Consider the following 143015-nt stretch of genomic DNA (forward strand, 5'->3'; position numbering starts at 1 on the left):
ATTAATCCTGGATTTTCAGGATTGGTTTTGTTGAAGTGACAAAAATCCAGCTTGCCCTGGCTGAGACCAAAGGGGGCTTTCTCAGGAAGAATGGAACGAGGTGCAGCAGGGCCCGCAGGAGGCTGGAACCAGCCATCAGAGGTCTCCATGGCTCTGCCTCTCATCTCTGCATTGGCTCCATCCACAGGCTGAAAACTCGGGGCCCAGTAGTTTTTGGAAATCACATCTTCAGCCACCAGAGAGGGAGTAACTTTCTCACTGCAGTTTCAGTGACGGATCAGATGTCCATCACTGTGGCCAAAGGCACAGGGGGCCCATATTGGCCCAGCTCTGGTCAGTGCCCAACCTTGTCCACCAATGAGTGGCCAAGAGTGGCGGTAAGGTCAAGTAAGACCATGGGAGCCCCTGCTATTGTTATGTGGAAAAGGATGAGATGCCAGGAAGACGGAGGGTAGCTGGGCAGACAGCAATCCCCATTTTACAGAAGAGGAAACTGAGGCTCCCAGAGCAGAAGGAACTTTCCTAAGGTCACACAGTGAATAAATGGCAGAGCTGGGACCTGAATCCAGGCCCATGGGGCTCTGGAGTCTGTGCTCTAACCACTTGGCGGCACTGCCCATTCTGCAGCCTGAGATCCAGAGAAGACAGAGGCGGGGCTGAGCCTGAGAGCCCCCAGTCCCAGGACACCAGGGAGGGCAGGCACTCTGCCCTTGGCTCCCTGAGCCCCTCTCGGAGGTCAGGCTGTGTGTGGAGGCTGAGGCGGGGACATCACGGACCCTCCATGCCTCACAGCCCAAGCCAATGCTGGCAAATTCCTCCCGGTAATGGGGATGTTTGCAGAGGGAATTAAAGAGGCAATAAACAGATAACAGAGTAATTAGACATAAACAGTGGGCGTGCCAGACTTCTCAACACCACCAAGCCACGACCTCCATGTACCCTCCCCTCCCCAGGGCAAGAAGAAGCCACTGGGTTGTTCTGTTGAGTTGAGCGGTTGAGAGCTGGAGAATCAAAGAAGAGACTGGAAGGGAAGGGGTTACCTTGGAAATCTCAGTGTCCAGACAGCGAGGCTGAAGCCCAGGGAGAGAGGAGGAACGTGCCCAAGGACACAGAGCAGCCTAGAGGAACAGGTGGGCCTGGAGCCCAGGTTTCCCGGGAGGCGGGTCAGGGCAGTTCCTAGCACAACTGGTTTAATGCAGGTCAAGGTCATCTGAGGGGAAGTGTTGCAGCTGACAGGCAACAGAGGCACAACAGATGACAGTGGGGCAGACAATCATTGGTTCATTTTTGCGCCATTTATTTAGTGCCTCCTGTGTTCCAGGCCCTGTGCCGGGCTCTGGGGACAGGACAGCCAACAAGACAGGCTGTGAGTTCAGTCCAGGGACACTGAGTCCAGAGCCCAACACCAGCCCTGCTTCGTGTTTATAATCTGCACTGGGAACCCAAATGACAGCAGGCGAGCCTCAGGGGACTGAGGGCAGGGCCAATCCTGCCCAAACTAACTGCCAGAATTGGCAAAGGGGAAACTCTCCAGAGCAAGGTCAGAGCACAGGACAGTCAGTCTGGCCACATGGCCACCCTGGGGAGCAGGGCCTTTGTCTCTTGGCAATGGAGGGTCTTACAGCAGGAGAAGTGCTGTGCTTTAGAATGTTCTCTCTGGGCCAATATGCCACGTGGAATACTGGGGTAGGGAGGACTTGGGCAGGGGGGATGGGGAGTTAAGAGACTGTTGTAATGTTCCCAGTGAGCCCTGATGGGGACCTAGGACAAGGAGGCACAGGGACAGGGGTGGGGTTCAGGGAGAAACGCACACAGGAACACCCTCTCGCTTCCCCATGACCTGGGAAAGGGACCAGGATACCAGAGGAGGCGTCTGACCCCATGTGGTTCAGGACTTGCCTCTTGGGCCTTCCAGACCAAGTAGGTAGATAAACAGCAGCTGTGGGAAGTGGGAACTCAGTGCCAGGGCCCAGAATCACACCCGCAGCTGCATTCCAGCCAGGAGGACGGGGCCCCGGGGGGCCCGAGCCACAGGTGGAGCGAAATGAACCACTGCGGGTTGTCCTGCGGCAGGGCAGCAGCCCGCGTGGGGGAGTAGGAGGGTTTGCAGGGAGACAGCAGGGCAGGGGAGGCCCTCGGCATCTCATGGACCTGGGTTTAAATCCCAGCCCTGCCACTCACTTGCTCTGCGGCCCTGGGCAAGTTATTAATCTCTCTGAGCCTCAGGTTTCCCATCTGCAGAGAGGTTAGAGCTGATGGTCTGTAAGCTCTGACCTTCATGATCCTTCAAGCAGCAGACACTGACCAGGAGGATGAAAGCGAGAGCCATAGCAAGTACCACGTTCTTCCCATGAACCAGGCCAGACAATGTGAGGGGCACTTTCCGTACATCACATCATTCCACTATCAAAACGGCCCCCTGAGGCTGGAGTGTCCTCAGTGCATGCAGTACCTCGGCCGCCTTTTCCCCCTGTCCCCGTAAACACCACCCATTCCTCAAAGTTCTGCTTAGAATAGGCAGTCGGTCATGGGTCAGGAGGCTGAGGTTCTAGGCCAGCCTCTGACTCTTCCTTATTATGTGACCAAGGCGAACTGTCTTGGTTTCCCTATCTGTGCAATAGGTGCTCATCTTGGAGATCTGTAAACAGCCTGTGTGACTTTGGAGAAGTTACTTGAAGTCTCTGGGCTGGGCTGATCTGCTCACTCAGCAGCCCTGCCCCTTGGAGCCAGGTGCCCTCTCTTACCCACTTTGACTAGCCTCCAGTGCCCCAGCTTGGACAGAGACTCCAGCTCTACTCCAGGGCTCCTCAAGGTAACAAGGAAACTCTTGTGGCCTCCCCCAGCCTGTCCTCCAGGACGGGAGACAGGGACACATCTGTACTCCAAAACTGATAAGTCCAGAAATAGTAGTCAGAGCAGTGGCAGGAGACCAGAACGCCACACATCAGGACCACATCAGCACTGTGGAGGTGAGGAGAAATGCATCTCCCCAAACTGTCCAAACTTCCACCCTGGATACGAGTCCTGGGGGCAGGGAAGTTGAGCCAGGATAACAGGTGGGCCAAAAAGCCAGGCCCTGAGCACCCATTGCACAGATAGTGAAATTGAGGCAGGTTGGCTCAGGTCACACAATGAGGAGATGACAGAGGCTGGCCTGGAACCTGGGCCTCCTGATTCATGGCCAATTGTTTACTCTAAGCAGAACCTTGAGGAATGGGTGGAGTTTTGTGGGGGGGTTTCTGATTTAAAATACACTTGAATCACTTGCCACTTAGTTGTCATATAGCAATGAAAAACTGAACTGTATTATTCTGATGTTCATGGTATAAATCTGTGAAATGCCAAAAATAATTTTAGAGAAAGAAAAAGTAGAATTTTTCAGACTATATGTATATGTACATGATAACCAAAAAGAAAATGATCAATTCTGTTATATTGGCCCATGTTTAAAATATGCATTAAAATGTACATCATCTCCCTATAAGTAGGTGTCTTAAGGTAAATTGTTGAGTGCACTGCTCAGCATCAGAATGGAGATCTGATGGCCTGGGGCATCCCTGCAGCTCAGGGATTCAGAGCCCAAGAGATGGAAGCAAGGGAGCTTAGGGGCAATCATTTAAATTGTTTAAAAAATAATACTCAAGTTTATTTTATTATTCTTGTCTCCATTATAAAAACAATACCCAGGACCCCTCAGACAGGGCTGGTGGGAGTATAAATGGGTACAGTATTTTGGAAGGCAATTGAACAACGCTGATCAAAATTTAAATGCTTATACCCTTTGGCCCAGGAAGCCCACATCCAGGAATTTACCCTATAGAAGTATACACAAAAATACCGGAAAATGTACATACAAGGGTGTTCCTAGCAGCACTGTTTGTACAGAAAGAAACTGGAAACCTTAAATATCCATCAGTGGGGAGACTGGCTAATAAATCGTGGGTCGTCCACACACTGCAATGAAATACAGTGGTTGTTTTTTTTCATGAAGTAAATGTGTAATGCTGTCAGAGAGACATTTCCAAGACAAGTTAGAAGGGAAAAAGAGAAGTTGAGAAACAGTGTGTAAAGTATGATCTCATTCTTATAAAGAGAAAAGTCTCCAGAGGCCTGAAAAACAAACAGCCAGCTCCTGAAGCTGGAGGAGAGAGAAAGTGAGGGTTTTCACTTTCTATAAGGGGCAGAAGGAAATGTGTGAAAGCTTCTATTAACTGTTTAGTCAGCAAAACAATAATAATAACAATATTCATTTTTCAATTAAATCAGTGTACACTGGTAATAAAAAAAAAATCAGTGTTTTGTTTTTTCTTTTGAATGTGTATTCTCAACACCCAAAGGTGTATTTTTAACATTTTGTTGTATTTCTTTCCGTATTTTTTAAATCAGTTTTTCAGGCATAGTTATTATTGATCTGTATGTATAATTTAACATCCTAGGGTCTTTTGAACATTTAATGTTATGCCATTAAGCATTTCCCATCCCATATGAGTGTAAACAATATTTCCATCACTTGAGAAGTATCCCAGAGGGGCCACAATTTAGTTAACTAAACTCCTCTTGTTGAGTTTAGATTGTTCCCTTTTTTTTTTTTTTTTTTTTGCTATTATAAGTAGCCCTGCAGTAAATATATTTATGCCTGAAGGCTTGTGGGGAGAGGCATATAAGAGTCCCTATGCGTCATTAAAAAACGCAAAATATATATGTAACCAGAGTATTGACTGGGCTGAATTTGATGGAGCCACAAACAAATGATGCAATTCTCCTCTAACTCCGCTTCAAATGTGCTCCGCCTAAGGACCACCTCACCCTTCAATGACATCTCAGGTGGATCCCACAGCTCTGCAAACCCTACAGACAGACCAGCGCCCCGTGGAGCTCATCCCGTCCGCTAGCCAGCAAGGAGAGGTCCAGTCCGATCCAACCACACACCTGATCCTGCTCCCGCCCAGGCCTGACCAGGGTTCAAGGACCCCTGCTGGGAAGATGGTGGGAAGGTGGGGCTCGAGTCTGCTCATTCCCTCTTCTTCCCTCCTGCCCTCCCTACTTCCAGCCCCTTTTCTGGTCATGCAGCCCAGAATGTGAATGCAACCTGTCAGCTTCCGGAGTCTGCGAGTTCAGTCACTGCACTTCATTGGGTGGAAGGGCAGAAGGAAGGGAGGAGCAGAAAACGAAGGAAGCCTTCCTCTCCAGTCTCTGCTGGAAAGAATGATGCAGGCCTCGTTCACACCTGTCAAGTTTTGACTTTACAGGACAGGCTCTGCCTACTTCTGCATGCTTGGATGCTAATTTCTCTGCCCACTGAGGTCTTTATCATGAACCTTTTATTTCTGCAGGAGCAATACCTTTGAAATAGTAACCAATGCTTTGTCTATTACTTTCAGTCACCTCTTGACCCTTTTCAGGCCTTGGTTGGTCACTGTGGCCTCTTTGTTGACTCTAAAAAAAGGACTTTTAGCAGGAAACTGAGTATAAATTGGACCTCTTCTGACTTTTGAGTAGCAAAGTCCTAGGCCCCCAGGGTGTCAAATGGATGTGAAAAGACACACAAGGATGGTGAGCTGGGCTCTCCATGGGGGCAAGAGAAGGATGCGCCTGGTTAGGGGAGTGGGGGGATGGGAGGGGACCCGTCAAGAGCTCAGATGCGGCCCCACTGCTGCCACCCTGGTCGGCTAAGCCTCATGGTCTCTACCCGAGGTTATTATTGTAGCCACCTCACTGGCCTCCCTGCTTCCACCCTTGCCCCCTACAATCTCCTGTAGACACAGCAGCCAGAGTGACCCTGAAAACACGAACCACATCATGTCAGCCCTCCTCAAACCCTCCACTGACTCATTCCTCACTCAGAGTCAAGGCTAAGTTCTTAGAGGGGCCTAGGAGACCACCCGCACTCTGCATATCTTTACCTCTCAGTTCCCATGCCAGCAGAGACTTTCCAGCTTCTCATTACACCTGAGCCTCATAGCCCTTCACCATGCCTTGAACCATTAGATGTGCACCTGCCCCAGGCTCTTTGCACTGGTTATTCCCTCTATCTGGAGCACTCTTTTCCTAGATTTCTACATAGCTCACTCCTTTACCTACTTACAGCCTTTGCTTAAATGTCCCCTTCCCAAAGAGGCCTTTCTCAGACATTCCTTTAAAATTACACTTCTATTCCCCCTCAGTCAAGCAATTTCAGCCCTCCTTACCCCACACTAATGTCTCATGCACTCACTTCCAATATAATATGCACTTTTACTTTTTATTATATTTGTGGTCTGTCTCCTCCTTAACTAGACTGTAAAGTGTGCAGGGGCAGGGATTTTTTGTTTTCTTTTGTTTTCCATGAGGTAGGTGCTCAATAAATACTTGTGGAATACAGAATGGATTCCTAAGCAGAGGGGTCCTCTCAGCCTGCCCCTGGAGTTGTGTCCCAGGAAGGAGAGCACACACACATCCCCGGACAGTACGTGAGAGCTGAGAGCAAAGGGGTCCTGAGCATCTTTCCATGGAAAAGCCCCAGGAAAGGAGAAAAGACCCCAGAGAAGAAAGGGATGATGGGAGTATCCAGTGGCTGGGGCTATTGATGGTTTCACAAGATTCTCAATTCCCAGCCAGGCACAAGAGAAGTCAGAAGAGAGCTAGCTCAGAGCAGTCCTGCAGACAGACAAGGTCCAGCTGCATGTCTCTGCAGCCTAAAGGAGGGCAGGGGATGCTTCCACAGATACCAAGATGGAGAACAGGCCCTAGAATTAGACACAACCCTGGGGGAAAGTGGAAGCCTCACTGAGATCAAATTTCCACCACCCTGAAGAATGGGGCTCCAGATATGTCAGACAAGTTGTGATAAAAAGGAAACTAGCTGTATCTCTTGTACCTCTGAATTTGTACCTGTTACATGCAGAGTTTTTCCATCCCCTCCAGGGCTCAACCTCAGCACAGGGGGAAGCCCTCTGAGTCCCTTCTCAAGGGCATGAACAATGCTTTTCACACTTTTTCTCCAAAGAACCTTAGAGGAAAAAGAGAGAGTGGCCCACACAGGGCACAGGGGTTGTAATCCAAAGCTGATGCACTGTGATAGTTAATTTTATGTCTACTTGACTAGGCCACAGTGCCCAGATATTTGATCAAATATTATTCTGGATGTTTCTGAGATAGTATTTTTGGATGAGATTAAAAGTTAAATCAATGGACTTTGAGTTAAAGCAGATTGCTCTCTATAATGTGGTAGGGTCTTGTCCAATCAGTTGAAGACCTGGATAGAATAGACTGACTTCCTTCGAGCAAGAAAGAATTCTGCCAGCAGAGTGCCTTTGGACTTGAACAGCAACTCTTCCCTGAGTCTCCAGCCTGCCATCCTACCCTGCAGACTTTGGATTTGCCAGGCCTCCATGATCTCATCAGCCAATTGCCTTTAAAAAAGGATTAAAACTCCCAGTGGTTCTATTTCCCTGAAGAACCCTGACTAATACAAGCACTGAGTGTTATTTTATTTCTAATACTATGAAATATTTGTGCTCCATTCCATAAGATATTCATATTAGTTTTAATATAGAAGTGTGTTCAGTGTCCTCAGTCAGCAGATAATCAACAAATGCTTATTGAGCACCTACTATGGACCGAGTCCTGATGCATTTGCCTTTTCCAGAAGATACTATATGGCTTCTAGCTCACATGCATCATTGCTGCACAACCCCGGAGTTCACTTTCTCCCCACTCCTTTACTTGGTAAATTCCCATTCATCTTTCAAAGCCCAGCTCAGCTGTTGCACTTGAACTGCTATTCCTGGCAGAGTGGTGGACCAGGTACCATAAAGAACGGTTCCCATGCAAATAACCTTGATTCTTTTTAAACTCGTTAAAGGCATAAATGCACTGACATAAAATTATGAAACGCCAAGAAGTGAAAAACAAAGAAATAGCAGGATTCCTAGGAGGTAAGAAGCACCCTAACTAGCTTTTCCCAAAAAAGTTTTACAAAATCTTGGAGACCTTGATAAGAGACGAAGCCTAGAGCCATACAAGGTGATGGGGCTAATAGGAAATTCCTGCATAAAGATGAGACCACCAAAGGGCCACACCCCTCGTGAATGGCTGAATAATGAATAAACACAATGAAAAGAGAAGAGCAGCAAGAATACATATCTGACTCAAACTCAGTGCCAGGAAAAGGGGGAAACACTGTACAAAGGGTTGTAACTACAAGCCCATTCTCCTGTGGATTTGGAGTCAGATTTGTGATATGTATCATTCAAACAACTTCAAATGACATATTTAGTGAAAAGTGGTTTTAGGTTAGTAGTGACCCCACGTTGATGGGCAACAGCAAATGCAAACTGAAAGAGTGCAACCTCTAAGGACCATAAATTCACAGAACACACAAGGAAACAAAGCACTATGAGTGAGAGCCCACAGAAACTCCAGACTACAGAATCAGACCCACAAAGACTCTAGATATCAGCATTATTGGCCATGAGCTAGAAGAGTTTTGTCTAATATGTGTAATGCAATAAAAGAGAAGCTTGAAAATATAAGCAAGCAGCAAGAGACTATAAAAAATTGACCAAGCAGATTTTAGAATGAACTAAGGAAAAGAGCAGTTTAGAAATAGTTGAAGAGAGTATTAGTGAGCTGAGCAATACTGTTGAAGAATGCAGTACAAAAAGACAACGAGATGGAAAATATAAAAAAAGAGGTTAAGAGGCAATGGGAATGAAGAACTATTTGAAGGTAATTATCCAGAATTATTGGAAGACAACAATTTTCATCTCCCAAACATTAAATGAGATGAATTAAAGGTTAGTCACTCCACACTGAAATACATATAATAAAACAACAGAAAAGAGAGAGAATTAATATTAAAAAACAGCCAGGGACAACATCTCTCCCATTCCATTCCCTCACTCCCCCCAGGGAGAGATGTTTAAGGGTACATACTTGTAACTAGGAGATAAGTCCTGGAAACCTAATACATAGTACAGTGATTATAGAAAATAAAAAATAAAATTGTAAAAAACAAAAACAGCCAGAGGGGAAAAAAAAGATGCCTACAAAACAAGGATAGCTAACTTCTCAGCAGCAGCAATGGTAAAAGCTAGAAAAAGACAGTGAAATACTATTTTCATTGTGCTGAGAAAAAGTAGCTGTCAACATAGAAGGCTAGCAAACCTACATTTAAGTAGGGAAAAATAAAGATATTTTCGTACAAACAGAAACATAGAGTCCACCACCAGCAGGAGATAAATTCTGAAACATGCCTTTTTCAGGCAAGAGGAAAATTATTCCACTCTAAAGGATGTGGTTTAGGCAGAAGGAAAATGAGTCTCAGTATAAGCACTGAGAGACAAAATGAAATGGTGACATGCTGATTATCACGTGGGAAACCTAAACTAACATTAAATGTATGAAACAATGATAATAATCTCTAATATCAATAACGATAATGTAATAACAATAATATCTCATTTCAGAGGTTAGAAATAAACAAGAGAGAGCAAAAACACCAGATAAGAACCCCGGGTAAGTTGGGAGAAGGTAATCAGAGCATTCCAGTGTTCCTGTGTTGTTTGGGATCAATGTAAAAATACCAATTAACTTTAAGCCTTGCTAATTGAAGTAGGCATCTTAAAGCAGCTAGAGTAACTGCTAGAAGAATAGATCAAGTAGACCAAAGGCTGGACTATGTGTCAGAACCAAATGCAAGCTCTACAAATTTCAAAGGATTAGTACAAAGCCTCAGAGCATGAAGCAATTAGGTTAGAAACTAATAGCAAAAGTGATAATGGGAAAAAGTGACCTAGTATTTAGAAATTAACCATATTTCTAAACAATTCAAAACTAAAAGAGAAATAATGGAAATGTTTCAATACACAGAAAAATAATAATAACACTATATTAAAACTTGTGGGTACAGTGAAAGTGATATTTAGAGGATAGGAGCCTTAAATACTTAAATGAGAAAAGAAAAGAGCTCAAAATGAATGAGATATGTATTCAAATTAAGAAGTTAGAAAAAGAACAGAATAAACCTAAAGAAATACAAGGAAGGAGTCGGAGGAGCCAAGATGGTGGAGTAGAAGGAGGTGCTCTCACTCCCTCTTGCGAGAACACCAGAATCACAACTAGCTGCTGGACAATCATCGACAGGAAGACACTGGAACTCACCAAAAAAGATACTCCACATCCAAAGACAAAGGAGAAGCCACAATGAGACGGTAGGAGGGGCGCAATCACAGTAAAATCAAATCCCATAACTGCTAGGTGGGTGACTCACAGACTGGAGAACACTCATACCACAGAAGTCCACCCACTGGAGTGAAGCTTCTGAGCCCCACATCAGGCTTCCCAACCTGGGGGTCCGGCAACGGGAAGAGGAATTCCTAGAGAATCAGACTTTGAAGCCTAGTGGGAATTGATTACAGGACTTCGACAGGACTGGGGGAAACAGAGACTCCACTCTTGGAGGGTGCACACAAAGTAGTGTGTGCATCGGGACCCAGGGGAAGGAGCAGTGACCCCAGGGGAGACTGAACCAGACCTACCTGCTAGTGTTGGAGGGTCTCCTGCAGAGGCGGGGGTTGGCTGTGGCTCACCATGGGGAAAAGGACACTGGCAGCAGAAGTTCTGGGAAGTACTCCTTGGCGTGAGCCCTCCCACAGTCTGTCATTAGCCCCACCAAAGAGCCCAGGTAGGCTCCAGTGTTGGGTTGACTCAAGCCAAACAACCAACAGGGAGGGAACCTAGCCCCACCCATCAACAGTCAAGTGGATTAAAGTTTTACTGAGCTCTGCCCACCAGAGCAACAGTCAGCTCTACCCACCACCAGTCCCTCCCATCAGGAAACTTACACAAGCCTCTTAGATAGCCTCATCCACCAGAGGGGAGACAGCAGAAGCAAGAAGAACTACAATCCTGTAGCCTGTGGAACAAAAACCACATTCACAGGAAGAGAGACAAGATGAAAAGGCAGAGGGCTATGTACCAGATGAAGGAACAAGATAAAACCCCAGAAAAACAACTAAATGAAGTGGAGATAGGCAACCTTCCAGAAAAAGAATTCAGAATAACGATAGTGAAGATAATCCAGGACCTCGGAATAAGAATGGAGGCAAAGATCGAGAAGGTGCAAGAAATGTTTAACAAAGACCTAGAAGAATTAAAGAACAAACAAACAGAGATGAACAATACAATAACTGAAATGAAAACTACACTAGAAGGAATCAATAGCAGAATAACTGAGGCAGAAGAACGGATAAGTGACCTGGAAGACAGAATGGTGGAATTCACTGCTGCGGAACAGGCTAAAGAAAAAAGAATGAAAAGAAATGAAGACAGCCTAAGAGATCTCTGGGACAACATTAAACACAACAACATTCGCATTATAGGGGTCCCAGAAGGAGAAGAGAGAGAGAAAGGACCCAAGAAAATATTTGAAGAGATTATAGTCGAAAACTTCCCTAACGTGGTTAAAGGAAATAGCCACCAAAGTCCAGGTAGCGCAGAGAGTCCCATACAGGATAAACCCAAGGGGAAACACGCCAAGACACATAGTAATCAAATTGGCAAAAATTAAAGACAAAGAAAAATTATTGAAAGCAGCAAGGGAAAAACGACAAATAACATACAAGGGAACTCCCATAAGGTTTACAGCTGATTTCTCAGCAGAAACTCTACAAGCCAGAAGGGAGTGGCATGATATACTTAAAGTGATGAAAGGGAAGAACCTACAACCAAGATTACTCTACCCGGCAAGGATCTCATTCAGATTCTATGGAGAAATCAAAAGCTTTACAGACAAGCAAAAGCTAAGAGAATTCAGCACCACCAAACCAGCTCTACAACAAATGCTAAAGGAACTTCTCTAAGTGGGAAACACAAGAGAAGAAAAGGGCCTACAAAAACAAACCCAAAACAATTAAGAAAATGGTCATAGGCACATACATATCGATAATTACCTTAAACGTGAATGGATTAAATACTCCAAACAAAAGACACAGGCTTGCTGAATGGATACAAATACAAGACCCATATATATGCTGTCTACAAGAGACCCACTTCAGACCTAGGGACACATACAGACTGAAAGTGAGGGGATGGAAAAAGATATTCCATGCAAATGGAAATCAAAAGAAAGCTGGAGTAGCAATACTCATATCAGATAAAATAGACTTTAAAATAAAGAATGTTACAAGAGACAAGGAAGGACACTACATAATGATCAAGGGATCAATCCAAGAAGATATAACAATTATAAATATATATATGCACCCAAAATAGGAGCACCTCAATACATAAGGCAACTGCTAACAGCTATAAAAGAGGAAATAGACAGTAACACAATAATTGTCGGGGACTTCAACACCTCACTTACACCAATGGACAGATCATCCAAAATGAAAATAAATAAGGAAACAGAAGCTTTAAATGACACAATAGACCATATAGATTTAATTGATATTTATAGGACATTCCATCCAAAAACAGCAGATTACACCTTCTTCTCAAGTGCGCACGGAACATTATCCAGGATAGATCACATCTTGGGTCACAAATCAAGCCTCAGTAAATTTAAGAAAATTGAAATCATATCAAGCATCTTTTCTGACCACAACGCTATGAGATTAGAAATGAATTACAGGGAAAAAACGTAAAAAACACAAACACATGGAAGCTAAACAATACGTTACTAAATAACCAAGAGATCACTGAAGAAATCAAAGAGGAAATCAAAAAATACCTACAGACAAATGACAATGAAAACATGACGATCCAAAACCTATGGGATGCAGCAAAAGCAGTTCTAAGAGGGAAGTTTATAGATATACAAGCCTACCTCAAGAAACAAGAAAAATCTCAAATAAACAATCTAACCTTACACTTAAAGGAACTAGAGAAAGAAGAACAAACAAAATCAAAAGTTACCAGCAGGAAAGAAATCATAAAGATCAGAGCAGAAATAAATGAAATAGAAACAAAGAAAACAATAGCAAAGATCAATAAAACTAAAAGCTGGTTCTTTGAGAAGATAAACAAAATTGATAAACATTTAGCCAGACTTATCAAGAAAAAGAGGGAGAGGACTCAAATCAATAAAATTAGAAATGAAAAACGAGAAGTTACAACAGACACCACAGAAATACAAAGCATCCTAAGAGATTACTACGAGCAACTCTATGCCAATAAAATGGGCAACCTGGAAGAAATGGACAAATTCTTAGAAATGTATAACCTTCCAAGACTGAACCAGGAAGAAATAGAAAATATAAACAGACCAATCACAAGTAATGAAATTGAAACTGTGATTTAAAATCTTCCAACAAACAAAAGTCCAGGACCAGATGGCTTCACAGGTGAATTCTATCAAACATTTAGAGAAGCACTAACACCCATTCTTCTCAAACTCTTCCAAAAAATTGTAGAGGAAGGAACACTCCCAAATTCAGTCTATGAGGCCACCATCACCCTGATACCAAAACCAGACAAAGATTCTACAAAAAAAGAAAATTACAGACCAATGTCACTGATGAATATAGATGCAAAAATCCTCAACAAAATACTAGCAAACAGAATCCAACAACACATGAAAAGGATAATACACCATGATCAAGTGGGATTTATCCCAGGGATGCAAGGATCCTTCAATATACACAAATCAATCAATGTGATACGCCACATTAACAAATTGAAGAATAAAAACCATATGATTGGGGTGTGATAGGGAGGGTGGGAGGGAGGGAGATGCAAGAGGGACGAGATATGGGGACATATGTATAACTGATTCACTTTGTTATAAAGCAGAAACTAACACACCATTGTAAAGCAATTATGCTCCAATAAAGATGTTTAAAAAAAAAAAAGAGGGCATGAAATAAGCAATCAGTTACCTCATAATTAAAGACACCCAAAATTACAGGGCGTTTAAAAAAAAAAACCATATGATCATCTCAATAGATGCAGAAAAAGCTTCTGACAAAATTCAACACCCATTTATGATAAAAACTCTCCAGAAAGTGGGCATAGAGGGAACCTCAACATAATAAAGGCCATATACGGCAAACCCACAGCAAACATCATTCTCAATGGTGAAAAACTGAAAGCATTTCCTCTAAGATCAGGAACAAGACAAGGATGTCCACTCTCACCACTATTATTCAACATAGTTTTGGAAGTCCTAGCCACAGCAGTCAGAAGAAAAAGAAATAAAAGGAATACAAATTGGAAAAGAAGAAGTAAAACTGTCACTGTTTGCAGATGACATGATACTATACATAGAGAATCCTAAAGATGCTACCAGAAAACTACTAGAGCTAATCAATGAATTTGGTAAAGTAGCAGGATACAAAATTAATGCACAGAAATCTCTTGCATTCCTATACACTAATGATGAAAAATCTGAAAGAGAAATTAAGGAAACACTCCCATTTACCACTGCAACAAAAAGGATAAAATATCTAGGAATAAACCTACCTAGGGAGACAAAAGACCTGTATGCAGAAAACTATAAGACACTGATGAAAGAAATTAACGATGATACCAACAGATGGAGAGATATACCATGTTCTTGGATTGGAAGAATCAATATTGTGAAAATGACCATGCTACCTAAAGCAATCTACAGATTCAATGCAATCCCTATCAAATTACCAGTGGCATTTTACGAAGCTAGAACAAAAAAATCTTAAAATTTGTATGGCGACACAAAAGGCCCTGAATAGCCAAAGCAGTCACAGAGCTGGAGGAATCAGACCCCCTGACATCAGACTATACTACAAAGCTACAGTAATCAAGACAATATGGTACTGGCACAAAAACAGAAACATAGATCAATGGAACAAGATAGAAAGCCCAGAGATAAACCCACACACCTATGGTCAACTAATCTATGACAAAGGAGGCGAGGATATACAATGGAGGAAAGACAGTCTCTTCAATAAGTGGTGCTGGGAAAATTGGACAGCTACATGTAAAAGAATGAAGTTAGAACACTCCCTAACACCATACACAAAAATAAACTCAAAATGGATTCGAGACCTAAATGTAAGACCAGACACTATAAAACTCTTAGAGGAAAACATAGAAAGAACACTCTTTGACATAAATCACAGCAAGATCTTTTTTGATCCACCTCCTAGAGTACTGGAAATAAAAACAAAAATAAACAAATGGGACCTAATGAAACTTCAAAGCTTTTGCACAGCAAAGGAAACCATAAACAAGATGAAAAGACAACCCTCAGAATGGGAGAAAATATTTGCAAACAAATCAATGGACAAAGGATTAATCTCCAAAATATATAAACAGCTCATGCAGCTCAGTATTAAAAAACCAAACACCCCAATCCAAAAATGGGCAGAAGACCTAAATAGACATTTCTCCAAAGAAGACATACAAATGGCCGTGAAGCACATGAAAAGCTGCTCAACATCACTAATTATTAGAGAAATGCAAATCAAAACTACAATGAGGTATCACCTCACACCAGTTAGAATGGGCATCATCAGAAAATCTACAAACAACAAATGCTGGAGAGGGTGTGGAGAAAAGGGAACCCTCTTGCACTGTTGGTGGGAATGTAAATTGATACAGCCACTATGGAGAACAATATGGAGGTTCCTTAAAAAACTAAAAATAGAATTACCATATGACCCAGCAATCCCACTCCTGGGCATATACCCAGAGAAAACCATAATTCAAAAAGACACATGCACCCGAATGTTCATTGCAGCACTATTTACAATAGCCAGGTCATGGAAGCAACCTAAATGCCCATCAACAGACGAATGGATAAAGAAGATGTGGTACATATATACAATGGAATATTACTCAGCCATAAAAAGGAACGAAATTGAGTCATTTGTTGAGACGTGGATGGATCTAGAGACTGTCATACAGAGTGAAGTAAGTCAGAAAGAGAAAAACAAATATCGTATATTAACACATATATGTGGAACCTAGAAAAATGGTACAGGTGAGCCAGTTTGCAGGGCAGAGGTTGAGACACAGATGTAGAGAACGGACATATGGACACCAAGGGGGGAAAACTGCGGTGGGGTGGGGATGGTGTTGTGCTGAATTGGGCGATTGGGATTGACATGTATACACTGATGTGTATAAAATTGATGCCTAATAAGAACCTGCAGTATAAAAAAACAAACAAACAAAACAACTAATACTAAACTTTCATTGGGTTATTTGTATGGAAATATGTTAATATAAATGTTTCAGATATTACATGAAATTTCTAAAAATCTTATATGTTCTGGTATAATGTTATAAGTCATAATCCTAGTTATTACCTTAAAATGTATATCTCAGAAATAACTAATTTTCTTGTCAACTGCATTATTATGAACTTTCATCAAATTTTTAACTGTGGTCATTTTTAAGTCTTTTGTCATTTACAGACAGTTCTGTGTGGACTCTGATGCTTTTGCAAATATGTTCCTATAAAAGGGTTTCATCTTTAAGAAATTCATGGAAAAGACTCTGACAAGTACAGGTTTGTGGTAACTGACTGTACTGCTGAACTGAATGAATAAGCATTTTCAGAACTCTAATGAAAAACTGATGAACTCATAAAAGTGCTAACAAAAGATCAAGATGAAAAAAAAAATTAATTACATGGGACTGAGTGAACTGATGAGGATGAGTATAATTTTTGTGACTTTGTCTGAATTTAAAAAAAAAAAAAAATCCAACAAGGACTCAGAGGCAAAGAATATACAAATCAATTTTCACTGCAAAGTAAAGGAGCTGTTACAGTGGAGGATTACTGGACTGAATGTCAATATTATAACATAGTATGAATGTGTTTCATGTTTGGTAATTGCAATCATTGTTGCTTTTGTTGTGGTCATCCATGTACAATGCTTGGTGTCAGTCTATTTATCTCTTGTAAAAATAAAATACAGTGTGTGTGTGTGAAAAAAAAAAAAAAAAAAAAGAAGGTTAGGATGGCTTAGCCGAAAATCCCCTCCCCCACTCATCCCTGATATTTCAGTAAATTTCCATCCACTGACTCCCCTTCCCTGCTCCTTGGCTATAAATTCTCACTTTTCCTTGTTGTTGAGCCCAATTCAAAGTTGAGCCCAATATCTCTCCCCTACTGCAAAACCCCATTGGTTCCTACAACTACCACAATGGTGCTGAATAAAGTCTGCCTTACCGTTCTTTAAAAAAAAAAAAAAAAAAAAAAGAGAGAGGATCAGAATCGACCCTTCGGGGCTGATTTCAGGGTTGAGGAACAGCGAATTTAAAAGCCTGCAGGCACATTTCAGCAAGCTTGTTGTCATTGATGCCTGCAGTGTTTCATCTGGAAGTGGGTTTTGAGCTGGGGGAACAGGACAGTCAAAATGCACACTTCTACAATGCTTGGATTTTTACAGTGAGCTTGCATCACTTCCATGTTTTAAAAAACTAATAAAAACTAAAGGGAGAAAACAGCCCAGCCCAACAGCTGCCTGTGACGCGTCCATTCAGCTGGACGCTCCACCCCAGTGCTGTCCGGACGTGAAGCTCCTGGGCCCAGCGTGCGGCCATCGCTGGCTACAGGCTGTGAATGCACATGCTCAGCCCACCAGCTCTCACCTCAAGAAAACTGCTTGCAGTCCCAAGACTGTGATTATGGAGAAATGCAGGTAAAATGAGCCAGGCCCTCAGAGCATGACGATCCCTCCCAGCCACGGGCTCGGGACCAAGGGGGATGGGCAAGAGGTGGGTGACAAGTGTTCTGTCGCCTGCCTGCGTCCTGTGATTTAATACGGTTTGGACATTTCTCCAACGGAGTGGCAGCCAGGGCTCCAGCCACGTGAAATCAGGCAGATAAAAGCCGGAGCAAAGGGCACCGAGACCTTGGCTCCCTGTCATTCGGCCGCCAGCTCTGCCAGAGCCCAGCTGGCATGTTAAGTCGCTGAATCAATAAGCAAATGGATCAGGGCCGAAGGGAAAAGAGAGGCTGAGAATTCCATAAAATTGCTCCTCCTTTAAGAGTCACTTGGTTCTGCTGTTGTCCCTTCAGGTGTCAGGGAGGCCCATCCAGCGACACAGAAGAGACCCGCGGCCACTGGCAGTGGAGTCTGCACACCTACTGTGCGCCAGGCCAGTGCCGGCCCCAGGGACACAGCAGCGACAGGACAGGCGAGGCCCCACCCACGGACACCATCACAATAAACAACAGCAACTGCTAAATAATAACGGTACTATTATCGTTCCTTTGTTGCCTACTACCTGCCCAGCTCTGTGCTAAGCCCTCCGCAAACATTTTTTTTCATTTAACCATCGCAAACACCCTCTGAAGTAGAATTTTACAGAAAAGGAAGCTGAGATTCAGAGCAGTTGAGACGTCACCCCCTCTGACACACTTTGTAAAAGGAGCCTCTGGGATTGAACCCAGATCTCCTCTGGCCCCAGAGCCCACGCCCGACCACTGCAGAGGCGGCATCTCTCATTCTCTAGAACTGCTCTGGGGGCCAGGGACCTGAGTGCCAGTCCCAGCTGGGTGCTGTGTGGCACTGGGTGAGCAGTGAAACCTTGTATGATTGGCCAAGTCACCCCTGCCCTGGGAACACACTGGAGTGAATGTGGGCGAGGGCAAATGGCCTGACGTTTGCTCCTTCATCCACTACGTGCTTCGCACCACGCAGAGCATGGGCATGAGCTGGGAACAACCCGGACAGGCCCTGCTCTCAGGGGGATACGTTCTGGAGGATGCAGGGACCTTGGGAAATGAGGCCATTATCCCGGGCAGCCAAGGCAAGCCCAAGGGGCCTTTGCTGCCACCCAGCCCCTCTCTGCTCCGTGAGGTGATCAGCCACAGAGACCTTTGTCAGCCCTTCCCAGGGTTGGAGGGTGGGAGGATTCCCAGGGAGGCCAGGGACCAAGCTGCCTCCATCCCCGCAGTGACTTTATGCCCGGCACTGGGCCCTCCACCCTCCCTCTGTCCCTACAAAGTGGCAACCTCCCAACCCTTCACTTTTAGAAAGTTCTAGGTCTCCAAAACAAACCAAATATCATGTTGACAGATAGTTTGCCAAGTCAGGGCTGTTGTTGCTGTGATTTTCTGTCATTTATTTTTCTTTTCCACCACCTGCCTCCACATCACGTCAACATGACCTAAATTCATGCTGCCTCTCCCCTCCATCCACCTCCACGTGGCTGCCCTGTTAATCCCCCTGGAGCCCCCATAGATGACAGGGCAGCTGCCCAAGCCTGTGCTACGCCCTGGACAGCAGCCTGGGGTCCAAGCCTCTTACCCCAGCATCCTCGGTGAACAAACACAACCCGACTCACCCAGAGCTTCTGACCTTCCCCCCTTTACCTCACTTCTTCCTCCCGGAGAACCCAGAGGCTCTGTCACAATGGGCAAGTCCCTGCCCCAATCTGGGCCTCGGTTTCCCCACCTGCGGAGTGAGATCCAGACAGGAGAACCACTGAAGACAACATTCTTCATTCTCATGTACAGCTCCATCTCCCTGACTCATGGTGGGATCCTCATGGGGCAGGATGGTGTGTCCTTCATCTCCAGGCCCCAGCCCAGGGCCTGCACACAGTAGGACAGAGGGCGTGCAGTTCTGAGAGGGACCTGGAGTCCCACAGTGGGGGGGGGGAGGGGGCAGGGACAGGGCCTCAGGTCCCAGCTTTGCTCCTCACCAGCCACAGCCCTGGGGCGCTTTGCACCGAGGGTCCCCTGTCCTCCCCTGTAAGACCCGAGAGCGCCCTCACCTCCTCCAAGGCTGTGGCTGGAGATCAAATGAGGAAACAGGTGTAAAGCTCTCAGCACAGCCCCAGCACTTACCAAGTGTGTGATGGAGATTCCTTGTTATCATTAAGGATGACGATACTTAAAACAACTGAAACATAAAACCAGGGGTTGTCATTTCCTTCTCTTTTGAGACTTCTCCCTGTTAACATTTATTCATTCATTCATTCATTCATTCATTCCACTTACATGAATTGGGGACCAGCAGGGCTCCCTGGGGACCACAGGGGTGAAGGGGACAGGTGGGGCTGCCCTCCTGGGACAGATATTCCCATGGGGAAGAGCAACCATCATCAAGTAAAGAAATAAACTGAACAACTGCGGACAGTAAAAGATCTTTCTGAAAATGATCTTTTAGTCTGAGAACAAAATGAAACAGCACTCCCTCCAAATGGCTCACCCTCCCATCTTCCCTTTCTCTGCCAAACAAGCTCCCATTTATTTCCCAACCCCCGGGTCCCCCTCACCAGTGAGCTGGCAGTTGCGACCCTTCCCAGACGCCCGCCCAGCTCACAGCAACCCCTCTTCTCCTCCAGAAAGCATCCTCCCTCCCCACTGGGCCTCTGGGCTCCACAGAGTCTGCAATGTGCAACCACACCTCTGGCCGGAGCTGCTTGGACCAGGAGGGGATGCTTGACCCAAGCCGGAGCAGATGGGGTCTAGGCCTGGGAGCCTTGGAGGCTGGTGTTCTGGGTCTACTGGGTGGCCTGGGAAAAACGAATCCTGGGCTGCAGGGGGAGGTGGGGACAGAGCTGGGAAGAGCAAGGACAGGGAGGCTGGATAGTTTCCCCTCCTCTGGGTGCGTGTGCCCCCCACTCTCACCCATGTCTCCCATCCACGTGGTGGTGCCTAGTTGTTCATTTAAACGCACTCCAGGGTACTTTACGTCCTCCCCACCTGAGAACCCAGCAAATGCCTCAGAATCCTTCTCATAGTTTCCTTACTGCCTGGGCAGTAAGAGGTCTGCTCGGTCACTGGAGGAGAATCTTTGGTTGGCCATCAATGTGGACCTAACTACCCAGGGTGGGAGAGGATGGCTCCATGGGTGACCCTGGGCTTCAGGGACGCGATGAAGATTGTGCCCCTTGCAAGTTCAAAGGGAACAGACAACCAGGTAGGGAGTAGCCGGATATAAACAACATGGAAGGGGCAGGGAGGTGGGGAGGAGTGGCAGAGGGAAGGGATTTCAGAGCTGCCATACCACAATGGCAGGAAACCATCCTTGGTGCTCTGGGACACACAGAGGCAGGGGAGGCATGGCTACGTGTTGAGCAGCTACTATGTGCCCAGCACTGTGCTTCGAGCTAAGCATAGCTCAATGGGGCGTGAAGAGGATTGTAGGAGGTAAGCATGTTAAGTGCGTACAGGGCTGTTGGTACCTAGCAAGCTCTTGGTGAAAGGCAGCTCTTGGTATTATCTTGTCATCTTTTCCTCCTCTTGACAGCCTCCTGGCGGCAGGATTAAGATCCCCATGTCACAGGGGAAGCTTAAAAAAGTGACTCAGTGATGGAACTGGGACTTGAACCCAGGTCTCTGTGGCTCCAGAGCCCGGGCTCTTGACACGGCCTACCTGCTCTACCTCAGTCCTCCAGAGCCTGGAGCCTCCACTGGTGTTGTTGGGTCAGGACTGACCTGTAGGCAACAGAGCTTGCGGCCAACCTGAAAGAGTGTCCAGGGTGATGGGGTTGGATCTAGCCTGGCAGACAGCACATTGTTAGGGTCAATATGCAGCGGACAGGTAGGGGCAGAAACAGGCCCAAGCACGAGGGTAAGCAGAGACCCCCTTAGCCTGGCATTCCAGGCCTTTCTTGACCTGACCCACCCTCTCCCCTGATGGACCTACTACCCAGAACCGTACCCGGTTCCTGTTTCCACTATGCATTCTATTCTTCTCAAGATGCCTTCTTCCTCCTCGTCCACCTGGCAAACTCCTATTGATCCAGCAAAACCCAGATTAGAGACCTTCTCTTCTGGAAAGCCTCCCTGCCTTCTCTCTATCCCTGGAAAGTAAATCTTCTCCTCTCTTCTGCTTCTGAAGCATGTAGCTTCCTCCTTTTCAACTACATTGTGATCTATTTATCTCTGTGTGCCTCCCCTATCTAATGGCACAGAGATACTTAAACATTGTGGGAGGCCAACAGGTGTCCTCCAGGGCTTGAATGATCAGCACACAGTGGGACACTGTACTTTCTATCCCTGGGAAGCTGGCGGGTGGGGGTGGTGTGCCGGGGAGTGGCCAAGCCTGGGAGATGCAGGACTAAAATCAGATCTTATTTATCTCTGAGCCTCACTATCAGCATATGGGAAGCTCTAGGATTTTAAGGACACAGCCTTCTTGGCACGGACACTGGCATCCCCATGCCCACTGGGGCACCTTGAGGCACCCCTAGAGGCTTCCCCAGTAGAGGAGGGAGGAGTGAATTGACTCATTAATTAGCAGTCACTGAGCACCTACTGTGTGCCAGGCTCTGCGCTGGGCATTTCACACCCACTCCTCATCAGACCTTCCCAGCCCCCAGACGATAAGTCAGGGCATCTCCAGTGAGGAATCTGGGGCTTAGTGAGGTTGAGGATGTGTCCACAGTCATCCCCACTAAGCAGCAGAGCCCACGTCCAAACCCAAAATGGTTCAAGGGATTTTCTGAGGCAGAATGCACCGGCCTCAGTGACTGTCCGGGAGTGAGGTGAGTGCCCTCCGCCACCCGTCAACCCCAGCCTCGGGGCCTTCCTGTCCTAACACTGCCCTCACTGCCCTGTGAGTCGGCCCACTCCTAACAGCTGACCCCATCTCCAGCCTCTCGGAAAGTGCCCTTGACTGGGAGCCCAGTGACCCAGGGCCAGTTCCTACCTCAACACTTTCCGGGTTGCCTTCAAGTTCCTTCACCTCTCCCAGCTCCAGCGTCATCCTTCGTCATACAGGGATGACGGTGTGCTCTTGCCCACGTGGCCGTGAGAATGAACATAATCCATGCGTGAAGGAAGCCAACCCAGAGCCCAGTGCCAGGCGATGCTCTGCACACAGGTGTCAAGTTGGTCCCTTCAAAGCCCTTAGATAACTCTGGATTTTACTAAATTGGGGCATTCCACGTTGTGGCACATAGTTAGACTTTGATACATGTTTCTTACATGAGTTAATTAGTGGGTTTGAATATTGGCTCTGACAGTTTTTGCTCTGTGACTCCCACCAGGGCCCTCCCTCTCCGGGCCTCACTTCCCTTGTCTGTGACTCTTTATAAAGCATTGTCATTCGCTCCTTGAGTTCCAAATGCACGTGGCAGTAAAACCATCTCAGATTCAGGGAGACAAAAAGCCAGGAGGGTAGAAAGAGAGAAACACTGTCAGGGAGAAGCCAGATGTCACAGCGCTTCACACCCGCCAGGGCTGGGAGGCTGCGTTCAGAAACCCTGTGTGAACAGGACCCGCTAATTAAGCACAGAACTTCAAGGATGTGAGTCCTGGAGGAAGTTTCTAATTACCTTTGCTCTGAAGGTAGGGAGAAGGTAGGCGGTGGGGAGCCGTGCAGGGGAGAGGAGCCCTGGGTCCCATGAGAGGCCGAGGTGAGACTGGAAAGAAGTGAGGTGGGAGGGAGGGAGGGGACTGGTGTCTGGGGAGAACGCACTGCTGTGTGCACCCAGCACCGTGCTTTCCGCACGCGGCTCGTTTCATACCACAGCCATCCTGGGGGATGTGAGTTCACCCCTTTTACAGATGAGGACACTGAGGCTCTGAGCTGTCAGGAGATGGAGAGGCTGGCCCTGTGTCAGCCATGGGGATGGAGACACAGTCAATGCTCTCCAGGCCCCCAGTGCCATGGGAGACAGACGATGAGGATACAGTGGGATCTGATGGGGAAGCACAGGTGGTGTGGGAGCCAGAAGGGAACCCTAACCAGCCTGGGGTGTCGGGGGCTCCCCGAGGAGGGACTGTCTGCTCTGGGCCCTGAAGGTGTAAGAGGGGTTAATCCTGCCAGAAGAAGGAGGAGGAGGAGGAGAGAGAGGAGGAGGGCGAGGAAGAACTGCTGAGCTGGAAAGAACAATCATTACAAAGGCCCTGGGGCAAGAGGTGCAAGGCTGTTCAGGAAACAGGGCCAGGCTGCTCCAGCTGGGGGAGGGCAACCCGTGGGTGGGTAGTGGGAGGGGGCAGGTGAGGAGGCTGTGGCCCCTAGGGGAGGTGAGCGCAGCTACATGCTAAGAGCCCAGACTCCGGCCCCAAACCCGGGGCCTCGTGCTCCCCAGCTGGGAGGCCCTGCGCAGGTCACTAACCCTCTCTGGGCTGTTCCGTCATTGACTGGGGACATAATAACAGCCACCTCCTCCCAGGGCAGTTTGAGGATTAAAGGAGCTGAAGACCGTGCCGGGGCCACAGTAGGGCTGTCTGAGTGTGAGCCTTTCCTGCAGCCTGGCCACCTGGGCACCTTGGCCAATGCTGGATTCTCCCTGGAGAGAGCAGACCCCAGCAGCCCTGACCTTCTCCCGTAGACAGAGGCCTGGGCTTTCAGAGGGTGACTGAGCCCCGTCCCCATTCCCTCCTCACCCCTCCCTGGGCTGAGGTAACAGAACAGAATTTCCCTCCACCTTCCTCTGCTGAGTCACTTTCATTCTCTCCCTGGGGAGGAACCACCTTAAATTCATTGTCGTGTTGACACAGACACCCCAAAGGCCCCCAAACCCATGCCCCCTCCCTGGACTTCCCCTCTCCCTTCTCCCTATTTACCCCCTCCCCAAGGGGAAGGCAGCCCCTGGGGTCCCAGAACAAGACCTGTTGTGTGTCCCTGGGGAAGTCACTTGCCCTTTCTGAGCTTCAGTTTCCCTATCGGTGAAGTGAGGGGCTTGGACAGGGGAAGAGAATTCACCTTGATGAGCCCTCATGTGCGCTGGGCTCTGACCTTCCACCTTCCCCAGAGCCCTGGGCACCAGGACAACTGGTGCACTGTCATGAGCCCTGATGTAGAGACTCCACTCCCACTCCTCCCCTCCCCCTGCCTGATATCAGGGGTCACCGAGCAGAACAGCCGTCCTCCACATCACCTGCATGGCTGCTCTAGGACCTGCTGTGGCTCCCGCTGTCGGCTGCCTCAGGCCACCATGCCTCCGTACTCTTTACCACCCACCATCCCTCCCATCCTTCCCCCTCCAAGAAACTCCAAGCAAAGCAGGTCTTCACTGTGCGCCCAACACCCTAACATCATCCCCACCCTGCCAAGGCTTTTCTCCAGCTGTATCCCCATTCCCCTCCTCCCTCTGAGAAACTCCTATGTATTCTTCAAAGACCAGACTTCATCTCTTTGGTGAAGCCCTTTCCAGGCAGACTAATCGCTCCTTCAACTCTGCCCCAGAGCAGCCGGTAGAGAAAATAACACGCGCTCACCCGTCACCTGTGTCATCTCACTTAATCTTCACCCCTTTGAGGCAGGATCATTATTATCACTGCTGTACAGATGAGGAAACTGAGCTCAGAGAGGTGTGCAACTTGCCTGAGGCCACACAGCCAAGAAGTAGTGGCGTCCCCACCTCTCCACTTTGGGTGATTAACGGTGTCCCAGGTTGTCTCCCCAACTAGGTGGTGAGCGACTCAAGCGAGAGTCATCCTGAGTCCTCCCTCTGTCCCCAGAACCTGAGAAAGCGGGGCCTGGCTGGGTCGATGAAGGTTTGTTCAGTGAACACATCTGCCCCTGGATTCCTGCCCCCCAGCTGTGTCCTGCGGCGCCCCTCACCCAACGCCCTTCCCAGTCCGTATGCAGCCAGTGCTCTGCGGTCCCCAGAGCCGGCTCTTCAGGGAGGCCTGGGGTTCCCCAAGAAACCCCTGAGCCTCTCTCTCCAGCTGCATGTTTGGAGGTTGTCCCCCGATGAGGTGCACATTCCCAGGGGCCCAGGACCTGTCTCTCTCGGACCCTCCTCAGAGCCCGGGCATCACAGGAAATGCTCAACACTCAGCTGAACGGAACATGGGTTAGTGACAAGTCCCACCACTCATGTCTGGGTCCCAGTTCCCCCGATGCACACGTCACCGTGTCCCTCCTCCACGGGGCCAGGGAAAGAGCCGAGACCCCGGGGTCAACCAGGCCTGGGCTCTCATCCCCTCCTGCCACTGGTGAGCCAAGTGACCTGGGACCAGTCAGCTCATCCCTCAGAGCCCAGCCTCCCCCGCAGAAAAGTGGGAGCAGCAGTGCCCATGGGGGGACAGTGCGAGGCTGATGGGGTTCAGCATGTGCCCTGCCCCGCACACGGTAGGCCCCACCCCCCTCCCCTGCAAAGGCAGCAAACTGTAAGTTGCATCCAGTTCAGAGCTTCTGAATGAATCCTTTATCCAGCAGCCTCCAAACCCCCCCAGCCCCACCCCTCCCTCCCAGGCCCCAGCCAGGCCTCCAGCCCACCTCAGCCCTGCTGCTCCGAACATAATTTGTGTGGTATTTGTTCCATCCATTACATAGAATAAATCTTTCAGGATGTCTAAATGCCAATCTTTTTTAAAAATCCTTCCCACACCCAGAGAGGAATGGCTGTGTTTGGCAAAGGTCACATATAAAACCCATGATACAGGACAGGAAGAGGAGGCCAGGACTCGATTAGGGAGCAGGTGTCATTCATTACGGAAATCCCAGCTCTCCTTCCAAGGAGCACGTGCTCTTCCAGAGCTGCAAACCCAGAGAGAAGGCACTTTTCCCCCCGAAGCCTCAGAAATGCGCGATGTGGGAGCTCCGAGCTGGGCGGCTGCTACAGCAATTCCCTGAGCTCTGGGTGTCGAGCGCCTGCTTCCTTGGGCCCCGAGCCCCGCACAGCCCGGAGTGTTACCCCCCCTGCACGGTGGGGGCCACGCGACACTGAGAGGAAGGGATTCGCCCAGGATGGCGCAGGGCACTGAGAGGTGGGGCTGGGATTGGAACCCAGGTCTGCTGGCTCTCGGGGCCCTGCTCCTCTCCGGATTCTCTGCTCCCTGGGAACGCGGGAGGATCGCGATGGGAAAGGTGAGCAGAGAAGTCAGCCCAGTCCAGGTGGACGCCCACCAGGCTTTGGATTCAACCCACTCCTCTGGTCATTTGAATATACTGGCATGCGGGGCTCAGAGGGCTCAAATGTGGGCAATAAAATCGATTAGTGCAACCAACCGGTGGGCACTTAGCTGAAGGATACCCTTAACCAAGGTAAAAAGTGGAATTGGTTTTGGAAATGGTCCATCTCATCGCCTCCCGGGTCAACAGCGCCAACCCTGAACTGGGCTCTGCCTCCAACCGTCAGCCCCCAAGGCTGGGAGGGGGATACTCGAGGGAAAAGGACTCTTTAATTTTCTGGAATAAAGAATCTGCTAGGTTGTGTTCTTACACCGAAATGCACCTCAACAAAACGAGTAACAGGATGGATGACAGGCCTCTGTTCTCTGCAAACACATTACAGGCAGGACTGTCTCCTGTCCCAGAGCTTGTGGGCGCTCAGACAACCCTCACCAGTGGTGAAGGGACTCCTGGGACAGAGGGGTGGCAGGTGGTCTGGTCCACGTCACACAGAAACCCTCCAGATAGGCTGCTCTGACCAACCCTCCAGGGTCTGCCATTAATGGGTCACTCTATCCCCACGTGACAGGATGGAGGAGGAAACAGAGTGGGGATCTGAGGCCATGAGAACCAGATGGAGTCATGCCCTAGATCCTTACAATTCTCAGCACCTTTAAGTGACATGGAAGTGGTCACAGGTTTTCTACCAGCCCCAAGGCCAGAGTCCCTTCTTGGGCCCCAACTGTCCACCCACCAGCTGGAGAAAGGCTGGACAGCGGGGCTTAGCATGCCAGGATGCACGAATGAATCAATGCACTGAGGAGTGGAAGAACAAGTGAACTGATGCCTGAGTGAATGAGTGAATGAATGAATGGCTGAATGGGGTGAGTGGGTGAGAGCAAGAGTGAATGCATGCATTGAACATACGAGTGTGGATTATTGGATGGCAGGAAGTAAGCCTGCCTGAGTGACCAAGGCTAGGATCATACTGGATATATTCCCATTATTCTTTCCTCAGAGGACAGAAAGCTGAGGCACAGAGAGGTTAGGAGCTTGCCCCAGGTCACACAGCTAGTGTGAGGCAGAGCTGGGGCTCCAACTAGGTAGTCTAGCCACACTTCCAGCTCTGCTTTGGGCCAGTATCATGGCCAAGGCTCGTCAGCAGGATGGACCTTCCCATCACACCCCACCCCACCCCACCCCCAGTCAACATTCAAAACAACCTAATGATATCCAGCTCTCATACTCAGAATGGTGTTTGGTTTTACCATCAAATCACTCTTCTTGCTGTTGCCTGGGATTTGGCTAGGAGCAGATCTTGCCTTTTCGATGATTGTTTCCAGTGGCTTTTAGCTTGCTCAACTTTCTGCCTCTGCAGAGCTGGAGGGCTAGGATGAGGACTTGCAGGTGGCGATGGCTTGCTCTCACCCGGGCAGGACACCAAAGGAAGGGGTGAGTGTCATTGCCAGTTGTCATGGCCTACGCCTTCCAGAGCCCCAATGCCCTCAAAAGTCATTATTTTTAGCCAGGAGATATTTCCGTTTCTGTCTCAGTGTCTGTGTTACTGGTTCAGCCCGTTCAGTGTTTTGAGGTGAATGGAGGAAGGCCAGGAGTAGGGCCATGGAGAGAGGGGTGAGTGACTCACATGGGGACAGATTTAGGCTCAGCATCAGCAGCCAAATCTGCTCAACAGTGAGACAATTTGCCCTGTCAGATGATGAGCTCCCTGTCCCTAGAAGTGTTCAAGTTATTACAGCAAAGAGAGAGCTTCCTATATTGCAAGAGGGAGCTGGACTAAAGTTATTTCCTGTGCTAATATCCTGGTTCCAAAATTTCTATTTCAACTCTGTTTCTCTGAATGCTTTTATGTTATTCCAAGTCTTTTGTAGAGATTCCTAAATCCTCAGATTCTGTGGGCCTATGAGTCTGTGAATGCATCTGTGCTCCTATAATTCTAGGATTCTATACAAAGACAAGATGCTCAGATCTTGCAGTTTAAAGATTCTATAAAATGCATCTCTGTGAAAGACGTTCTAATCCCAAGATTCTGTGCATGTCAGATGCTCTGAATGGTACAAGCATATTCCAGAATGCTCCAGCTACCTGAGGGAAGTGAAGGTTCGAAGACCCTGGGCTTCTCACGTTTCAGTGTCTTTAGGAGATTATTCAGTGGTTTCTCTCCAGGGACCTCTCAGCACTGAAAAGTGGAGTCCTTGGGTGTTCCCATTCCATTCGCTTCCTTCTCTCATCCTCACCTGGTTCACCCCGTTCTCGCTCTTCAAGGATCCAGAGCCCTCAGAGTGGAATGAAACATTCCAGAAGTCTTCACCCTCACGTCCTCCCCACCTCCACCTGAGCCTGGTTAACCTGCCAGCAGAGACAGACCTCTCCCTTGGTCCTTGACACTAATCCATAAACTGCTTCTTTGTTTGTTTGTTTTTTTAAAGGCCCACACATATGAAGGAGTTTTTTTTTTTTTTTAATGTGGACCATTTTAAAGTCTTTATCGAATTTGCTACAATGTTGCTTCTGCTTTACGTTTTAGTTTTTTGGCCTGGAGGCATGTGGGATCTTAGCTCCCCAACCAGGAATCAAACCCACACCCCCTGCATTGGAAGGGGAAGTCTTAACCACTGGACCACCAGGGAAGTCCCATCACAAACTGCTTCTTTGGATTCTCCTACATACACTTCCCCTGGGGACCACCCCCCAGCTTGGAGCACTGGGGCTGGGATACTCCTCCCCGCACCCCAGCTCCCCTCCTCCTGCCCTCCGCCAGCTCCCAGACCTGGGCACAAGTGTGTGCTGCACCCCTGCTGCCCTGTGGTTGGGACCTTCTCGGTGAGGGTTGTCACCTGTATTAACCCAGGTAAGGTCACCACAGGGATCCTGCACACACCCCCATGTCTTGGGTGGGTTTAATAGATAACAAAAACCATTAGAAAAATCTTTGGGCAGATGTGGTCCCAGACGAACACCTCAGAGACTTTTTCCTCTAGTGTTAATTATGACAATAGTAGGGAAGCAGCCTTTGGAGGCCAAGTAGAATTTTTCTGGTGAGTTTCACTCAAAATAAACACCTTAGGGAGCAAGAAGCCAGGAGCCCACTTTCATTTCAGTTCTGTTTGTGTTTCCTGGTCCTCTCCTCCTGCTCCACGGAGCTCTTCTCCTATGTTCACTGTTTAACCTGGGCGCTCTCAGTGGGCTCTGAGCACCGGCTGTCCTGCCGGGTTCACTCTGGCTTCTATGGAAGGAACTGGATCCCAGGGAGGGAGACATAGGAGACAGGCAGGGAGAGGCCGGAATTCTGGAGGCTGGGTCCACAGTCGGTCCTCCAGGACGTCCCAGGGCGGCCCCCTCCCACCCACCCCGACCTCAGCGGGCAGGTGGGTGTCCTGGGCACCTGCGGCAGAGAGGGAACCCGGAGCCCAGAGCCCAGCAGACTTGGCTGTGGAAGAGAGAACCAGGGGTGGCTGGGGTTAAATCTACCGCAGCCTGGGTGCAGAGGCCTGCACGTGAGGGAGCGGGAGTCCCTCGGGGCCAGGCGGCGAGGGCACCCACCAACCTGCTCCCTGTGGTCCAGACGGCAGGAGCATCTCTGGCAGCTGCTGCCCGGGCCCCTCTGGTCAGATGTGAACAGAGGGGAGCCCGCACCCACCCCAGGCCAAGGCAGGACAGGCCTTTGGCTCAAGGACCAGAGCCCGGGCTGCCTCCCTGTGGAGAGATGCCGTGAGGCCAGAGCATCAGGGGACAGATCAGAACCGTGCAGCCTCATTACCCTCCGGCCTGTTTCCCACCGCACGGGGCTGAGGTGGCGGCTACACTAACCACACGGACAGCCGGGGTGACACAGGCAGCTGGGGTCAGGGCCGAGGGGAGAGAACCCAGGGCCTGGAGGCCTGAGGCAGGGGATGGCCTGGGAGAGAAGGGGGATGGGCAAAGGGGGGTTGTGTTCAGAGCCCCCACCCCTCACCTGTGATGGGCACTTCACACACTCTGTCTTCTGTAATCCTCACTCACAACTGCCCTGAGAGTCTCTGTTATTAGCCCCATTTTTCAGATGAGAAAACTGTGTCCACGATGATATGACATGCCCAATTCACCAGCTGTTCAGTGACAGGGCCAGAATTCCCACCCAGGCCTGTCTGGCTCCAAAGCAGGTGGTTTTCCTTGTGCCCCAATCAATGCAGACATGAAATAACCAACATTGACAGGCTCCATCAGGCACAGGCATCAGGCCCGCAGGTGTAAGCTCCACGAAGGGCCCTGGACTGAGAGTGGGGAAACTGAAGCTCAAACCATGGCCCGTTCACTTCTTAGATGTGTGTGTGTTTGCCTTGGGCCTCTCTCAGCCTCAGTTTCCTCATCTGTAAAATGGGAGTGACGACCCTACCTATGGTGATAGCAGGAGGATTAGAATGAGACCTGTGTGCCTGGCACACAGTGGGCCATCAATAAACATGAGCTGAGGCAGGATCTGAGGCTGGGCTCTGAGCTCTCTGCTGGCTCCTTTCCTGGAGCTCTCTGGTTCCTAACTCTTTGTGAATCCATCCATCTGTCTGTCCATTCATCCATCCATCCATCCACCCATCCACCCATCTATCTATCCACCCATCCACCCACCCATCCATCCAGCCAGCTGTTCTCTTGCTGATTTACAGCATGAACCTAGAACTGCTTTGTGCAGGAGGGAGACACTATGAGGGATAAGACTGTCACTGATGCCCGAAGGCCCTTCCAGCCCAGTGAGAATGACCACAGGTAGAGGTCTGGTGGAGTCCCGAGGGAGCACTGGGGAGGGAGCACTCTCCCCGGGGGAGTCAGGGAGGACTGCAGGAGGGAGGGGCGAAGTCATCACCAGCCTCAGCAGAGGAGGAAGGGCATTCTGGGCAGAGGCACGGCATGCGCAGAGGAAAGGAGGAACAGAAGAGCCTGGCTCATGTGAGGAAGAGCTCAGTGTGGCTGGATCCCAGGTCCAGCACCCGGTGGGCGTGTCATGGGGGAGCAGGGAGAAGACACAGCCTGAAAGGAGGCAGGGCCAGACTCAGAGAAGCCTTGAATTCCAGGCCAAAAAGGTTGAACTTGAGCGCACAGGCAGTTAGGAGGCAGTGCATGTTCTTGAGCTGGGGCATGGCAGGAAACTTCACATATTAGAAAGCACCTTCCAGCAGCAGGACAGGAGTGAGGGGACCCGCTGGGAGGCTCGTGCATCTCCTGGGCCCAGTACTTTAGGGCCCTCCTCTCACAGAGGGTTTCCTGGCACACAGGGACCGCAGGTTGGATGACTCGGGTGCAAATAGCAGGGCGGATGGGCTGAGCAGTGGTTCAGGGTCAGTTCAACCCAGAGCCCAGCGCGTGACCCAACCCACAAACGCACAGCTCACACAGCCCCACAAGGTCCAAGGGATTCCCGGAGTCAGCGCCTCCCCCAGTTCCCACCCACCCCCAACGGCCTCACCACCAAGGGAACTGTTTCAGCCCCTCACCCCTCCTCCTGCTCCCCTCCCCCTCTCCTGTCCTTCTCAGCAGGTGAGCTCACTCTGCCCAAAGAAACCCCAAGCCTCAAAACAGAAACTCCCTAGATTTCCTGACACCAAACATGCAAAGCCCGCCGGCACCCACACAGCCCTCCTCTTCCTCCTCCTGGAGATGGAGATTGTCCCCTCCCTCTGTCTGGGCTCAGACATGCTCTGTCAGGGCCCTCCCACCCACCTCCTCAATCTGTCCAGGGGAAGAGGGAGGGGCACCTTTAATCTCTTTATCTATCTGTCTGTCTGTCTATCTATGTATCTACATTTATTTCTCTCTAGCTCTATCGTCCCCTCCCCTTCACACCTGATTCATATTTGGTTATATTCAAGTCTCTCTCTCCTTATAACAAACAGCAAGCAAACCTGAACTCGACGTCCCTGCCAGCTGTGTCCCTCTCTTTCCCTGCCACCACCCGTTGCTGCCGCATCTCCGGGCCAGCCCTCCACCTGCCTCACCTGCTTTAACCCCCGCCACTGACCCGCGAGTTGCTACTGCTCATCCCTGCGTTACAGAGGAGGAAACCGAGGCTCACGAGGTGCAGTGAGCTGCCCAAGGCCCCCCGTCCCCCCACCGGCAGAGCCAGGCTGGACCCCGGGGATCTCGCTCAGGCTCGTGGGCCTCCTCAGTGCCCCCCGAGCTCCAGTAGCTTCTCTGACCCTCCCGTGCGTTCGCCACCTCCACCCTCCACCTGCACGACATTGATTTCGATTCAATCTGTCCCTTTAAATTGACTTGAAATGACCTCCCTTTTTCAATTTGCCTCACCCCGAGCAATAACATCCATGAAATCAAGGGTTTAATGCATTAATTGCGTGTATTTTTCCTGATACCCATTAAAATAAATACATGACTGGTAAAATATAAAACACTAATGTTTGTCCATGCAGCACCCGCAGTCACCTCTCAGAACCCCACTCCCTGGGAGACCCCGGGGCTGCTGCTGGAGAGGCCGGGAGGAGGGGGAGAAGGCGGCATCTGGGCAGTGGATGTGGCCTGGCCCCTCCCAGCCCAGGCCGGCCCAGGGCTGAGGCAGTTTCTTTCTCCTGGGGAGGCCCCACCCTCATCTGCCGCCCCAGGCTGGGTCTTGGAAAGGGAAACACCGTGGCAGCTGGACGGGGCCCACTGACCACAGGCCCCAGGAGGGAGGACCCTGCGGGAAGAGACCAAAAGGCCGTGATGGCTCCAATGGGATGTCTATGCGGATGCTCACCACATCCGCTCCCCCCAGGCTTGGGACAGAATTCCTGGCTCTGCACCAAACACAGGAGACAGGCTGGGAGGGATTGCTGTCCATGGGCCAAGGGCTCCTGCCAGGAATGAAAGCAGGAAACTGCAAGGGAAAATTTGATACCAATCCTTCCCCAGTGTGGCCACATGCCCAAGCAGCAGCTGTGCCAACCAAGGGGGGGCGGGAGAAGGGAGGCGGCAGGCAGAGAGGCCTCCAGGTGGGAGTGGAGGCTGCAGGACCAGACAAGGAGTCTGTTCCAGTCCAAACTGAAGAGGGGATGTGGCCAAACTGGTTGGGGTCCAGAGGAGGAAACACTGGGGCCAGGACCCCAACCTATGCAGGGGTTTTCTCCTGGAGGAAGGAAGACTCAGGGATCATGGGGGGCAGACAGGGTTCAAGTCCCAGAGCCTCTACTTGCTTCTGCAAGTCCCTTCTGCTCTCTGAGCCTCATTTACCCAACCTGTACAATGGGGATAATCCTGTCGCCCAAAGTGGTTGTGAGGAATAAACGAGGTTAGCACTTTTAGGACAAGGCTTAGCCCATAGTAAGGACAGATATATGTTAGCTATTCACAGAGTTATATTTATAATTACTATTTACAGTTATACTGTAAGTATATTATTGTATAATAATATATTTACTTATATGTTATATCTATATTACTTGCATGGTCATATTATTTATTTTAATTTAAATGTCATAATGTGTTATATTTAAGTATTAAGTATACGTAAGTATAAGTATAGAGATATACTATATACACTGTAATATACCGTAAATCATTGTTTATAAATTATTTTTTATTACCACTACAAGGCTAAGGGGACCAAGGGAGCAGATATGTTCTGAGTGGCCCGGATGCCTTCGTTCCATCCCACATTCATTCAATACACATACTTATCAAGGCCCGGGAAGCAGAGTTGAGCTCCTTCTGGGGCGTGACTGAGCAGAGTCACACCCGCTCCGGTGGGTACCTTGGAAGCTGTTAGGGCGCTGGGGTTCTAAGTTCAGTTCCCAGGAATGATGTCCCTCCTGCGGGCCTGGTGCGGCCCGAGGTGTCATCCATGAAATGAGGCTCAGGGCCGCGGAGGACGTGCCACAGTCACGCAGGGCCTAAGTGTGGGGCCTCACACCCAGGTCTGGGCACAGGCAGGGTGGCCACCCTCTAGGGTGTCCGCTGCAGACCCCACGGGCCCTGTCACTGAGTAGGGCAGCCGCTCACACTTTACAAGGAGGGGGGCAGACAGAAAGGAGTGACTTCAGGCCCCGGGACCTGAGGGGGACATGGGAGGCGACGTGTCCTGACCAGTTAGCAGGTTTTCTATGAGGGAGGAAAGGACCGTTCTTGATGTGAGGAGACGCAGCTCCTCCGTGAAGCCCTGGGGGAGACCTGTGACTGAGGCGGGGCTCCTGGACCCAAACCCTGATGAAGATGCAGCTTCTGTCTTGAGCCCCTCAGGCCCCTCGCCCTGTGCTCGGCACTCACACACTGTCTCCTTTCGGTCTCCACGCCCCAGCCAGGTGGGAATTGTTCTCCCCATTTCCTAGGTGAGCAAACTGAGACCCAGAGGGGCAGTCACATGCCGGAAGCAACACAGCACGTCGGGGACAGCGCTGGGACTCACACCAGCTCCTTGGATTGTGAGGTGTCCTGGGGCCCCCAGTCACCTCTACTCCAGGGTCTCTAATACGCAACCCCTTGCGCCCAGGCTGCAGTTATTTTTGGCTTGAAGACACTTATATCCTGATTTTGGGACAGAAGACTTGACCGTTGCCCAAAGGAACAAGAGACAGTAGGGGAACAAGAAGATGCCTGCTGGGGGTGCTCCTACTTAGCCCCTACCCTTCCCCAACATTCAGGTCTGAGCTGCCACCCCTAGTCCAGCAAAGCCCCTGGACAGGCCCTGGGAGACCAGAGGTGCCTCCAGCCCAGGCCCTTCTCAGAGCACCTCAGAGCAAGTGATAGGAGTGGGAAGATAACAACCACCTCTGAGCAGACTTACCCACAGTCTGCCCTGGAGAGTGGCCGCTAACCTCCTTGGGAGTCTCTGTGTACAGGAGGGGGGGGCAGTTTAAAGGGATTAGATTAGGTGCTACTGAGTGTGACAAGTGATGGAACTAGCCCAGCTCACAGTAAGCATTGCTGAACCCCAGACCCCAGCCAGTCTGGCTACCCCATTCCTGGGCTGATGGTGCCATCCTGCGGCCAGATACTGCCATAGCAGTCCCAGGTCTGCGATTTCAGCCCCACTACAATCACTTAACTCCAAGGTCCAAGACAATTCTTGAGATCTTCTTGCCCAGTGTCAGGGGTCCACTTCACAAGTGGGGAAACTACGTCACCCATGTAGCAGCAAAGGCTGATTTGGAATAATAGGAAATTTGTTGTCCAACAAGTCTGAGCAACAAGCAGACCATACAGCACCTAGAATGTTCAACTACTTTGAATTTTATCTTGGAGATAACAGGGAGCCAGAGGTGGTTCTTGAGTGGGAGTGTAACCTGATTAGATGTTCACTGTAGGACCATCACTCTGGTATCAGGATGCAGAATGGACTGAAGACAAGGCAGGAAAGCCAGTTAACCTGCAGTGTGGAGAAAGGACTAGAACCCCCTTTCATCCTAGTGAGCCTGAACCTCAGAGAGGGAAGGTCCTGGAAAAAGCCCTAACTTTGGAGCTGGAGATTCCAGAGTTCAAATCCCAGCCCTGCCACTTACCGGCTGGGTGACGCTTTATATCTGGCAACCTTGATTTCCCCATTCATGAAAAAAGAAAAGTATTGATATTAAAAAGATCACTAAGAAGTTTGAATTAGAAATTGTGGGTATATTATCATACCGAGCACCTAGTGGATGATCCAAAAAAGGTAACTCAGTGGGTGAACTAAATCTGATTCTGAGCCCAAACATGCAAAGGTTGCCATGCCCCCGTGGGCAGAGCTGTGCCCTCCCCAGGTCAACATACCCTGATGATGGCAAGCCCCCTCCCCTCCTCCTCTCCCCCCACCCCACCACGCAGCAGCTCTGAGAGAGGGAGCCACGCTCCAGTAGCAGCAGGCCTCTGAACACCTCCTGCCTCCTCCTGTATTAACTGCAATTGCATCTGGAACAGATGGGGTGCTGGGACTTCCCCACCCCCTGCCATATTTCACAGTGCATTGGTTCAGGAGAAAATCATGTAATTAAAAGAGGAGAAATGCAAAACAAACCGCTTAGCGGACTTCGCCATCTTCCCTCCCTTGTAAATCCATTAATAAACTGTAATTACAAAGACAAACCCCTTTATTGAAACCTGGTAACCAATTCACTTAGGGGCCAAGAGACTCCCATTGTCCTCCAAGACCTGAGGAAAGAAAGAAAGAAAAACAATCTTAATTAGTTTAGTCCTGTTTATCTATACAAAAATCAAAAAAACAAAAATATCGGTTACAAAGTAACTTGCCGTCCGCCAAAAGACCGCAGCTGCCCTGGGGAGATGCAGTTTTTCTTCTTTCGGGGACTCCTTTATAACCTTCTGTTAATCGAACTGAAAGCAGAGAGAGATGGGGAAATCACATGGAAAGGGGGGATGGCACGGGGACCTGGAGTAGCTGTGGGCAGAACTGAGATGAGCTAGCAGTAGGAGTTTGGGTTTGAAAGATCCCAGGATGCCAGCCCCTGCCTTCCTTGGAGACTGACGACGTGGTCCCTTAAGAGCTCATCTAACAACCCCTCCCCCTAAAGAACCACTGATCAGTCTTCTCAAACCTAGAGAATCCTGTGCAGCTGGCTCCACCCATCACCCAGTGATAGGCAGAGCCCCCAAGCCTGGCCAGTCACAGCCTTTCATCCCCCTGGCCACAGTGATTGTTCAAGGATGAGCACAGGACCCAATCAGAGCCAAGGGGACTGAATTACGGGAATGTCCACACCCTTAGAGTTGACAGGGTGTCAGCCTGGAGCTGTGGGGCCTTCTGGAGGAGAGGACCAGCCTGGGCCTGAGGCCGTCATTGTGGAAACCAGAGTCAAGAGTGGAGGGAGACGGAGGCCTGAGCCCAGCGCCATCCCCCAGCACCTTCAGTCACCAGATCCCATCAACTCCCTTCTCAGGCTTAAGCTGCTTGGTGTGGAGTTTCTGTCACTTGCAGCCAGGAGCCCTAACTCACCCCATTCTGACCCACAGTGCCTGTGGTCTGGTCTTCGGGTGGTTGATCACGCTGTTTCTCCCGCCAGCTGTGTCTTACTCTCCCTCCTGGCATAGAATCCCTCAGGCAGGAGTGCTAGAAACAGGAAGCAGCCCTCCCCCCCACCACCACCCTCCCCCCCCCCCACCCCCGCAGAAATGCCTGTGCCCTGGGCCCACACACCGTTCGGTTTGTTGCTTTCCTGGAAAACCCTAAGGTTCAGCCCCAGAGACCCCGGATCACCAACCCACCTCAGCTCAACCTGGACTGGGGCCTGACCAGACAGGAGGCCCAGCTGCAGCCTCAGGACCACCTGTTCTAGCCTCTGAGCTGTGGCCTCCCCCAGCCTTCACTCTGTGGCCCTTCCCTGGCACTGGGCTCTGTGCATTCTCCGTGGTCGCCACCTTCTCCAACCCCAGCCTGCCTGGAGGAGGCCCTTACTCCCTACCTGGCCCCCAACAGTCCCCACCTCTGGGGTCCAACCCTGCCCCCTCTGCTCTCTGAGGTCCAGCCTCAGGTTCTTCCAGGACCAGGTCCACCCTCTGCCGGAATGAGAGCCTGCAGACTGCCTGGGGGTGGGGGAGGGGCGAGAGAGGCCACTAGGGTCTGCTGAGAACCTACTGCGTGCCCCCGGCTTGACATCCATAATCACAGCAGCAGAGCTAAGTACGGGCTGTTATTGAGAAAGCCCTTAGCCTCAGGTAAACTGAGGAATCAGCTCTTCCACTGACTCGGACAAGTCCCATCACATGGAACATGCATCACACTAATGCTGCCCCCTAGCGTCATTGGACAGCTTCATCGGGGCCCTCAGTACCACCCTCAGGAGTAGTTTCTCAACTCTCCTTGCAAGTAAGGGTTTGAACCAGCCCGGGTCTCGCTGCCTCACCCTGACAGGCAAGTCAGCTGCCCGCACCTGACCCAGCAGGGCCAGCCTCAAGGTCACAGCCCCTGCTCAGGGGTGTGACATGGATGTCTGGTCCCTGCCCATCCCAGCTGAGGCCTCTTCACAGCCTGCCTTACACTCCATCCAAGGGTTTATGGAAGAAACATGTGTCTTATTGCTAACTGGGAGACCTGGTCCTTTCACCTCCTTACTTAAAACCCTTCCACAGCTTCACATCACACCGCAAATGAAGCCCCTGCCCAATCTGGTCTTGGACCTCCTCGCTGCTCCTGGCTGCTCCCTGCCACATAGAGCTGCATGCAGACCCTCGGAGGACCGCAGGCATTCCTGCCTCAAGGCCCTTGCACGTGCTGCTCCCTCCCCTTGACGTGCTCTTCTCCACCACCCCCTCCCTTCACCTTCCTCTTAAACCAGCTTCAGATCCATGCTTAGGTCCACCTTCCAGGATGCCTCCCTACCTCTGCATGGCTTGATTACTGTCTGTTGCAAGCCCCTGCGGCACACCCTTGATCAAACAAACTTTCACATACTGGGGTTTGGGGAAGTCATTCTGGTTTATCAAACATTGTACATCTGCTTTAATTATTAAAGAAAAGGGCATGTTGACCAGAAGTAAAGGATGTCCATGTGAAAAGTAAAGATCAAATGCCACTCTTCCTGGGACCCCAGTGCCGGTCCTCCCTCGATGTTAAGGCTCCTTTACCAGATGCCAAGGCCACGCTGACTCGCTGTGTACGTGCAGGTCTGTTTTTTTGAAAACTTGAAGGAATGTATCCCCGACTTGTTCAATGTTCTTTGTTCTAAGAAGATATAAAACTGTGCTGAAAATCATGCTTCTCCAGAGCAGTTCCACAGAGTAATCTGAGAGGCTGTCTTCTGGGCTATAGTCCTCAGTTTGGCTCAAATAAAACTCTTTTCTATTCTTATTATGGATTGTTTATTGATTATTTTTGTCGACACCCTAATTCCTCCGTTATCACAGCCGGGCTCTCACTGCAACTTTCTATCCAATGTCTGTCTGCCCCACCAGACTGTAAGCATTTTGTCCCTAGTGCCTGGTGTATGTTTTGGCCTTTGGTGATGCTTAATAAACACGGAAGGAAGGAAAGAAGATAGGGAAGGAGGGAGGAATCAGACCAGAACTGTCCCTGGAGCCTCACAGCCTGACTCACGGCTCCCTTCCCCGCCCCCAGCCACGTGCCCCTTTTCACTTTCCAGATTTCCCCTGCAGATCCAGCCCTCCTGCTCCCTGCAAATCCCCCTCTGCTGTCTCCTCCAGGGAGCCCCGTGGGGCTGGCCACACTCATGCCAAGCCCTCTGTCTGTCTAGGTGATGACCCCTGCTAGGACGGTGCTGTTGCCCTTTTACTGCTGAGGAAGCTGAGGTCAGAGGGTGAAGGAGTTTGTTCAAGGCAAGGGGGCCGTAGGGAACTCATACCAGGGCTGTGTGACCCCAAAGACAAGGCCGCTCACCCCTCTGCTGTCACCTCCCTGTGGGAAATCTCCTGGAAACTCGAGGCCCGATGCTTGGTCTCTGCCAGGCCAGACAGGTGCCCCCCGGGCACTTGGCTAGCTTTGTTCCTTTGACTTCATCAAAGAAGTGTCGACAGCTTTTGATCCTTGAGGGCACACCACACACTTCTTTGGAGATTTCTCCTCATTTACTCCTTGTTTCTGGATCATCTCTCCATTCAACAGATGAAGAACTACGGCCCGCAGGGAGGTGGGATGACTTTCCCAGGCTCACGGAGAAAGAAATACGTTGAGGCTGGAACGTTAGCCCATGAACACAGGGACCTCGGTCTATTTTGTTCTCTCCTCTATCTCTAGTGCCCAGAAGAGGGCCTGGCATTGGTGCACTACAAACGTTTGCCATGTGACCATGTGATGGAGCTGGCTGCTGTCCCCAGAAGTCTGCAGGCTTGTCTACCCTTCCCGCCTTGCCTCCTGAGCCCTGGCACTCAGGCTGGCGCTGCTCGAAGCAGAGGGAAGGCTGTCCTCATCTTGGCCTCCTGGAGGGGCCAGGGGATGGGCACCTGTTACCATGACACAGGGCGGCCGAGCTCCCTGCTGAGGAGCCGAAGGCTTACAGGGAGCTGTGGTACACCCTCTTGGGTGGCCTCCCAGCAGGTAACAGGTGCCCCAGGTGGTACAGCCACTGGACGGCAGGTGGCGGCAGCATCCTGAGGGCCATCAGTACCGGATGGGAGCAAAGGACGTGCTGAGGGACTGACAGGTGTGGGTGTGTCCCTGAGGCCAGGAAACCATCCCCCAGATGGCACCACTGATGCCAGCTCCACTCTGGATGCAAAGTGTGGGTGGGCGCTGTGCTGAGTGCTTCCCATTCGCTCCTCAGTCACCCCGTGCAACCCCCCTTGGGGCGGGGCCAGTAGTCCTTTTCCAGGCATGCAGCCTTCTGGACTCAGGTGAAAGGCCCTGCCATGTTACCAGGCAGCTGAGGAGCTAGAAGCCAGGAGGCTCTAGCCACTTCCCAGAATTGAAAGCTGAGAACCAGGACACCAAGCCCACACATGGGTGGGGGAAAATACAGGTGAGGGGACAGCCAAGTCAGTGCTTTTGCATTGCCTGAAACAGAAACTGACTTGACCATGTTTAACGTTGCTGAGGTTTCCTGGGTGTCTCATGCATGGCCAGGCAGGGAGTGTAGCCAGGCCCAGGGGGACCAGTAAATGACCCCAGGTGGTAGATTAAAGATGGCCACAAATTCCTTGTCACTCTTCCCTCATGGAGGAGAGGTGAAGTTTATCTCCCACCCCTTGAATCTGAGCTGGGCTATAACTGCTTTGACCAACAAAATATGGTGAAAGACATGCAGCGCCAATTTGGGGCCTCAGAAGCTTCCGGAAGCCCTGAGCTGCCATGTAAGAAGTCCAGTTCCCCTGCTGGAGACCTCCGCATGGAGAAAGTAAGGCCCTGAGACTACATGGAGAGAGAGACAGAGACGGAGACAAAGTCAGGGACCCAGTCTGGCTACTGTCTTCACCAAGGCAGCAGTCACGTGAGCAGGACACACTCTAGCCTGGTTGAGACCCAGACCACGGCAGCCCCAGCCAACACCAGGCAGAGCAAAAGAACCACCTGACTGAGCCCGGTCAACCATAGAATCGCACAATAACAGGTGGTTGTTTCAGCCACTAAGTTTTGGGGTGGATTGTTACACAGCAACGTCACTGAAACAGCCTTGGACTAGAAAGCCATCAGCACATCTGGAAGAAGTGAGAGACCTCCCAGCTCCAGCACCAGCAGCCAGGCACCTAGGGTCCTCAGGTCCAAATTCCCAGAAGAGAGACACTGATTGGCCCAACTTGGGTCATGTGACCCCCTTTAACCAATCAGCTGAGTCCAGGAGGCAGGGTTACCTTGCATCCACATGGCCCTGATACCCCTCCCCCATGGAGGGGTAGGGTGGGATAGGGGGGCCGGTAGTGGGGATAATCTCAGAAGACAGGAAGTGTGGGCTGAGCAATTGCCACAGGGGCTGTGACAAGGTGCCTCTTTGGACAGCAGAAAAACCCCTCATCCAGGGCCTGGCACAGAGAAAGGGCTGGGTGAAAGCTGCGCACAGTTGTGTGACTTTTACGTTGCTCTTATGAGGTTGTGCTGTTTTACCAACTCCCAGGTTGGCTCCTGGGTGTTGCTGGTGGTGTTATTCTACCTCCTTGAACTGCCTCTAAGGAAGACATTTCAGGATGGTCTGAGCTTCTTATAAAAGCCTTTTACATGCTCTCAAGTGTGAATCTAGTTCTTACGCTAAAAATGCTCCATTAAACCAGAGTGGGTTCCGAAAATCAGCCAAGCTCCCCCTCTGGGAGGCGCAGGATTGAGACTCCAGAGGGGCTTGGGACAGGGTCAGGGGGACATGGGGGTCAAAGACTTTCTTTGCGCTGTCCTTGAGGCAGGGGCTGCAGCTGTCTGTGTTGGGGGTGGGACCAAGGCTGCTGACGCACCAGGAAGCAACAGAGAAGACTCCAAGGGGGTGAGGGGCCGGGCAGGGGGCGATGGGCCAGCCCAGGCTCCTCACCAACCTCATCGTGCATGCACACACACACTCACCCCAGGGGTCCTGGTACAATCCAAACCATCTCTCTTTTCCTCCAGCTGGGTTGAGGGTGATAGGGCGCCCTGCTCAACTGAAGTTCCTTAAGAAATGGGAGAGTATCTGTCCCATAGGCCACCATCTCCCCATCGCCTGACACAGGGCACGTGCTCTGTGTTTGCTGTCTGCATGAACGAATGAATGAATGAATGAATGGTGGATGGCCCTATCTGGTGCCTTTTTCTTTTGATGTCTCACAGTCCTGGATTCAAGCCCTGTCTCTCCAACTGACTCACTGCTGAGCAAGTCATCTTAGCACTCAGGAACTCAGCTTTCCCATCTGTAAAATGGGGACAACTCAAGTCTGTTCTGGGTAAGGTTGCTAGGAGGATGAAATGAGACCTCATCAAAGAATTTGTAACTGAAAAGGCAGAACAAACGTGAGCCAGGTTGGGAGCAGTGGCCGTCATCCCTGTTACCACCACTGTTGCCATCCTGCGACCATCCCCATCACCCACCACCCTCACGGTCTTTCTTCCTGCTCCCCAAATAACCACACTGCCACTGGCCCCATTCAGTGCTTAAGTTAAGTCACATTTAATGGTTTTTCGAAGGGGAATAGAGAAATCAGAAAAGAGATTACAGCACTCTCAGTCAAGAAAGGGTGAACTAAAAAATATGGGAATATATTAAGCTTTAGATTAAAAAAATGCAAACGCAGTTCCTCCCACAGTCACCCCTGTGTTCTCACTCATGCTCTCAGACACACACCCAGCCTCAGGCACACACACACACACACACACACACACTCATACACACACTCCCAAACATGCACACGCTCCCTGCACACACACTCAAACACGCACTCCCCGCAGGCTTGCAGGGTGGGAGAGGGAGAGACCCGGTGCCGCCCCAGGGCCCCACCCTTCCCAAGCCCCCCCTCGCTGAAATGGCAAAGCTAGACTAAACTCAGGCTCTAGGGGACACACACTGGGCTCTGTGAGCTGCACCGGGGGCAGGGAGATGGAGAGGTCGTGGGGGACAGGTAGCCTTAGACGATTCTGTTCTCCAGGATGGCCAGCCGCTTACTCACAGCTTCCAGTGGACTGGGAGTTAAGGAGATGTGCAGGTTGGCCAGAGCAGGGCAGTGACGGGGTGGCACCTGCACTCCGGGCCCCCCTTCCAGGACTTTCTCTCACTTCTCCCTCATAGCGTGTGTTCTCCCCAGTGTCAAAACTTATCCATCCACAGCCCTCAGAATGGTGCTCTCCAAAAACAAGCAAGCAGTTACAGTGAGCCCGGAAAGCCCAGCCCCGTCCAGTTGCAGGTTTAGGCCTGCTGGGTCCCCACCTAGTCCTGCCTGAGCCAGGGGAGCTGTGAGGGGTCCAGCCCCATCTGAGTGGAGACTGGTGGGTAGTCATGTCACCGAGAGCTTGAGCACTGGAAGTCCATGGGCACCATGTTTTCCTGAGCGTGTCCAGGACTCTGTGTGTGTCCAGTCTAGAGCTTGGTTCCTGCCTTTGCTTTGGCAGGGTCAGTATCAAAGCCGGGGCCAGCCTACCTGGCCAGGATTCAGCCCGTCTTCAGCAGGAGGCAGGCAAGGAGTAGCCTGCCCCGATCACACCACACAAGGGGCACAGCTTTCTCCTCTCCCCACAGGGCCCTCCCCTCCCCTCTCCTCCCCTCCCCTCCCCTCTCCTCCCCTCCCCTCCCCTCCCCTCCCCCCACCCCTCCCCCTCCCCCTCTCCTTCCCTGCAGCAGCCTCTGGGAAAGGATATGCTTCCTGGTCAGGGCCTGCAGCAGCCCCTGCACTTTGGTCTGGAATTTCACGATGGACTCGCAGGCACACAGGTCTTCCTCTGGGGTGGACAGAAAGTGGGGAAAGAGAAAGAGGATGGTGAGTGGTTGCCTGCCGGGAAGGCAGGTGGTCACTGCCCAGGGCCAGGACAGGGTGTCTTGGGGGAGTGTGGGGCCTAGGAGATGCGAGAAGGCAGAGAGACACGTGAAATTCTTAAGACAGAGCTCCTAGGAATGATGGAGGGGGCGACCCCTGAATGTCTTCCTGCTCCCTCAAAGCCCTGATAAAGAACTCCGGTATTAGCATCCCCACGCTGGTCACCTACTACGCACAGGACACCGTCATCAGGGGCCTCTAGGTCATCTTGGTGACTCCTCACCCCGATTCTTTGGGGTTGAAGTCATTAACCCCATTTTACAAATGAAGAACTTGAGAAGGAAAACAACTTGCCCATGGCCAACAGCTAATTAGTGTCAGAACAAACACGCAAACCCAGGCGTGTCTGGCTCTGGAATCCATACTCTTTACCACTGGGAACCAGCTGGCGAGATCACCAGGGAGGATCAGGGGAGGAAGCACGGTTCAAATCCTGGCTCCTCCAGTTATTAAGTGGTTCCCCCCCTCTGACCTTGGTTTTACTGTCTGTAAAATGGAGATAACAATATTCCTACCAAATAGGATTAAATGATTCATATTTGGAGAGCACTGAGAAGAGTGCCACATGTGTAAGAGCATTCAATATACAGCTGCTGGTGTTAAAGCCTGACTGGCCAGCCTTCCTCCTGATTCTGCCAACTCATGGTGCCACCCCAGCTCCCGTTTTCCCCACCCACATCCAGTCCAGGATGGTTACATACACACACACACACACACACACACACACACACAAACACACACACACACCCCTCCCAGAGCCCCACCTGCTCCTCCCATCACCACAATTTCTGGCCTCACTCACCCACGCAGATCTTCTTCTGCAACTTCTTGCCAATCTGGTTGATGGTCTTGAAGTCAGCCGTGTAGAAATAGTGCTCTGCCACGGGCTCTGAGGCAATTTCTCTCAGCTCATCCTCCACAGCGTTGCCCACACCCACAGCAAACATCTTAAAGCCTGCCAAGAGGAACAAGATGAGTAGCAGTGGCCATGGGGACAGGCAGCCATAGCTGAGCCTCCTGGGGAATCCCCAGGCAATCAACAGCAGACACCTCCTGGTGGCAGATGCTGGAATTGCAGGTACAATGATTGAGGAAATCAACATTTGCTGAGCTTCTACCATATATCAGACTTGTACTGACTGTACTGGGAACTTTGCAATCTCATGTAACCCTCAAAACCATCCATCTGGTAGTTATTATTATTCTCATTTAATAGGTGATAAAACTCAGGCTTGTCCCAAAGTGGGGTTGCCTGCCAGCAGTTGGTATGTTCTTGGGAACATTCAACTAGAAAAGTTCCAAGCCCCACCTACCAAAGGACCATCAAGCCAGCCACTTACTTTTCTGGGACCTCAGTTTTCTCATCAATATAAGAAAGAGCTAGACAAACCAATCCCTCCTCATTCACACTGAATCTGGGTTTAGGGCACTCATCAGAACAGACATAAGATAAACTATAGTTGAGCTGTTCCATGTGTACCCCTGGCCACTGGTGGTGTTCAGGGTCCAGACAGCACCTACCAAGGTCCTTGGCTTTCTTGGCAGCATCATTAATGTAGTCCTGGCTCCGACCATCAGTGAAGACAATGCCCACCTTCTGGGCACCAGGCCTGGCCCCGCTGGACACACTGAAGGAATTGTCAATGAGGTACTTGAGGGCAGCCCCGGTCATGGTGCCCTTCTCCATGTAGGACATGTTCCGCACAGCTGCCTTGATGTCCTTCTTGGTATGGAAGCGGCCCAGCGGGAACTCCTGGCGCACAGAGCTTGAGTACTGCACCAGCCCCACTTGGGCCAGCTTGTCCGACACATCCAGCGTGTCCACAATCTGGTTGATGAACTTCTTCACCAGCTCAAAGTTCTCTGGCCGCACACTCTTGGATCCATCAATGAGGAAAACCAGGTCAGTAGCCGAACTGCCACCTCCACCGCTGCAGACTGGGGAGGGTAGGAAGGCAGGGAAGTGATGCTTAAGTTCACAGTCATTCATCCCAGCCACCGGCTGGGGACCCACCACACCCAAGATCTGTATGGAGGATTATCCCACTTGGTCCTCAAAACTTCCTCGGTGAAGCCTAAGCGCCTGGCCCCCATTTGACAGCACTGAAGCCCGAAGCTCTAAAAGCTGTTAAATCACACAGCTCAGAAGTAGTGGCACCGAGATGTGAACTCAAGACTATGTAACTCCTTCCACCATACTAAACCTACCACCCACTGTGACAGAAGGAGGGACAGTAGTGAGAAGAGAACTTCTGCTGACACCAAACTCTAGAAGGCATCTATTGCAGATTGGTCCAGAGGCCAAGTACAGAGAGGCTCAGGTGGGCTTCCTGGGGAGGGGCCAAGGCCCTGGCCCCTGCCCGCCACCCTCCCCAGGCTTGCCTGTGTCCGGCCCACTGACCATTGCAGGTCTTGCCATCACTGTTCAGGGTGAAGCCCTCGCGGCAGGCGCAGGTGTAGGAGCCCGGGGAGCTGAGGCACACCTGCTCACAGTCGTGGTCGCCTGTGGCACACAGGTCTGACACCACTGTGGGGACAAGAGGAGACTCAGAATCTCATGGTCACAGGGCCTCGGACATCTCAGCAAGGATGGCCCCTCAACACGCCCAGGGAAACTGAGGCCCCCGACTGGATGGGGTCCCAGACCCTCAGCCCAGGGCCAGAATCACTGCAGCAGTGCTGACATCCCCGGAGAAGGTGATATTGCCGATAATAAACTAAAACATCCTGCTAAAAATGTACAGGCCAAAGGGGCGGGGCCTTTAATCCCCTTTGTTCGCTGTTGTATTCCAAGTGTCTAGAACAACACGTGCAGCAGTGAACACAGCACATAGAAGATGCTCAACAAATACCTGTTAAATACCACATATTGAGCATTGTACTGTGCATTACTGCCTCGAATTCTCACAGTCAGATTCATGCTCTTCCTAGGCCCGCTTCCCGAATGGGGAAAAGTCCTTGCACCGGCCCCGCCTTCTCCTACTCACCTTCTGACTAGTCCCATGCCAAAGACCCCCAGCAGGCCCACCTCTCGTCTGCAAAAGACTCTGAACTTTCTCCTGCCCAATGCCCAGGCCCCTCAGACCCTTCCACATCACAGAAGACTCTGGCACGCCAATACCCCACACACCCCACACACCCCCACTCCCTCCACCCCCCCCCACACACACACACACACTCCCCCACCCCCGTCCAAATAGCACAGGTTTTTTTAGGCCCTCCCCTTACTGGCTTCTGGCCCCTCCTTGGTCCCTGCCAGTACTCTATCACGAAAATGACTTCTTTCTGGTATCGCCTTTCCCCAACTCCCTTAACCCCAGGCAGGGCACAGCCCCCAGATCAGGCGGCTCTGAGCCCTGGCCCCGCCCCCGATGTTGGCTCTATCTCAGTCCCTGCCCCCGTATAGGGCACCTCCAGCCCAGGCTGCCGCTCTCTGCCACGCCCCTTTTCTGGCCCCGCCCAGACACCGGTACCCGCCTCCCCCCCACCTCACTCCCCCAGCACCACTCCCAGCCTGGTCCATCCCGCGCCCTGCGCACAGCAGAAGGCCTCCTGGAACTTCTTGGACAGCTTCTCGATGACGCTGTAGCTCTCCACGTAGTCGACGTGCTCGTCCTGCGGCTCGCTGGCGATCTGCTGCAGCGTGGCCTTGTCAACGCGGCCTACGCCGATGGCGAACAGCTCGATGCCACTGGCCCGGGCCCGCGCAGACACGTCCCGCACGCTGTCCTGGGGCCTCCCGTCCGTCACCACGATGACCACCTGCGATACACACGCGGGGCGTGTGTGAGGACCCGGCCTCCCTCCCCGCGCTGGGTGGGTCGCTTGGCCCTCCAGTAAACCCCCAGGATGGTTGGCATAAGAGGAGGTTGACCCAGAAGGGCGGAGTGGCTAGCCCGGGTCACACAGCTAGTCGGCAGCAGGTGGATCTGGCCCCTCACCAACACCAGGGTTTGGGCCTAGGGAAAAGAACCTGGATAGCAGAAGAGGCAACAGGTTTTCTCTGACTGAGAGACGTGGCCGAGCTGTTCTCTCATCTGATTATGGCCTCTGGGTGTCTCCGCCCTCGGGCATGACCGCCTGAGGGCAGAGCCTCGTCTCCCCTGTCAAACGAGGGCCTCTGACAGCCGGGCCAAACCTGTGCTCAACACCGTACAGTTCTACCCTTTGGCCACCAGAGGGAGGCAGAGGCTACGGAATGGCAGTTTTTCCTCCGGTCTGGACATTTTTTCTCCCGTATGCCCTGGGAAGGAGGCTGTTTCCACATTGAGGCCCAAGGAATGAAGGAAGATGCTGCCTTTTCTCCCTCCATTCCCCAAGATACTACCTGCCCTTTCCTAAGAGGAAAACACTCTTCCCCTCCCACAAGTCCCCTGTGTGCTGTACCCCAGAAAGGGCAACAGGAGGGGACCCTGGTGCTGAGCCTGGCCCTCATCACCCCCTGCCTGAGCCTGCCCTGAAGTTGGGTCCTCACAGCTCTGCTGGAGGCTGAGACTCGGCATCCAGCCCCCTTAGCTGCTTTTCTCCTTCTGACCTGGGTCTGCTTCTGATTCCTGAGTCCCCACCCCTGGCCCAGATGCCCAACCCCTTGGGTTGGGTCTTGGTGACCTGACAGGCCTGGGTTAGAAATGCAGCTCCATGAGTCACAGCTCACCTTCCTGAGCCCCTGTTCTTTCATCTGGATAAAGGGGGTGTGGTGAGGCCCCCATGAGACGATTCATGGTAAGAAGCCCGGAATGGGCAGCGTTATTTTTAATATCATTACTCTGGGGCCCCTGGGGAGCAGACTTGCACAATCTCTTCCCCTCCAGAGGCCTAGGCTCCTGGCACTGAAAACCTAGCTCTTCACTGTCACATGCTGCCACATTCCCGTGAGTCCCCACCTTGCTGATGTCCGGCGAGCTGGGGCGACCGCCCTCAGCATCGCTTAAGGCCTTGGTGATGGCGAACTGGATGGCCAGGCCCGTCATGGTGCCCGTGGACAGCGGCTGGATGCGGCGCACGGCCTGCAGCAGCATGGCCTTGGAACCGTGGGCCCGCAGCGGGAACTCCTGCTTCACAGAGCTGGCGTAGTTGACCACGCCCACGCGGGTGGCATTGGGCCCCACGTCCAGTGACTCGATGACCTGGGACAGGAACACCTTCACCTTCTCAAACTCCACTGGCCGCACGCTGCGTGAGCTGTCGACGACGAACACCAGGTCTATGGGCCGGGTCCGGCAGAGGTGCCCTGGGAGGCGGCAAAAGTCAGGAGGATGGACCAGAGACACTCAAGACAAAGGAGCGGAGCACCAGCAGCCACTTAGGTCTGGACCTGAGGCCTCAGGCAGAGTAGACCAGACATGAACCAGGCTGGCTGGGTCCTATCATCAGCGTGGGGACACTGGAGCAAGCAACTTGCCAGAGGTTGCTCAGCCCGTGGGAAAGACAGAGGCTCCAATGGCGCCCTCCCCTCTCTGAGCCTCAGTTTCCTTTCTGTACAATGAGCAGGTGGTCCCTTCCTTACAGGATCCTTTGAGGACAAGCAAAAGGGCATGTAGGGTGCCAGCACAGGGCTGGACACGCAGGGTGTTCAGGGGGCAGCAAAGGAGAAGACAGCCTTCATGTCTCAGGTTTCAGCCCAGAGTGGCTACTGCAAACAAGGGGCAGATCTTTCCCCTGGCTGGGCAGGGGGGCCCTGAGGGTGGGCCCTCGGGTGGGCACAGCCTTGAAGGCGAACGCAGCACCTGTCAACGTGGCCTCTTTCATCTGAGCATTAAAGCAAATCAGCAAAGTGGACCCAGTTTGCGTCGATCTGCCAGCTGGTGTCCAAGAGCAGGAAAAAAGGCAGGAGTTCCTAGTGGCCACCTTGGCAGCCTGACCAAGCGGGCCCCCAAGACACACCCCCGAGGAGCGATGTCTTCCCGGACAGCCTGGGAGGCAGCACCATGTGCTGGGTGGTACACAGAGCCCGAGGGAGGCAGACAGGGGTCCGAAGCCCAGCTCAGCCACTCTGTGGCCCTGGGCAGATCATTGCACCTTTGAAGCTTCACTTTTCTCATCTGTCTGGAGGGAAGAATAGGCCTAATGCCTGATGTTATCACTGGCCTGGACCTGCAGCCTGGTGGGACTTAGTACAAAGGCCCGCCCCCTCCATCCCACACTGAGTCTGAGCCGCTCCCAAACAGGGATGCAGGAAGAAGAATCAGGAAAGGCAAGGTGTGCGGGACTGTCCCAGCCCCCAGCCACAGTGCCCTAGGCCCGGCCATCAGAGGTCCTCAAGGGACCTCAGAAATCACCTTGCAGCTGGCTCCCCAGTCCCCACTAGCTGAGGCTACAAATGGGTAAACTGAGGCCCAGAGAGGGTGAGGGAACTGTCAGTGGATCAGGAGCCCAGAGGCTCTGAGGCTTTCTCGCTCTGTGGTCTTAGACAGGGCCTCTCCTCTCTGGCCTCTTTTTCCCCATCTGTACAGGAGGAGTTGGGCATTCTAGGATTCTGTGTCCAAGGCTGAAACTCAGAGGGGTACAGCTCATGCGGAGGCCAATCGGGAATCTGCGGGAAGGGCTGGTGGAAGGGGGAATGTCGTCTTGGCCACCCCCACATCTGCACTCATTGGAGAGCCGTGAGCTCAGCCCTGGGCCTGGTGCAGCCCCAGATGTCAGCAGGCTCTCTGGGTAGCGTCTGCCCTGGGTGACCCAGAAGACCGAGGGCCCTGCAGTTTGCGTGGTCCCTGAGGACAGCCTGGGAGCTGCAAAGCCCAGAGAGAGGCTCAGAGAACCCCACTCATGTCCCTGGAAAGAACAGACAGGGTCACCCTGCCCTAGCCCTTGTGACTGTCACCATCTCTGGCTGCTCCTGGGTCAGCCTGCAGGCCACCCCTGCCTCCCTGCCCCTCTCCCCATCCTGGATCCCACTTAGCCTCTGTCTGTCTCGGTGCCCGGTGTCCCCCACCTCACATGGGCCCCCTCACCTCTGGACAGGGGCGCGAGGCCAGGTATGCGTGGGACCTGGAGAAGCAGCAGGCCGCAGAGCACGAGGCAGGGGCCACAGAGTACCCTCATGGTTCTGGCAGCGCAGGCAGGATCAGCACAGTGGTGGGGACCAGTGGGGGCCAGGTCTTATCAAGCTCGCTGCCTGCCCAGACAGCCCCCCACTGACGTGGGGCGGCCCCCTCTGGGGGGCGGGGCCGGGCTGAATGGAGGTGTGTGTGCCAGGGAGGGAGGGAGCCGCCCGGCCTGGGCTCCGGAGGCCCCTCTGACCACAAGGGCTCCTTTGCCTGCAGGAGCTGCAGCTGGAATCCAGGAAATCTCGGGTGGGTGGAGGGTGGCTCCTCCAGGGCCCGGAGCCTGCGCTGGCCCAAAGTTGCCACTCCATGCCCAGGGAGACCTGAGTCCAACGGCCTCGCGCCCCAGCACTGCCCGCACCCTCATCCCGCAGCCACGCTTTTCTCGCCCCTACCGTTCCAACCCCAGTCTCCCCGTCTCCAGCCACGGCCGTCCGCTGCCTCTCCATACACGCCCTGCTCTCCAGCCGCGCCTGGATTCTGAGCTCTCCTCAAGCCTTTGTATACGCAGGACCATCTACCCATAATGCCCTTTCCTCCCGATCACTCTCTGCCTAACCATCTTGCAAGGTCATATCGGGGCGAACATGTACCCGAGCCCCTAGTATGTGAGGGGCAGTAGGGAAGATGGTTGAAAAGTCAGACTTAGGAGCCAGGTGACTTGGGTTGGCTTTGTACTGCCTGTGTGACTGTACTCAGGTTACTTCACCTCTCTGTGCCTCAGATTCCTCATCTGGAAACTGGGTTCATATAAATCTGCTCTTCCAATCAACGCCGGGAGGGGTTGATTGGAAGAGCAGACTTATATGGACCATCTCACTGAATTCTCTTGACAGCCCTGTGAGGCAACCAATATTATTACTCCCACTTCCCAGGTGAGGAACTGAAAAACAGTTTTGAAGTAACTTGTCTAAAGTGCAGCTCAGTGTCAGTGCCAGGAAAGGGCCCCAAGCCGGTATTCTCAGCCACCCTGCTTGCATGGGTAAAGCTTAGTGGAGGGGCCTTCTCCATGCCCACCTCTCCCCTAACTCCCCTGGGGTTAGGACCCCCTCCCTGTGCTTCTGTGCCTTGACCATTTCATCCATGAGCGGGTAAGTGTCTGATTGATTCATCTCTGCGTCTGGGACCAGCCCAGGGTCTGCACAGAGGAGGCAAAAATAAGGCTTGTAAGTAAAGGAGTATAACCAGGAAGGGTCCCCACCATTGCATCTGGGTCCAGTAGTTGATGGGATAGAGCAGAGAGGGCATGGGCTTGGCCATCTGAGAGAACCACGTGCAAATTCACTTCTGCTGCTCACCAGCTGGGTGACCTGGAGCTGGTGACTTAGCCTCTCTGAGCCTCAGCTTGTTGCCATACAAGATGATAAGGGAATGGTAGCTCTTGGCTTGCCTGCCTCACTGGAACCATGTGAGGAGTCGATGAGAGGACGGAAGTGGAGATTGGAGACTGAAGGATTATCATCTTTTGGGGGGTATAATCGCTAATACTTAAGACCTGTGACTTCACTCTGTATAAATTATACCTCAATAAAAGGAAGTGTACAGATGCTTTTTAAAAAGTGATTGCCGGGCACAGCTGATCCAACAAATATTGTCACAATCTTCAGCGGTGATGATGATAACAATCCCTTCCACGTGTGACACGGCACAGTCACTCGCTCTATCACTCTGTCTCCTTTGTTCCCCCGACAAACCGGTGAGGTCAGCAGATCCAACTATATTAGCCCATTTGTCAGATGAGGAAACTGAGGCCCAGAGGGGTTCATGACTTGCCTGAAGCCACCCAGCCTGTTTAGGGGTAGAGCCAAGCTTAGAAATCAGGTCTCATTCCCCTTTGCCCCTATTTAGAGAACAAGGAAGTTAAAAGCATTTCCCGCTGACTTTTCCCATTTTCGTTTCATTTTTTCACAATTCACAGCCCTCCCCAGTTCCAAAAAACAGTTGAAATGGATTTCTTTTCTTCTCTGCAACTTGAAAGTCTAATCCTCTTCTCCAGAGATGCCGCAGGGTGTGGTCATTGTGGCCCTTATCACTTCCCCAAATTGTGTTATGAATGTGGTACCTGGCCCCCACCCCCACCTTTGCCCCAGAGGATGTCAGCTCCCTCCCAGCAGGGGTCTTGTCTGTCTCATCACCAGTGAACCCCCCAGACCCAGCTTGGTGCCTATCACAGGGTATCTGGTGAGCAAATGAAGAAATGAATTAAAAGAAGGAAGTAATGATGAACTGGGTCCATTTCCATGTTAACCATCAAAGGTCAGGCTGGGGTAGGTGATGGTGACCAATGGTGAGAGAGGCACGGTGCCCGCCCCCCACTCCCCTACCGATGGTGGACGAGGAGAACGTGAGCTGGAGTCTCCTAGCCCACCACCCCTCTCCCCAGTGGACAGAGCTGTGTCCGGAGCTCAGGGTACAAAGCCCTCTTGGCCGGGGCAGCAGCCGGGCCCATGAAACAGCTCTTTCAGCTCTGTCTCTGAATGGCAGGTCTATGGGCTCCTCAGAAGAACAGAAGCGCCTTTTCTGTGTCACTTCGCTCATTAGCAGAGCCACAGAAACATGCTACAGGTAAGTTTTCAGGAACAGAGATGGGTTCCCCCCAAAGGGGCAGCTTTAACATTCCATAGTGGGAGTGGGGGCTTGGTGGGGAGGAGACCTGGAAGTTGAGTATATACATTGAGGAAAGAAAATAAATATTTGTGTTTTTAAAATGTGAAACATTTTACCCCAGGAATCAAAATCGGGAACAGTGTGTCCGGTATTAGCCAAGGAGAAAAACCACGTTGAGGGGCCTTCATCAAGGCTGCTCCCGAGACAGACAGGCAGCCGTGAAGGGCTCCCCCTGTTCCCTCTCCTTGTTTTCACACACCTCGGGTTTCCAGAAACTTAAAGACTTTAGTGTTTTATCTAAGAGAGAGCGTTTGTGATCCATTGAGAGGCCCCCTGGGCAGAGTGTGAGTCAGGCGAAAGCACACAGGACTCCCCCTCCTGTGCCCGAAGCTCAGTTCTTTTCCTGAAGAGCAAACCTGGGTATCTCTCGATGCAACGCAGTCCAGGACTGCCTGTCTCCTTAGTCCTTCCAAACCATCATCACCGTTTGCTGGATCCACATATACTTTTACTATTTTTTTAATTAATCTTTCTAACATTAAACCAACTCACTTTTGGACAAAAATTTCTCCTCTTTCTTATTTGAAACAACGGCCATGAAATCACTGGTTTGATGTACCAATTACATACTTGTTCCAATATGCCTTCAAATAAATTCAAAACTAATTAAACTTAACTTTTTCTTCCACATATCACCGAAATTATCTTGTTTTCTGTCAGTGGTGCTCATGCCAGACATTGAGGAATCCTATGAAGTGAAAAAGTTTTGGAATCAGACAGAGCTGGGTTTGAGCCCCTGTTCTGTCACCTGCCAGCTGTGTTGACATCAGGTGAATCCCCTCACTTTTCTGCTCTTCAGTTCTATGTCTATAAAGTTGAGATCTCAATGCCGATGTCAGAGGATGGTGGAGAAGGAAAGGTGTTGAGTGCGGCATCCATGCTTACTGGTTTCACAATGCCTTCTTGTATTAATCAGCATAGAATAGGCCAAGTTACAGCAACAAGCAAGCCCTCAGATCACAATGGCTCGACACAAGGGTCTGTTTCTCTCTCATGACACAGCCCAGCGCTAGACAGGCCCTCCCCAAAGCTGCCTCTGTCTTGGTAGCCCATCATTTCCACATCCTTTGTCTCCAGACACACGGACAAGAGAGAGAAAAGGAGCACACATCACCTGACTCCACCTGGGGATGGAATGACTCCAGGGGTGGGATGTGGGTGCCTAGTGAGCAGGACATGCTCTATCACGCTTCCCAAGGAAAAACAGCTTCTGTTGGCCTTATATCACCTCTAGATGAAAATTCAAATTTAGCTGGACATTTAAGGTCCTTCAAAATCTGTTTCTTGACACCTTTTTCAGGCCGTTTCAGTCTCTCTCCCTCCCCCCACCATCCCCCTCTCTTCTCTGCCACAGAATGAGTCACTCCCTCCTCAGTCTTCTCTCACTGCACATTTTTATTGGCTTTTATCCCTTGTCTGCCTCACTGTACTTCCTGGGACCACCTCCCAAATAAACAACCTGTACCCAAGTCCACGTCTCAGGATCTGCTTTGGGGGGAACTTAAGCTAAGCGAAGGCAAAGATTTGGGGTCCAAGATGAGGATGTCTTTGGGGCCGTCCTGGGGTTCGGGAAGAACAGGACCCCAACAGGTGGGGAAGGGGAGAGCCAGGAAGGGAGATGCCCCTACAGGACCCCAAGGGCAGCTAGGATCTGCGGGGCACTAAGCAGAATCCTCATTCAAATGCATCTGCAAGTCACTCTCTGTTTTATACTTCCTTCAGTTACCCGCAAACTGTCGATAGTTTGGTTAAGGTGGTTCAAAAGAAAATGCAGATTCCCAGGATCCTTCCCAGACCCAGTGAATCTGTATTTCTAAGCTCTCCAGGTGGTTCTGATGCAACTAAACCACCGATCTCACCCAACCTCCCATATGAAACATAAAGTCTCTCTGGAAAGCTGTTGTCCAGCCTATGGTGTTCGGCCTCTTGGACAGGGAGCTTGCTGCTCCCCAGAGTATTTTCCATCCAGCTCTGAGAGCGAGCCAGTCTCCCGGTATACCATGATCAACTACCTGACGATCACGGCCACACCCCCACTAAGTTGATTCTTCCCTAATGAAAACGTCCCTACATCCTGCATCCATCCTTTACAACACATGGATTTCAGCCCATTACCAGTGTGGTGCCAGCTCCCAGTGGCATTTCAATTTGTCTCTCCCCCTCCTAAAAAGGTGAGCTCTGAATTTAATATAATGCTCTGGCTCGCAGAACAGAATATATTTTCTCTCGCAATTTCTAAGGTACCTAACTTCCCTTTGTGTTGCCTGAAATCCCTGCTGTTGTCCCCTCAGCCTCAAAACAGAGGCTCTAGAGACCTGAGAAGACCACTTGAGGTTGTGTAAACAATGGTTGGCTTTCCTGTTTCATCTTTCAAAACTCTGGACCTGCCCTGACCAAGACGTCAGACATGCAGGCTTGTCGGTGCTGCCGTCACTTAGACGTTGAAGGACGAAAAATAAAACTTCCTCCAAATCGGGAAGGGGTGCTACATTGTTTTTCCATTGCTATGTAACAAATTTCCACAAACTTAGCAGCTTAAACACAGCACAAATATAGCTCCTCACGGTTCCTGAAGGTCGGAAGTCTGGGTTCTCTGCTCAGTGCCTCGCAAGGCTGAAATCAAGCTGTAATCAAGGCTGGGCCTTGTTCTTTTCTGGAGCTGAGGATCCTCTTTCAAGCTCACACGGTGGTTGGAAGAATTCATTTCCCTGCAGTTGTCAGACTGAACTCCCTCCCCACCTCCGCTTGCAGGCTGTTACCCAGGGGCCACTCAGCAACCAGGGGTCACCCGACAGTCCTTGTCATGTGCTCTCCCCCAAGGCCCCTCACGCGTCACATTTCTCCCACGCCAAACCCCCTCTTTCTGAAGAGTCCAGTCCCTTTTAAGGGATCAACTGATCAGGTCAGTTTCACCCAGAATAATCTCCCTTTCTTTTTTTTTTTTCCTTTAATTTTATTTATTTATTTATTTATTTATTATTTATTTATGGCTGTGTTGGGTCTTCGTTTCTGTGCGAAGGCTGGCTTTCTCCAGTTGCGGCAAGCGGGGGCCACTCTTCATCGCGGCGCGCGGGCCTCTCACTATCGCGGCCTCTCCTGTTGCGGGGCACAGGCTCCAGACGCGCAGGCTCAGTAGTTGTGGCTCACGGGCCTAGTTGCTCCGCGGCATGTGGGATCTTCCCAGACCAGGGCTCGAACCCGTGTCCCCTGCATTGGCAGGCAGATTCTCAACCACTGCGCCACCAGGGAAGCCCTCTCCCTTTCTTAAAGTCAACTTACCAGCTAACATAACCCAATCCCAGGAGCGACTGTCCCATCAGAGTCCCAGGCTCTGTCCACACTGGAGGGGAGAGAACTAGACAAGGTCATAGGTCATTGGAGGCTTCTTAGAATTCTGCCCACCCAGTGGTATATATGGGCATAGAACAAGGGGAGGGAGGGAGGAGGACAGGGGATTGACAAGGAAATACAACATTTTTATAATACAAGTGAATCTACAAGACAGAAACAGACTCACAATCATAGAAAACAAACCTATGACTACCAAAGGGGAAAGGGAGGGGCAGGGAGAGGGATTAGGAGTATGGGATTAAAAGATACACATGACTATATATAAAATAGGTAAACAACAAGGATTTACCGTGTAACACAGGGAATAATATTAACACAATATTGTAAATCAACTCTACTTCAAAAAAAAATCTGATTCTAAAATGGACAGAGGAAGTAAATACACATTTTTTCAAAGAAGACATCCAAATGGCCAACAGATACATGAAAAGATGCTCAACATCAATATCAGAGAAATGCAAATCAAACCACAAGACATCTCCTCACACTTGTTAAAATGGCCATCGTTAAAAAGACAAGGTAAAACAAGCATCGGTGAGAATGTGGAGAAAAGGGAATCCTTGTTCCCCGTTTCCCTGTTGGGGGAAATGTAAATCATTTCAGCCACTACGTAAAACAGGATGACGGCTCCTCAAAAAATCAAAAATCGATTTGGAACTTTATGCTACAGCAAGGCCGCTTCTAGACATATATCTAAAAAGATAAAAACTGGATCTCAAAAAGAAAGAAAGAAAGAAATACAACATTTTTCAGTTCAGGAGAAGTTGCTTCAGGGTCAGTACGGGGAGGGCTAGGCGCTAATTACACCAAAACTACGCCTGGTGGTTACTGAGTCTGCAGGTCCGTCCCCCTGCGGTGCCTTCAGCGATGGAGGGTGCTGGGGTAGCACCCTGTGGAGTCTGACCACCTGAGAGCAAGGTCTGGCCCTGTTCTCACTCGCAGAGTGACCATGGGCAACTGAGGGATGTTACAGTGTCAAGGTTGTTCCACCCACAGCCTCCATAAGGACGCCCAAAGCCAGGAACATCTAGATCTTTCCTTCCCACACTCCCCCTACGACACCTGCCGTCACCTCTCAGGGCAGAGGAGCTGGGAAGGTGCACGGTGATGTCCCTGGCAGGTTCCTGCTCCTTCCACTGTCCCACCTGAAGCCCCTTAGAACACCTTGGCTTTTCCCCAAACCCTCTGACAGGAACTCAGCTCCACCTACGTGTAAAATTTCAGCAACTTGGCCCTGGCAAGGTCAAGGTTGAAAGAACTGTGGTGTTGTAAGCTGTGAGTTGTCAGAGGGGAGACTCCCGGGCTGGAGTCACCCTCTGACCTGTGGTCGTGTCTCCAGGCCTTTGCCAAGGTAGCCTCCCTGCCTGGACTGTCCCCCCAGCACGTGGAGCCGTGGAGATGGCAGCAAAACTGTTTACCAGACGGACTCTGTTTGCTTAAGGCTGCGGCTCCCTTGTGCTGGCCGCTCCCTGCCAAGCCCACTGCCTATTGAAACGCCCTTGTGGCTAATGAGGCCCACTTCCTCCGGGAGTCCCAGGGGAGAGGCTGGAATGTGAGCGCCAGCTCCCAGAGAGCCCATCCAGGTGGGCGGTGGGAGCCCATCCAGGTGGGCGGTGGGAGGGGCCTGTGGCCGCAGAGACCCACAGGAGCAGCTTATCACACCCAGAGTAGGTGTTCTCACCACCCCCCTGCCAGGCCCAGCTTCCTTTAACCTGGGACTTAAAACTTGAGTCTTTGAGACTTAAAGCTATTTCATTGCAAATTGGAGATTTCATTGCCTGCTTGGACATGAATCCCTGGTCTCCCCAAAGTCAGCAGAGATCTCACAAAATGGAGAACTTGCCCATAAATCCAGGGCAAGGCTTCTTCATCCGCCATGTGCATATACTCATCCCCGCCGCCCACGGGCTGTAGCAGTGTAGCTGCGCTGTCCTTCCGATTTATGGCCCCTTCAGGCCACAGCCTCCGTGTGTGTGAACCACTCTCTCTCATGGGCCGTCAGACCTCACATATGCTGTCTTGGTCTCAGTCCCTACAAGCAGTCAGGCGGGCTGGAAGCCAGAGTCTGGACAGGGCAAGGAGATGTGTGCTTTCACGTGAGGGCATGCCCTGGGAGGCCATGGGCCAGTATCACATCCTGCTGATGGGTTAACACCTCCGTGAACCCAACCACTTGGTGACACCCCATTCACATGACATCCCACCCACATGTCCACAGATGGCACTCACATCTCAACCTCCCTCGTTCCTCACTCTCCTGACTCCAGACCTATAGACACAGCTGCCTCCTGAGTAACTCCTATCATGTGGTTCCCAGGGTAGCTCAAATGCAAGCTTAGTGCATCTTCTTTTGTCCCCCGTCCTATATCCTCAGCTCAGAGCTGGGCACCACCATCCCAAAGACTCTCCAAAGCTGGGCACCAGTCTCGTGAACCTCCTCTTCCTCACTTCTGCCCTGCAGGTCCTGCTTCCCAAATGCCTCGTGAATCTACCCAGCCCCGTGGGCGCAGCCTGAGTTTGTGCCCCCAACATACCTCACCTGGACCACTTCCCCCGTCACCTCCGGTCCGGGTCCTGCACCCACAACGGATGCCTCCTCTACCACAAGCAGCGTTGGGCTCTAGAGCCAGGCCTGTCCTCGGTGCCGGGACGTTCAATGATGACTATGCCTCAGTCCCCATCTTCAAGGGGCTCTTCAAGTTTCGGAATCATGTCATCACTCTGCTCACCCTGCAGGGTGCCTGAGGTGGGCCAGGAAGGACCAGAGGGAGAAGCTCAGGCTCCATCAGGCCTGTCGGAGTCAAAGCCCAGCTCTGCCCCTTAACCGATGGTGACTTTGGGCAAGTGGCTTGCCCGCCCTGAGCCCCAGGATGCGTCCTTGCACGGCACCTGCGCGGGGGGCAGATGGGAGAGTCACAGAGATGACACACTGAAGAGCCCACTCAGTGACCGTTCCTGCTACCGTCACAGCCCTGAGAAACTGGGGTGCGCCCTCCCGCTCAGCCACAAGGGCTTGATTTTGTCGACTCTCCTTCCCTCCGAGAGACAGCCCATCCGGGCGGCGCTCACCTGCCTGGCCTGCACGAAGTCCCTCTTTCCTGGGGCCAGCTCCTTTCCAGGCGTCTAGTTCAAACAGACCCTCTCAGTGGGTCCAACCAGCCCCGTCAAAGGACCCCTGCATGAGCCTCAAATGGGGCATTGATAGGGCCGTGGTGAGGGCTGCCCAGCAATGGTGGGCTGCCTTGGCTTGGCCCGGGCCACGTGACTTCCCCAAACACAGCTATTTCCTGTTCCTCGGGCCAGCCGCCTCCCAGCCGCCTGGCCACAGGGCACAATTCCACTATACACCTCAGCCCGTTCTTTGGCTTCGAGCCAGGGTTGGGGTGGGAATGAGGATGGGGGTATCAGCTCAGCTGGTCCTCAGGACACACGGCCATGGCCCCTTGGCATCTTCTTGATGAGGATGCAAGGCTGGAGGAAAGGCTAGGCCCCTCCGCCTGTGACCTCTGCCCCCAATCCCCATTTGATGGGAGCTTCTGGGGGGCCTCTTCATATGGCTCTTCACAAGAAGCAAGAACTCACACAGACTGTGGCCCCAGCCCTTTTAGCCTCCACTTAAAGCAGAATGAAAAGGCACTTAGTCTAACCCCTGACTGCTGTGTGGCCTCAGGAAAGTCACTTGATGTCTCTGGGCCTCAATTCCCTCATGTGTGAAAGGGAGGTCACTGTCCATCTCTATTAGAGCCTCACGTTATCAGATGTTTGGAGATCTGATAAAGAGCAGATAAAACCCATGAAGAAATATGCTATCCCCAAGAAAAACTGACAACTCCAGAAGGTTGACAATTCCTCTCAAATCCCCTTCTCTCCTTCTCCACAGGAGGACTTCACCAGCCTTCTTATGGGTCCCTGACTTTGGTCTCTTCCTTTCTAAAACCCAAGCCCGATCCTGTAACTCCCCTGCCCAAAAACCCTCAAAGACTCCCCCTGTCCCAGGATGAGCCCACGCTCCTGGGCACAGCATTCAAGGCTCTGTTAGGTCTCATTTGGTACTGGGGATGGAGCCCGACTCAGACTGCCTCGTACTCTCTGCCAGCTTCACTCTCAGGCAGCTCAGCCCGGGAGGAAGAAGGCAAGAGGTGGAGAAAGAGAGAAAGAGAAGACTGAAGAATTTGATTCCTGAGTCTAACCACGCCTGACCAGATTCCCTGGATTTTTCGTTTATGTGAGCCAAGAAACATCACGACCACCCTTTTGTTGTTGTCGTCATTGTTTTCAATAAACTTGGTTCACTAAGTTTCCTGTTACTTGCAAGCATCTCCTTCCTGTAAATGCTCTTCTTGGCTGAAGTTAGCCAGGGTGGGCTTGCAGCCAAAGAACCCTGATGTACACAAAGGCTCTTCGTGATCCAGGCGCCGAGACCCTGGCAGCCTCCTCTCCCGCCCCTCCGCACTTGCAGCCACGCTAGGCTGCCTCCCCAGCCTCTCCCCACCTCCACAAGGCCTTCCACATCCTGCCGCTTCAGCCCAAAACATCCTCCCCCAGTTTGCTCACTGCTGCCCCTTCATCCTTCAGACTCAGCTCGGTGAAACCTCCTCCAGGAAGCCTCCTCTGGCTGTCCTAGGTCCCTCAGGCTTTCCCCGTGACGGTGTTGTAATCATCACAGGCTATCATAATCATTTACATACCTGTCTTCCCCTTCCCCAGACGGGGGGTAACTGGAGGCTAGTCTGACCTATTGTGGTCACCCCAGTGCCCAGGGTAGGACCTGGCTCCAGGTGGGTGCTGTCCAGGTGCGTGGAGTCCATGCCTTATCCGGGAGACATCAGGGTGCTTAGAGGGTCCCTGATTTGTGATCAGAAACAGTGCCAGGTCATGACACTCCCTAGCTGGCCATGGCCCCTGTGAGTTTCTGGACTGAACGAACTGTCGTGTGCGTGCGCGTGTGAGTGTGTGTGTGTGTGCATGCGTGTGCTGGGGTGATGGAGGTGGTGTTCCCAGCCCTGGCCATACACCATATTTTAGGAACCACGTCAGCCAGAGAGAAGCGTGTTGCTGCTTTATTGAAACTTCTTCCCCATCACACAAAGCAATGACACAGGGGTGTGGTGGGGAGCCCATTGCACAGCCCTCTCCCTCTGCACCCCCCTCGCAGACCCCAGAGAACCCGCCTCTGTGGCCTCATCTCCACCTTTGGGTCAGCGACCTCGGGAATCCCAGCCCCCAGGGAAGCAGGCAAAAGAGGGGGTGCAGGAACCAAAACCTTCCCTATGGCCCCTCCAACACGAACCCCCCGGGCAGGGACTGTGCCTACAAAGGGTTTGCCTGTTTTGACTGAACTAACCTGTGGATTTAGTGCAACAAATGGGTTTGCCTGATTTCAGTGCTGAATTTCTGCTTGACCACAAGCGTCGGGCAGAACTAGGTAGCCTACAACCTGTCTGGCAACGGATGGGCTGTAGGACAGCCTGACAGCTCATTACTAGAGATGACCGCGGATGAGGAGACCCGTTTCCCAGGACCCACTGCTGTGTGACCACACTGGCTGCGTGTGACTGGTTGTTGAGGATGACAACTCTTTAGCAAAACTATTGTGCGTTTATAGAGACTGATGATTGAAACAACAGTTACTTCCTGGTACTAGCCTTTGAATGACAGTTTGACAACTGTCTGACTGAATTTTCGTTTGAATTAACAATTATTCAGGACTCACAAGTACTGAATTGACCGCAGTGGGCATCCGGTTATTGGACTAGATTGAATTGAATGGTTTGGGGGGCTAATTTGATTTTTTTATTATTGGATTTTATCACTATTCTAAATTAACTGAGGGTTGGCTGACTTAATAATTGTTTAAGGAACTATTGGAAGAAAATGGATGTGTGTATTTGGTGGGGAGGACTAACTGATGACTACTTGACTACATTGCTCTGTGAATTGACAACTATTTACAAACTGACACAAGGGACTCTTTTGTTTGACCACATTGTTTTTCACTGAAATGACAAGTGTGTTTTTGACTTGTCGGCCACTTGGTAAAACGGGTCAAGTTGAGAGTTATTTCACCAAACTCACTGACTTTAGAAAGACCAGTCGTTTAAACCAATGTCAGAGCTGATCAAAAGAAGCTGAGTGCTATTGGACTGAATTTTTGAGACCCAATCATTCAGCCTAAAGGGGATGACCCAATGGTGAGCATCTCCCAGGCCCCGCAGGAAAAGCAGGCCAGCGAGCGGGACACAAGCGGATTGTCCTGAAGTCAGCCAGGTGGTTCACCCAGGCCACAGGGGCCACCTAAGCAAAGAAGCGGATTGCGAGGTAGCTCCGCCCCTCCCAGCACCAGGGCTGGGGCCTGGTGAACGTCAGGCCTCTGAGTATGGGGGTGGTGCTGGGCCCCCCTCTGGAATCTTGTATGGCAGAGACACGGCTTCCTCATAGGATGGCAGGACCACCTGGGAGAAACAGAGAGATGAGGGCTGAGAATTGACCAGATAGGACCACTACCCCAACCTGGGGTTAAGGGGCTCCAGCCCCCACCCCTGGCAAAATGATGTTGATGACGATGATGACGACTAGCATGCCTTGGGTACTTACTACGTGCTAGGCATGGCATGCACAAGACAGATGCGGTTTCTGTTCCTGCAATGGACAGACTTGCCTCTGCCTGTTCCGCATCAAGCCCCTTGTTCTGATAACGACACACTGTTTTCCCTGGGAAAACATTCTCAGTCCAGGTGCTTTCAGAAGAACTGATCAGCCCTCTGATCTGGGGGAGTGGACATGAGACCTCATGTCTAATGGGGTGGTCACTCAAAGTAGAATCTCATCCCCCTGGCAATTGTCACTGGTTTGGCGATAGGCTTGTAACCCAAGCTGGACCAATGAGACATGCTTCTGGGATGTCTTTCTTTCTGCTGGGGTTGCTGAGAGGGTGGGATGTCAGCCTAGGGATTTCGGCAACTATTTTGCTACCATGAGGAAAGGGCTGCCTTTCATCCTGAAAATAAGATCATGTCTGGACATCAGGTCTCAGCCATGCCTGAGCCAGACCTACATTGGACTTTCAAGTTCTATAAGCTAATAAATTCATTTTATTTTTTACGTAGGTGAGGTAGAGTTGGGTTTCTGACACTTGCAACCCAAAAACTTCTTGACTAATACAATCCCCATTTTACAGTTGAGGAAAGTGAGCCTCCAGTAATTTAAACCAGCTGCACTTTTCCCATCACTTTTCCAATCAGCTGCTTCTAAGTACACTTAATCCCTCTGCCTGGAAGGCCCCTTCCCCTTTCCCAGCTAACTTGTACCCGCTGACAGTCTAAGCCTTGGTCAAGTGTCACCTCCTCCAGAAAGCCTTCCCTGACACCCCAGGTGAAGCCAGGTGCCTCCTCTGTGATCCCATTGCCCCTGTGCTTCACACCGAGTTGTAATTGGATCTCTGTGTCTAGATTCACTCTGGACTACACTTTCCTCCAGGACAGGGTGGCATCTTAGTTTTCTCTGCATCCGAAGGGTTGGATATGAGTCCAGGAAAGAGTAAGAAGCAGAAAATGTTTAATGCATGAATGAATGAATAGAATCCTAGACAATCAGAGTGGAAAGAGATCTTCCCATTTCTTCTGGTCCAACCCTCATCTTACGAGTGGAGAAACTGAGGCCGAGCAAGGCAGAGAGACCTGCCCTAAATGATACAGTGAGTGGCAGAGCTAGGACTTGACCCCCCCCAGCAGACTCACCTTCTGCAGCATCTTGGAGCTGCTCCTCTCCTCGGCCGAGTTCAGGTACTTCATGAATCTGTAGCATCTCCACACACACTTGAACATGTAGACCTGGAAAAAAGGCCCAGGTCAGGCTGTGCTTTGTGACCCTCCTTCTCACTGCCCCAGCAGACCTAGGACAGATGCTGGGCGCTTCCTGGAGATCCCCAGCTTACCCTGAAAGGTCAGACCCCTCTTCTGGTTGGAGGGGGCCTCACCTGCCAGTCTCAGGTGTTCCAGGTGTTTCCCTTTTCACTGCCCCACAGACTCATCACAGAAAGGAGCTTTTTAGAGGCTTCTGCACCACCCTCTAGCCTCCCTGGCAATAATCCTGCAGATCCTGCTTCTCTGCCCCCGAGGACTGGAAGCTTACCATCTCCTGAGGTGGCCCCGCCCATCCTGAGACAGAGCTGACAGTGGGAAAGGTTGTCTTCAAAATTGCTTACGATATGTTGTTTTTTTAAAGCAGATTATCCAACAGTGTATGCAGTAGTATCTCATGTTTATAAATGCAGAAAAATTATATGTATGGATGTATATATCTGTCAGATAATGTGAGCAACGGCTTTCTCTTAGCAATTGATGTAAGAATTGGGGAGAAGGGTTCCAGGGTGGGGAGTGAAGTCCCCAGGGGTGTGTTCAAGGAACAATAGCCAGTAAGTCTCTCTCTGCCCCCAAAGGAAGGAGAGCAGGTCTTGGCATCTAGAAGGTCTCTTGTTTTATGGAGCCCCATGATGGGGACTTAAAAGGAGCAGAAATTTAAAAAATGAATTATGAAAGAATGAAGTACGAAGGGCCAGGGCAAAGCAAGTAGGTGAAGGGTAGCCAGTGAGGCAGGGTTGGGAGTCGGGGTACAGAGAGAACTCCCACTGGATGAAGATAAAGAACAGGAGAGGGGTGGGGAGGGACGGAGGTGTGTGGTGGGGTTTGGGCAGTTTCTCTCTAGCAGAGTATATGCCGTAAACCTCCACGTTGGTCCCCCCAAGCCTTCAGGAATGTTCTCTCTGTGCATCACTAATGCGCTTGTGCTAGGTCAGTCCTTTGAGGAAAGGTTAAAAGGAGTGAAGTTGCTTCCAGTTTGGCACTGGGTGAGAGCAGAGACTGCTCAGGGCCTGGGATGTAAGGAGACAGTGATGTCTGGCTACACCACCCACTTAAAAAGAGGGGGCGGAAATGCACCCAGATATCAGAGGTGCTGCTCTCCGAGTGGCGGTGGTTGGTGGGCTGATCGTCTTCTTTCTGCTCATCCGTAGTTTCTAAATTTCTACAGTGATCATATGTTACTTTCACAATCAGAAAAGAACACTTTTAAAAGCCCTTCCTTTTCTTGAGTCGACATCAGCCTCCCTGTGGCTTCCGGCCACAGGGCCCCCTTGTGGCCTCTAGAATCCCCATGAGAGTCCTTTGGGTACTTGGAGGCTGCGATCAGGTCCCCCTTGAGTCATTTCTTTCCCAAGCTGAACTGCCCTGGTTTCCTTGACTCCCGAAGACGGCAGCGTTTTCTTGCCTCTTCACCCTCCCGTTGTGCTGCTGTTTTTTTTTTTTTAATAAATTTATTTATTTATTTATTTTTGGCTGCATTGGGTCTTCATTGCTGCACGCGGGCTTTTCTCCAGTTACGTCGAGAGGGGGCTACTCTTCGTTGCGGTGCGCGGGCTTCTCATAGTGGTGGCTTCTCTTGTTGCGGAGCACAGGCTCTAGGCATGTGGGCTTCAGTAGCTGTGGCACGTGGGCTCAGTAGTTGTGGCTTGCGGGCCCTAGAGCGCAGGCTCAGTAGTTGTGGCACACGGGCTTAGTTGCTCTGTGGCATGTGGGATCTTCCCGGACCAGGTATCGAACCCGTGTCCCCTGCATTGGCAGGCGGATTCTTAACCACTGTGCCACCAGGGAAGTCCTGTTGTGCTGCTATTAATGCACTCCTATCTGTCACCATGTCTCCAAGAACTGGGACCTGAAACAGGACTCTATCCTCTGGGCCTGACTACCCCTGAGAAGAATAAAACCAATCCCCTCCATCCTTCTCATCACTAAACCTCTAGCAATATGACCTCAGGGCCCATCTACATTTTGGTGCCTGAATCACGTAAAGCTGTTAACATGGGCAAAGCAAGACTTAGGGTGTCCCTTTCACAGGTGAAACCCAAGACCCAGAAAGAAGTGACTTGAAAACCAACCACACAGCTAATGAGGGGAGAGCTGGGATTCAAACCCAGGTCTTCCTGAATCTAATCCCAGACAAAATAACTCCTCCTTCCCCTGGATCAGGTCTCTCTGAGTCACACATTAAGTCCCCGACCCCTGAACACAGGTGGGTCTTCGCAGATCCACTTGCTCTAAAGGGGGCGTCCCCGAGGATCCCATGTGTGGGCAGAGGGGCTGGTGTGGGGAGGGCTGGAGTTAGGAGCCAAAAGCAGGGGTGGGCAGTGGTGGAAGACAGGCTTCCCTACCTCCTAACAGTCTGGCATGGTGGGCCCGGGGCAGCTCAGCCTCTCCACCCCTCCCTGAGCCGTGGGGCAGGGGCCACTCACCTTCAGGATGAGGACAGTGATGAAGGCGATGGAGAAGATGATCATCATCTTGATGAACTGGTTGTGAGCCATACCTTCCTGGCTGGGGAGGTAATTCTGCAACAGGTTTGGGGGCCACATCAGTGTCTCTGGCCATAAGGAACTCTAACAGTACCCACACATCGAGGAATAAAAGCCAGCTCTCCACGCACACAGGAACGTGCTGTGGCACAGCCATTATCTTGGCCCAACCCTTCAAGGGCCCTAGGAGGCCAGTACCACCTACCATCAGCCTCATCTGACAGGTGGGCACACCCAGGGAGACAGATGCAGCTGATGCCTGTCCGGATGGCCCTTATCTGGCTGGTGCCCCCATCCCCCAGCTGGTGGTGGGCCACACCCGTGTCCTTCTCTGGAGGATAGTCTTGGTTGACGGAACCACCTAATCCTGAAATACCTGGGAGGTACGCCTCCTCCCCGAGGGGCACCTCATAAGCAGGACTGGTTGATGGAAGCTTCCTGCTCTGGTGGGACAACTGCTGTGGCATTTGCAAACATGTGCACACATCCTCTGACACTCCTCCCTCGAGTGTGGGCTAGATCTAGAGACTCACTTCTCACAAATAATAGGATGTGGCAGAGGCGAGTGTGACCTCCAAGACCACAGGGCCGTTTCCTCCTTGCTCTCTCTCGGATACTCACCGGGGGAAAACCCACAGCCATGACATGAGGATGCTCAAGCAGCCTTATCAAAGGCACACACGGTGGGGAACAGAGCCAAAGATCCCACAGCCACGCCAGTAAGCCAGCTTGGGATTGGATCCTTCAGACCTAGTCAAGCCCTTGGCATCCACAGCCCCAGCCCCATCTCAGGTGCAACCTCAAGAGAGACCCTGAGTCTGAACAACCCAGCTAAGCCACTCCCAAATTCCTGATCCTCAGAAACTATGTGAGGTAACAACTGTTTATTGTTTTAAGTCACTATGTTTGGGGATCATTTGTTAGACAGCAATGAAAACACTAATACCATTTCTGCACTGCAGTTCATACTCCAGGGCACCCTCTGGGATCCAGCAGCACTACTTCTAAAGCCACATGTCTGCCTGGCTTCTTCCTCTTGTCTAACTTGCTTCCCTCATTCCTTTCAAGTTTCTTCCCGAGAGCTCTCCTTCAGGAAATCACTCGCACAAGAATCCCTCTCTAAGCTCCACTTTTAGAGAACACAACCTAAGCACTGAGGCACAGAGAGGGAAAGCAACTTGCTCAAGGCCACAGAGCCAGTGATAGGAGCAGACCCTCAGCCCAGACTCACCATGTGGTTCATGGACTTGAAGTTGAGATAGGTGGGCACTTCCATGTAGGAGCTGCAGAGAGTCAGGATGCTCAGGCAGAAATCCAAGAGCTGCAGGGTCATCAGTGGGACCTTGGAGGGGCCCTTTGGAGGAAGAAGACAGACCGGCAAGTCAGCCCCAACCCAGAGGCCCAGGTACCACGGGGCACACAGTGGCCCCTCAGCTTGAGAGACTGTCAGCCAGAGACATCGACGACTCTCTGGTCCATGGTACCCAGAAAGAAATTGAGGTCCATTTCTCAGACGTTCACACCATGGGCTGGTGCAAACCCAGGACCTGAACCAGGGTCTCCTGACTCCCAGCCCAGGGCCTTCTATAATGTAGCTCCTCAGCCTCCTCAAGGACCACAGTCAGGGGAAGTGTGAAAAGCAACTTTGGGGAACTGCGGCTGTGATTGGCACCAGGCGTCGCGGGCAGTCCCACAAAGGATGCTCACCATCCTTACCTTCCCTCCTTCAATGTGGTTACAAAGGAGGGACAAAACAGGGGCTGGGGAGGGAAACAGGGCATGTCCCCTTTCCTATGGTGTAAAGTCACACGTGGCTGGCATTTGTTCCGTTCTTACCACATGCTGAGCACCTTGTGCACGCTTTCCTCATGTAATGCACATAAGACACATTGATGAGACATGATCTCAAGACACATTTTTACAGGAAGAAACGTGGGGTGAGGGACTTCCCTGGTGGCGCAGTGGCTAAGAATCTGCCTGGCAATGCAGGGGACATGGGTTCGAGCCCTGGTCCGGGAAGATCCCACATGCCGTGGGGCAACTAAGCCCGTGTGCCACAACTACTGAGCCTGCGCTCTAGAGCCCACGAGCCACAACTACTGAGCCTGCGTGCCACAACTACTGAAGCCCGCGTGCCTAGAGCCCGTGCTCTGCAACAAGAGAAGCCACCACAATGAGAAGCCCGTGCACCACAACGAAGAGTAGCCACCACTCGCCGCAACTAGAGAAAGCCCGCACATAGCAACGAAGACCCAACGCAGCCAAAAATAAATAAATAAATAAATTTTTTTAAAAAAAAAATAAGAAGCGTGGGGTGACTTGGAGGAGCTCAGGGACTTGCTCAAGCTCACCAACTAGAAAGGGCCCTGGGGGCTCCCACGCTCACTGGCCTGGGCTCCTCCGCCTCCCCCGCTGGCCGGCTGTGGGACATGGGACGTACTCACCGCCCGGCTGCTGCTTCGGGAGACAAACTTGAGGTAGGCGGGCAGCTCGATGTAAGAGCCCAGCAGGGTGAGCAGGCACAGGAGGAAATCCATGATTTGCAGGGACAGGAAGGGCAGCAGGTACTTCTCCCGGTTCTGAAAGGCAGGCCCGGCATGGTCAGGGGTCCCTTGCAGCCTGATGGCTCCACGGGCCCCCTGGCCCACAGTTCCCTTCCGTCCCGGGGAACTCGGTGCTCTCCTGAATCACCTGTGGGGCTTGGCTGAGGTCACCCCATGGGGATCCACATGCCTTCCTCTGAGTGAGGCTCTGGGCGTGGGGAGAAGGTAAGGCCCAGGCCCTGAGGGTGAGCAGTCTTGGCGTCCCAGGAGACACCGGGAATAGTTCCCATCTACAGAGATAAGCGCTTGGGGGCTCCAGGACCAGGGTCTGCCTCAACTCGCTCTTAAGAACCCAGTGACGAAAGACTTTGTGTCCATTTGACAAATGAGAAGGGATCAGAGAAGACTTCCTGGAAGTGGGGGCACCAAGGCTAGAGCTGGAAAGAAGCAGGAGGGAAGGGGAGGGTATTGGTGGCAGAAGGGCTGTCATGAGCCAAGGCCCAGAGGGGGAAAAAACTTGTGCTGCTTTAACAATGGGTCTTGCCTCTGTGTAGGCCACCCCCGGGGATGTTCAGTCATAGTAAGAGACCCTGGGAGGCTGAGGCTGAAGTCCCTCTCCTTCAGCTGAAAGCAAGTGACCACTATGACCGGTATAAATGCGTAGGAACCCACAGTTGGGGACAAAAATCACAGAAAGGGTGGTTTCGTGGTTTCTCACGTGGTTGTCTAAAATCACTCAGGAGGCAGCCGACACAGCCCAGACTGAAGCTCAGAGGCTTCAGGGGCGACCTGATCCATTTTCCTAGCTGTACCATTTGTGTTTCTGCATGGACCACCGGGAACCAAGGTGAAATCACTCCCTGCAATGTAGGGCTCCCGAGAGAGTAGCGTTAGCCAGGGAGTGAACAGTGGCATTTCAGGCAAGGTGGAGACATTCCAAACCAGCACCAAATCACCATCCCATCCTGCTGGCCCTGGGAGTGCCAGCCCACCACTGTCTGCCCAGGAAGGATTCTCTTTCCCAGGTCTGCTCTCATGGCTATGTGGCGGGGCCCTGGCTTGCTGCCCTGCTGGGGGCCAAGGGACAGACAGGTTCCTCTCTGCAGGAGGTTGAGCCACAGCCCGCCTCTCTCTCTCAACCGCTAGCTGGATGGCACTGAGCTGGATGCATTTACACCCTCCCCTCTGCTCCTCTCGCTGATTTCAAAACCCACTGCTTTCTCCCATCTACCTAGACCTCAAAATGACCCTTCCTTTTTTCTCTACCAAATGCCCGGCCACCATTTGCAGTTCAAGAGGATGTGGGTTGCCAGCTAGTTCAGCCAAAGTGTCAATGATCAGCAGTGGCCACAGCCGGCTGTGCACACCCTCGTGCATGGAGGGTGTATTTTCACAGGGAACCGAGGCCTCCGACCTGAGGGATCTGGTGCGGAAAAGGGGGTTTCCAAAAGGTAAGTGTGAAGATCTCTAGGGTGCAGTTTGGATCTCCTCCAAATACCCACCTCCCACCTCTCAGCATCCAGTGCTGCCCACATAGTGGGTATGAATAGGAGGGAGCAGGAGGGCAGCTGGGCCTCCTTGCCAGCCCGCAGATCCTGGCTGCCCTTCCCCTCCCCGACCGGGCACTCACCTTGACCACGCCGATCAACAGGCTCAAGCTGATGATAAAAAGCATGGTGATGAGCAGGAAGCTGGAGATCAATTCCGCTGAAAGGCAAAGAGAGCAGTGAGGGGCCCAGAAGTGCTCCCAGGAACCCACACCTGGGGTTCCAAGGACCACACTTTGGGAACCACTGGTGTGGGCACTATGCCAGTGAACCAGAAAGCCCAGGCCCCACCTTCCTGAAGTTCTCAGTCTTGACGGGCAAACAGAACAATTCAGGTAACACAGGACAGTATAACAGAGGGTGCAGGGTGGGAAGGGGGCCTGGGGTCTGCTTTAACCGGGATGAGGTGGGGGAAGGCCTCTGAGGAGGTGACCTGTGAACCGAGTGACCAGGAGTCCAGATAGGGACCCGAGACAGGGCCCAGCTTGGTGGGGTCAGTGCAGCTGGAGCGTGGGGAGTGAGGGGGAGCGTGGAGGGAGCTACGAGGTGTGGGAATGCGGCCAGAGAGGTCAGCAGGGGCTGGAGCTCACCGTGAAGAGTTGCGATTTTATTCTGGGGGACGGGCTGCCATTGAGCAGGAGAGTCCCGCTGTCACCCTTCTAAGCTGATTAGGTTTGCAAAGCGCCATCCTATCTGCTCTCACACCTGGAGACTTCGGTGTGAACAAGTGGAATTTCTCCATTTGCAGACGTCAAAAAGGACAAGTGGCAGAGCCTCAACTCCACCCCTAGCCGGTGCCCTTCCCCCTGCCACCCCACCCCACTTCGGCTTCCCCTGGACCTACCGATCCTGAGGTAGCCTGTCTTCGAGAACTTGCAGGAGGCCTTGCCGTGGGCCACCTCCACTGAGTGCTCAATGAACAGCAATACACTCATGATCTGGGGGCAGAACAGAGCATTAGTGAGCCGGGGCCCGCACAGCTCCACCACCAACCCCTCCCACCCCGACGGCGTGCAGTCAGGGCCTGTGAGGAGGGGTCCTGGAGGAGATGGAATGCGGGTCAGTGGGGCATCCCAGGTAAAGTGTGGCCTGTACAGATAGACAGCTCAAGCTCGTAGTTCCTCCTTCTTCCTCTTCCTAGCTGTGTGAGCTTGGGCAAGTTACTTGACCTCTCTGTGCCTCAGTTTTCCCATCTGTACAATGAGAATAATACTGATAGCTACCTAAGGAGGCAGATGTGAGGAGTAAATGAGAACATCCCAGGAGAGCACTTAGAACCACACCCAGTTATCCATAAAGCGATAACTGTGACTACTGAAGGTCAGGCTTGAGGAAGTGGGGGAGAGTGAGGGCTCTCACCAGTGACTGGGCCCCTGCTCTGCACCCTCTTTTATAATGACAAGTTCTGAGCATCATGGGATCTTAGTCACAGCATCTGAGCGTCACAGAACTTCAAGTTCTTGGGATCATCAACACAGGCCTGGGAGCATCTGACCTGTGAATCCCAGACCCCATGGCCCCTCAATCCCCATATGCAAAATGGGGATAATAATAATACCTGTCTCATAAGGTTGTAGGGGAGCCAGATGGGATAATTCACTTAGAGTACCTGACAAATAGTAAGCGCTCAATCTATGCTATTATTATTGTTACTATTCCCTCTAGACTATAGGTTCTAGGTAGGGAAGGACTCTGTCTCTCTTGTTCACTGCTCTAGCTGTTGTAGATGAATGAACAGAAGGATGGATGGAGGGATGGATGCATAAACGAATAAACCCTATTCCCTCAGGGGACCCTTGCTAAGAATGACAGAGAAGGGGCAAATCTGATGGGCATGAGTGTTGCCATGGCCCTGGCAATAACTGAAGTCCAGCCACAAAACTGCAGTTTGAAAGGACCTTGGAGGTCACCTTACCCCTGCCCTCCATCTTCTAATGCAAGAATACTGTGCCATGCAGCCTCTACTTAAATGCTTCCAACCACGGGGAACTCACAATCTTCTGTGTGTCCATGTCCTTACAGCAAGGCTTGCCCCCACCATACACACACACTTCTCCAGATGCCATCTGCCCACACTGCCAACAGGATGTCTCCTCCCTAGTAGTGGATGTCCTACCTCTATTAATATGGCCTAAGTTTACACTGGCTTTCTAGGCGGCCCTCCACTAGTAACTGACGCTCAGCTGACAAGCAACTAGACACCCGCCATCTGTTTCCCCCTAGCTGATTGTGTGGGGTTTTTTTAGCTCAGACATAGGTTTCAATTTGTCTTCCTACCATATTACATCCTGTTTAGGGGGCAGAAAGGGACAGCAGAGAAGACTGATGAGGAGCTGGGCTCCAGAGTCAGAGATGGATTTGAATCCAGGTCATTACGTGACCTTGGGCAAGTCACTTTACCTCTCTGAATTCCCTCATCTGGAAACTGGCAATCACTGGATTTAATAAGGAATAAATTGCATTGTATTTGCAAAGCACTGAGCTTGGAGGCTGGCAGTGGGTACTCAGCAAGTATAATCTGCTTTTGGCTGGTGTGAGCTTACGTGGGGCAGTCGAGCAGTACGGTGAGGAGAGTGCCAGGGGGCTGACAGTGACCTTGCTCTAGCTGCCCCCTCTACGTGGTGTGGGGTGAACCAGAAAGGCTTTGTTTCACCAGGAGAGTGGAAAACAGCTCAGAGCGGAAAGCAGACATGGCGGGGGCTGTGGCTGGTACCCACAGGAAACAGCTCGGAGAGAGAAATGCAGCTTCCTCATCCCCTAAAGCCTGGAGTTCCAGCCCCTCTTCTCCCAGTTTCCCCTGTAATGAGGGAGAGAGAAAAGGAGGCAGATGACGGTTCAGTCCAGGACAGAACAGGGCACCCTGAAAGACTGGGAGCTCTGGGGCTCCCTGGGGTGTGCCAGCAGAGCACAAATGAGTCGCCGCAGCTGGGCTTAGAAGGGCACTAGCATTTATCAGCCGTGGCACAAGAAGGCTTTTGAAGTCCCAAGAGTCCAGGATTGTCTGAGATCTAGAAAGAAGCTCAGAATCAGACAACCCCAATGTCCAATTGCTGGAAAGAGCCTCTGCCCACTTATTTCATAAGTTCCTTCTGCTTGTTTTCTAAGCTCAGAGAGGTTAGGTGGCTTGCCCAAGGACACACAGCAAGTTGGGGACAAAGTGGAGACTGGAGTCCCAGTGTCCCAGTGCTATCCTGATGCCTTCCCACACACCCCACTCCCCAAGTCACCTCAGAGCCCTGCTAGCCCCGACCCCAGAGGGCTCAGATATTTCAATCATGTGCCTGTCAACAAAACCTTTTGCACACACTACTCTCTATTTCTTGATTTCCAAATTATATGCATGTGCTACTGTCTTGGTTTATAATGAACATCATAAAACACACATACCAAAAAAATCCAGAAATGAATAAAGAACATGATTGACAAATTTAGAAAATCTAATATTGTCATTCTGAGACCCCAGTGGTCACCTTGGGTATCACCCCACTTTGGAGACCAGTGCTAACCCACAAACCACTCTCCAGATCCTCAATTCTGGCCCCAAACATCCCCCACAGCCCTGCCACCAGGTCTGCAATCCTGCCATTAGCGTCCCAGCTACCCCTCTCCAACCACCCCTCCTGAATATCCTGGGACCCCAGGAAGGGGAGGGAAGAGGAGGGACATTTGTACAGCCTGACTCCATGCCAGGTTTGCCACCCACCCCATCCCAGTGATCCTCCCAAACCCAGCCGAGGGACTGTTCTTAATGCTCCCACCCGCATATCACAGATGGGGAATCAAGGCTCAGAAAGGTCCAGTAATTTGTCCAAAGCCTCCCAGCTGATCACCTGTAAGGCCACGATTCAAACCCAGGCCAGTGGGTCCTGGATCTGATTCTCTTCCCCCCTCCACTGTCCTCCCAGCATCTCCCAGCCTCCTGGCTCTGCCTGAGGCCTGCCCTCCTCGCCCACTCCCATGTGGGTGCCCAGCAGAGTCAGCAGGGCACCCACCTCCTCGTCCCTCTGCCATCTCCTCCACCTCCCACAGCTTGTGCAAGAAGCAGCAGCAGACACCAGAAGCATTTCTGCTTTTGTAAAAACCACCTGTGTTTAAAACCAGCCTCATCCTTTACCCCATTTCACCTTCTCAACCGTCCTGTAGAGAGAGGGAGATAATTCTGTCCCCATTTGCCAGACGAGAACCCTGAGGCTCACCGAAGGCAGGAACTAGCCCCAGGTCACAGAGCAGGGCAATCTCAGAGTCTGACTCAGACCCTCTGCTGGCCCCTAACCTTCAATGGAAGACACTAGTCCCCGATCCAGGAGAAAGATAGGCGTCTCAGCTCCCTAGGAGATGGGGTGGAGAGGAATTGACATTTCTTGTGCACCTACTGTGTGCTTGGACCTGTACACACAGGCTTGCACCACCATCTCCCAAAACCCTGCAAGAGAGGCAACATTTTCCCCATGGTATAGATGAGGAATGGAGGCTCAGCAAGGAAAATTCACACGCCCTGTGTCACACGGCCTGGCTGGGATGTGAACCCTGTTGCCTGGGTTCCCAGGGTCCAGGCCCCACTCAAGGCTGAGTGGTTGCTCTGGGGCCCAGCCCTGGTCTCACCCACCATCTGCCCACTCTCCCCCGGCAGCTGACCCCCATCCTTGGACACCCGCAGCTCAGAGGACAGCAGCTGGAACTTGAGGCCACTCCCACTGCCTCACAGCTGTGTAACCCTGGCCAGGTCCTGGCTCCTCCCTGGCCTCAGTTTACCTCCTCCTGTCAACGTGGAGAGTCGCCCCTATTCGCACTGGAATGATTGAACTCCTGCCAACCGCAGTACATCACACCTAGGCTGCCCAGGGTCTCCCACCCCGGAGCTGCACCCCGCTCATCAGAAGGCCCTCACTGCTCCACCCAAGTCCCCAACCAAGAGCTGTTTGTAACTCCAGAAAGTACCTGGCTTACCTATAGCATAAGCTGGGAGAGGCCAGGAAACTCCAAGAGTCCAGATTTCCCAGGCCACCTGGCCCTCCCCTTCCCCTCACGCCCCTGGTTTCCACCTGGACACAGAGCTGCCCTCTCCCTGAGCTCTGAGGACCTGCCTGGGCCATGACTCATGCCCTCCTGCGACAGGAACGGGGCTTCTCTCCTCCCACAATGCCCAGGCAGACGGCATTCACTCGCCCAACTTTTCCTCCATAATAGTATCTTCTCACTCACTGTACCTTAATTCCACATGGTGAGATCACGTGGTTAAGAGTCAGGGTGCTGGAATCAAGTGGCCCGGGCCCCAACCCCAGCTCTGTGGCCTTGAGCAAGCCACTAACCTCTATGATCCTCAGTCTCCTCATCTGGGAAATGGGGATAATAAATGGACCTGCCTCGTAGGGTTGCTATCAGGTCAAATGACATGCCAGCACCGAGCCTGGCATACAGCAAGCGCTCCATCAGTGCACACTGTTGGGCAGGTATACACTTGCTCCCTCGTTTATTCATCAGTAAACACTCTCTGAGCACATACTGCCTCCAGGCCCTGTCTGGGAAAACCACTGACCCTGGCCTAATGGTGTCACAGTCCCCAGGGGAACCCTACAGCTGACCAGTGTGTTCAGAATCACAACATGGGACATGCAGGGGGCTCAGGGTCCCTGATGAGGGAATGATCACAGCTGTCTGGAAGCCTCAGGGAGGGTTTCACAAACAGGAAAAGCTTGACCATGGCTTTGAAGGATAAGTCGGAGTTTTCCAACAGAGAGGAGAGAAAAGCATTCCAGGGAGTGATCGTCGTGTGTAAAGGCTCAGAGCCAGCAGTACAGACCCAGCGAAACTCAGGGAAGAGGCAGGGAAGGCCTCTTCCCTGAAAGAGGGGATGTCACCGGTGGGAAAGTGAAGCCCAGAGAGAGGCAGTAGCCAGCCCAAGGCCACACAGCGAGCGTGTTGCAGAGTCAGAATCAGCCTCAGTCCTCCTGACGCCACGCCAGGGCTCGGGCTGCATGACCGAATCAGTCCTGGCCACGCTCAGCACACCCACTGCCACCTCCGCCCTCCATTCCCCTTTCTTACCTCTTCCCTCGGCTTCTCCCTGGTTTCAGTTCTCATTTTCATCCCCTCCCCGTCTCTTCTTTCTCAATAACAAACACAACTTCCCTAAGCTGAGCAAAGGAGGAAGTGGCTGGGAGGCCAGGAGAATTTCTACTTGTTTTCCTGGTGGCTCTGAGAAGCAACCAGCAGCCTGAGCTGAAATAAAGGTGGCAGCAGTGGTAGGAGGAGAGGAAGAATCAGGGAGGGTGGAGGGATGGCAGCACTACTGAACATGGCCGTGGCCGTAACGGTGGTGACGCCGCAGCTGAATGGAGTAGAGATGAGGGTCAGGCGGGACTGACAATGGTGACGGTGCTGGGAGGCGGCACTGGCTGCCCTGTGGCTGCATTTGGCATGCTGGCGACAGTTAAGATCCTCTGGGCAGTGATAATAGAGGTGGCGGTGGATGCTGCAGGGGTGGTGGTGACAGAGGTAACCGCAGGGCTGCTGGGAAGCGGTAATTAACTGCAATGACCGTAAGGCCATGCTGTTGCTGCTGCTGTTGATGGCAGAGGTGATAGCATGTTATGATGGTGGTGACACCAGATCCCCTGGCTCTGGGGATCCAACACCAGTTCCTGGTCCAAGAACATGGTCCCACCCTCTCGGACCTCCTGGGGGGCTTAGGACCCACCCTCTCGTAAGCAGGCAGGCAGAAACCCATCCTCTGAGCTTCCGAGGGGGGTAAAATTTACAGGGAGACCCAACGCTCAGTGAGCATCTACTATGTGCCAGCCGGTGCGTGGACACTTTCCTGTCTGTTAACTCCACTTCTCGTCACAAGTCTGTGAGGTCAGGACTGTTTACCCACTTACATCCAAGGAGAACAGGGACTGTGGGTGCCTCGGCCGAAGCGGCACAGGGAGTAGGGCCTGGGCTTGTCCTCAACCCTCCCCGACAGAGATAATGCCGTTTGCACAATGGGAAACAGGTCCCAAGTGCACAGCCCTTCCTGCCCCTCTCCCCTTCCAGGGCTACTCCACCCTGACCCTACATCCTCTGGCTCTGGTGGCCTAAGAACTCAAGGACTCCTGCACACTCAGACTATTATTATTATTATTATCATTACCCTCCTCCTCCTCTTCCTCATCATCCTCATTGCCCCCACCCTGAAACTCAGCCCCCTCTACCTCACCCACCCACCCTGTTTTCCCTGGGGGGGTCCCCTGGGGCTGTCTGGCGAGAGGATGGGAGAAAAGAACCAGATGTGTCAGCGTCAGGAGGAAGCTCCCCTCCCCCAACCCCACCCCACACTTCCTGTCACAGCTTATCGGGGGCGACGGCATGGGGATCATTCCCCCGCCCCTGCAGCACTATCTCCCCAGCCACCTCCCCAGCCGGCCCAGATAAACATCACGATGCACCCCCCCTAAAGCCAAGGCTCAGCTGCTGCCCCAGCCGGGCTGCCTTCACCTCCCTGGGAGCCTGGCTCCTGTGGAGGCTGCGGCTCTGCTGTCCTCCCTCCCATCCCCGCCCCCTCCTACTATTAATTGCCCCCCCCAACCCTGCCTGGCCCCTTTACTCCTCTGTGCCTCAGTTTCCTCATCTGTAGGCCAGAGAGAAGGCTCCACCCACTAGCAAAGCTGCAGTGAGGAGCACATGAAGTGACATATGTCTGCTACCAAAGATGATGATTCAGAAAGATCGAGTGACCAGCAGAAGCACTTGGTGTGGACTCCAAGCCACGGGTCCCCGTGGCCATTGTAACAGCCCACCCTGGAAACAACCCCAATGTCCTCCCCCAGTACAACAGGCCAAATACACTGTGATATATTCATGCAGTGAAATACTATACAGCAAGGGGGAAATGAGCTGGATACACACGGCCACACGGAGGAAGGTCACAAACGCAATGTTGAGAGAAAGAAAGAGCCCATGTTGTGTAATCTCATCCCTGGGTGCTTCTAGAACTACGTGTGTTGGAAGAAGTCAGTGGGGGTCGCGTATGATGAGGTGGGGACACCAGGGGCCCTTGGGGGCTGGTCCCATCCTATTTCTCCATCTGGGTAGAGGTTACCTGGCTGTTCACTTTGAAAAAGGTCATCAAGACGTGCACTTATATAAATTATGCATCAATAAAAGGTTTGCAAAAGTAAAATAAAATCGAGATTGGTTGCCACCGGGTCAGACCCTGGGGATTACAAAGATGGATCAGGCTGGGCCAAGCCCTGGATGAGCCTCCGGGCCTCCAGGCCAGACCACGTGATCCCCAGGACCCCAGCAGGTTGGGGTGGGAGCTGCCCTGGGTTGGGGGGAAACGCTGGGAGCTTGGGGTCCAGGAGTTGGGGCTCCAGGAAGGCTTCTGAGAGGCAGTGAGTCTTAAAGAAGATTTCTCCCAAAGGGCAGTGGGAAGGGTGTTCCAGGCAGAGGGAACAGCAGGAGCGAAAGCAAAAGAGAGTGAGACGCCTTTAGGAAACTGCAAGAAGCTTCTCTTGGGGAACTGTGACTTGGGCTTACCATGTGCCAGGCACAGAGGAGGCCCCCAGGAAATGGTAGCTACTGGGTGGCTGGGCCAGTGGAGGGATGCAGGAGATGCTAGGGGGACATGTGGTTTTACAGGGATGTGACTTTGGGGTCAGCAAGGGTGGGAGAAAGAGCACCCCAGGCGGAAGGGACAGCTCATACAAAGGCCAGGAGCTGGCAGAGAACACGGTTCAGATGGCGCGTGCCAAGGTTCATCACCCTGCAGGGTGGGAAGTGCCAGGACGGGAGCAGCTCGCTCTGGCACCACGTCCAGGAAAGCCAGTGTGTCATCCTCTGAGCCCTGTCCCTTGCCTGTGCCCCGCGTGTGACAGCCCAGCAAGGCCCGTCCTCTGCTCTCTGCCCTTTGATCTTTCAGACCTGCCCCCATGAAAGAAGACAGGATGGCAAGCATTCCCCTGAACGAGCAGGCACTAAGGGCAAAATTTCTGGCCCAGTGAATCCCAGTGGCTTCTGCCATTCTTGGTGGGGGAGCGGTGGTCATCCTTTATGGGCACCCATTTGGGAGCTCAGAGTCAGCCTCCAGGCTTGGTCCACACCCCCATCCTCCTCCACTTCTTGAGTATCTAGAGAAGTACCCTGCACCCCCCAAACAATCCCCATAAAACATCAATCCTTTATTTACCTTCAGGGCAAAGGCCCCCACGTAACAGTAAATGTTACTATTACTGGAGCATTTAGGAGAGGCCAGGTCCTCTGAACACTGACACGCACTCTTCAGTCCTTCGTCCTCGCCTCAGCCTTATGAGGCAACTTCAATTATCATTCCCATTTTCCCCCCGTTTTGCAGGTGCCATTGAGACTGCATCTCTGCATGTGGGCTCCGTGTTTCTAAGAACGAGGTTCCCCGGATATTACCGTTGAACCCCACCCGGTTGCTGCCAAGAAGCCTGGCCCTCCCCCACCGCGGTCTGGAGCAGCAGTGGCGGAGCCTGGGCCCCGAGCAGGACACCTGGGCTCTTGTTCTTTATCTACCCCGGGCTGCAAAGTTGCTTGGCCTCAGTTTCCTCTTCTGTCAAATGGGGGCTCCAGGGGTAGCTACAACGTGTGGGGCACTCGCTGGGTGCCAGGTGTGCCTCCCACCTGGTTTCCTTTGAGTCTCTGACCTTGCAGGTCATAGTTATTGGCCCCCAGTTGACAGGGGAGGACACTGGGGCTCGGGGAGGGGGAGGGACACGCTGGGGCTGCAGCAGGGCTGAGGGGTGGAAGGTGGGAGCCAGTGCCTCACTCTGTACAGCTCCCTGCTCAGCTTCCTGCCTCATTAGGGGTTCTGTGCACCCTCCCCTTCCCCCGCTGGGGTGCGGGTCCCCTGGGAGACCAATGCAGGCCTCATAGTGAGCTCAGAGCAAAGTCCTGGTTCTGGGCCACTGCCCTGGGCTCAAAATAAAAGCCTCACTTCCTGGGAGGCTCTGGACTAGGGTGGTGACCAAGAACCTCGGCCCACCCAGGCCCTGCCTTCCAGCCACGGGGCCGGGTCTGAGTGGGGTCCCAGCCCCTGCACCAGCCCCTGGACCCTCCCCCAGGTTGGTGCCTCTCCCAGCTATGGCCCTCTGACAGCAGTGGGTCCCTCTGACCAAGGTGATGCCCGATGGCTGGAACCACCATTCTCTACCCCCCATTCCCAGAAGCCCCTTATTTCCCTTCCCTTCCCTTCCCTTGGGCCTGAGAACAAGGAAGTGGGGAGGCGATAAGGCCCAGCTTGGGGTCTGGCCTGTCCTGGCCCACCTCACACAGATGACTGGCCACCGTCACTCGGCCCACCAGGCCTGGTGCAGCAGGAAGAGCCCAACTTTGCCCCCAGAAGGCCCTGCGTGTCACCCCCCATTGGCCCAGGGGGTCCACTGGTCCTGTCGATGGCTCCCACATTTTATAAGCTAGAAGGCAGAGTGCACACCCCAGAGATGGGGAGCACAACTGAGTTCCCACCAGGGCCCCTTGGCCAGGGCACTGGGGAGGAGCCACGATTCCCACCCTACCCCACATGGGGGCATCAGGCGTGAAGGCAGAGGTTCTAACAGACAACCTAACAGTTGGGACCTATTTTTAGGCCCCAAACAGATGAGCTCCTGAGAGGGGAGTGGCCTCTGGTCACGTCCCACAGCCCACACTGGGCATTCGCCTGCCAGCCCTCCTCTCCAGTGGGGTCACATCAGCTCAATACCTCAAAACAGTCACCTTGAGACAGGGACCACTGGCCCCATTTAACAGAAGAGAAAATTGAGGCTCAGACAGCAAAGGCACCTGCCTGCTCAAAGTCACATCATGAGTGAGTGATAGAGACGGGTCTGTGATCTTTTCCATCCCAAAGTGGAGCAGAGAGAGAAGGGCCACTGGAATTCTGAAGAGGACAAGCAGGAGGGCTTCCTGGAGGAGGAGGCTTCCCGTGAGCTGGACCATAAAGAAGAAATGAAGACTGGGTGACAGGAGGGCCTCTCAGAGAGACAGACAGACCACCCCTGGGCCGTGGGCCAGGTAAAGAATTCATTTGTTCACTCGCTGGCTCATCCCACACACCTGGGTGCTGGTAGCTGAGGCCTGGAGCAAGCCCTTCCCCCACCTCCCTGTGTGACCTGGAGCAAGTCAGGGACCCTCCTGGGCCTCTGTTCACTCATCTGTGAAATGAGAGAACTGGGTCAAAAAGAGATCCATCCGTCTACCATGAAGCCTGAAAGCAGCCAGGCATTTGGTCCTGTCTTATCCCTGCTGACCTATGTAGCCTCCCCCACCACACCTCACAACCATCCCGCCCTCGACCCCAGCTCTATGAGCTTCTCCGTGCTTCCAGAGCATCACCTGGCCTTTCCTGCCTCCACGCCTTTGCTCTCTGCTCCCTCCACAAGCTTGCCCTGTTTTCCCCAACATTCCCAAGCAAAGTCCTGCTCATCCTTATCACTCCGGCCTCCTCCCCAAAGCCCTTGCTGAATCCCCAGCGTCCACCCCAGGGCTGGGCTAAGGCCTCTCATCTGTGCCCCTATAAGAGCCAGCACTGTCATCCAGCAACGCCATTATCACAGTTTTTCCTTGGCAGGTTGGAATCCCTAGAGGGCAGAGGCCAGGAATGAGTCAGGCCCATGTGCTGGCCTGGGGCTGGGCACAGAAAAGAAAGACATGTTTGAGAACAAATCTGCATTCGCTAGAGGCTCCTTTAAATAATGGAGGTTAAGTGCTTTATTATTAGCAGTGCCTCAGACACGGAGCCTGTTGCCAGCCCAACTGTAAATCAAGTGGTCAGACCCCAGAGCGCTGGTAGAGAAAGTCACTTCACAGTGGAGAAACCTGACAAACACGACCTCAGCCAGGTGATCAAGGTCAACGTCAACAGTGATAAGACATGCGGAAGTACACACCCTTGATATGAAGTGCTTAGAAGGGCACTTTACCTCTGTGGTCTTCCTCCCAAAACACATTGCCCAAGTCTAACCATGAGAAAAGCACCAGACAAGTCCCATTTGATGAATATTTGACAGAATACGTGACTAGCACTCTTCAAAACTGTCAAGGTCATCAAAAACAAGGAAAATCTGAAAAACTATCACAGCCAAGAGAAATCTAAGGAGGCGTGATGACTATATATAACGTGGGATCGTGGAAGAGAAAAAGGACATTAGGGAAAAGCTGAAGAAATCTGAATAAAGTATGGACGGTAGTTAATAATAGTATATCAATATTGCCTCATTAATTGTGACAAATGTGCCATATTAATATAAGATGTTAACAATCAGGGAACCCAGATGTGGGGTATACAGGAACTCTGTACTATACAATTTTTCTGTAAATACAAAACTGTTCTAGGGCTTCCCTGGTGGCGCAGTGGTTGAGAGTCTGCCTGACAGTGCAGGGGACGCGGGTTCGAGCCCTGGTCTGGGAGGATCCCACATGCCGCGGAGCGACTAGGCCCGTGAGCCACAATTGCTGAGCCTGCGCGTTTGGAGCCCGTGCTCCGCAACAAGAGAGGCTGCGATGGTGAGGGGCCCGTGCACCGCGATGAAGAGTGGCCCCCACTTGCCGCAACTGGAGAAAGCCCTCACACGGAAACGAAGACCCAACACAGCCATAAATAAATAAATAAATAAATAAATAAATAAATTTTTTTTAAAAACTGTTCTAAAATAAAACATTTATTTTAAAAAGTAATACATGCTTGGGGCTTCCCTGGTGGCACAGTGGTTGAGAATCTGCCCGCCAGTGCAGAGGACACGGGTTCGAGCCCTGGTCTGGGAGGATCCCACATGCCACGGAGCAACTGGGCCCGTGAGCCACAATTACTGAGCCTGCGCGTCTGGAGCCTGTGCTCTGCAACAAGGGAGGCCGCGACAGCGAGAGGCCCGCGCACCGCAATGAAGAGTGGCCCCCGCTTGCTGCAACTAGAGAAAGCCTGCACACAGAAACGAAGACCCAACACAGCCAAAAATGAATAAATAAATAAATAAATTTATTAAAAAAAAAAAAAAAAAGTAATACATGCTCATTGTACCAAATACAGAGAATACAGAAAAGTAGCAAAAAATTAGAGCTTTCACAACCTATAACCCAGAGACAAGCCATGGCCAGCATCAGTCTCATTTCCTCCTGGCCTTGTTTTGGTGTATCCTGTTGCTACAGGGTTGAAATCACCACAGGTTTAAGCTTTTTATCAGACAACGAATTTCTAATGGAATTCCAGGCGCTTGGAGAGGAGAGGTTAGGGAGGGAGATATTTCTAGGCAAAAGGGTCTTCTGGGTTCCTATCTCCTGCCATTAACTTGGGACAGACATGCTTTGGGTTGCCAGACAAACCAGAACCAAAGAGGCCAATTTACAAAAGTTCTCTGACTCCTCTATGTGTGCAAGTTGGAGTCAGAAAACGTTCATGAACCAGGGAATCCTCTACACAAACCCAGTGAAATGCTGAGGAAGGTCCTCCAGCCATTGGACACGGAGGTCCTCCAGTAACAACACCCCGATGACTCAATAAAGTGGGGCATTGTCTCAGGATGCCAAGAGCCCGATTTAACCCTCCCCAGAGGGGTCCAGTCCACGAATAGCTCTCCGTGTGCAGGGCCGTCGCCCATGACTGGCTCCAGATGACGACCGATCTGGGTGATCAACACATCTGGATGGCAGCTTCTCTTTTTCCATCCAGATGTTCGAGGCCCTGACAGCACACCTGCCACCCAACTGCCAGGCCACAGGGAAAGCCCCCAGGCCCTGCCCTTTCTGGGAAGGAGCAGAGGCCTCTTACAGAGGGAGCAGGAGGACGACCCTCCACTGGAATCAATCAAGGACTCCAGCCCAGAGAAGACCGCCCGGGCCAGTTGTACAGCTTCCAGGCTTTTCTTCTGTTCTCCTGCCTTCGGCCCTAGAACATCCCATGGCTCCCCATGACCCACATTAAAGACAGTGGTTCTCAACTGGGAGTGATTTCACCCCCAGGAGACATTTGCAATATCTGTAGATATTTTTGGTTATCACAGCTGGCGGTGTGCTACCGGCATCTTGTAGATAAAGGCCAGGGATGCTGCTAAACATCTTACAATGTACTGTTCAGTCCCCACAACAAAGAATTCTCCAGCCCCAAATATCAATAGTGCCCTATAGTGAAGGCCCAGCCTCCAGCTTGTCACTCCAAATCCCTCCCACCTCCTGCTCCCCAACCTAAAGCCTCCAGGTTAGTCTATGTAGTGTCCCCTGCACAAGCCACTGTCCTCAGCCTCCACACCTTTGCACACCTATCTCTACCCCATCCATACTCCCCACAACCAAACTCTACACCTCTGCCAGTGACACCTCCTCCAAGAAGACTTCCTTGATCACTTGTCCACACATTCTCCAGCTCTTTGGGCAGGAACTGATGTCACTTAACTGTGTACAGGTGAGGACCTCAGATGGCATGATCAAAAAGAAACCGCAAGAGTCACAAAGCCCAGGGTTTGCAGGGCAGACTCGGGGCCCAGCAGCCTGCAAGTGGATTTGACTTGGTCTGCACAGGGATTTCTCTTTTACCTCAGACCAGTCATCAACATGGAAACAGCAGAAATTGTGACATAAAAGCCTCTGTTTCCTGTTTCTCCAAATGTCAAAAGAGCGGCTGCTGGGGCCCACATTCCTCCATGGCAACAATCAGCGGAAACAGAGAGCGGCCGCCAGAATAGACCCAGAACAGGCTCTGCAGGCCACGGCAAGGTCCATCTGCCCCACTATGCTCACTTACAGGAGCTGCCTGGCCCCTGGAGGCACTGGAGTTTGAGACCTCTGAGCTGGTCCATACCCTCTTGTCCATCATCTTATAAAGGAAAACCTGAGGCCCAAGGGAGCAGCTTGTCCAAGGTCACATAGCCAGTTAGTGGCAGAGCAGGGGTAGGGACCCAGGGGCCTGCTTCCCACGGGGACACCCCTGCTTACTACACTGTGTTTCCAAGAATGTTGCACAATCTCAGAGCTTGAAGAGGCCCTAAGGACTTGGTCTGGGGACAGTCAAGTGCCATTCACTCCTCTCAGGAGCACTCTTGCGTTGGCAGAAGCTAGGCAGAGCAACCTCTGAGCCCTGCCCAAAATCAGTGTTCTGGGGTCTGACTGCTTGACTTACAGGTGTGCTGGCAGCAGGCTCCGTGTCTGAGGCACTGCTAATAATAAAGCACTCAAATACCTGTCAAGCACTGCTCTGTGCCTTGTAGATATTTACTCCCTTGATCCTGAGAACAACCCTATCAGAGAAGTATTATTCTCATGCCCATTTTTTAGATGAGGAAACGGACATTCAGAGAGGTTAAGTAAGTGGCCTGAGGCTGCACAGCTAGGCACTGATGAGGCCAGGATTTGCACGCAGGAGTCTGTCCAGAGGCTGTGCACCGAACACTGAAGAGCACCAGCCCTCCGAAGGCTGGGCTCTTGCCAACAGCCCTGCCTGCTCTGCGTGCGGCAGGAAGCAGATGCAGCCAGGTCTGAGAAGTTCACAGCAGCCCACCACAGTGTGCCAGATTTAGGCTAATTTTGAGGAAGCCCTTCCAGGCTCATAAAAGAACTGTTAACCACAGGCCCTGAGTCACCCTGGGAGGAAGGCCCCCGGGTCTGGGGGAGCTGGGTGTGGCTTGGAGCTGTGGGCTGGGGGGATAGTTCTGGACAGGGCAGAACAGAGCCCCAACCTTCAGCCACCAAGACAGAGGGGGAGCCTCTGGCCCCAGGAGCTGTGACTCGCCCAGAGTCACTCTGAATTAATAAGAGACAAGCCTCCGTACCCGGCTGTGCACACCAGCCTCCAAAGGGGGACCTCTGGGCCCCGTTCCTCCTCGGCTGGGCCCACAGGCGCTCAGGCCAGGCCAGGCACCCTGCTCATATGTAAGCTAACAGGACACAGCCCCCTCCCTCCCCTCTGGAAGCACAAAGGGGAGATTCGCGCTTCTCATCCCCTCCAGTAGCCCAGGCCCCAGGGGAAGAGTCGCAGCCATGCCTGTGACCTGACCCCATTTCCTGACAATGATCCCAGCTCACATTTCTCTCAAGATTCCTGGCTTCCAAAGCACTTTCACATCTGCTGCTCCCTCCGTTTGTACCTGGATGAACTTGTGGCTGCTAAAGGTCCCATTTCACAGAGGCAGAAACTGAGCCTCAGAGAGACTGTGAGGTATGTTTGCTTAGAACAAGGACCCCTCCTCCCACTCCTGCCACTGCTGCAGGGTCCCCTCCCCCGCTTTGGACAGAGAGGGAGCCCAAGGCCCGGAGCAGGGAAGGGACTTGTCCAGGGTTCCAAGAGGAGGTGGTGAGCAACGGTCCTCCCATTCGAGGGGTCTCCATAGATCGGGGCCACCCTCACACGCACACACGCACACACGCACACACAGTGTCCCGGGCCGCCTGCACACTCACCACATGGTAGATGGCCAGGGCAGTGGTGGCGATGCGAACGTTGAAGCAGCAGCAGGTCTGGCGGATGGCGGCCGCGCGGGGGACCATGGTGTTGCCTCCCCTCCTCCGAGGCGCTGACAGGGAAGGAGCCAGGAGCCTGGAGCAGGGAAGGAGCCAGGAGCCTGGAACAGGGCAGAAAAGGGAAAGCTGCGGGCGCCCTCCTCACTTCCTTCCTGCCCCTCAGACAGGCAGGGGTAAGGGCGTCACAACTGGGGCGGGGCAGCTGGGAAGGGCCCCAGCTTTCCTCAGAGCACGGCAGCAGGCCCCTGCCACTCGCAGGAGGGGCTTCCCTTACACCGACGGTACCTACCATTTGCCAGGCCTGGGGTTTAAGCAGTTTCACCCATGCCTTGCTTAGAGGATGCTCACCACCACCCTTGGAAGCAAGGACTGTTAGCAATCCCATTTCCAGATACAGACACGGAGGTCCAAAGAAGTCAAGGCATTCAGCCAAATCACACAGTAGTCAGTGCTGGTGGCAGGATTCAAACCCAGGTCTGTCCGGCTGCAAAAACAGCTATTGTCTAGTGTTTCCTACATGTTCTAAGCACGCTCCTGAATCCTCACCTTTAATCCTCTAACCACTCCTTTAATCCTCTCCTCAACCCTTTGAGGGAGATACTATTAATATCCCTACTTTACAAATGAAGAAACTGGGTCACAGAGAGGGGAAGTGATTTGTCCGAGGTTACACAGTTAGCCCGTGGAGGAGTGGGGATTTGAATGAGGGCTTGACTGGTTCTAGAAGCTGTCCCCTTGGAGCTGGTGTTTTCTTCACTCTACCCTGAGCCTCAGAGAGAAGCATGTCTTCCTGAACTCTGTCCAAACCAGGACAAGAATAATTACTAAACAAGTCCATCAATGTGCGTCAGGCCCTGGGCTAGGCTCTGCCCACAGCTGGGTCATTAATGCATCACAGCAATCTGGGAGACCTGCCGTCAAGCCCCCCTTTGTGAGCCTCAAGGCCCCCTGATGCTCCCAGGCGATCAGGGATTTTCCCCCCCTCACTCCTGGGAAAAGTTGGAATTAATCTACCGTGACTATTAAGCAAGCTACACTGGGATCTATACTCCCTTCTCAGATGATAAATTATCCATCCATAGTGCAATAAAGGAAGGGAATATGAGGCATTTGCAGAATTCCTGTAAGAAGTCTGCTCTGTCCAGACACTGAGCTCACTATGTGAAGCTTCCAGTGGAGAACACAGCAGGACCTGCCGTGAAGTCCCACCCTCTTATGAGATCTCAGATTTAGGATTGGTCACTACAGCTGCCCATCATTTTTACACCAGGAGAGGTTATAAAAGGTCTCTAAGCTCCTCCCCCTTGGCAGGAGTTGCTCTATTGGACCTACAAAACTTGGCTGCTGGACTTGATCAAGCCTTTCTCTTTGCCAATGAGACCAAGGGGGGCTCTACAAGCTTGGGGGTCCTGGGTGACCCAGCCAATCTCTTCGCTACTTCATTTTCAGGCCTGTCTTTTCTTTGTTATAGGTGTTGCTGAGACCAGGCATCCTAGAAAGGTGGTACAGTGTAGTGATTAACAGCTTGGCTCCAAGGCTCGTGCCTGGGTTCAAACCCTGGCACCTCCTAGCTGGGTAGCCAATGAAGCAAGAAAAGCCCTGTTTTGCCCAAGAGCAGCAAGGCCAGACTGGCTAGAAATGAGGACAGCAGAGGCCAGTAGAGCCCTGAGGCCAGGCTGAGGAGTCTGGATTTAATGGTGCTGGGAAGACATTTGAAAATTTAATACTGTAATAAATGATAGCCATTAATAGTATTATGATTTGGTGAAATCAGAGCAGGTGTGGAGCCAATTCCCAAAGAGAGGGCCAAATGTACTAATGGAGAAGAGAGATCATTTTACATGGTAAAAGGATGAATACTTTTCACTTTTATGATGATAAATTCATTTTAATGTGCATTATAAAAATATATATAACTAGCCCATGAATTCTGTGATTTTCCATTTGGGGAGTAATATAAAGTCTCATTTTAAAACAGATGCATTTAACTAAAAAAGCAGTAAGTCGATTTAAAGAAAACTATCAAGGCAGCCACAGCCCAGGAGGCAGGCAGATGTGGCAGACAGCCATGGAGGCGGTGTGGGCGTCACCGGTTTGGGAATGCTGGCTCATGGGAAATCCCACAGTGGTGTGTGGCCTCAGGCAAGGCACTTGATCTCTCTGAGCTGTTCTTTCCACATCCGCAAAATGGAGGCAGAAGCTCCACCTCAGTGAAGATGAAATGAGGTCATGTGCACACTCATCTCGTTTGTTTCCTCCCTTTCCGGCCCACCCTACTCCCCCATCTCAACCACATCCAGGCTTCTGGGAGAAGACAGAGCCAGGATTTGAACTCTGATCTGTCTGATGCTGAGTCCTGGGGCATGCCTCCAGGAGGGGAGGGGCCAGCGACTGCAAGGGGCAGCCGCTTTGTGGGCAGGTGACATCCCCCAAGCACTGTCTCCCTCCCAGAAGCACCAGGGTTCTGAGGGATCTTCTGTTCCTCACTGGGTGGCCAGCCTCCAGCGCACGCTGGTCCCTGTGGGCTGGAAGCCTGATCCTCTTTATTTTCACCCCCTCTAACATCCTAGGGAAAGGATAGCTGTTATCCCAAATGCCAGGTCCCTTGGCCGAGATCACCGTGGTAGGCAGAATAAAGGCCCTCCAGGGAACTCCCAGGCGGTCCAGTAGTTAGGACTCTGAGCTTCCACTGCAAGGGGCACGCGTTCGATCCCTGGTCAGGGAACTAAGATCCCGCATGCCACATGGCGCTGCAAAAAAAAAAAAAAGGCCCTCCAAATGTACCCACATCCTAATCCCCAGAATCGGCAAATATATGTTACCTTACAGGGCAAAGGGAATTTGCAGATATGATTAAGTTAGGGATCTTGAGATTATCTTGGATTATCCACATGGGCCCAATGTAATCAAAAGAGACCCCATTAGTGAAAGAGGGAGGTAGAAATGTCAGAGTCAGACAGAGACCGCAAGATGCTACACTGCTGGCTCTGAAGATGGAGGAAGGGGCCACAAGCCAAGGAATGCAGGCAGCTTCTAGGAGCTGGAAAAGGCAAGGGAACAGATTGCCCCTATCCAGAAGGAATGCAACCCTACTGACACCTTGATCTTAGCCCAGTGACATCCGTTTCGGACCTCTGACCTCCAGAACTGTAAGATAATAAATGTGTGTTGTTTTAAGCCACTGCGTTTATGCTAATTTGTTATAGCAGCAACAGGTAGCTCATACAGCTACTCAGCAGAGTCCACAGTGGAACCTGGGAGACTCTGACCTTGGAGTCTCAGCACACTCCATGGAAGCCCCAGTCCCCATCTTCACAAGTGCAGCCCTTGACCTCCTGCTGTGTGATCTTGGACAAGTCACGGACTTCTCTGAGCCTCAGTTTCCTCCTGCACAGTGTGGGGATAATGATAACACCCATCTCGTCGTCTGTGAGGACTAAATAAGAAAATGCACATGCAGGTGGCAGTGCTGTATATGCCCTTGACTCCTATTCTGCCCTTTTCCATTACAAACGACAAGTTTTGAGCTCCTCCAGACTAGTCTTTAAACTACCTTTGTTCACTGGTGGAAGCTTTGAAAACTTCCGACCTTCCAAACTCCTCAAAATAAGGAGGATGAAATGTTCCACATTTCCGCAGAGATGAAACTGCTTAGGAAACTGTCCTCCTAAATTCTACTTCTTTCAAAAGAGTCTTCTAAGACTCCCTGACTTCAGGGATGATTCCCATATCCTAGAAAGTCTTAATCCAGAAAAAGTCTGTAATTCTGGCTGGTTGTCTTGCTTAATAATTTGCTGCCATGGTATATTAATATTTAACAGACACCTCTGTTTCCTCAAAGGCAGAATTACTTGTGAGTTTTCTTTGTGAAGCCAGAGAACATCTTTGGAACTTCCCTCTTCACCCACATGCCTGGAGGTAAAACTAAAACCCATGACTCTATCAGGTTTCATATTTAAACAGAGATGGGGAGGGACTTCCCTGGTGGCGCAGTGGTTAAGAATCCACCTGCCAATGCAGGGGACACGGGTTCGAGCCCTGGTCCGGGAGGATCTCACATGCCGTGGAGCAACTAGGCCCGTGAGCCACAACTACTGAGCCTGCACTCTAGAGCCCGTGAGCCACAACTGCTGAGGCCATGTGCCACAACTACTGAAGCCCACACGCCTATAGCCCATGCTACACAAGTCAAGCCACCGCAATGAGAAGCCCGTGTACCACAACAAAGACCCAACGCAGCCAAAAATAAATATAAATAAATAATAAAATAAATTAAAAAAAAAAAAAAAGAGTTGGGGAGTCTTGTGTCCTTTCAGTGAACCAGGCAAAGCACTTTGGAGGATCTGGCTCACAGCAAAGACCCAACACAGGGAGCTATTTTGATTCTGATTGCTGTTATGATTATTTCTGTTATTAGCTAAGCGCTTTCCCAGCTCGTAGCTCAGCTGAGCTTCCCCCAGACCCAGCCTGGAGAGGAAGGCAGCATAAAGGTGTTGATGTGGACCTGGCAGGCCCAAGGGGACAGTGGCCTGCCACAGGACACACAGCTGGGCCACAGCAGAACCAGAAATCGGGTCCTGCTCGGGGACAGCTGCTTGGGAAGCATGTGAGTGGTGCAGCCAAGGGTAACTCAAGGGCTATCTTCCCCGGGGGGGTCCTGGGTACCCGCTGTGGCTCGCCCAGGCTGAGGGTCAAGCTTCCTGCCAGACCACTGGCCTGTAATACCCTCCGGGTAGCCCTCACCACCTCACTTCTGCCTTTGAGATTTAGAGCTGGGACCTGCAGGGCCAAGGCCAGAGGCCTGGAAAATATGAGAAACCACATAGGCCTCCTTCCCCTTCTCCTGCCCCCCAACTCAGCAGGCTCACCAGGGGCTGGGGCCTGCATGTGCAACCTGAGGGCCCCTCCCTGCTCGTGTGGAAGGGAGCTAGGCCTTGACCTCAGAGGGTCAGCCTCGGCAGGACAGCCAAGGCTCCTAAGCAGGAGTCTCTAGGGTGATGGCACCGCAGTTGGAAAGGGTGCTGGCTATAAATAGCATGAAGAGCCGTGCCAGTGCCCTCTGGCGGAATAGCAGCTCTGGGCATTCACCAAAGATTCACCAGCATCTTGGACCATGGGTGCCACCTGTGTTGTCTATGGGGAAAAGAACGCTGATCCCGGAGCTGGGAACCCAACTACCCTCCTGGCTCTGGTCTCCACCCAGCCTCTTTCTCGCTCTGAGGCTTTAGAGTGGGAACTGTCGTACTGTGTCCAGGGCTGCTATGAGGACTGGGGGGTAATCCCTGTGAAGCATCTGTTTCCGGCAGCACTTCCCTTCTCCCAGCTGTCAACCCCACCCTCGGAAAGAGCCTCAAAGATCCAGGTCCCTGGAAAGCTGCACACCTGCCATTAACCCCACATTAAGAATGACCTCATTAGGGCATTTCCCCCAGATAGGGGATTTTTACTTAATCAAATTAAAACAACAACAACCAAACAACAAAAGTGATAGGCCCTGCTAAGAGCCAAGTCTCTGGAAGAGATTTCTTTAAAAAGAAAGACTGAGAACTAATATTTATGGTTCTGACCAAAGCACTATTAAGGGACTTCTAGGAAAACTATGGTTATCCTGATTAAAAAGGGACAGACTCTATAAGTACATGCTGTCTACCCTTTGTCCTAACTCTCCTATTCCTGCCAGGAATGCAGGCACAATGGCTGGAGGAGCAGCAGTCATTTTGGAAGCATGAGGACAAAAGACTAAGAATACTTGAGGAGAAAGATGGAAAGAGCCTGGGGCCCTGATGACATCATGAAGCCTCTGTATCAGGCCTGAACCCCCTATCTCTGGTCATCCTGTACTGTGAGAAAAAGAAACCCTACCCAGGAATTCTGACTTCACTTATCCATTCAACAAGAGGCTTGTGTTAAGTGCCTGGGACACAACAGTGGACAAGACAGACAAGGTCCCTGCTCTCATGGGATGAACAGTATAGTAGGGGAGATAGCTGTGTAACAGTGTAGTAGGGGAGAAACACATAAACAAGTTCACTTCAATAAGTGATAATTCTCAATCACTTTGTTCTGCTGCCTCTGCTAGCCTGGCTTCTGGTCTCTACTAGAGAACAGACTTGCTGTGGGACTTTGGGATAATCACTTGCCCACTCTAACCTCTGTGTCCCTGTCTGTAACATCAGGGAGTGGTCCAAAGCCATCCTCCTGAGGCCTGGCCCTCCTCGGCCAGGCCCCAGTGCCAGGCAGGTTACTTACCCTGAGAAGCTGCACGCAGAGCCTGGACACCCTCCAGGCTGTCTGGGCTGTTGCTGCCCTTGAACTTCTCGGCATTGGGTAAACAGCTGTGAGGCCCCCGGTCAGTCAGCCCAGGCCTCCTGACTGCAACACTTTCAGAGCCTCCAGTAAATCTCAAGCAACTGCTGAAAGATCTGTGCCCAGCCGGCTGCGGCTGAAGAGCCCCATTGTGGTCGAGGCCTCTCCCTGCCAGCAATGGACACGACCCTGGTCATGTTGGAAAGCCAGGCCAGAGGGGGCCAGGCTGTACTCTGCAGCCACCACTGCTGCTGTCCCAGGCCACCGTCCCTGCTCTGGGGAACCCCTGCCCAGGTGTGCCTCTGAGCCTCAGCCCCGCCCACCCGTACCCCTGCATCCACCTTGTACTCAGTACACCCCGAACCAAGCCCTCTGGGTGTGGACCCTCCAGCCTCCGCATCGCCCAGCACCCCTCTCACCTTACCCTCGCCTTCACTTCCTCCCAGTCACCAAGCCCTGTGGATTCAGCCTCCCTCTCACCTCCCAAATCCTCTGCCTTTCTCCATCCCCACCTCCAGGGCTCCAGTACCACCACCTCCCGCTGGACTTAGCTGTGGAGAGAGGCTGGGGCAGAAGGAGAAAGGGCCCCCAGGCTGAGCAGGCTCCGGGGGCTGCTGCCCAGGCCCAGCCCACACACTCTCCCAGGAGGGAAGGTGTTTCTTTGGCCCGAGGGCTTTTGGAGGGCTGGATCTGCTGTCAGACCTGGGCCTCAGGGCCCTCTGCCCTCCTACAAGTGTCTGAAGAGGAGGTGGTCTGGGCCACCAATTCAGAATCAATGAATAGATGGATAGATGATAGAGAGAGAGAGAGAGAGATGGCGTCACAGGGACAGGTAACAATACCACCTCCTAGCAAAAGGCATAATTGACATGAATATATATATATATATATACTTTAACCATTAAAAACACTGGACAAACTACAAGAAGCCCACCTAGGACACATGCCTGACTCGAAGGCCGCATCTCCTCCCACAGAATCTGCCCAGGTGCCTGAAGTCCAGCGCTGTGCTTGTGAGGATGCCCTGTTCAGACCCTGCAGCCCCATCCACGCTGGCCTTATGGTCCAGGGAACCTGGGTCTGTTCCGGCGCCTCCTCTGGGGGGACAGTGCAGAGATGCTAATCTGACAAGTGATAGCCTCATCCCTGTATTCATTCGACAAGCTTTTACTGCCTGCCTACTGTGTGCCAGGCACAGTGCTAGGCCTCGGGGATGGAGCAGTGGGCAAGACAAAGACCCCGCCTGCAAGGGGCTGCCGTTTGAGAGAGCTCCAGCTAGATACCACTCATAAAAGTCAAAGTGGGGGCCTCCTGCCAGTGGGGGCTGCCTCAAGCCTGGGGCCACAGGTGGCAGCCCCAGTGATTCCAGCCAAAACCCATCTGGGGGAGGCAGAGGGCAGTAATAGTCACAACATTATTAATAGCATCACAGGGACGGGTGACAATACCACCTCTTAGTAAAAGGCATGATCGAGATGACTTTGGTGGTCTAAAAATAGCTGGACCCTCAGTTCAAGAGGTATCAGGTTTAGGGGAAATCCGCAGACCTTGGAGGGGGACAAACTTGGGTTCATACCCCACCTTCACCCCTGGTAAGCTGTGTGACCTAGGGCTAGTCTCACTGCCCCTCTCAGTTTTCTCATCTGTAAAATGGGTATAACAATAGGCCGGCTTTTCTGGCAGAATCACTATGAAAATTAAGATAATGATAAGGACGTTGGACTAGACAGGTGGCGTCTGAGGCATCTATCCCTGCCCCAGCCTATCACCTTTCCCCTTGCCAACCACACTTCTTAAAGGCTGATTCTGAACAAGCCCTGTCTGGCTCAAGAATTTTCAGTGGCTCCCTATGGCCTACAGGGTCTATTCTTCGGCAGTCACTAATCAGGTGCTCTGTCTGCAGCTCCCCAGGGAAGCCAAGACTTTCTCTGAGGCAGAGCTCTTCCGGATCCCCCAGAGAAGGGCAGCCGTGAGGCTGGAGCCCCTGCAGATGCACGTTCCACCCCCACCAAGGATACCTTGGCAAGAGGCCTTGGGTGTACAAGGCCTGAAGGTGTCACTGGTATCACCCACCTCAGCCCCACCCCATTCCCCCAAAACCCCCTTACACTGGAGGGAAATGTGGGGGTGTTTGTGGTTGGAGAAGCGTGCTATTTCCCATCAAGGCTAATCTGATGTTGACATTTTCCACCCCACCCCCCAGCTGCTTTGCTAAGCAACACGGCCCTGTGCTCCTGCCTGAGGAGGGCAGGGGGCTGAGCCCTGCCTCCTGGGGGGTTCCCAGGACGACAGAGGGTAGTGATAAGGTCCGGGGAAACTGAAGGGGCAGCATCACAGGGCACCTCTGGAGGGCTGGCCTTTCACACGCATAGTCTCATTTTCACCCTGGGAAGGTGCTGTTCTTGTCCCCATTTTACAGACTGAGAAACTGAGGATTCCAGGGGAGAATGGGTTTTTCTGGGAGTACATTCTCTCTATGGGTAAAGTCATATCCTTACCACTCACTTTTTAAAATTTACTTTTGAATAGATAACATGCACATGGTATAAAATTTTATTTTTTATTTATTTATTTATTTATTTATTTATTTATTTATTTAGCTGCACCGAGTCTTAGTTGCTGTGTGTGGGATCTTCGTTGAGGCATGTAGGATCTTTAGTTGTGGCATGAGGAATCTTTAGTTGCGGCATGCAGAATCTTTTCTGGTTGCAGCATGCAAACTCTTAGTTGCGGCATGTGGGATCTAGTTCCTTGACCAGGGATCGAACCCAGGCCCCCTGCCCTGGGAGGGCGGAGTCTTAGCCACTGGACCACCAGGGAAGTCCGAAAAGATATACAGTGAAAAGTAAGTATCCATCCCACCCCTGTCCAAAAGCTGCCCCATTAACCTCCCCTGGGGCAACACTATGACCTGGTTTCTAGTGTTTCCTTCCAGAGATTTCTACACATGTACAAGCACATTCATATACATCTTATTATCAAAAATAGTAGCTTACCTTACGTTCTGCACCAGGTGTTCCCTGAAGGATAAGTTTGGAGCCTGTGGCATTTAAGTGCGTAAAGAGGGTTCCCATTCTTTATTACAGCTGCATAGGATTCCTTTGAGTGACTATCTCATAACTAAATAAACTTTAACCAATGGATATTAGATTATTTCCAAACTTTTGCAATTACAAACACTACAGCAGTAGGTATCATTCTGTATGCATCATTTTCACATGTTTGAGTACACATGTAAGATAAATTCTGAAAGGTGGAATTATTAGGTTAACGGGTACAAACATGCCAGTTTTGATCAATACTGACAAATCATTCTTCATAAAGTTTGTACCAATATATACTCCCACCAGCAATGTAAAAGAGTGCCTGTTTCCCACATTCTCACCAACACAGTGAGTTATCAAACTTTTTGATCTTTACCAACATGATAGATGAAAAATTGCTTGCATTGCAGTTCAATTCATTTTATAAGGTTAACAATATTTTCATATGTTTAGGAGCCATTTGTATTTCCCCTTCTAATAAACTGTCCAGATCCTTTGCCCATTTTTTCTATTGGTTGGTTTATTTCTTATTGATTTGGAGGTGCTCTTTATATATTAAGGAAGTTAATCTTTGTTAGTAATATAAGTTGTAAGTATTTTCACACAGTTTATCTTTTGATTCACTTGTGGATTTTTTTTACCATTTTTAGAGGCTACTTGAATTCGTTGCTATTTGAAGTTATAGTTATTTGTTTAAGTGTCTGATTATAAAAATATTCCATTTTTTTTCTAGTATTTTTATGCTGTTGTTTCTACATCATTCCCTCTTCTGAGTTACTTGTGTATCCTGATTTGTACCATTTTTCAGGCCCTAATTATACTGTCTCTTCATCCTGTTTTTGTGTTAGTCTGGAGTGGAGGCTCAACCAGGCAGGGGTGAGGCTGGACACAGAATGGGTGTCATAAATGTTTGTCCACAGCCCGCCCCTCCTTGGGTGACTGGAAGGGAAGGGATGCAGATCACAGGAGGCCAGCATTGTGCTGGGAAGAGCACTGTACTGGAAGCCGGTTTTACTTGCTTTGTGTCCGGACGGAGTCTTCTGTGCCTCGGTTTACCCATTCACCAAATAAGAGAGCCTTCCCTTGTGTATATTCGGTGGTTATGTCACTTGGAAGGACATTAAACGGGAAGAGCAGGGAGATTACAGAAGGAGGAACAGTGGGGACTTCTAGATCCAGCTCTGTCCCTCGGTCACTGTGCAACCTTAGCCCAAGTCCCGTCTCTTCCCTGAGATTCAGAACAAGGAGGTTGTCCTTAGTGCTCACGAAGAAGGTCCCTTCCTGCTCCCCATCTCTCTCCAACTGCTGGTCTATTTATTCTTTGAGTCTGGAGTTTGGAGTTCAGCCTGGGCTGTGGAAATCAGGGAAGGCTTCCAGGAGAAGGCAGGCCTCAAGCCAGGCCTGATGTGCTGAGACCTGAGTCTCAGATCCAGTCTTGGAGCCGGGGATGACAGAAGCCTCTGCTTTGTACCAAACTCTCTTACCTTATCTGCTTCAGTCTTCAAAACAACCCAGTGAGCCAGTGAGACCTCACTCTTTCCATTTCACAAATGAGAAAATCGAGTCTTTGAGAAGTTGAGTAACTTGCCCAGGATCCTACAGCCAGTCCATGGTAGAGCTGGAACTCAGATGCCGGCCTAGGATGAGCAGAAGTTGATTCTCAGCTTCTCTGAGAGCCGGGGTTGGTGGTGGTTGGGGGGAGGTTGGCTCAGGGTGTGGACGGCGGTTGGCGGTCAGTGACTCTCCTTCGTGGTAGGAGGCTGGATGCGGAAGCAGCTGGAGTTGGGCGATAGGAGGCCAAGGGCCCACAGATAAGGCAGGAGGTGGGCGGGCAATGTGCACATCCCGGCAGCTGGAGTTCAGATGAAATCTCGACTAGCCCAACGCAAAGGCTAGAATAGGGATCACGTCGCTCCCAGGCCCCAGTAAGCCCACTCCCTGCTTCTCACGGCTGCGTCTCACGGCTGAGCTTTGCAGCACCTCCTGGGATGTTCCCCTGCGCTTTGGATGCTGCAGCCCCAGTCAGGTCTCCCTCTCCACTGGGTCCTGGGAGACAACAGGACAAGGAGAGGAAGCACGTAGTCTGTCTGTCTGCCTCCCGGCAGCTACACATGAAAACAGTCAACAGGACCTGCAAACTCTCAGAGCCTCCTGTGACTGGCTGGTGCGTTCATCTTGTTGTACTGTGAGCGCCGTCGTGCAGGGCCCGTGTTCTCCATCTCGCCCTGCCACCTCACAACTGCTCGCATCACACAGCTACCTTCTCTACCTGGCCCCCAGTGACTTTTGAGTTTGAGGACCTGAATTCGTGGAGCAGAAACACAGAAGGGCAGAGATGACAGTTTTCAGGGAAAGGGGGTCTTTGAGATAAAGGGAGGAGGAGGCCCAGAGGGAGGGAGTAACATCCTTGAGTCCCACCGCGGACCCGGGGAAGCACCGGCAATAGAATCCAGGATCCCTGACCCCCAGTCCAGTGCTGGCCGACCTGCCTTCCGCTGCCTCTCAGAAGCCACAGAGGAGAAATCAGAAGCACCCAAAGGAAAAGAACAGAAAACACAAATGAATGTTCCACTGATGGCCAGGCCCACCACTCACACTGTGACGCAAGGCAAGTCCCTGCCACCTCCAGGCCTCAGTGTCCCCATCCACGCAGAAGGAGGTTGGACCTATGACATCTAGGGCTCCCGTGAGCTCCTGAGCCCCCTCCCCCTCTCCCTCCCAGAGGCCACGTGGAACAAACCGAGCATTCCTCGGGCCTGTTTCGCACGAGCTAATATTGACCTAGGGCTGTTTCCTTTGGCCTGTGCAGGGGCTGTGTTTGCTCTGGCGGGACCCCCATCCTTGCCTGTGCCCCTCTGAGCTCCAGCTGTGCCGGCCAAGACAGAAGGGGCCCAGACGTGCACCTCATAGGCCGAGGGGCAGAGCAGAAACCACAAGAAACCCAGAGCACCATCCCATGACCTCCACCCCACCGCCCAGCTTTTAAAACTTCTAGTGTATTTTTTAAAAATAAGAACTTGCCCAAACACAGTAAAATGTCTGGGTTTTTCTTTTTTTTAATGTATCTTATAAGTATACTCTCAACACACATCTAACACTCACCCATACGCACACATATGATACAATAACTGTTTGTTCTACCTCACTTGGGAATCACATGGAAAGCTTAAAATGAGGCCCTTCCTTGGAGAAATGGCTGATTCCAGGGTCAGGCCAGGGACAGAAGGAGATAAGCCCTGAACCGCTTTCTGTGCCAGGAAGTAAGGAAGAGCTCAAAGAGCAATGAGGCCGTCATTGGAGCCACAAGAGCCAGCAAGAAGCGCCCCCTCCAGCTCCCCTTGAGCATCGGAAGAAAAAGGATAGTCACACATTATCACCCACTGTTTTATTAAACAGGAATTATCATTTATCACCTTGAATAAAGGAACAAATGAATTAGAAGTGTGATGAGTAACGGCAATTAGCACTGTCTCAAAGTACCACCCTGAAAATGCTTTTCCGATACAAAGGGGAAAGTGTAACTTGACTCTGGAGAGGCCTGCAGGCCGAGGGTCCAGAGCGGCTTCATCAGTAACGGGGCAAATCCCAAGTGCGTGCCACCTGCAGGAAGTAGCGGGAATCCCAGCATCACTTCTGTGATAGCTCAGCTGCAGATGCCCAACTTGAATCTAACCACGAGGAAACAAACCCCAAACGAGGCGCACTCTGCAAAGCAGCTGGCCTGCCGTCTTCAGCAGCATCAAGGCCGAGAAAGTGAAGAACAGATGAGGAAATGAAGAACTAGCTGTTCCAGGCCCAAGGCGACTGGAGAGACGAGACAACTCAACGTGAGGACAACTCAACGCGAGGACACTCCTGGGACCACAGGCAACCTCGCATGGGGCTCAAGAATGTCCGTAGAGATGTGCCAGCATCAGTGTCCTGATTTCCAGGTCAAATTGTGTTTGTGGGGATAAGGTCCCTGTTGGTAGGAAACAGACACTAAAATATTCAGGGGCATGTGTCACCAGGGCAGCAACTTACTCTCAAATGGTCGGGGGGAAATGATTTTTCATACTTGACCTGTAACTCTTCTATAATCAAGATCATTAGAAAATTAGAGAGGGGAGGAGGACTTCATGAATCTACAGCCTTGAGTCCTGAGCTAAGATACCCGGGAGAGGCCAGGAGGAGAAAGGGGCTGCCTCGAAGGAGGCCAGCTCCTCCACCTCCTTCGTAGCACTTCCAGCAAATGAAATGAGAAGTGGACGTCCAGAGAAGGCACAGCCCTGCCTGAGGTCACACAGCGAGTGGGGCAGCAGGCACTAGCAGCTCCCTTCTTCTTGTGTTTCTCTCTCCCTCCCTCAGGCCTTCTGAGGCCTCCCAGGATTCTGGGCAGCACCTGGTCCCATGGGGCCAACACCAGACAGAGACCAGAGCCCTGAGTTCTGTCTTCGCTCTGCCTCACTCACCCATGGCTTTCTGTGGGGCTGGGAGTCAGGGACTTGGGTTAAGCGGGTTCGGTCTCTGACCCGCTGGATGACCTAGGGCAGGTCACTGAACTTTTCTGCATTTGTTTCCTTATCAGCACGTGGTAGGATAACATGTTGAAATATCCACCAGTGCCTCCTTCCCTGGAATTTTCTGTGTCCTGTCCGCCTCCTGGCCCCCTGCTCCCCAGTGCCCACCTTGGGGCAGCCTGGCACACTGCTGTCCTCAGGGATAACACAGACTAGTGCAGATAACAAAGACTCCAATTCACTGGCTTTTGAGTTTCAGAAGTCCAGACTCTGCCATAGTGTAGAAAATGTGGAAGCCCAGGGGATGAACTGGAGACATCCACTCTTGAGACCAGGTAGATTTTGGGGCTGCGGGGGGACAGACGCAAGAAGCAGTGGGGGGAGCTGAGAGGCTGGGGGTCCCTGAGCCCCCACTGGAGTGGGAGTTCTCCGGATGCTCTGAAGACCCAAGACAGAGGGAGAGAGCTGGGATGTGGTGAGATCGGAGTTCCCGCCTGGCACAGGAGCTAGGGACATGGCCTTTCCTGGGGGCGGACAGGGCAGCCAGAGCCCCACCCCATGGCCGGTGAGCAGAGAGCTCTCCCCTCAGAGAGGCAGGTGCAATGAACGTCCTCCCCTGTACGCATGGAGGCACAGGCATGGCATCCACATGGCCCCAGGGAGCTGGTGGCTCCAAAGGGACATGGTGATGAGAAATGAGGGATGACTCAGCAGTGCCCTCAAGGACTAGACAAGAACAGAGACAAGCCAGCAGATAACAACGCTAGGGTCTAATGTGCTCCTCCCACCAGCGTCCCAGCGCTACCTAGACCCTCAGACCTTCAACAACCCTGGGCCAGGGGCCAGGGGGACCAGGCATGACTGATGTTTCCATAACTTAATGCGGTGAAGGCATCACATAGAAATTAAGGTCAGTTCAGAATTTATCAATAGAAAGAAAGCTGCTCTCCTCACACCTGAAGTTTGCAAATTGCGCTTGCTAACTACAGTGTGTTAAACGAGAATAGACCAGGGGCACGCTTGGGGCAGGCTCCCACCGGCTTGTGTGGCTAACTGCCCATGCATGTTCCTAACTCTGCGGTCAGCGACCTTATCAGCCACTGTGGAAGCATTTACACCATGGAAATTGGCAGGTACTACCAGTCGGTACGAACTGTAGTTTGCTTTGTTTTTCAGAGAGCCTGTTTGCTAGCGTGTCTCTGAATAGAATCTCCTGCACAGGGTTGCCATGGGCATTAAGTGAGCTTGTTCAGAGTGCTTGGCACCGTGACTGCCACGCAGCAGATGCTCAGTAAGTGGTCGCTGCTGAAGCTGCTGTTGCCCTAACAGAAAGACGAGGAGGTCAGGCCCTGCCTCGGAGCTTGTCCCCTCCCTGTCTCACTGCTGGTGGCGGAGTCAGGGGATTTTTTTAGCCCTGTTAGGCACCAAAGCTGTCTGATATGACGGCCCACCCCTGAGAAAGCCTTGCCTTGAGGATGCTGTGCTAGAAGGCTTGCAAAGACCCTGGCCTGCTCAGTGGAGGACAGCAAGGCCTTCTCTGGCCCTCCCAGGCGAGATGGGAACACCAGTCTCTGGGCAGGACCCCATAGAGAGCTAGCAGCAGGGTACAAGCCCCTAGGTGGGGGGACAAGGTGGATGGAAAAGAGGAAGACAGACCCCTGGACACCTGCACAGTCAACCGTAGCCAGCTCTGTAAGGGCTGAAAGCACCAGTGGAAAAATTACACAGTTGTTTTGCCCCATCCTGTGGGCTGCATATGTTTTTGTGATCAGCTGACAGGAAAATGGTTTTCTTCCTGGTGCCAGGCTGTATCGCATGCCCCGTCACACTCGGGAAGCCTCACAGAGGGGTGACACTGGGATGGTTTATGTTTGTTTTATTTTTCTTTTTCTTCATTTCCGGATGCCCTTGCTCGGCCCAGAGACCACATTGCCATTAAGAGGTCAGGATATTTTAGGATCCTGTGCCCACTCCACCCAGCCTGGGCCGAGAGTATCCAGGGTATACGACGATTCCGGCCACTGACCAGCCACGAAGGCTGGCAGGGCCACAGGGCCGTAAACAAGAGTGGGCGGGGCCTTCCAGGCCTCACTGGTTGTGGCCAGTTTATTTGGATAAGAGCAGAGAGCACCAGCCAGGGTGTCCCAAAATAACTCACGTGGCCAGGGTTGGGAGTTTCCCTCCATGGAAAACTTAAGATAATTTTTCATGGCTGCAAGGTCCAGGCCCCCAGACAGAACACCTAGAATCACCTGATCACTGTGGCCCTGATGGTTCTGGAAGCCCAAGGAAGCCATCCCCCTGTCTCTGGGCTCCCTCACATTGCCAGGGGTTGCGGTATAGCCAGAGAAGGATGGACCCAACTGTCAAGCCCTCAGACGCTCAGGGTGCCACCCCTTCCAGCATTGGACAGATGGGGAAACTGAGGCCAGAGAAAGAAAACTAAAACCGTAAGAGCGGAAGCGTGCTTTGTCCGTTCCTTGTAGGTGTTGGGCACAGTGCTGACTGCAAATGAACACCGAAGGGAGCAACTGAGTGAGCAGTGGAGGGGCAGGGGCATAGGTGAGGGGAATGAGGGCAGCAGCAGCAGGTCAAGGATGCGGAATCTCAGCCAGGGATCCTGATAAAGGAGATGGGCCTCGAGGAGGCCTTGCAGATGCAGTCTGTGCCCAGGAGAGAGGAGGGGAGTGAGAAAGGCACTTCTGGTGGTAGAAGCAGCACAGGCAAAGGTAAAGAGGCGGGATGACCATGCCCTGCACACTCAGAGCTCATCCACTGCCAGAGGCCACGATCCGACCACCTGGAGGGAAAGAGGCGGACCTGGGCTTGAGGCCACACCCCTGATCCTGAATCATGACCCAGGGGTGCCCACCGAGGGCCTGGAGGAGCCAAGAGCGAGCTGCAGGGACCCCCCTGCCCTTGGGCATATAGCAAGAGGTAGGAGCCTTGGATGGAAAGGGTCTGGGCCTTGGGAATGTCCTTGTCCTCAGAATCCTCAGCGAGGAAGGAGCCTGGGGCCTCTGGAAGAGCCCAGGTTCCAGAGTCGGACACTGGAGCCGCCCCCAGCTCCACTCCAGGGTTTGCTGATGGTCATGGACGAAGCAGCTGAGTGCCTACCCACCTGTGCAGCCTCTCATTTGATCCCTCCACACCCTTGAAGGAAGCACTGGTATCATCCCCATTTTGCAGATGAGGGGACTGAGGCGCAAAAGTTACGCAGCTTGCTCAAGGTCGTACATTGTCAAGTGGCCAATCCAGGAGCTCAGCCCCCGGTTGACTGACACCAGAGTTGTCACCAACTGCTCTCATTTCCAGGCAAGTCTTTAAACCCCTCCTGGCCTCTGTATCCTCAAGGCCACTGTGACTCCTATGGGGGCATTGGGAGAGGAGTCAATGAGATAATGCCTGTCAGGGACCTGACCCTTCCCCAGGCACACAGCCTACGTGTCTGGAAGCCCCATGTCCCTGACCTTCCCCAGGGACCCTGCCTCCCCTCCCAGGACAAGACGGGGCCCCTCTGGCTCAGCAGGGCAGGGGTTAAGGAGAACTGGGGCCGCTCTGGGGGCCCAGGTAAGGGACCAGACAGCCAGGGAAACACAGGTCCCCTTCATCCCCTGCTCAGCCAGTTGGATCCTCCCTGTCCCCCTGGACCCGCTGGGGACTTGGGGTTTTCATGCATCTGATTCGCATAAATTAGCAGCTGCCAGCAGGAGGGAGGAACACATTCCAGGAGGCCCAGTCTTGTTTTTGGAAGCCCTGCTGAGGGCTCCCCTTGTTCATTGGTCACTGGATGGCCGACTGGTGTTTGTGTACCCAGCGGAGGCCCACCCCAGCCCCCGGTGAGCCCATGACCCACGGGCTCCAAGGATAACACAGAGGGAAGGAGCGTGACACCCAGGAGGAGGCACGATGCCCCAGCAGTAAGACGCCCTCAGACTCCAGACCTGACCCCAACCCCAGACCCTCACCCGGGCTCTGTCTGCACTGAGAGAAGAACCTCTGTGGGGGGCAGTGGGGGCTGCAGGAGGAGGGCCCAAATGGCTTCCTCCAGTGTTCCCATCAGGGGAGGGAGCAGTGGTCCTCCTGAGCTGCTCAGGCTGGATTACATCCATAGAGCCCTTTCAACTGGGCACACCAACCCAGTTCCCCGGGGAAGAAGCTGGTGCCCTGACTTCCCAAGGAAAGGGAAGGGAACTTCCATCCCCAAAAGCCCACTGTATGCCAAGCCCAGGTTTGAGTGCCTTCCGTATCATCAAAAGATCCTATGGGTGGTAGAAGGGAAATGGGCAGCTTTTGTCTGCCAACCAGCCCTCCCCTCTGCTTCTGGTAACTCTGCAACCATTAGAGTTGTTCTTTAGGTGAACTACGAGCAGGAGCTCTGGAACCAGATGAAGTTCAAATCCCAGCCGCACTACTCACCAGCTATGTGCATCTCTGCCTCAGTTCCTTTGCCTGCAAAATGGGATCATTGTTTCGAGAGTGAAATGAATTAGTTCATTTAAGGTGCTTCTTAGAACAGTGCTGGCACGTGGTAAGCATGATGAGTTAGCTGTTGCTAATCACCTTAGTCCCACTCCAAGTGGTTCTAGTGAGACTGCTAATCACAGCACCTCTCTCTCCAACCAGAAGGGTGGACATGTGACCTAGATCTGGCCAATAGGAGCATCTCATCTCCAACTGGCCACAGCGATTGGCCCAGGAATAGACAAGCTCAGCCGATCAGACTCTTGCCCTGGTATTTTATATTTGGATGTTGGTAGAGATGCTCTCTGTTTCCCTGTTGTGGCTGAGCTGGAAAGACATAGCCCAGTGCTGCCCATGGCCCTGTCCTCCTGTCCTCACTCACCACATCAAGGGAGCCTGTGTGCAGTAGGAGAAAGTGAGGCCAGCAGACAAGAGACAAGCAGAGCCAAGAGAGATGTAGAGGCAGACTGAGAAACCAAGAGACACACGGAGACTGACAGAGTGACTGGCTGACAGAGAAGTCCACCCCAATATTTCCATCCCTGCACTTCCCATACTGTGAGCCAGTTAAAATCCTGAATAATCCAAGGTTTATTATTTCTATTGTACAAACAAGCAAACTGAGGCCCAGGATGAAGAGTGTCAGTCTGTTGAGATTGCTATAACAAAAGACCATAGACTACAAACAATGGTGGTTTACAAACAATGGAAAATTATTTCTCACAGTTCTGGAGGCTGGGAAGTCCAAGATTAAGACACAAGCAGATTCAGTGTCTGGTGAGGGCCCATTTCTTGGTTCACAGACAGCTGTCTTCCACATGTCCTCATACATGTAAGGGGTGAGGGAACTCTTGGGGGTCCCTTTAACAAGGTCACTAATCTCACTTAGGAGGTCTCCACCCTCATGGCCTAGTCACCTCCCAAAGTCCCCACCTTCTAACACCATCACCTTAGGGGTTAGGTTTCAACATATGACTTTGGGGGAGACACAAACATTTAGCCCAGAGCAGGAGTGATCTGCCCATGGGGAGCACAGCTAGTAGGTGGTGGAGCCAAAGGCAGGTGGCCTAGTCCCAGAGTCCAAGGAAGGAGGGAGGGATGGAGACAACTTGGCCTCCTTGTCTCCCCATCCCTCCTTGGAGGAGACATTAGCCCTCTGTTTGGACGGCTGCCTGGAAGAAGAGAGAACCTGAGTTGGAACTCCAGCTCTGCCATTTTCTGGCCATGGGAATCTTAGGCAACTCATGTCTCTTCTCTGAGCCCAGTTTCCTCATCTGTAAAATGGGTATAATATTCCTTATTTCACTATGTTGGCATAAACTCATGTCACATTGAGAGTGCCCAGCACATACTTAGCACCCAGTAAATGTTCATTTTTCCATTCCCCCCAAAGAACATCAGTCATCTCAACCCTCCAGGAAGCCAAAACGCCTCAGACCTGAAGGGCCCTTCATGTTCTCAATGGATCACAAGGCAGGATGGTAACCTCCATTTTAGAGATGGGGAAACTGAGGCTCAGGATGGTTCAGAAACATACCCAAGGTCACACAGCTTGTTAATGGGACCTCTCAAACTTCAACCAAGTTGCCCTGAGTCCCTGCCCCAGTGTTCTTTGCAGTCAGAGGCTGAGAGTCCAAGTGGGAGAGATGAGGGTAAGGTAAGTGGTGAGGACTGAAGTGGGTAGGGGTGAGCCCTGAGGGTCCTGCCCAGCTTCCAAGGGCTCAACCCTCCCCACTCTCTCCAAGCCTAGACTCTGGGCCCTGGGTAAAGGACTCCCCCTGCTGGCCAGCCAGGGAGTCCCAGCCCAGGCTCCTGGTAAATCCCATGGAACGCACCTCACAGACAGCTTAGGAGTTTGGAGCTTGTACTCTGTGTGACTTTAGGCAAGGGACTTCACCTCTCTGAGCTTTGGTTTTCTCATATGCCAAATGGAAATAATAACAGTGTAATAAATGAAATAATACTGCAAAGTGCCTGGCACAGTGCCCAGACCAGTGGTTTTCACACTTGAGTGTGCATCAGAATTACCTAGTGTTGAATAAAACCCAGATTCCTGGGCCCCAGGTGCAGAGTTTCCAATTCGGTCTATCCTTCATGGGGTCTGAGAATTTGCATTTCTAACTAGTTCTCAAATGATGCTCAAGCTTTCTGATCTGGGGAAAATAGTTTTAAAAAGTAAAAGAGCAATAAGTACATGAAAAGATGCTTAACATCACTAATCATTAGGAAAATGCAAATCAAAACCACAATGAGATACCACTTCACACCCATTAGGATAACTAGTATTAAAAAAATTTTTTTTAAAGAACAAGTGTTGGCAAGGATATGGAGAAATTAGAACCTTTGTGCATTGCTGATAGAAACGTAAAATGGTGCAGCCACTGTAGAAAATGATATGGAAATTCCTCAAAAAATCAAACTTGGAATTACCATATGACCCAGCAATTCCACTTCTGAGTATATACCCAAAAGAATTGAAAGTGGGGACTCAAATAAATACTTGTATACCCATGTTCACAGCTGCATTATTCACAATAGCCAAAAGGTAGAAGCAATCCAATTGTCCATCAACGGACGAATAGATGAACAAAGCATAGTATATACATACAATGGAATATTATTCAGCTTTTAAAAGGAAGGAAATTCTGACACATGCTACAACATGGATTAACCTTGAAGACATTATGCTAAGTGAAATAAGACAAATATTGTATGATTCTGCTTATATAAGTTACCTCAAATAGCAAATTCATAGTGACAGAAAGTAGAATAGTGGTTGCCAAGGGCTGGGGAGAGGAGGGAATGGGGAGTTATTGTTTTATAGGTACAGAGTTTGAGTTTGGGAAGATGGAAAAGTTCCAGAGCTGGATGGTGGTGACGGTTGCATAACAGTATGAATGTATTTAATGCCACTGAACCACACACTTAAACATGGTTAAAATGGTAAATTGTATGATATGCATATTTTACCCAAAAAAATAATAAATAAACATAAATAAAATAGCACTTGATATGACATCTGAAGGATGAGCATTCCTCTGCGGAAGGGGACAGTGTCCAAGCAGAGGGAACCATGTGAGTCCAGCCTGGGAGGCCAGAGTCCCCAGGGTGTCCAGGGGCAGGGGGCAGGGTTTCAACATATGAATTTGGAGGAGACACAAACATTTAGCAGGGTGAGGCTGAGACCATGAACCTAATCACTGAGGTCCGTGAGACTCAGTCTCCCCATCTGCAACATGGGGATGATACACTCAGTTCACAAAGGACCCACACCAACTCCCCAGAAATAAGAGGGGAAAATCCCAGCCAGGAGGCTGGTTTCTCTGAGATGGGGATGCTGGTGGCGGGATTACATTTTGGGGTCAAAAAGCTTCCCAGGAACTATAACAACCCCATCTCCACCCATCTCCCTTAAAAGGAGAGAAAACTGCTTCTCCTGCAGCTGGACCCTGCCAGCCCTCACCCAGCACAGAGGCCTTGGGGACTGGGGCCTGGACGAGCAGTGTTCCAGAGAAGCCACCAGGGGGCGCACTGCACCCACAAACCCAGCTTGTGTCCCGCTCTGGACTGAGGGAGGGAGGACTGTCCCGGGGCCCCTTCTTGGGCAGGAGGCTCCAAGGTCTGTCGCAAGCTGCCCCTGGGCAGGGGACACGCTGAGTCATGGATTCACAGTCACGGAGATGTCCAAGTTGGAAGAGGCTTAGAAAGAGGATCTTTTACAGAGGTGAGGAACCCAGAGAGTAGAAGGCACCCACCATGGTCACAGGACAGGGCAGGGCAGAACAGGACTGGAACCCCACGACTGTCAGCCCCCAGCACATATACCTACTCCTTCTCTCCAAGCCCCCTGAGAGTCTGGCCCAGACAGAGACCAGGAACCAAGATAAAATGGAACTGTGGGGAGGGGCCTACCACATCCCCACCATCCCCCGTTTTCCCAGGATGCAGAGGCACAGAGAGGTAAAGCTTGTCTGCATCCCTCCTAAGCAGGTCAGGAACCTATGGGGGGGGGGGTGGTCCCAGTGAGCCGCCTCTGCTCCTCCAAGGGGCTTATTTTGGGACAGGGCTGTGACTGGCCAGGCAGACCAGGCCACTGCAGTAGCTGGCTCAAAGCCCAGCAGAGAGCCGTTGATTGGGGCTGTGGTGGGGAGGACACTGGGGTCAGCCCATTACAGGCCCGCAGAGGACAGACCATCTGATGGGTCCCCTGGGCCCTCTTTGGAGGCGGCAGGACTGGGGAGGTGTCGGGGAGTCCCCCCAGTCTCTGCAGGGCCTCCAACCCCTCCACCAGCTCCTGACCTCATTTCCCTCCTCAAATTCCTGCTGGAAACAGCACCTCCTCCCTATGGAACGAGAACTTCCAAAAAGGTCTCACCCCTCTAGGAACCTGTCCCAAAGAAACGGTCAGAAACAGTCACTGAAGCACTTTGGTGCATAAGTTCATGTAACCCTCAGAACCCTACAGCATAGATAAAATGAGTTCATTCCCATTTTCCAGCTGGGGGAGCTGCAGCCTGTACGAGGATGGTGAGTGTCTCAGCCGGGCTCTACGAATGCCATACCCTGCCTTCCGTGGCTCTGCCACTACGGCCAGACTCCTGGTGCCCGCTGTCTCCTGTAATCTTGTGGCCACCCCGCCAGGCAGGTCACACTTTACAGATGAGGAAATGAGGCCCAGAAAACAAACTGTCCTGATAGTCAAGCTCTCCAGGCTTCCCATCACTGCCCGGACCTTGGACAGCAGAAGCACCTAAAAAGTCCCTCAACTCCCCAGGCTGGAATCCAGCATCTATGGGGGGACATTGAACAGGTGAAGAGACCTGCTTGGAGAGACCACAATAGAAGGCCAGGCAAGAAGACGAGTTGGCCCCACATCACCTTTCCCAGCCACCTCCTTCATTGCTTCCTGCAATGCTAGAGGCTGGAAGGCTAATGTCTCATTTTTTCAAACTACCTTCCAGCCAAGGGTAGCCAGGGACACATTCTGGCCAAGGAGATCTAGGTGGGAGTCAGCTAGGAAGGGCTTCACTTCCAAAATAAAAAGACAAAGCCTTCCAAATTAGAGACCTTTGGCCTTTCCACTGCCTTTCTGCCTGGAATGCAAATGTGAGTGCTGGAAGTGTGGCAGCCACTTTGGAACTATGAGGGCAAAAACCCACAAGTTAGGGACAACGGAGTAGAGCCTGTTCTCTGACACTGTCACTGAGCTGCTGCTGCACCAGCCCTAGATTTCTCATCATGTGAGAATGCTAAACCCCTAGTTCTTTCAACACTGGTAACTAAGTTTTCTGTTGGCTGCAGCCTACCTGGGTTTTCATTTCCATCCAATACAGAGCAGCAATGAGTAAGGGTTAAGACCAAAGTCTTAAAATATTAGCGTATAGACACATTCACAGAAAGATAGACAAGATGAAAAGGCAGAGGGCTATGTACCAGATGAAGGAACAAGATAAAACCCCAGAAAAACAACTAAATGAAGTGGAGATAGGCAACCTTCCAGAAAAAGAATTCAGAATAATGATAGTGAAGATGATCCAGCACCTCGGAAAAAGAATGGAGGCAAAGATCGAGAAGATGCAAGAAATGTTTAACAAAGACCTAGAAGAATTTAAAAACAAACAAACAGAGATGAACAATACAATAACTGAAATGAAAACTACACTAGAAAGAATCAATAGCAGAATAACTGAGGCAGAAGAACGGATAAGTGACCTGGAAGACAGAATGGTGGAATTCACTGCTGCGGAACAGACTAAAGAAAAAAGAATGAAAAGAAATGAAGATAGCCTAAGAGACCTCTGGGACAACATTAAACGCAATAACATTCGCATTATAGGGGTCCCAGAAGGAGAAGAGACAAAGAAAGGACCTGAGAAAATATTTGAAGAGATTATAATCGAAAACTTCCCTAACATGGGCAAGAAAATAGCTACCCAAGTCCAGGAAGCACAGCAAGTCCCATACAGGACAAACCCAAGGAGAAACATGCCAAGACACATAGTAATCAAATTGACAAAAATTAAAGACAAAGAAAAATTATTAAAAGCAGCAAGGGAAAAACAACAAATAACATACAAGGGAACTCCCATAAGGTTAACAGCTGATTTCTCAGCAGAAACTCTACAAGCCAGAAGGGAGTGGCATGATATACTTAAAGTGATGAAAGGGAAGAACCTACAACCAAGATTATTCTACCGGGCAAGGATCTCATTCAGATTCGATGGAGAAATCAAAAGCTTTACAGACAAGCAAAAGCTAAGAGAATTCAGCACCACAAAACCAGCTCTACAACAAATGCTAAAGGAACTTTTCTAAGTGGGAAACACAAGAGAAGAAAATGACCTACAAAAACACACCCAAAACAATTAAGAAAATGGTCATAGGAACATACATATCGATAATTACCCTAAACGTGAGTGGATTAAATGCTCCAACCAAAAGACAGGCTTGCTGAATGGATACAAAAACAAGACGCATATATACACTGTCTAGAAGAGAGCCACTTCAGACCTAGAGACACATTCAGACTGAAAGTGAGGGGATGGAAAAAGATATTCCATGCAAATGGAAATCAAAAGAAAGCTGGAGTAGCAATACTCATATCACATAAAATAGACTTTAAAATAAAGAATGTTACAAGAGACAAGGAAGGACACTACATAATGATCAGGGGATCAATCCAAGAAGAAGATATAACAATTCTAAATACATATGCATCCAACATAGGAGCACCTCAATACATAAGGCAATTGCTAACAGCTATAAAAGAGGAAATCGACAGTAACACAGTAATAGTGGGGGACTTTAACACCTCACTTACACCAATGGACAGATCATCCAAAATGAAAATAAAGAAGGAAACAGAAGCTTTAAATGACAAAATAGACCAGATAGATTTAATTGATATTTATAGGATATTCCATCCAAAAAGAGCAGATTACACTTTCTTCTCAAGTGCACACAGAACATTCTCCAGGATCAATCACACCTTGGGTCACAAATCAAGCCTCAGTAAATTTAAGAAAATTGAAATCATATCAAGCATCTTTTCTGACCACAACGCTGTGAGATTAGAAATGAATTACAGGGGAAAAAACGTAGAAAACACAAACACATGGAAGCTAAACAATACGTTACTAAATAACCAAGAGATCACTGAAGAAATCAAAGAGGAAATCAAAAAATACCTAGAGACAAATGACAATGAAAACACGACGATCCAAAACCTATGGGATGCAGCAAAAGCAGTCCTAAGAGGGAAGTTTATAGCTATACAAGCCTACCTCAAGAAACAAGAAAAATCTCAAATAAACAATCTAAACTTACACCTAAAGGAACAAGAGAAAGAAGAACAAACAAAACCCAAAGTTAGAAAAAGAAAGAAATCATTAAGATCAGAGCAGAAATAAATGAAATAGAAACAAAGTAAACAATAGCAAAGATCAATAAAACTAAAAGCTGGTTCTTTGAGAAGATAAACAAATATATATATATATATATATATATATATATATTGGCCTATAGATTAGCAGCTGTATATCCTTGAGCAAGTGGTTTTGTGGTCTAAGAGCCTCCATTTCCTCATCTATTAAATGGGCATAAGTGTACCTACTGCATAGGGTTGTTGGAAGGGTTAAATAGGACACTGAGTGCCCTCAGCCCAGGACAGAGCACACACACACAAAGGCCAGCTGTTATTAGGAAAGGAGCAAAGGGCAGTGAAGAGAAACAGATCCTCTCCCCTCAAGAAAGGACATTTGGAAATGAGGTTCGATCAGGGAAAATTGAACATCAGCTCCTGACAGATCAGTAGCTCCCTGAACCCCCAGACTATGGACTCCCCTCCTCTTTAATTAAAGGCAAACTCAATTAGCTGGCCCACTAGGCAAGGGGGTTGCTTCTCAGTCAGGGCTGGCTGAACACACTGGGGATATGGGAAGGAAACGGCCCCCCCAACACAAACACACCCCCAACTCCAGCCTTCCAAGTCTCTCCTACATCACTCTTCAGAGTTGGGCATTCCACTATTAGGGGTTCACTCCTTTGGATCTAAAGGCTTGAAGGAGCTTGGGTCAGAATCTCTAGGGTGGGACTCAGGGCATGGATCTTTGTACAGTTCCCTGGTGATTCGGGCCAGCACCTTGCTGAAAAGCCATGGCTTTAGAGGCCACTATTGAGGTGTGAATGCCATGGAACATGTCACCTCCTATGCTGTGGTCAGCGCTGGCACCTGGGAGTGGGGAAAGGGAAGGAAAGGAACTCACCACCGGGAGGCCACGCCCCACACCAGACACTGCTGAGCACACGCGGCCCTCACCTCATTTAGTCAGCACAGCAATCCTGTGAAAGGGGGTTATTGCCCCCAGGGGATGAGGGGAAAAGCCTCAGAAAAAGTAAGGGACTTGCCCAAGGTCACACAAGTAATATTGAGGAGCTGGGATGCAAATCCAGGCCTCAGCACTCCGTGGCATAGCCCTGGGCTCTGGTCCCAGCCTTCCCATAACTGGCTCTGTGTCCTGGACACCCCCTCCCCCTCTCAGGCCTTCTATAAAATTCAGGTGTTGAGAGTCGTGATCTTGCATGACCCCAGCAAGTCAGACGCTGCCTGGGACCAAACCCCAGCCCCACCCCTTACAGGTGATCTTGGGCCAGTTTCTTAACCCTGTCGTGCCTCCATTTGTTCATCTGTAAAATGGGGGTAATACCGGTCTCCCCTTCATAGAGTCATGGTGAGAATTAACTGAGCTGGTACCTGGAAAGTGCTTGGAGGGGTTGTGTCCCACACAGAGTGAGAGCCGTCCTGCTTTGACTCCCACCTCAGCCACTCTCTTGGGTGGTGAGACCCCAGACAGGTCCCTTGGAGGGGGTGAGGTAGGCAGCAGGGTTGGGGGTGGCTCAGAGGGGAGGGAGAAATCACCTTCAAACCAATAATAACAGTTTTGATGACGTGACAGTAAAAGGTCTGCCTGAGCCTCAGGCTCCCAGCTCTTTGGCCCCCAGCTGGTCCCTCGAATGCCTGGGCGGATAAATCCCAGCTCCTCACTTCCTGGCCTCTCAAAGAGGCCCTTTGTCTGGCGGGTATCAGAGGCCAGTTCTGACCCCACTAAGGTCCGATCAAACTGTACTGCCGACCCGGGACAAAGGGCCCTCACATGGCCAGAGAGGCCCGGCTCTGCTCAGGACACGCCTGCTGTCCCCCAACTTCCGCAACCCGGGTGGCCCAGGGGGGCCCACGCAAGCAGCCTGCCTCAGATCAGAGGCAGTGGGGACAGAGGCCAAGACCAGCGGGCAGGCAGGGGAGGGCCCTAGATAAGGGGACAGCAGCAAGCCACTCAGCGGGGCTGCTCGTAATCAAAGCCTCCTAAAGTTCCCCATTTGGGCGCCAGAGGGCAGTTTTTTTAAATAAACAAATAAAACGTTCAACGTCCTCTTGGAGCTTCTCATCACCCTCCAGACTAAATGCCAGCTGCTCCCCAGCCCCATGAAGTCGTGCCTGCTGCTGCTTCCCCCTCTGCATCCTCCTCTTAACCAGATCCACTGGGCCCCTCCTCCCTGGGGACTTGGCCCCAGCAGTTCCCTCTGCCTGTGGAACTTTCCTCCACCATGTCCCCATCCTTTGTCCCCGCTTTTCACTCAGGCTTTGCTCAAAGATACATTCCCTGCCCCCTGACCCCCGGCCCCCAACCCTTCTCTGGCACTGTCTCCAGTCCTCCGTCCTTTCCCTCTGGAGCCTGCTGGTCCCCACCTCTCTTGTCAAGGTCACCAACGACTGCCAGTTACTGGGCCCAACGGCCAAGCCCCAGCCCCGTTTTAAGTGACCAGCCAGCAGCATGGACACAGTCTGGACAACACGCTGTCTGCTCTTACTTCTGGGCACCTCGGTCAGCCTTCCTCCTGCTTCGGGGGGCTCGTCCAAAGATGGGAGGTGGTCTCCTTCACCCTCACTCCCTCACGCAGCCCCTGCTTTTAACCACCTTTCTGCTGATGACACCCAAACTCGTACCTCCGGCCCCAACCTGTCGCCAGACCTCCGGGTTCCCACATCCACCCTCGCTTCCAGGAGCCCTCGAGGCTGAACAATGGGCATTTCATAGTCAGCAGGCCGGACCCCCGCCCCAGGCCGCCCTGCCCCCAGCCGCTGGCCGCAGCCTGCCAGCTCCTGCACAAGCACCCCCTTGCTCACCCTCACCCCCTCACAAGGGATGATCCTGCCCCTCCCACCCTCAAAACAGATGCAGAATCGACCACTTCTGCCGCTCCCAAGGCCATCACCATGGATTTTTGCCAGAGCCTCCAAACCGGTCTGTCTGCTCTGCCCCGTCCCCTTCAAAACCCTGCCGTGGCTCCCTTCTCGCTCAGGATAAAAGGCCAGTGAGGGCCTACGTGGCCCTGCACAGCTGCCCTCCCCGCCTTCCGCTGTTACCCTCTGACCCCCGCCCCTGCCCACCCCTCCCCCACTCCAGCACAGGCGTCTCCTCCCCACTCGGGGTCTTTGCATCTGCTGTTCCCTCCTCCTGGACCACCCTTCTCTCAGGTCAGTCCCTCCTCCTATGGGTCTCAGCTTGAATGTCACTGGATCCGAGCAATCTTCCCTGGCAGCCCCTATTAACCACAAAACAACCGTGCCCCCCAGCAGCACCGCATCTCCACCCTTGCTCCACAGCACTGATCACCCACTGGCCTCCCCTGTGTTTGCTGCGCCCCTCACAATAGTTAGGCTCCATGTTAACAGGGACTTCACTGTTTGGGTCAATGCCAGCACCCAGAAGAGTGCCCAGAACATAGTAGGGGCTCCAGAAACTCTTGCTGGGTCAGTGAATGAGCTGTGTATGGAAGGAAAAGTGCAAGTTTGCCTGTGGAGGGGGGATGATGGGGCGGGGGCGGGGCAGGAAGAGATGTTGGCAGAGGAACCGCACAGATGAGACTGAGGCATAAGAGAACGCGGCGTGTTCAAGCGGGTGGGGAGTAGAGTGTGCAGGGTAGAAGGTGGAGGGTCTGAGTCTAGGGCTGGGGAGTTGGGCAAGAGCCTGATCATGAAGGGCATTTGTTCATTTATCCATTCATTTAATATTTATTAAGCCCTATGTGGAGGCTGGCCTTCCACCCATCTAAAGGGAGTGGACTTAACCCTGAAGGTACTTGGGAGCCAATGAGAGACACAGAGCAGGGTCAGTGCATCTCACTGCTGGTCACAATGCACCACACTAGGGAACACAGCAAGCCACTGGGTCTTCCCCCAGGGGGCCTGCTCTGCCAATGTCTTTGCTCCGGGGCAGCCTTTTGGAGGTCTGGGGAGAGCACGCCCACGGAGGTTTCCCCTGGCGAAGCTGCACAGTGACAGTCTCCACGTGAGCCAGCCCATCCATCTGTGACCCTTCCAATGTGCGGGTTCCCACAACCCAGATGGAGGACTTGAACCTCCCAGGCTGAGGGAACCTCTTCCAGAGAAACCAACTCTTTCATTTCCAGGTGGGGCAACTGAGGCTACCAAAAAGAAAGGATTTATTCAAGGTCATACTGCGTGTCAGTCACAATTCTTGTTTACAAGTAACAAGCACCCAATTCAGATGGACTTCTTAAAAAAAGAAGAGGAAAAAGAAGAAGAAGCAGAGAAGGAGGAGGAGGAGGAAGAGGAAGAGGAAGAAGGAGGAGGGGACTTGACTCACATAACCAGGATGTTGAAGGGTGAACTTCAGGTACAGTTGGATCCAGGCCTCAAACAATGGCTGGCTCAGCTTGGGACACACGCCACCTGCCCTGTGAACCAATCATTGGGCCAGAGGTCTGCAGAACCCTCAATGGCCAAGCCTAGGTATAATATGCCTCCCATTAGAGTGGAGGCGAGGTGGAGGGGACCAGTGTCAGCCCCATGTGACACCCCAAAGAAAAATCAGAGTGCTGATCCAAGAAGGGGGGGAACAGAAGCAGGTGTCCACCACACCCAGGAACTCAGTGACCGAACCCAGGCCAGAACCCTGGCCACCTGACTCCAAACCTCCCACCATCCCACCCCCCCCCCCGAATCCTGTCGGCAAGATTAACTAGACATCAGCAAGGGGGGCAGAGGGGGCCAGCGTGGGAGGTGCAGGAGCTGCAGGAAGGGGGCCAGTCGGGAGATCATCTGGCCGAGAGGTAATGAGCCCCTTGACAGAAACTAATCAATCTCCTAACTCCCTAACCCACTTTCCCACTTTGGCATTTTGCTGAGGGAAACATCTGTCACTTGTTCAAGATGAATGATACACCAACACCATTATTAATGTATTTTTAAGTGGTGTTTAGAATCCACTTCATTTTAAATAAAAGAAAACGACATATATCTTTCCCTACTTGTTTAGACCCTCAAGGTGCCAGCACGACATGGCTGCTGCCTAAACGGTGTGACATCTGGGCATGGCCCCCAGCACAGTGCACAGAGCCCAGCCCACCTCAGCCCGATGTGTGGCAGGAGAATGCAACCTCCAGTGAGAGAAACCTAAGGCTGGTGAGGGCGGGTGAGATGACTGATTTCCTCTACAGCTGGCGGGAGTATCAGTGTCATTTTTCTGGAAAGTCGTTTAATAGGACATTTCGGCTCACTCATCTCACTTCTGGGAAGCCCTCTTGAAGATATCACTGGAGATGCGAAACAAAGCTTCGACTGCTGAGGATGTTCATCGTGGCATTGTTTACAACAGAGAGAAATTGGAAATAACCTAAAAGTCCAACCAGAGGAGAACGGTTGTGCAAACTTAAACAGGTCCACTCAATGGAATGGTTTATGTCTATTCAAAAAAAAAAAAAATGTTGCCTACAAAGATTATTGACTTCAGATGATTTGATTGGAAAAAGCAGAAACTGAAGGAAACTCAGGTAAAAGGAGGATTATTTTAAGCATCAGAGGAGTTTCCCAGAATACAACTGCCAGCAGCAAAACTGGACACACCAAACCTGCCAGGTCCACAAGCAGGATATATCTCCCCAACTAGGTCTCTCATCCCTGTTTCTCTCTCACTTCAATTTTCTCTCTCTGCAGACCAGCTTGGTGGTTCCACCCCCAGAGTTTACCAGCTCAGTCACATAGTTATTTGATTCAGTCTTCCCCTCTTCCTGTTGAAAGAAAAATAGACAAGAAGGGAGGGAGGAGAAAGGGTAAAAAGAGAAAAGAGAAAGAAAAAAGAATTCCTAGAAAGTCTCAGCCTGGTCCAATCAGCTGTGCCGGACCAGGAGGGCTACTCACATGACACCAGGCTTCTATCTTTCTTGTTTGGATGGGGTAAGGCAGGGGAAATGATTGCTATCTCAAATAGGAGTACATAATCCAGGGTGGATTCGTTATCCATTGCTGCATAACAAATTATCCCCTTTAAACATTTAGTGATTTAAAGCAGCATTTATTTCACACACTTTCTGAGCGTCAGGAGTTGAGGGGCATCTTAGGTGGGTGCCTCTGACTCAGGGTCTCCCATGAGGTTGACATCAGGTCTTCCGAACGCTTGATGGGACTGGAGGACCCACTTTCAAGTCCACCCGTGTGGCCATTGACAGGAGGCTTCAGTTTCTTGTTGGCTATTGGCTAGAGGCCACAGTTCCACCCCACACAACCCTCTCCATCAGGCTGTTTACAATGGGACAGCTGGCCTTCCCCAGAGCAAATGATCTGAGAGAAAGAGAGAGAGAGAATTACCAGGACTGAAGCTACAGGGTCTTTTCTAACCTAATCTCAGAAATGACCCCATCAATTCTTCCATAACTTATTGGTCACACAAAGTAACCCTGGCACTGTGTTGTGTGGGGGGGGACTACACAAGAGTGTGAACCCCAGGAGGACAGATCAGTGGGGACCACCTATGAGCCTGGCTAATACACACAGAAAAACTCATTCTATAGCAATGGTTTCAGAAGTGGATGTACGATTTTTAATACACGAATCAAGTGGGGTGAACATAGTCCAAAAGAAAACCTTCTTTGTATAATAACTTGCCTTTGGTTATTCCTACTGGGTAAAGAGGACCTGACCAGGCCAGAGCTGAGACTGGACACATCCAGCTCATAGGGCTGAGCCATCCTGTTACCCACATGAGAACTGGGTCACAGGATGGCAGCAGGACCAAGAGTGGTGCTTGGATCCTGCCCTAGGTGGGGTTCAGGCACACATGAGATGGGTCTGGCGGACTAGAGGCAGGCCCCTAAGGGAAGCCAGGAAGGACCGTCAGGAGCCAAAGGAGAAACTCTTCCTAAACTCTTCATAAGAGGAAGCAGAGCGTGGGTGGCAAGCCAGACCCAGCAGCAGGGGTCTCGGGATGGAGGGAGGCGGTTCTGAATTCCTCCTGCCACCTGGTTTCTGGAGCTGCTGCAGTCCAGTCACCAAGCCCAGGAGGAGAAGGCTGTGGGTGAGCAGACAGAGCTGTCGTAGAAGATGGGGGACCCCCCCGCTCAAGAAGCACTCTTCCCCTCACTTACCAGCAAACAGTGAGCTCCTGCAGGGATGGTGGAACTGAGAACCTGTGGGCCAGGGAGGCAGGACCCGGCGGGCTGGGACCCTGATGGAGAAGTTGACGGTAGCAGTGGCAGTGGTGGCTGATGGGGACAGAGGACAACGCGGGTGGCCGCCTATTCCCATTCATAAGCACGGAGGATTCACCCACACACTTCAGAGGGGACAGGAACTCCCCTAAGATGTGGGGTTCCTGCAGGAGAAGGTGGGGGTTGGAGCCAGCAAGATGCAGATACTCACGCTAACGCTGCTAGCGAAGTTTTCACCATTTACCATCCTTAGAACCCCAGGGCCGGGGAAAGCGTGGTGGAAATCTAGGCCAAACCCCACCCGAGGCTGGAATCCCTGTCCCCACATCTCCACCAGGCTTGACCACTCCCAGCAACGGTGGGCTCACGACTCCATCAGGACATTCATTCCGTAATCAGACAGCTGTGACACATCGAAAGTTCATTCTGAAATCTGAAACAACATCTCTCTCCCTATGGGTCCCTCTGATTGTCCCTAGTTCTGCCTTCTGGTGCCTCAGAAAACCAATCAGCAACCACTTCCCCGGATGGTCCCATGGCCGGTCATCCTCTTCAGTGTTCAGGTCTGCTCTCCCAAGCACATCGTAGGCCATCAAGACTGCAGCAGGAGGGGACTTCCCTGGTGGTCCAGTGGTTAAGACTTCGCCTTCCAATGCAGGGGGTGAGGGTTCGAGCCCTGATCAGGGAGCTGAGACCCCACGTGCCTCGTGGCCAAAAAAACCAAAACATAAAACAGAAGCAATATTGTAACAAATTAAATAAAGACTTTAAAAAAATGGTCCACATCAAAAAAAATCAAAAAAAAAAAAAAAAAAGACTGCAGCAGGAGCCAAACTGAATCCCACCACACACCCATTAGAATGGCTACTATTAAAAAGACCGACCATGCCAAGTGTCGGTGAGGTTGTGAAGCACCAGGAACTCTTGTACACTGCTGGTGCGAATGTAAAATGGTACAACCACTTTGGAAAACAGTCCGCCCTTCCAAGTCCCCCAGACCTTCCATTGCTAGGTATTTACCCAGGAGAAATGAAATATATGTCCACACAGAGACTGGTACATAAATATCCCTAGCAGCTTTATTTGTAATAGTCTAAAATGAGAAACAACCCATATGTCCATCCAAAGGTGAATGGAACACAAACTGTGGTGTAGCCAATACGATAGAATACTACTCAGCAGTAAAAGGAACGCAGGACCCTCTGGATGAATCTCGAAAAGATTACACTGACTGAAGGAAGCTAGACACAAAAGACTGCATACTGTATGGTTTCATTGATGTAAACTTCTAGAAAAGGCAAAGTGATCTATAGTGACAGAAAACAGATCAGGGCTTGCCTGAGAATGGGAGTGGAGGGAGGGAAGGGTGGCTAAGGGGAAGGAGAAAACTTTCCCAGGTGATGGGGATGTCAGGGGTGATTGTGGTGGTGCCCTCGCCAGTGTATGCACCTGTCAGAACTCTCCGAAGTGTAGGCTTTCAATACAGCAAGTTGTACACATGAAATAGGCACAATGTGTTTTAAGTTGTTTCTTAAAAACTCGAACACACGATCCCTTAATTGAGTGATTTACCAAACTGAGGCCAAGCTGGAGGCCTCCTGGGTCTGCTTTGACGAGCCCTTTGTAAGTAGCTCATGGATGCGCCTGAGCGATGCTTACTGGGCACCATCTCCTTGGCAGGTTTAGACCTCGTTAATCCGTGACTCTGGAAACTGGCTTCCCATACCCACCAACGGTCATTCGGCAAGTTCATGGCAGAGCCAGGAGTTAAGCGCAGCTCTCCGGATTCCCAGGCCCTTCTCTTCCCCATGGCGTAAGGAGAAATAGAAGCACATGGACTGCTTCATGGTTCTCCAAGCTGCTTGACATCTGTAATCTCATTTCCTGGATTAATCCCATTTAACACAGTCGAGTGTGTAATGGATAAGATGGTGCTGGGAGGACAGACAGCTTGTCTATTTATGGTAGGCGTCTATTCTGATGGCTCAGGGCCCAGGCCAGGCCAATTGTTAGATATCTTGAATAACCCTCCTGGGTTAAGCATTCTGGGCTTTGGAGTCAGACAGAACTGGGCTGGAATCCAAGCACTACCATTTACTAGTGGAAGACCTCGAGCAAACCATTTAACCCCTCTGAGCCTCAGTTTCCTCCTCTGTAAAATGGGAATAATAGCAATAACTGCCTCATAATGCTGCAGGGAGGATTAAATGGGATAGCAGCAACCAGCTCATAGTAAACACTCAGTCTGGCAGCTGTCATTACAGCTATTACTACTATCAATCCTCACAATACTCTTATGAAGTAGGTCCCATTATTATCCCCATTTTACAGATAAAGAAACTGAGGCTCAGAGATGTAAAGCGATTCACCCAAATGACCCAGCAAATAAGTGGCAGAGCCAGGATTTGACCTCAAGTCCCCTGTATGGCTCCAAAGCCAACTCTGGATCCTCAGCATCACACTGCCACCTCTCAGGTGCAGCGGGATTCTCAGATAGGAAGGTATAATCAAAAAGTCCCCTCAAAGCCCACTGGTTACAGTTAGAGCTGAAGGAAGCCGAGGCCTGGCCAAACTGGTGTGACCGAGGTCAGGTCAAGAGTCCCCTCTCCGGACTCTGGGCTTTGCCACTTAGAAAAGCAGGATGGGGAACTTCCCTGGTGGTCCAATGGCTAAGACTCCGTGCTCCCAATGCAGGGGACCCGGGTTCGATCCCTGGTCAGGGAACTAGATCCCGCATGCATGCCACAACTAACTGTTCGCATATCGCAACTAAAGATCCCGCACGTGGCAGCAGAGGTCCTGCGTGCCACAACTAAGACCCGGCGCAGCCAAAATAAATAAATAAATAAATAAATAGAAAAGCAGGACGGCACAGAGAACAGAGACCATGAGGAAGGGCGCGCCCCCAACTCCAACACATCCCTGAGAGCAACCAGGCCTGCTCTGTTCATCAACGTCCAGAGTCATCAGAGTCTGAACCTCAAACTGTAACAGGGTCAGCGTGTGACCCTGTGCAGGTCCCCAAGCAACTGAGAGCCCTATACCCAGCCATAAGCCAAGAACACTGGACAAGATGACAGCTCAGACCATCTTAGTTTCCAAAGTGCCGGGAATGCCTGGGATGCAGAGGATACCCAACTCCAGGTGGGCTGGGGGCTTTGAAGGTACAAAGGGGGTGTCCAAAGGAGAGCCCACTGGAGCAAGATTTTGGCCCCAGCATGGGGTCACCGTTGATGCAAACAGGCAGCCTGGGGAAGGGGGCGGAACAATGGCTTTGGAGACAGCAGACCTGGATCCAAATTCCATTCTGCTATTCACCCGCAGCCTGGCCATTTCACTGCCTGTCTCTGAGCCTCAGTATCTTCATCCACAAAATGGAGACAATCACACCAGCTTTATAGGGTTGTGTGGCATTTAAAGAAAATCATTTATCTGAAGCACCGGTAAATAATAAATGGTGGCTGCCTTAATCACTGTTTCCCACCTTCACCAGCAGAAGTGACATTCACGCAGCTCCCAAAGGTTGCAGGGAGCAACCCTGCATGCTCAGCCAGTGCCCGCCCAGAGGACAGTGACTCCGGACTGGCACCTCCGCAATGGACACCGCCGCCCACCACGCTCAGTCACAGAACTGAGTGCAAACTCACCCTCGCACACAGCGACCCAACCTGAGCATGTGCACACACGGTCTTTACCAGGATTTCCCAACGGGAGGAGACATTTCCTCACGTCTGTGACTGGGTTGATGGAGGAGGCCGTGACCTTGGTGCTGCTTCTGTAGGTTTCTCAGCAAGCCAGGGGGTCCCTAGCACAGCCTGCAGCACCAGGGGATCTGGAGAGAGGAGAACCCAGGGTCCCGGGGAGGAGGAAAAGGCTTCCTGCCCGGCTCACCCTCCTTCCGGGCTGTGATTGTGTCTGACCAGCCCTGGAGTCGACCAGTGAGTGTGTGAGTCCCCAGGAGGCCAGGATGGGGGCGTCCTAGCGGGAAGAAGCCTAGATAGATAGTCTCGCGGCGGGGGGGAAGGGGGGGTCATTGTGACAGGATGGTACAGTGGTTACACCAGGGAGTTTTGGAGCAGGAGAGCCCTGCTTTGTCCCCCAGCTGTGCCATGTATTAGCTGTGTGACCCTGGACAAGTTACTTAACCTCTCTGGACCTTAGCTGTCCACCTATCAAATGGACATGATAATATTAGTGGGATAATATTACATGGTAGAAATACTGGGAGTAGGGATGTGGGGAAGAGTTAAATGACATCACACACGTCCCTAGACACAGTAAGCACTCAGAGGTGTGAGTCATTTTTATCAAGGGTCCAGGAGCAGGAAATTGCCTATAGATATCGGGTATCCCATGGATTGCAAAGTGGCAGCTCACAAGCCCAAATGCAGCCCACAAATGGCCTTTGTTTGGCCCACATGGTGTCTTTCTTTTTAAAGGTTTGCCAACACTTAATAATCAGATTTCACATCAAAATCTGAATTTTCTGCTTCTCTTGAAAAGTTCAAACATTGGCAATCCTAGGCCCGCTTTCCCACCTGGCAAGTACCAGCCAGAGCTGAGCAGCCACTGCCCAGCTCACTCCAGTGCTTCCTAGGTCCAGCCGCCTCTCCTGCTCCCTGCCCTGCCCTGTGGGCCCTGGAGGTTGTACCCCTTGTCCTGGCCCTGCGCCTTCACGATGCCACACAGGGAAATAGGGATCTAGAGGGGGCAGAAACCCAGCCGGGGTCACATAGCAAGTCAGTGGCAGAGCTGGAATTAGGACTCAGGGGGCCGGATTCCCAATCCCCCCGAGCACTTGTGAGATGCTAACGAGAAATTGGCAGTGCCCCCAAAGCTCCTGCATCTACAGCCCTTACTGGAGAGATAGGATCATCACTGGGCATGGTTACTTTGCTAAGCCTTAATTTCTTCATCTGTAAAATGGGATAATAGTCCCTTCCTCAGGGTGATTGTGAGGACAAAATGAATTTTTTAAAGTAGGGATCTTAGAGCAGCACCCAGCACACAGTGACTGGCTGATAAGTAGCAGCTATCATCACTGTTATCAATATATCCTGGCCTGCGTGATGCATGCACACCATCTCATTGCTTCCTCTAACCAGCTGTGATGTCACTCTGCTTAGCCCCATCTGACAGATGAGAAAACTGAGGCCCAGAGGAGGGGCGTGAGACTCACACAGCCCATGAATGATGGAGCCAGCATCTGGAATTCCAACCCAAGTTCAAGCCAGGACAGTCTGGCTCCAAACTACCACCTCTCCCCATGCATCAGAAGCCTCTACAGAGTCCACATATAATGATTGAGGGCCTACTATGTGCCAAGCCCTATTGCAGACACCAGGGATAAAGTGGGGAATCCAACAGATGAGCAGGGGTGGGGCCATAAACAATAAACATATCACTCAGGCTCTGGCAGTGGTAGATGCCAGGAAGAAAAAATAGGAGAATATTAGAGAGTGCCTGGATGGGCACAGTGGGTGCCTGAGCCAGAGCAGTCAGGGCAGGCTGCCCCAGGGAGGTGACATTAAATAGGGACCTGAAGGCTGAGCAGGAACCAACCAGGCATCAACTGGGCAGAAGGCTCCAGACTGGGCCAAGGCTTGCGTTCTCCAGACACGGGAGGAAGGCCAGTATGGCTGGAGCAGGAGGAAGAAGGCATAGAGTCAGACAGGTAGGTGGTGGCCGGAGTACTGAGCAATAGAGCATCTGGTTTAAACATAACAACCCCCTCCGCCCTTCATCCAGGGCACGCCATGTGCCAGGCACTGTGCTGAGACCTTTGCCTGCGATGCCTCCTTCCATCCTCCCCAGGCACCCGTGAGCTACAGCTCATTGTCCTGTTTGCCAGGTGATGACACTGAGGTTCAGAGAGAGGCAGGGACTTGCCTGGGGCCACCCCGTAGAGGAGATGGGTGCAGGCCTGGAGTTCCCATCTGGACTCTAAGCCAGGCTGTCTCCACGTGCCACCTGCTGGGAGCAGGCTCAGGTGTCAGCCTGGCCTTGATGTGATCAGAACAGGGATCAAAGGGTCACCTCCCAGCCTAGCAGGGCTCTTCCTGGAGCAATAAGGCTTTTACGGTTCCCATCCCTGGCAACACCAAGCTTCCAGCCCACGGGCAGGGACACACACAGCACACACACTCACGTGCCTATGCGTGCGCACACATACACAGCAGCCCAGCCAGGGAGAAGGGCTGGGAAGAGGGCAAGAGATGGTCAGGAGGAAACAGTGCTCTCCATACGTAATGAGCTTCCAGGCACCCGGTGGCTGTGGGCAGGTCCCCCCGAGCTCCTCATCTCATTGAGGGGTGCAAGTCATCACTCAGGCCGGAAGCCTGGGAAGCATCCCAAACTCTCACCTTTCCTACGCTCCCCGCTTCTAGCCTGCTACAAAGCCCATCCTAGTTCCCGCATCCATCCTTGTCTCCTACCTGGGCTCGAAAGGCAAGCATCTCTCCTGCTTTCACATCCTCTCATTCCACTGCCACTCCCCCTTAAGCTGGAGAACCAAGGGCAAGACAGTGGTGGCCGCTCCTGAGGACTTGGGGCTGGGCAAACCTGTTTAAAGGAAGACCAGAGCATTAGTACAGTGATGTCACCAGCCCTGGCCTGCTGATGGACACCAGCGTCAGCCTTTGAGACACACACATACACACACACACACACACACACACACACACACACACAGACCTTGAGTTCTCATTTCATGGCTATCAGGTTGCAGTGACTGCTCCAAGACAAAACAGGAAATCCCACGACGGAGCCAGCCAGATGGGGTGAGGGTCGAGAATCTGAAACCCCCTCTGCTCTCCACGATCACCCCCTCCCCACCCACCCCCACTCCTTGGGGAGGAGCTCACCCCCCGACACCCCAGGCATGGACAGAGCCCAGTCTTGGACTTAGGGCCCCGAATTCCTGCGCTATGCAAGCTCCCTGCCCCACACGGGGCCTCCTGTATCCATTGGTAAGGCCCAGGTGGATGACCCCGAGGGTCCTCCCAGTCGAGGAAGTCCACCTCTTACCGGCATTTGGTTCCCAGACCCAGTGGCTGGGAGTCTCCCGAAGCCCAGTGTGCAGTCAGCAGGCAAGCCAGCAGGGAGCGCACACGCCTCGTTAATGGGAGATGGAGGAGCCCAGCCCTGGAAGGACCCTGGAAACAGTGAGTCCCTACTTGTACCCCCCTCCCATTCTGGTTTTCAAAGGGCTCCCCACAGTCTCGGGACCAGGCCTCTGTGCCTTTGCACACGTAGTCCCCCCTGCCGGCCTGTTCTGACCTCCTTGCCTATGAAACTGAGTGAAGCATCTCACCTCTCAGATGGGGAAGCCTGTCCCTGCTCCTCTGAGCAACCGCCTCTCTCTGACTTGCTTTATCTGGATCCTCAGGGCCTGTTGCATATCTGTCCTAAACAGAGGTCGATGCATTAGTGGATGGAGGGATGGATGGAAGAAAACCAGCTACAAGCAGCCCACGTAGTTCTCCAAAATCAAATAGTATGACATGGAAAAGCCCTGGGGAGGAAATCACTTTAGGAAATAAAACACTTACTGAAGTCTAAGGAACTGACACTTGGATGGACACGTGTGCCTGGTATAACGATCTTATTAAATCCTTACGAAACTCCTTTGGAGCAGGTAATAATACCCCCATTTTACAGAGGAGGAACTGAAGCTTAAAGGGAACAAGTACATTGCCCAAGATAACCCAGAACATATGTGCAAGAAGCAGGATTTGAACTCAAATCTGTTTCACTCTTCATCTTGCTATTACCCAAACGTCAGCTCTGGGCTCACGCCCTCCTGACTCCCCAGCAGTGTCCTCTGGGTGATTCCAAGAAGCAGACAAACATAGACAGGCCTCGAATGGACTGGCAGCCCTTGTCCTAGTTTTCACTAATTCTATCCTGACTCTCAACCTATCCCAAATTCTAGAGAGCCTAATTCTGACCCCACCAGTAAAAGCTAACATCTACAAACAGCTTACTATGTGCCAAGCACTTTGGATGCAAAATTTGTGATCCTCACCAAAACCTGATATGAGGCATATTACCCCTCTTTTACAGATGAGGAAACTGAGATTTCAAGAGGTGAAATGATTATCCAAGGTCACACAGCTAATAGGTGGCAGAGGCAGGATTCAAACCCAGGGTGTCTGTTTCCATGGCCCAAGCTCTTAACCATTACTTAAACTCACTCGTTCTCCCATCCTCCAGCAGACACTCCAAAGGTCCTCTCTTGGCCAAGCCTCTACTGGACTCATCCTGAAAAGGTATGACCTTCCTCAGCCCCCCCCACAACAATCAGAGTCCAGTCCACAGCCCCAAACCCTGGCTTCAGTTTGGCTTTCTGGGATTATCATCCAAAGAGGAGGAGTTTTGATGAAACTAAAATGAACACCTCTTCCCCTCTCCAGAAGCATTGGGGCCCCCAGACACTTGTCCTAAACTGGGCTCTAAGTCACACATGTCCTGGCTCTGCCACTGAATCTCTCTGGGCTTGGGAGGGTCCTTTAATAGCTGTAAGCCTCCGTTTTCTCATCGGTAAAATGAGATAGTAGGATCAGGATCTCAGGGCTACAGCGGGGGCTCCTGGCACATTCAGGGGCTCACCCTATGCTAGTTCCCTTCCCTTGAAGCTCCTAAGGCTGATCTAAAGACCCAGCCATGGGAGACCTCCCATTTATTCACACATGCATTCAGTCAACCTCTGGGCACAGCTGATTTGTGCTGGGCTCTATGCTCTGTGACCTTGGGCGAGTCACTTCACCTGTCTGTGCTTCCACTGATCATCTGTAAAGTGGGGATGAATGTGGCACCTGCCTCCAGGGTTGTCGGGAGAACTAGAAATCATGCAGGTGAAGTCTTAGCACAGTACCTGGCACATAGGAAGAGCTCAGTGGTGGAAGCTATTTGGATATTATTGAGGAGTTTTCAAAGTCTGAATGAGGGAAGCAACAGCTAATCAAATAACTGTCATACAACGGGATCACTGCTAATACCAGGAAAAACTGGGTGCTGTGGGGACACAGGGGATGAGGCAACCAGCCCTGACTGGGGAAATCAGGGAAGGCTATGCAGAGGAGGTGCTGTTTGGAGGATAAGGAGAATTTCACCACGAGAATGGGGGAAGCATTCCTGGCAGGGGAACAGCAGTTGCAGAAGCTCAGAGGCTCTTGGAGGGATAAGCAGATGTTCAATGAAGAGATGCTTGTGTCTGGGGAAGTTTGAGGACGTGGAGCTGGGAGATGATGGTGAACCACATCATTGACCTGTCTGGGGGATTGGGACTCTCTCCTGGGGCAAGGAGCCAGAGAGAGACAAGATCCAGTCATCTTTGAGAAAGATGTTCCAGATGGTGGCAGGGTCTAGGAGGATGGTGCAGGGCAGGGCAGAAGGCAGAGACTGATAAGGCTGTTCCTGAGGAGGGAGGGGGAGAATGAAGGAGAGGAGGAGGGGTTAGCGGTTGGAGAAACTTCAGACTCCAAGCTCCCAAGACCTCTGCCAGGAAGGAGGGGCTGAAGCAAGGTGAGGGCCAGGGGCGACCACCTCCCCAGTCAGCCAGGACCAGAGCTGAGGCCGGGGTCAGGAGGGGGGCTGCCAGCACACTGAGTCACTCACTCCACTTATTGGATTTCTGAGAAATTGGTCCCCTCCCCCATGCCCCAGCAGCCAAGGCCGCTCCATTAAAGTGGCTTTGTCAGTCAGCCCAGGAGAAAGAACCAGGTACTGAGCAGGAATGGGCTGGGCACCAAGGGGAGAGATACATGACCCTGGGAATTCTCAGAATGGCCATGGAAGGGCTGGTGCTCAGGGCTGATCATACAGGAGGCAGGAGGGGACATGGTTAGGGGCAAAGGGGCTGGAGCTGGCAGCCTGCTTCAAATCCCTGCTCAGCCTTTAAAGGCTGTGTGACCTGGGGTCACTTCCTTAGCCTCTTTGTGCCTCAAATGGGATCCCCATAGCGTCTACTCAAGACAGAGGGTTGTTCTGAGGATTACTAAATAAAATCTGTCAACGACTGGCCATGCTGCGGTCTCTGGGTGAGGGTTGGGTGCTACTGTTACTGTGGAGAGTGGGGTTATCTAATGCCCTCCAACTGCCTCAACCCTCAGCTTTCAAAGACTCCCCAAGATAAAATCCACGCTTCTTGGATGTACCCTGTTCCCTCACCAGCCCATCCCCCCTCCTTGTCTATACTGGTGCTCCTGCCAGGATGCCCTCACTTCGTCCCCTTGTCTCTCTGATAGGCTCCTCTTGTTTCCACAGTAGGTCTCCACTGAGAGATGCTGTCCTCTTGTTTGGGACGCCCCTCCTGCACCCCTCCATCCCCTGCCATCAGGAATGGCTCTCTCCTCTGGGCTCCCACTCAGAGCTCTGGCTAATATCTGCCATTTATGGTTTACAGGTCTGCTCCCTTACAAGGAGAGGGGGGATTGTGTCTGAATGCCAGGGCCCAACACACCTGTGGGCCTCAGCTAATAGTGGGTGACTGAATGAGCGTATAAGCACCAGCCAGCGCCGACGTAAGCTACCGTGTATGAAGCATCTCCTCTGAGACTCGATCCTCATAAGTGTCTTGTGAAGTGGGAGCATTACGATGCCTACCTCACAGGTGAGGAAACCGAGGCTCAAGGCTGAGGGACTGTCCAAGGCCGCCCAGGAAAGGAGGGACAAAGCAAAGATGAGAATTCGGGTCTGTCCCGCCCCACCTCAACCCAGAGGTTGACCTCAAGTTCTCTCTCCTCCGTCTCCCTAAACCCCTCCTCTCTGTAGTTGACAAAACACACTGACAGGCATTACCTCCTTTTTGGGAGAAGCCGCGTAGTACCAAAGACTGCACTTCCAGCTCTGACTGCCGGGTTTCCTGGCTGTGGACCCTGAGCAGGTTATAAGTGAGGAAGTGAGAGGAACGGTCTGCTTGCCCAGGGTCATGGTGAGAATCAAGGCCGGCACACAGAGCAGGCGGCACCATGCTAGGCTCCCCAGGTGGGAGCTCGTGTTTTATTACTGATCTGCATAATAGTCAGCTCAGATGGACATTCCTCCCATTTTACAGATAAAGAAACTGAGTTTCCAAATGCTGAAATGACTAGCCCAGCTCACAGATATAGTAAACGACTCAACAGAGTCAGAGGCTCAAACCACTGCTTTCAGCACCAGACCTAGCACCTTCCCCTAGATCACTCCCGAAACAGTTCTCACCCCTCAGTAACCTAAAGGTGTCAAGGGCCCAGTCCAAGTGACAAGAGCCAACATTTACTGGGCACTTACCCTGTCCCCGTTCTAAGCCCTTGTATTAACTCACGTAATCTCACAACAGCCCTAACGTGGGTGTTATGATTATCCCGTTTACAGATGTGAAACTGAGGCACGGATGGCTTGAGTGACCTCCCCAAGGTCACAATGACACTAAGAGGCTGGAACAGGAATTAGAAGGCAGGCAGCCTGACCCCAGGTCCAGCCGCAGGTTGGGCGTGAGGTCAGGTAAATGCGAGGTTATAGGTAAATCATCCAGAGACCAGACCCACAGTCAGTGCAGGAGGGTGCAGACCCGGAATCCAAACCTGAGGGCCTCCCCTGCACCACCGCCCTCCGCTTACCTGTGGATCCGGGCACTCCGTAGTGGGCGGGGCAGGGCGGTGTACCTCCCATCCCCGTTCGCGACCTGGGGGCTGCCCCCATCCCCACCCCGGCTAAGGTTAAGCTGCACCCGGCGGGTCCCAAGGGCTCCCCCGGGAGCGCCCGGGAAGCAACGGCAGTCGTTTCATTAGCTACTTGGCCGCCGGCCCGCAGCGCCCGGGAGCGAGGAGGGGCCCAGAGCCTGGGGCCCTTCCCGGCCTGGCTGCTCCTCCCGGCTCCAGTATCCCCTCCCCGGGGACACGTCGCCATCCATCCCCTCGGCGCAGCCGGGCTCCGTGCCAGGCCCTGCGTTGGTCCTGAAGACTCAGCCCTGACCCAGCGGCTCAGCGCACAGTTACCACCGCGCGGAGGATGCCCTTCAACCAGGAGATTAATGAAAATAACAGCTCACGTTGGGGCCACGCTTCCAGTACTCAGTGTTGAGAAGGCTTCACATACATTAACTCCTGCGATCTTCCCCCACAGCACTCAGAGGAAATGCTACAGTTTCTCCATTTGACTGTCGAGGAAATTGAGGCCCAAGGACATGCACTGTTAAGTGGTGGACACCCACTTTCTGGAAGTTGCCACGCTGAAGAAGGAGAGCAGCCTTCTCATTTACTGAGCACCGACTTCATTGTAAACCTCACCACTCTCACTGTATATCAAAGAAAGTTCATGAGCTGCCCTGCTTTTTGCCTGTTAAATTAGGGAGGTGGATACAACCGGAGTGTTACCACCCCATCTTCTCAGGAGAGGGTGGGCGTGGGGTAAATCTGGGCTTTGAATTTGGAGCAAGCAGCATTTTTGCATCCAGACCACATGCCTCCCTGTGCTGAGGCCTCTGCAGGAGGCCATGTGGGCACTGGCAGAGAGATATTAGGAGAGGCTCCCTAGAAGAGATGATAATTGGACTGGGTCTTGACGAATGAGTAGGAGTTCCCAAGAGGGCAGCATGCTGCAAAGGTCAGAATCCCTAAGGACAAGTCCTGACTTTCCCTCTTAATTGCCGGGTGACTTTCACAAAATCTGTTCACCTCTCTGAGCCTCAGTTTCTTCATCGGCAAAATGGGAATAATAGTCCTGAGGTTGTCAGGATTGAGTGAGATCATGGAAGTATAAGTGCTTGGTCAGCTGTCACTAGGGGAGTAAGAGGGTATGCTGGACGGCTGACCACCTGCTGGGTCTTGTATGCTGCCCGGAGGGCTTATCAGTTCCTCGTGGAAATGATTCTCTGCTCATGAAAAAAAAAAAGGAGCTAAATGATATCCCTGTTCTACCAATGAGGAAACTGAGGCTCAGTGAGGTTAAAGAACTGACCCAAGAAAACACAGCTGTGACTGGAAGAGTCAGTTTTTGAACCAAGATTCGCCTGACCACAAAGACCATCGCCGTTTCACTGTATCAGCGCTAGTGGCTGCCCTGCACCCCATGGGTCCATCCGTCACAATTAAGCTTTTTCTCACCATTTCACACTAAAGCAGTTTTCAGTTTTGCATTCTTATAAATAACGTTCAACTGAACATGTTTGTGCACAAACATTTGCCATAGTTTACATTATTTCCCAAGACTGATCCTCAAATAAGGTTATGGGAGGTAGGAACATTATAATAGCTTTTGATAAATGTTTTCAAGTTACTTTCAAAAGGGTCACCATTTTGCAATCCCACCTGCAACCGAAGAGACAGGTTGTCACTGGATTCTCACCAGTTTGTTTTTTAATCTCCCAAATGTCCAAGATGAAATATGGTATCACATAGATGTGTTGGCATTATTATTATTATTATTATTATTATTACCAATAAAGTGGAGTATTTTTAAGGGCTGTAAATTTAACAGGATGTGTATCAGAAGTCATGGGCCCTGGGGAGGGACTGGAGTCAGGTGTGAAGGCACCCAAAGCAGAGAATGTTCGTTTCTGGTTGAAGGATTGTGAAAAGGAATGCATGGCCAGGGTGATCAGGGGTTTCTGGAGCCTGGGAACAGGCTTTAGCACTGGCTCTTTCCTCTTTCTGGAGCACTCCTTCCTGGCTCCTCACTAGCCGGGCTTTCAGCTCCACGGTCATTTCCTCAGAGAGCTCCCCCGTGACCCCCTCCATCACAAGGTGCTGTCCTCCCAGTGTCTCCCTGGTTTGTTCTCTTCACAGCCCTCAGCATACATGAAATGCTTATTCATTTATTTCCCAGGCTGTTTTCTGCCTCTGCCTCTAGAATGTGAGCCCCTTGAGAAGAGGGTTTCTGCTTCTTCACCCAGTGCTTGTATCCCGTGCCTGAAGCGATGTTTTTAATGAATTACTTAAATGTTTCTATTTCTGGGTCATCTTACCATCCAGCAGTGCTATTCCTGTCGGCATCACTTTGCCCAGAAGTGAACCGACCCATCTTCTTGCATCCTGCTTCCCCATCTGCCCCGAACACCACTCGCACCCAACCCCATCCCATCTGCCCCCAACACCACTACACCCCACCCCGCCCCATCTGCCCCCAACACCACTAAACCCCCACCCAGCCCCATCTGCCCCCAACAGCACTACACCCCACCCCGCCCCATCTGCCCCCAACACCACTACACCCCACCCCGCCCCATCTGCCCCCAACACCTCTACACCCACACCCCACCCCATCTGCCCCCAACACCACTACACCCCCCCACCCCACCCCATCTGCCCCCAACACCACTACACCCCCACCCCACCCCATCTGCCCCCAACACCACTACACCCCACCCCACCCCATCTGCCCCCAACACCACTACACCCTCACCCTGTCCCATCTGCCCCCAACACCTCTACACCCACACCCCACCCCATCTGCCCCCAACACCACTACACCCCAACCCCACCCCATCTGTCCCCAACACCACTACACCCCCACCCCATCCCATCTGCCCCCAACACCACTACACCCCCACCCCATCTGCCCCCAACACCACTACACCCCCACCCCACCCCATCTGCCCCCAACACCACTACACCCCCACCCCACCCCATCTGCCCTCAACACCACTACACCCCCACCCCACCCCATCTGCCCCCAACACCACTACACCCCCACCCCATCCCATCTGCCCCCAACACCACTGCACCCCCCCATCTGCCCCCAACACCATTACACCCCCACCCCACCCCCATCTGCCACCTCACCACTTACCTGAGGCATTGTGTCCATAGCAGCCTTTCCTGAAGTCCTTACACCACTGTGTTCTCACCCTCTTCCCTCTGTAGGACTCTTCTTCCTGGGTGTCAGGGCTCCCCTTCCTTAGGACTGCACCTCAGAATTCCATTCCCCTCACTGTGTCCGATGGAACAAGTTCACTCTCTCCTGTGACCAGCCTCTGGTGACCCACTAACATCCCTGCTCCCGGAAGGGCCACCCACTCCAGGTCCCCTTGGAGCAGCAGGCTAGGAAAGCTGGCAGAGGCGTTCCAGGGTCCACTGTCCCCTTCTCCCTCCCCCCACTGGGCTCTGTACAGGGATGGAAGTTATCTAGAATTTTAACTCCCCATGAGATGAATTATGCCATGACCACCCCACACCCAGCCTCAGAATCAGAGCCAGAACTGGTATAGACTGCATGGGTTTTGGTTTTTTTTTTTGCATGGGTTTTAATAATATTTTTTTCTCTGTGTTCTCAAACCATATCAGTCTACCATAACCTTCACATAATAGTATTTCTCCTTTGGAGTCTCCAAGGAACCTCCTATGTGTGCAGGAGTTGTCTCCTTGATTCCAAATGGCAGGTGCCATCTTCCCTCTTGCCAGTTCCCCTGTGGGCAAGGCCCCAGTGACCCGCCGGTATGCCAGAAGCCACCATGGCGACTCTTGCCAACTCCACAGAGATCACCAGCCAGTACTTTTTGGCTGAGCCGGAGTTAAGATGACGGCCTCAGGGGCTCAGGGTGAGGGGATCTGTGGGGTTCAAATGAGTTTCCATATTCAGAGGGAGAAAAGACTGTTACCTTTAAGAAACAGGTTGACCTGAATGAGTGGTTTTAACTGTAAGGCAAAGCAAAGGAGTGATTTGCTGCTAATGAGTATTGATTACAGAGAAGAAGCGGGTTAATTGAGTGAGTTGGGAAGTTGGTTGCTAAGGTAACATCTCACTTGGAATAAAATCATCTCAGTGAGTGCAAACTGTATCTGGATAAGGACCAGAGGTGCAGCTGAATCCTTCCTGGTTTTGGATCAAGAATATGAACATCGAAACATTGGAAAGTGCTGGAGAAGGGAATTTTAACCAAGGCTAATTCCTTTCTACCAAGAAGGTATATGCACATGAGCTGGAGAACAGAAGCCCTTGTCTTTTCTGGATCTCTTTGTCCACAAGATGCAGGAGAGAAAACGGGGGCACCTCTCTATGTCGAGTGGGCAGGACGTCAACTTTCCACTGGAAATAGTGGAAGTGAGAAAAAGGAACTATTTTCCTGAGATTTAAAAGTCAAAGTTTATTTGCATAGAAGTTGATCACAGTTGAGCTTAGGAGAAAGGTGACAGTTTATGCCTAAGGTTTATATTTCTTTACATTTTGCTCTATATTCGATCCTTTTAAATGCTGAAAACCAGCCACTGGAAAGATCAGAGCAAAGCTGACATCCCAATCTAGCAAATATTCAATAACTGGAGGCATGTGTTTTGTTTATTAACTTTACTCTTTATGTCTTATTTTCGTATCATTAGCTTTCCTTCACCCTGGTCTCCTCAATTGTTTTTACCCTATTATATGCATATATAATTTGGTAAGCCACTTCAAATTCTTTTTGAAACGAGTCTAAAGAAATAAAATCTGTCATTTCTGTAAGGTGTTGTAACAATGTACATTTGAATAGACAAACCAAAGAAACCTAATCTCAAGGTTTATATCCCACTTCTTAGTTATCCCCACCTGGAGAAGTCCTTCCTGACACGCCTGTTACGGTGCTCACGTGATGGCAATGAATGGAACCCCGGAGTTAATATCTAAAAAGAGATGATAGACCTCCATTTGCAACTAGCAAGGGAATGAAACTGTCACAGCCTGTAAAAATGAAGAAAATGATTATTTTTTTGAATGGGCCGTGTCTCGCTCTAGCCTCTGCAGAAAAGTTAACAAAAAAATAACTGGTATAAATCTGTGTGAATTGACATGCATGAGGTGCAATTCAATTATGACCATCGAAGTCCTGCTGGATTATCACACTCCAGACTGTGAGCACCTGTTCTCCTTTCCTCTGAGGATAGAGCAAAAAGCAGGAGGGTGACCTCCTTGTGTAAGAATTCTTAATGCATACACAAGATTTGAAATAACTTCATTGTTTTTATTGTCACACACCACACTTATTACCTTGGTGATAAAAATTCCAGCTATTTCTCCATGTACACATGCAAACATCTTTTTCTAACAAATTGGAGGTATATATTGTACCTTTTTGAAACTTGCTTTTTATTTACATAATAATATCTCGTGAATATCCACACCAATGAGTTACAAGCTACAACATCATTTTAAAGGCTACATAGAAATCCATTCTGTGAATGGAACATCTTTTATTTATGTATTCACCTGTTTTGTGCACTTAAGGTTAGAAGTGTTTTTTGTTTGTTTGGGGGGTTTTGTTTTGGGTTTTCTTGTTTGCTGTTAAAAACAGCACTTGAAAATCATCCTTGTAATTAAATCACCAGTGCTTCCATGAGTTTTTCCTTTGAAAAAATTTTAAGAAGTGAAAATCCTGGGTCAGTTTGTCTGCAAATTATAAAGCTTCTCATAGGTAGTTCCAAATTGCAGAAAGTTTGAAAAATCCAGTTTACATCTGGAAACCATGTCTTTATTTTTATTTTTATTTTATTTTGTATTATTTGTGGCTGCATTGGGTCTTCATTGCTGCACGCGAGCTTTCTCTAGTTGCAGCGAGCAGGGACTACTCTTTTTTGTGGTGCGCGGGCTTCTCATTGCGGTGGCTTGTCTTGTTGCGGAGCACGGGCTCTAGGCGCATGGGCTTCAGTAGTTGTGGCTCGCGGGCTCTAGAGCGCAGGCTCAGTAGTTGTGGCACACGGGCTTAGTTGCTCCGCGGCATGTGGGATCTTCCCGGACCAGGGCTTGAACCCATGTCCCCCCTGCATTTGCAGGCAGATTCTTAACCACTGTGCCACAAGGGAAGCCCCTGGAAACCATGTCTTTAAAAAGATAATTATTTAAGTAATCATAGAGAAAAATCAGAAAATAATATGACCAAAATATGTAAGTCAAAATCATTCATAGTTTTGCTGTCCCGACATAATGTCTGTTATTGCCTTGGAATCCACCACCTCTCTCTGTCTCTCTCTCTCTGTCTCTTTTTGTCTCTGACTCTTTCTCTGTCTCCCCAGTATCTCTGCCTCTGTCTCTTTCCCTCTCTTGCCCCCAAATCTATCTATCTACCTACCTACCTATCTCTTGCCCTCTCTCTCTCTCCTCCCGTCTCTTTCTTTCTTGCCCTCTGTCTCACTGTCTCTGTCTCCTGTGTCTCTCTATCTCTCTGTCTTACTCTTTTCTGTGTCTCTCCGTCTCATTCTGTCTCTGTTTCTCTCTCCTCCGTTCTCAACAAAGCCAGGGTCACGTCTCACACGGGGCTTTGGGGTCTGGGCGGCACTAATAATTCCCCACACGCGGGCAGAACCTGCGAGCTGGCACAGCACTTTCTCATGTTGTTATCACCCTTTTCCAGGCGAGACCCCGAGGCTCAGGGCAGTCGTTCCTTGCCCAAGGCCCACAGCTCCTAAATGTCTCCAAGTCAGGGTTTTCAAGACTCCATGCCGTCCCAGCCATTTGCTGAGTCCACACATGTGTTAGGCAGCTAAACCCAAACCTCACCCAGCCCCAGGCTGTCCCCAGGGAGCCAGGGGTCCCACCAGGACAGGGACTGGGGGCAGCGGAGGAAGCTGCGGACACTGGCCATCTGCTTCTCCCCTCCACCCTCCGCCCTCCTCTCCTCCCTGGACACCAGGCTAACTCATGCATCAGGTCCCAGCCTCCGAACTCATGCATCAGGTCCCAGCCTCCGAACTCATGCATCAGGTCCCAGCCTCCGAACTCATGCATCAGGTCCCAGCCTCCGTGCTGCCTCTCCAGGAGCCCTCCCCTCCCCACACTCGAGTCCAGTTTGGCCGCCCTCCTCGGGCCTCTCACAGGAGCCGCTTCTCACCCCTGGCCTCACATGCTCTCATAGCCAGTTTCCCTGCTGTCCAAGGCTGAGCGCCCCTGGACTCAGGGCGGGAGCTGGACCCACCATCTGCTCTCCAGTGCCTGACACACAACACACACCAGGGAAGGTTTGGTAAAGGAATGCACAGGGTCATTCTGGGCCCCAGCAGTCCTCCCCTCCCCTTCCCCCTCCTCCCCTCCCTTCCTCCTCCCCATCTCTTCTTTTCTCCTTTCTCTCATCTCCACTTGTCTCCTCTGCCCGTCTCTGTCTACACTTTCTTCTTCTTTGATCGCATCAAATCCCATGACTTTAAATACCACGTCTACACTCTCAGCTCCCAAATATCTCTTCCCTGAATTCCAAACCTAGTATCTGTACTCACATGGCCCCCAGGCATCTCAAACACAACACATTCAAAAACAAGCTCTGGGTGTTCTCCCCAAAAAGCCAGTTGTCCAGCATCTCACCCCCAGCACCATCCCGGGTCTGTGCCCTCTCAGTAAGCAACATCATCTACCCACCCAGTCGCTCAAGACAGAAATTAGGAGTCATTGTTTATTCTTTCCTGTTCCTCATCCCCTACGTACAGTATATCATCTAGTTCGGTCTACTCTACGTGCAAACTATGTCACACTCAGTACCTCCCTCCCTCTCCATTGCCAGCACTGCAGCCCAGGCACCACCATCTCCATCCTGGATGACTGCAATGACCTTCCTCCTGGCCTCCTTTCCTGCCCCTCTCCTACCACTCCCCACACAGCAGCCAGAGGGAGCTGCTCCTTACCGAAATCAGGTCAACTCACCCTCCTGCTTAGAACCTTCCAGTGGATTCCACTGCCCTTAGAATAAACCACATTTCACATCCCAGCCTAAGAGGCTCTGCATGATCTGGCCCCTGTCTGCCTCGCCAGCTCATCCTGGGCCTCCCTCCCCCTGGCTCACCACCTCCAAGCTCCTCTGACCCCTTCCAGCCTCGAGGACACAGCAAACCCCTTCCCACCTCCAGGCCTTTGTCCATGCTGTGCCCCCTGCCGGGGTCTCTGGTCCCTCTCCTGGCTAACTCTTCCCACCATTCAGGTCTCTCATCCTTATATGGCACCTGTGCAGAGAAATCTTCCCTGACCATGCACCCTCTCTAAAGAATGTTCCCTCGTTATCCTCTATCTCAACGTACTACTTACCACAATGTGCATTATATTGATTTCCCTTTTTTTCCATCTCTCCAGTAGATGCTCCATAGGGCAGAAACTAGGTCATCACATAGCAGGTGCTCAATAAAAATTAACTGACCAAATACTGAAGTGGTTAAGTGTGCAAATCTGCCACGTGACAGCTGCATGACCTTGGGCAGGGTCCTGCACCCTCTTTGCCTCAGTGTCTTCAGTAATAAATTGGAAAGAAGAATCTGCCTCATAGAGTTATCATAAGGAGTAAATGAGATGAGGTTAAGTGCAGTTTTTCACACAATAAATGCATTAAAAGCACAATAAATAAATAAGTGCTCCAATTACTGAGCCTGCGCGTCTGGAGCCTGTGCTCCGCAACAAGAGAGGCCGCGATAGCGAGAGGCCTGCGCACCGCGATGAAGAGTGGCCCCCGCTTGCCACAACTAGAGAAAGCCCTCGCACAGAAACGAAGACCCAACACAGCCAAAAATAAATAAATAGGTAAATAAAATTTAAAAAAAAAAAAAAGATCATTTAAAAAATAAATAAATAAATAAGTGCTCAATAGATACAAGTATTTTTCAACACATTTGTTGGTTGAATAAGCAGCCCTATAAAGCACATATTCAGAGACATGGGATCCAAGGCTCACAAAGAGGGAGTGACTTGTTCAGGGTCACATGACTAATGAGTGTGGCGTTAGGGTCCCCTCCCAGGTCTGTCCAATGGCAAGTGTGTCGATGATGTGTCGATTCTCCGAAACAGGGTGTACGTGGGGGCCATGGTGTATAGACGGTGGTTGAATAGACCTGGAGTTCAGAGACCAGCAGGGCCAGGGGAGAAACAGAATGAAGAGAATGCAGCCCTGGTAGAGGAATAGCCCAGGGTGCAGCGGCAGAATGGGAGGGACATCAAGTGATGGCCACATAAAGACTTACACCCAACTTGCCTAAGTAGAAGGGAATTTGGATCTCCATGTCCTGAGTTTAATGTGGGGTCCTGGAGCAACCGGCAGACTCTACATGCTGGAATTACCTCCTCTCTGACCCTGGGGACTCTCCTATCCCTGCCAAGGTGGAAGTGGGGGGGACTGAGGCGGCAGAGTGTCTCCCTTGGGCATCCCCTCAGGATGCTGAGGCCAGGGGAGACAGCGCATCAGCAGGTGGGCTAGGGCCCAGGCCCATCCTGGAAAAGGCTGGCTGTGAGTTTCCATGGAGCCCGTTGCCATGGTAACCAAACCTCAGCGGCAGAACTCCAGCAGAGCCAGGAAAGACAAGCTCCTTTCTTGTCCATATCCCAGGAGCCTAACAGGAGGGGGGTGCAGAGGGAGGTGGGGACAATCAGGCTTTCTGAGCCAGGATGGAGGTGGGAGCAGGGAGGAGTGGAGGTTGTCTTCCTGCTCAATGGGTCAGCCATAAACCACAGGAATGTGACACCTTATTTCACGCCTCCGTGCCTTTGCTCACCATTCCTTCCCGTGGGCTGCCCTCCCCCCACCTCTGTCTCCCGGAGTGCTCCCCGCAGTCATCCGTGCCTCACTTTTTACCTGCTGACCCTGCAGGCAGAATCAGCCCCTCCCACCTCTGGCCACCCAGAGTCCTTCTTTCTCATACATTCCCAGTATGTCTGGCTCCCCCAAGAGCTTGGGGAGGGTGGGTGGTGGTTAAGAGCACAGGCTCTGGAGTCAGAGAGACCTGAGTTCAAATCCCAGCCCTGCCCATAACATGTGGGGTGACTCACAGTAAGCCAG

The 143015-nt window shown here is 51.7% G+C and overlaps 2 protein-coding genes across 2 annotated transcripts; both read right to left on the minus strand.

Moving 5' to 3' along the window:
* Positions 1 to 43661: 43661 nt before the first annotated feature.
* On the minus strand, positions 43662 to 51605 carry MATN1 (matrilin 1). Its single transcript, XM_068537836.1, has 8 exons — positions 51515 to 51605; positions 49448 to 49794; positions 48104 to 48326; positions 46966 to 47091; positions 46086 to 46502; positions 45367 to 45519; positions 44389 to 44469; positions 43662 to 43711 (listed from the first exon to the last, which is right to left on the minus strand). Exons 1-8 carry the CDS (start codon positions 51603 to 51605, stop codon positions 43662 to 43664), a joined length of 1488 nt encoding a protein of 495 aa, XP_068393937.1.
* Positions 51606 to 62662: 11057 nt separating this feature from the next.
* Positions 62663 to 88670, minus strand: LAPTM5 (lysosomal protein transmembrane 5). Its single transcript, XM_068539338.1, has 8 exons — positions 88447 to 88670; positions 72905 to 72998; positions 72144 to 72220; positions 70415 to 70549; positions 69202 to 69324; positions 67911 to 68006; positions 65362 to 65454; positions 62663 to 64077 (listed from the first exon to the last, which is right to left on the minus strand). The coding sequence occupies exons 1-8, from the start codon at positions 88531 to 88533 to the stop codon at positions 63988 to 63990; spliced, it is 795 nt and encodes a 264-aa protein (XP_068395439.1). The 5' UTR covers positions 88534 to 88670; the 3' UTR covers positions 62663 to 63987.
* Between the last annotated feature and the right edge of the window lie 54345 nt (positions 88671 to 143015).

Source organism: Eschrichtius robustus, chromosome 3, assembly GCF_028021215.1.
Source record: "Eschrichtius robustus isolate mEscRob2 chromosome 3, mEscRob2.pri, whole genome shotgun sequence".
NCBI lineage: Eukaryota > Metazoa > Chordata > Mammalia > Artiodactyla > Eschrichtiidae > Eschrichtius > Eschrichtius robustus.

What these genes read in the sequence shown, in the direction of transcription:
- MATN1 (XM_068537836.1), bottom strand. Translation starts at nt 51,605, where the DNA reads ATGAGGGTACTCTGTGGCCCCTGCCTCGTGCTCTGCGGCCTGCTGCTT. An exon ending in CCTCGCGCCCCTGTCCAGAG is followed by an intron (nt 49,795 to 51,514) that starts GTGAGGGGGCCC and finishes GCCGCCTCCCAG; the next exon opens with GGCACCTCTGCCGGACCCGG. An exon ending in GCAGAAGAAGATCTGCGTGG is followed by an intron (nt 44,470 to 45,366) that starts GTGAGTGAGGCC and finishes TGTCCACCCCAG; the next exon opens with AGGAAGACCTGTGTGCCTGC.
- LAPTM5 (XM_068539338.1), bottom strand. Translation starts at nt 88,533, where the DNA reads ATGGTCCCCCGCGCGGCCGCCATCCGCCAGACCTGCTGCTGCTTCAAC. An exon ending in TCAAGTCCATGAACCACATG is followed by an intron (nt 68,007 to 69,201) that starts GTGAGTCTGGGC and finishes AACCTGTTGCAG; the next exon opens with AATTACCTCCCCAGCCAGGA. An exon ending in TCACTGTCCTCATCCTGAAG is followed by an intron (nt 65,455 to 67,910) that starts GTGAGTGGCCCC and finishes CCTTTTTTCCAG; the next exon opens with GTCTACATGTTCAAGTGTGT.